We start from the raw sequence: 144179 nt of genomic DNA on the forward strand, positions 1-144179 counted from the left end.
TTGAGGCAGGGACAGGAACGTGATTGAGGCAGGGAGAGGAAAAAAATTGAGACAGGGAGAGGATCGTGATTGAGGCAGGGAGAGGAGAGTTATTGAGGTAGAGAGAGGACCGTGATTGAGGCAGGGAGAGGAACGTGATTGAGGCAGGGACAGGAACGTGATTGAGGCAGGTAGAGGAAAGTGATTGAGGCAGGGAGAGGAGAGTGATTGAGGAAGGGAGAGGAGAGTGATTGAAGCAGGGAGAGGAAAGTGATTGAGGCAGGGAGAGGAGAGTGATTGAGGCAGGGAGAGGAGAGTTATTGAGGCAGGGAGAGGAACGTCATTGAGGCAGGGAGAGGAGAGTGATTGAGGCATGGAGAGGACCGTGATTGAGGCAGGGAGAGGATCGTGATTGAGGCAGGGAGAGGAACGTGATTGAGGCAGGGACAGGAACGTTATTGAGGCAGGGAGAGGAAAGTGATTGAGGCAGGGAGAGGAGAGTGATTGAGGCAGGGAGAGGAAAGTGATTGAGGCAGGGAGAGGAAAGTAATTGAGGCAGGGAGAGGAAAGTGATTGAGGCAGGGAGAGGATCGTGATTGAAGCAGGGACAGGAATGTGATTGAGACAGGTAGAGGAAAGAGATTGAGCCAGGGAGAGGAACGTGATTGAGGCAGGGAGAGGAAAGTGATTGAGGCAGGGAGAGGAACGTGATTGAGGCAGGGAGAGGAGAGTGATTAAGGCAGGGAGAGGATCGTGATTGAGGCAGGGAGAGGAACATGATTGAGGCAGGGGGATGAACATGATTGAGGCAGGGACAGGAACATGATTGAGGCAGAGACAGGAACGTGATTGAGGCAGGGAGAGGAGAGTGATTGAGGCAGGAAGAAGATTGTGTTTGAGGCAGGGAGAGGAACGTGATTGAGGCAGGGAGAGAGGAGAGTGATTGAGGCAGGGAGAGGATCGTGTTTGAGGCAGGGAGAGGAACGTGATTGAGGAAGGGACAGGAACGTGATTGAGGCAGGGAGAGGAAAGTGATTGTGGCCGGGAGAGGAGAGTGATTGAGGCAGGGAGAGGAACGTGATTAAGGCAGGGAGAGGAAAGTGATTGAGGCAGGGAGAGGAAAGTGATTGAGGCAGGAAGAGGAGAGCGATTGAGGCAGGGAGAGGAACGTGATTGAGGCAGGGAGAGGAAAGTGATTGAGGCAGGGAGAGGAACGTGATTGAGGCAGGGAGAGGAGAGTGATTGAGGCAGGGAGAGGATCGTGATTGAGGCAGGGAGAGGATCGTGATTGAGGCAGGGAGAGGATCGTGATTGAGGCAGGGAGAGGAATGTGATTGAGGCAGGGAGAGGAACGTGTTTGAGGCATGGACAGGAACATGATTGAGGCAGGGACAGGAACGTGATTGAGGCAGGGAGAGGAGAGTGATTGAGGCAGGAACAAGATTGTGTTTGAGGCAGGGAGAGGAACGTGATTGAGGCAGGGAGAGGAACGTGATTGAGGCAGGGAGAGGAGAGTGATTGAGGCAGGAAGAAGATTATGTTTGAGGCAGGGAGAGGATTGTGTTTGAGGCAGGGAGATGAACGTGATTTAGGCAGGGAGAGGAATGTGATTGAGGCAGGTACAGGATCGTGATTGAGGCAGGGAGAGGAGAGTGATTGAGGCAGGGAGAGGAACGTGATTGAGGCAGGGAGAGGAAAGTGATTGAGGCAGGGAGAGGAAAGTGATTGAGGAAGGGAGAGGAAAGTGATTGTGGCCGGGAGAGGAGAGTGATTGAGGCAGGGAGAGGAGAGTGATTGAGGCAGGGAGAGGAATGTGATTGAGGCAGGGAGAGGAAAGTGATTGAGGCAGGAAGAGGAGAGTGATTGAGGCAGGGAGAGGAGAGTGATTGAGGCAGGGAGAGGAGAGTGATTGAGGCAGGGAGAGGAACGTGATTGAGGCAGGGAGAGGAAAGCGATTGAAGCAGGGAGAGGAGAGTGATTGAGGCAGGGACAGGAATGTGATTGAGGCAGGGAGAGGAGAGTGTTTGAGGCAGGGAAAGGAATGTTATTGAGGCAGGGAGAGGAACATGATTGAGACAGGGAGAAGATCGTGATTGAGGCAGGGAAAAGATTGTGACTGAGGCAGGGAAAGGAGAGTGATAGAGGCAGGGAGAGGAACGTGATTGAGGCAGGGAGAAGATCGTGATTGAGGCAGGGAGAGGAGAGTTATTGAGGCAGGGACAGGAACGTAATGGGGCAGGGAGAGGAGAGTGATTGAGGCAGGGAAAGGAACGTGATTGAGGCAGGGAGAGGAGAGTGATTGAGGCAGGGAGAGGAACGTGATTGAGGCAGGGAGAGTAACGTGATTGAGGCAGGGAGAAGATCGTGATTGAGGCAGGGAGAAGATCGTGATTGAGGCAGGGAGAGGAGAGTGATAGAGGCAGGGAGAGGAACGTGATTGAGGCAGGTACAGGAACATAATGGGGCAGGGCGAGGAGAGTGATTAAGGCAGGGAGTGGAAAGTGATTGAGGCAGGGACAGGAACATGATTGAGGCAGGGAGAGGAACATGATTGAGGCAGCAGAGAGAGGAGAGTGATTGAGGCAGGGAGAGGAGAGTGATTGAGGCAGGGAGAGGAAAGTGATTGAGGCAGGGAGAGGAACGTGATTGAGGCAGGGACAGGAACGTGATTGAGGCAGGGACAGGAACATGATTGAGGCAGGGACAGGAACGTGATTGAGGCAGTGAGAGGATCGCGATTGAGGCAGGGAGAGGAAAGTGATTGAGGCAGGTAGAGGATCGTGTTTGAGGAAAGGAGAGGAGGGTGATTGAGGCAGGGAGAAGATCATGTTTGAGGCAGGGAGAGGAGAGTGATTGAGGCAGGGAAAGGAACGTGGTTGAGGCAGGGAGAGGAAAGTGATTGAGGGATGGAAAGGAAAGTGATTGAGGAAGGGAGAGGAACGTGATTGAGGCAAGGAGAGGAACATGATTGAGGCAGGGAGAGGAACATGATTGAGGCAGCAGAGAGAGGAGAGTGATTGAGGCAGGGAGAGGAGAGTGATTGAGGCAGGGAGAGGAATGTGATTGAGGCAGGGAGAGGAACGTGATTGAGGCAGGGAGAGGAACGTTATTGAGGCAGGGAGAGGAGAGTGATTGAGGCAGGGAGAGGACAGTGATTGAGGCAGGGAGAGGAGAGTGATAGAGTCAGAGAGAGGAAAGTGATTGACGCAGGGAGAGGAAAGTGATTTAGGCAGGGAAGGAAACAGCGTTGAGGCAGGGAAAGGAACGTGATTGAGGCAGGGAAGGGAACATGGTTGAGGCAGGGAAAGGAACGTGATTGAGGCAGGGAGAGGATTGTGATTGAGGCAGGGAGAGGAGAGTGATTGAGGGAGGGAGAGGAACGTGATTGAGGCGGGGACAGGAACATGATTGAGGCGGGGACAGGAACGTGATTGAGGCAGGGACAGGAACGTGATTGAGGCAGGGACAGGAACGTGATTGAGGTAGGGACAGGAACATGATTGAGGCAGGAAGAGGATCGTGATTTAGGCAGGGAGAGGACAGTGATTGAGGCAGGGAGAGGAGAATGATTGAGGCAGGGATAGGAACGTGATTGAGACAGGGAGAGGAATGTGATTGAGGCAGGGAGAGGATCGTGATTGAGGCAGGGATAGGAGGGTGATTGAGGCAGGGAGAGGATCGTGTTTGAGGCAGGAAGAGGAACGTGATTGAGGCAGGGAGAGGAACGTGATTGAGGCAGGGAGAGGAACGTGATTGAGACAGGGAGAGGAGAGTGATTTAGGCATTGAGAGGAGAGTGATTTAGGCAGGGAGAGGAGAGTTGTTTGAGGCAGGGAGAGAGGAGAGTGATTGAGGCAGGGATAGGATTGTGTTTAAGGCAGGGAGAGGAGAGTTATTGAGGCAGGGAGAAGATCGTGATTGAGGCAGGGAGAGGAAAGTGATTGAGGCATGGAGAGGATCGTGATTGAGGCAGGGAGAGGAATGTGATTGAGCCAGGGAGAGGAACGTGATTGAGGCATGGAGAGGAATGTAATTGAGGAATGGAGAGGAGAGTGATTGAGGCAGGGAGAGGAAAGTGATTGAGGCAGGGAAAGGAAAGTGATAGAGGCAGGGAGAGGAAAGTGATTGAGGCAGGGAGAGGAGAGTGATTGAGGCAGGGAGAGGAGGGTGATTGAGGCAGGGAGAGGACCTTGATTGAGGCAGGGAGAGGATCGTGATTGAGGCAGGTAGAGGAAAGTGATTGAGGCAGGGAGAGGAGAGTGATTGAGGAAGGGAGAGGAGAGTGATTGAAGCAGGGAGAGGAAAGTGATTGAGGCAGGGAGAGGAGAGTGATTGAGGCAGGGAGAGGAGAGTTATTGAGGCAGGGAGAGGAACGTCATTGAGGCAGGGAGAGGAGAGTGGTTGAGGCAGGGAGAGGACCGTGATTGAGGCAGGGAGAGGATCGTGATTGAGGCAGGGAGAGGAACGTGATTGAGGCAGGGACAGGAACGTTATTGAGGCAGGGAGAGGAAAGTGATTGAGGCAGGGAGAGGAGAGTGATTGAGGCAGGGAGAGGAAAGTGATTGAGGCAGGGAGAGGAAAGTAATTGAGGCAGGGAGAGGAAAGTGATTGAGGCAGGGAGAGGATCGTGATTGAAGCAGGGACAGGAATGTGATTGAGGCAGGAAGAGGAAAGAGATTGAGCCAGGGAGAGGAAGGTGATTGAGGCAGGGAGAGGAAAGTGATTGAGGCAGGGAGAGGAACGTGATTGAGGCAGGGAGAGGAGAGTGATTAAGGCAGGGAGAGGATCGTGATTGAGGCAGGGAGAGGAACATGATTGAGGCAGGGGGATGAACATGATTGAGGCAGGGACAGGAACATGATTGAGGCAGAGACAGGAACGTGATTGAGGCAGGGAGAGGAGAGTGATTGAGGCAGGAAGAAGATTGTGTTTGAGGCAGGGAGAGGAACGTGATTGAGGCAGGGAGAGAGGAGAGTGATTGAGGCAGGGAGAGGATCGTGTTTGAGGCAGGGAGAGGAACGTGATTGAGGAAGGGACAGGAACGTGATTGAGGCAGGGAGAGGAAAGTGATTGTGGCCGGGAGAGGAGAGTGATTGAGGCAGGGAGAGGAACGTGATTGAGGCAGGGAGAGGAAAGTGATTGAGGCAGGGAGAGGAAAGTTATTGAGGCAGGAAGAGGAGAGCGATTGAGGCAGGGAGAGGAACGTGATTGAGGCAGGGAGAGGAAAGTGATTGAGGCAGGGAGAGGAACGTGATTGAGGCAGGGAGAGGAGAGTGATTGAGGCAGGGAGAGGATCGTGATTGAGGCAGGGAGAGGATCGTGATTGAGGCAGGGAGAGGATCGTGATTGAGGCAGGGAGAGGAATGTGATTGAGACAGGGAGAGGAACGTGTTTGAGGCATGGACAGGAACATGATTGAGGCAGGGACAGGAACGTGATTGAGGCAGGGAGAGGAGAGTGATTGAGGCAGGAACAAGATTGTGTTTGAGGCAGGGAGAGGAACGTGATTGAGGCAGGGAGAGGAACGTGATTGAGGCAGGGAGAGGAGAGTGATTGAGGCAGGAAGAAGATTATGTTTGAGGCAGGGAGAGGATTGTGTTTGAGGCAGGGAGATGAACGTGATTTAGGCAGGGAGAGGAATGTGATTGAGGCAGGTACAGGATCGTGATTGAGGCAGGGAGAGGAGAGTGATTGAGGCAGGGAGAGGAACGTGATTGAGGCAGGGAGAGGAAAGTGATTGAGGCAGGGAGAGGAAAGTGATTGAGGAAGGGAGAGGAAAGTGATTGTGGCCGGGATAGGAGAGTGATTGAGGCAGGGAGAGGAGAGTGATTGAGGCAGGGAGAGGAACGTGATTGAGGCAGGGAGAGGAAAGTGATTGAGGCAGGAAGAGGAGAGTGATTGAGGCAGGGAGAGGAGAGTGATTGAGGCAGGGAGAGGAGAGTGATTGAGGCAGGGAGAGGAACGTGATTGAGGCAGGGAGAGGAAAGCGATTGAAGCAGGGAGAGGAGAGTGATTGAGGCAGGGACAGGAATGTGATTGAGGCAGGGAGAGGAGAGTGTTTGAGGCAGGGAAAGGAATGTTATTGAGGCAGGGAGAGGAACATGATTGAGACAGGGAGAAGATCGTGATTGAGGCAGGGAAAAGATCGTGACTGAGGCAGAGAGAGGAGAGTGATAGAGGCAGGGAGAGGAACGTGATTGAGGCAGGGAGAAGATCGTGATTGAGGCAGGGAGAGGAGAGTTATTGAGGCAGGGACAGGAACGTAATGGGGCAGGGAGAGGAGAGTGATTGAGGCAGGGAAAGGAACGTGATTGAGGCAGGGAGAGGAGAGTGATTGAGGCAGGGAGAGGAACGTGATTGAGGCAGGGAGAGTAACGTGATTGAGGCAGGGAGAGTAACGTGATTGAGGCAGGGAGAAGATCGTGATTGAGGCAGGGAGAAGATCGTGATTGAGGCAGGGAGAGGAGAGTGATAGAGGCAGGGAGAGGAACGTGATTGAGGCAGGTACAGGAACATAATGGGGCAGGGCGAGGAGAGTGATTAAGGCAGGGAGTGGAAAGTGATTGAGGCAGGGACAGGAACATGATTGAGGCAGGGACAGGAACGTGATTGAACCCGGGAGAGGAGAGTGATTGAGGCAGGGAGAGGAAAGTGATTGAGGCAGGGAGAGGAACGTGATTGAGGCAGGGACAGGAACGTGATTGAGGCAGGGACAGGAACATGATTGAGGCAGGGACAGGAACGTGATTGAGGCAGTGAGAGGATCGCGATTGAGGCAGGGAGAGGAAAGTGATTGAGGCAGGTAGAGGATCGTGTTTGAGGAAGGGAGAGGAGGGTGATTAAGGCAGGGAGAAGATCATGTTTGAGGCAGGGAGAGGAGAGTGATTGAGGCAGGGAAAGGAACGTGGTTGAGGCAGGGAGAGGAAAGTGATTGAGGGATGGAAAGGAAAGTGATTGAGGAAGGGAGAGGAACGTGATTGAGGCAAGGAGAGGAACATGATTGAGGCAGGGAGAGGAACATGATTGAGGCAGCAGAGAGAGGAGAGTGATTGAGGCAGGGAGAGGAGAGTGATTGAGGCAGGGAGAGGAATGTGATTGAGGCAGGGAGAGGAACGTGATTGAGGCAGGGAGAGGAACGTTATTGAGGCAGGGAGAGGAGAGTGATTGAGGCAGGGAGAGGACAGTGATTGAGGCAGGGAGAGGAGAGTGATAGAGTCAGAGAGAGGAAAGTGATTGATGCAGGGAGAGGAAAGTGATTGAGGCAGGGAAGGAAACAGCGTTGAGGCAGGGAAAGGAACGTGATTGAGGCAGGGAAGGGAACATGGTTGAGGCAGGGAAAGGAACGTGATTGAGGCAGGGAGAGGATTGTGATTGAGGCAGGGAGAGGAGAGTGATTGAGGGAGGGAGAGGAACGTGATTGAGGCGGGGACAGGAACATGATTGAGGCGGGGACAGGAACGTGATTGAGGCAGGGACAGGAACGTGATTGAGGCAGGGACAGGAACGTGATTGAGGTAGGGACAGGAACATGATTGAGGCAGGAAGAGGATCGTGATTTAGGCAGGGAGAGCACAGTGATTGAGGCAGGGAGAGGAGAATGATTGAGGCAGGGATAGGAACGTGATTGAGACAGGGAGAGGAATGTGATTGAGGCAGGGAGAGGATCGTGATTGAGGCAGGGATAGGAGGGTGATTGAGGCAGGGAGAGGATCGTGTTTGAGGCAGGAAGAGGAACGTGATTGAGGCAGGGAGAGGAACGTGATTGAGGCAGGGAGAGGAACGTGATTGAGACAGGGAGAGGAGAGTGATTTAGGCAGGGAGAGGAGAATGATTTAGGCAGGGAGAGGAGAGTTGTTTGAGGCAGGGAGAGAGGAGAGTGATTGAGGCAGGGATAGGATTGTGTTTGATGCAGGGAGAGGAGAGTGATTGAGGCAGGGAGAAGATCGTGATTGAGGCAGGGAGAGGAAAGTGATTGAGGCATGGAGAGGATCGTGATTGAGCCAGGGAGAGGAACGTGATTGAGGCATGGAGAGGAATGTAATTGAAGAATGGAGAGGAGAGTGATTGAGGCAGGGAGAGGAAAGTGATTGAGGCAGGGAAAGGAAAGTGATAGAGGCAGGGAGAGGAAAGTGATTGAGGCAGGGAGAGGAGAGTGATTGAGGCAGGGAGAGGAGGGTGATTGAGGCAGGGAGAGGACCGTGATTGAGGCAGGGAGAGGATCGTGATTGAGGCAGGTAGAGGAAAGTGATTGAGGCAGGGAGAGGAGAGTGATTGAGGAAGGGAGAGGAGAGTGATTGAAGCAGGGAGAGGAAAGTGATTGAGGCAGGGAGAGGAGAGTGATTGAGGCAGGGAGAGGAGAGTTATTGAGGCAGGGAGAGGAACGTCATTGAGGCAGGGAGAGGAGAGTGGTTGAGGCAGGGAGAGGACCGTGATTGAGGCAGGGAGAGGATCGTGATTGAGGCTGGGAGAGGAACGTGATTGAGGCAGGGACAGGAACGTTATTGAGGCAGGGAGAGGAAAGTGATTGAGGCAGGGAGAGGAGAGTGATTGAGGCAGGGAGAGGAAAGTGATTGAGGCAGGGAGAGGAAAGTAATTGAGGCAGGGAGAGGAAAGTGATTGAGGCAGGGAGAGGATCGTGATTGAAGCAGGGACAGGAATGTGATTGAGGCAGGAAGAGGAAAGAGATTGAGCCAGGGAGAGGAACGTGATTGAGGCAGGGAGAGGAAAGTGATTGAGGCAGGGGGATGAACATGATTGAGGCAGGGACAGGAACATGATTGAGGCAGAGACAGGAACGTGATTGAGGCAGGGAGAGGAGAGTGATTGAGGCAGAAAGAAGATTGTGTTTGAGGCAGGGAGAGGAACGTGATTGAGGCAGGGAGAGAGGAGAGTGATTGAGGCAGGGAGAGGATCGTGTTTGAGGCAGGGAGAGGAACGTGATTGAGGAAGGGACAGGAACGTGATTGAGGCAGGGAGAGGAAAGTGATTGTGGCCGGGAGAGGAGAGTGATTGAGGCAGGGAGAGGAACGTGATTGAGGCAGGGAGAGGAAAGTGATTGAGGCAGGGAGAGGAAAGTGATTGAGGCAGGAAGAGGAGAGCGATTGAGGCAGGGAGAGGAACGTGATTGAGGCAGGGAGAGGAAAGTGATTGAGGCAGGGAGAGGAACGTGATTGAGGCAGGGAGAGGAGAGTGATTGAGGCAGGGAGAGGATCGTGATTGAGGCAGGGAGAGGATCGTGATTGAGGCAGGGAGAGGATCGTGATTGAGGCAGGGAGAGGAATGTGATTGAGGCAGGGAGAGGAACGTGTTTGAGGCATGGACAGGAACATGATTGAGGCAGGGACAGGAACGTGATTGAGGCAGGGAGAGGAGAGTGATTGAGGCAGGAACAAGATTGTGTTTGAGGCAGGGAGAGGAACGTGATTGAGGCAGGGAGAGGAACGTGATTGAGGCAGGGAGAGGAGAGTGATTGAGGCAGGAAGAAGATTATGTTTGAGGCAGGGAGAGGATTGTGTTTGAGGCAGGGAGATGAACGTGATTTAGGCAGGGAGAGGAATGTGATTGAGGCAGGTACAGGATCGTGATTGAGGCAGGGAGAGGAGAGTGATTGAGGCAGGGAGAGGAACGTGATTGAGGCAGGGAGAGGAAAGTGATTGAGGCAGGGAGAGGAAAGTGATTGAGGAAGGGAGAGGAAAGTGATTGTGGCCGGGAGAGGAGACTGATTGAGGCAGGGAGAGGAGAGTGATTGAGGCAGGGAGAGGAACGTGATTGAGGCAGGGAGAGGAAAGTGATTGAGGCAGGAAGAGGAGAGTGATTGAGGCAGGGAGAGGAGAGTGATTGAGGCAGGGAGAGGAGAGTGATTGAGGCAGGGAGAGGAACGTGATTGAGGCAGGGAGAGGAAAGCGATTGAAGCAGGGAGAGGAGAGTGATTGAGGCAGGGACAGGAATGTGATTGAGGCAGGGAGAGAAGAGTGTTTGAGGCAGGGAAAGGAATGTTATTGAGGCAGGGAGAGGAACATGATTGAGACAGGGAGAAGATCGTGATTGAGGCAGGGAAAAGATCGTGACTGAGGCAGGGAGAGGAGAGTGATAGAGGCAGGGAGAGGAACGTGATTGAGGCAGGGAGAAGATCGTGATTGAGGCAGGGAGAGGAGAGTTATTGAGGCAGGGACAGGAACGTAATGGGGCAGGGAGAGGAGAGTGATTGAGGCAGGGAAAGGAACGTGATTGAGGCAGGGAGAGGAGAGTGATTGAGGCAGGGAGAGGAACGTGATTGAGGCAGGGAGAGTAACGTGATTGAGGCAGGGAGAAGATCGTGATTGAGGCAGGGAGAAGATCGTGATTGAGGCAGGGAGAGGAGAGTGATAGAGGCAGGGAGAGGAACGTGATTGAGGCAGGTACAGGAACATAATGGGGCAGGGCGAGGAGAGTGATTAAGGCAGGGAGTGGAAAGTGATTGAGGCAGGGACTGGAACATGATTGAGGCAGGGACAGGAACGTGATTGAACCCGGGAGAGGAGAGTGATTGAGGCAGGGAGAGGAAAGTGATTGAGGCAGGGAGAGGAACGTGATTGAGGCAGGGACAGGAACGTGATTGAGGCAGGGACAGGAACATGATTGAGGCAGGGACAGGAACGTGATTGAGGCAGTGAGAGGATCGCGATTGAGGCAGGGAGAGGAAAGTGATTGAGGCAGGTAGAGGATCGTGTTTGAGGAAGGGAGAGGAGGGTGATTGAGGCAGGGAGAAGATCATGTTTGAGGCAGGGAGAGGAGAGTGATTGAGGCAGGGAAAGGAACGTGGTTGAGGCAGGGAGAGGAAAGTGATTGAGGGATGGAAAGGAAAGTGATTGAGGAAGGGAGAGGAACGTGATTGAGGCAAGGAGAGGAACATGATTGAGGCAGGGAGAGGAACATGATTGAGGCAGCAGAGAGAGGAGAGTGATTGAGGCAGGGAGAGGAGATTGATTGAGGCAGGGAGAGGAATGTGATTGAGGCAGGGAGAGGAACGTGATTGAGGCAGGGAGAGGAACGTTATTGAGGCAGGGAGAGGAGAGTGATTGAGGCAGGGAGAGGACAGTGATTGAGGCAGGGAGAGGAGAGTGATAGAGTCAGAGAGAGGAAAGTGATTGACGCAGGGAGAGGAAAGTGATTGAGGCAGGGAAGGAAACAGCGTTGAGGCAGGGAAAGGAACGTGATTGAGGCAGGGAAGGGAACATGGTTGAGGCAGGGAAAGGAACGTGATTGAGGCAGGGAGAGGATTGTGATTGAGTCAGGGAGAGGAGAGTGATTGAGGGAGGGAGAGGAACGTGATTGAGGCGGGGACAGGAACATGATTGAGGCGGGGACAGGAACGTGATTGAGGCAGGGACAGGAACGTGATTGAGGCAGGGACAGGAACGTGATTGAGGTAGGGACAGGAACATGATTGAGGCAGGAAGAGGATCGTGATTTAGGCAGGGAGAGGACAGTGATTGAGGCAGGGAGAGGAACGTGATTGAGGCAGGGAGAGGAACGTGATTGAGGCAGGGAGAGGAACGTGATTGAGACAGGGAGAGGAGAGTGATTTAGGCAGGGAGAGGAGAGTGATTTAGGCAGGGAGAGGAGAGTTGTTTGAGGCAGGGAGAGAGGAGAGTGATTGAGGCAGGGATAGGATTGTGTTTGAGGCAGGGAGAGGAGAGTGATTGAGGCAGGGAGAAGATCGTGATTGAGGCAGGGAGAGGAAAGTGATTGAGGCATGGAGAGGATCGTGATTGAGGCAGGGAGAGGAATGTGATTGAGCCAGGGAGAGGAACGTGATTGAGGCATGGAGAGGAATGTAATTGAGGAATGGAGAGGAGAGTGATTGAGGCAGGGAGAGGAAAGTGATTGAGGCAGGGAAAGGAAAGTGATAGAGGCAGGGAGAGGAAAGTGATTGAGGCAGGGAGAGGAGAGTGATTGAGGCAGGGAGAGGAGGGTGATTGAGGCAGGGAGAGGACCGTGATTGAGGCAGGGAGAGGATCGTGATTGAGGCAGGGAGAGGAACATGATTGAGGCAGGGAGAGGAACGTGATTGAGGCAGGGAGAGGATTGTGATTGAGGCAGGGAGAGGAATGTGATTAAGGCAGGGAGAGGAACGTGATTGAGGTATGGAGAGGAATGTGATTGAGGCATGGAGAGGATTGTAATTGAGGCTGGGAGAAGATCGTGATTGAGGCAGGGAGAAGAAAGTGATTGAGGCATGGAGAGGAGAGTGATTGAGGCAGGGAGAGGATCGTGTTTGAGGCAGGGAGAGAAGAGTGATTGAGGCAGGGAGAGGATCGTGTTTGAGGCAGGGAGAGGAGAGTGATTGAGACAGGGAGAGGAATGTGATTGAGGCAGGGAGAGGAACGTGATTGAGACAGGGAGAGGAGAGTGATTTAGGCAGGGAGAGGAGAGTGATTTAGGCAGGGAGAGGAGAGTTGTTTGAGGCAGGGAGAGAGGAGAGTGATTGAGGCAGGGATAGGATTGTGTTTGAGGCAGGGAGAGGAGTGTGATTGAGGCAGGAAGAAGATCGTGATTGAGGCAGGGAGAGAAAAGTGATTGAGGCATGGAGAGGATCGTGATTGAGGCAGGGAGAGGAATGTGATTGAGGCAGGGAGTGGAACGTGATTGAGGCATGGAGAGGAATGTAATTGAGGAATGGAGAGGAGGGTGATTGAGGCGGGGAGAGGAAAGTGATTGAGGCAGGGAAAGGAAAGTGATTAAGGCAGGGAGAGGAACGTGATTGAGGCATGGAGAGGAATGCGATTGAGGCATGGAGAGGATTGTGATTGAGGCAGGGAGAAGATCGTGATTGAGGCATGGAGAGGATTGTGTTTGAGGCAGTGAGAGGAGAGTGATTGAGGCAGGGAGAGGAGAGTGATTGAGGCATGGAGAGGATCGTGTTTGAGGCAGGGAGAGGAGAGTGATTGAGGCAGGAAGAGGAGAGTGATTGAGGCAGGGAGAGGAAAGTGATTGAGGCATGGAGAGGATCGTGATTGAGGCAGGGAGAGGAATGTGATTGAGGCAGGGAGAGGAACGTTATTGAGGCATGGAGAATAATGTACTTGAGGCAGGGAGAGGATCGTGTTTGAGGCAGGGTGAGAAGAGTGATTGAGGCAGGGAGAGGAACGTGTTTGAGGCAGGGAGAGGAGAGTGATTGAGGCAGGGAGCGGATCGTGTTTGAGGCAGGGAGAGGAGAGTGATTGAGGCAGGGAGAGGATCGTGTTTGAGGCAGGGAGAGAAGAGTGATTGAGGCAGGGAGAGGAACGTGATTGAGGCAGGGAGAGGAGAGTGATTGAGGCAGGGAGAGGATCGTGTTTGAGGCAGGGAGAGGAGAGTGATTGAGGCAGGGAGAGGATCATGTTTGAGGCAGGGAGAGGAGAGTGATTGAGGCATGGAGAGGATCAAGTTTTGATTCAGAGAGAGGAGAGTGATTGAGGCATGGAGAGGATCGTGTTTAAGGCAGAGAGAGAAGAGTGATTTGCAGTTTATCAGACAGTGCAGTGAGACTTTGCAAGCAGTTAGGCAGAGAGAGATGTTTGTGCTTTTTACAAGTTAAGAGACCAGATAGTAAAGTGTATTTAGTAGTGCATACCTTAGATCATATATTGATATATATATATATATATATATATAAATATATATATATATATATATATATATATATATATATATATATATATATAGGACAATTGATTAGATATCAGTCCATTCAGTATCTATCGGTCAGTTCAGTGTACCCTATATTGATCTCTTATCTATCGGTTAGTTCAGTGTAACCTATATTGATCTCTATCTATATATAGGACAATTGATTAGATACCAGGTCGTTCAGTATACCCTATATTGCCATGCAGTCTGTTGGCAACAGCACCTAAAAGAGCCACAAGATAAAAACAAGCATATATCACCTTGCTCCTCATCTGTGATCTCTAACCCTACTTTACCTCATATCTTCTCAAATACCTGCATTGAGAGGGATGATGGTATAGCAATGAGTGCCACGGAGAGTTGCACCCAATCTGCTAGAAGTACACCACCGCTTGATTTGAGCAGCAGGCAAATTTCACTACCCCAGTATTTGAACCGTAGAAAGAAATACTGTCCCAGCCATCCACATGTTCAGCGTCTTAATGCTAGCTTTGCCAAACTGCTAGCATTACAATTGCTGCCTTTTCATCTGTTAGATTCTGCCCCCTTTCGTGAATTTGTGAAATGTGCTGTACCACAGTGGCAGGTACCAAAAATGCATTTCTTTTTGCGTAAAGCCATCCCGGCTCTCTACCGTCATGTGGAAGGCAGTGTTTTGGACTCATTGGACAGAGCAGAAAGCAGGAAGGTGCACATTACTGCTGACTCTTGGTCCAGCAGGCATGAACAGGGATGTTACATTTCATTTCATTTACACTACATTACCACACCTCCAAAAAGCTGGTGCTGGTTCTGCCACTCCTGGCTACTCCACCACCTCCTCTTCCTCCATGTCTTCTTCTGCTGAATTGTCCTCAAGCAGCAGTGCTCCCTAAGCGTTCAAGGGGCTACGCAAGCAGTCAGGCTAAAAGAAGCCATGCTTTGCTTCAGTTGGTCTGTCTAGGGGATAGGAGTCACAAGGGTGCAGAGATTTTGTTAGCTCTGCAGGGGCAGGTTCAGAGATGGTTGATGCCACGACAGCTTGAGCCAGGAATGGTTGTATGCGACAATGGCACCAACCTTCTCTCCGCCCTCCAACAGGGACACGACACATGTTCCATGCTTGGCACATGTCCTGAATCTGGTGGTGCAGTGTTTCTTGACCTGATACCTGAGCTTCCAAGATCTCCTGAGGCAGGCCAGAATATATTTTGTGGCCATTTCCGGCATTCATGCAATGCCAGTGCTCGCTTATCTGACATTCAACCTGTCCACCAACCGCCTCATTTGTGACATGCCCACCAGGAGGAACTCAACATTGGCAATGCTGCAGAGGCTGCACACGCAGCAGAGGGCCATCAATGAGTACCTGTGTGAGTATGGCACAAGGAAAGGGGGGCTTGGCTTTTTTTGCACGCCAGTGGCTTTTGATAAAGGATGCATGCACCGTCCTGTCACCATTTGAGGAGGCCACAAGGATGGTGAACCGGGACAATGCATGCACCAGTGGCACTATCCCTCTAGTCTACCTGCTGGAGCACACGCAGTCTTCCAGGGATAGTTTTGATTCACCTGAAACCCCAGGAGTTGTACTTGGTTGGAGAGAGGTTGCTCCTGACAATGTCATCCTTAGTGACCCAGAGGACTCAGAAGCTCATGCCTCCTCCAACTTACATTGCATGGGCTCCCTGATTCTGCAAAGCCTGCAAAAGGACCCCGAGGATTTGTGCTATCAAGGAGAGGGATAATTACTGGTTGGCAACCCTTCTTGATCCACGTTACAAGGGTAAAGTTGCAGAGCTCATCCTGCCTTCACAGAGGGAGTAGAGCAGGGCTCAAAATTTCAAGTCCTGAGCTACTAGCCAGGCCTTACTCGCCACTTGTTGCCCCACCCAAACCCCACCCTGCTCCGCCCCTAAACACGCCCTTGTAAAATATCTCATAACATTACACAAAATGTTAAATGTTTTTATTCAGAATTAAGTTACAAAATTAAATATTAGCAACAACAACTTTAAGAGTAACAATGTTAGCACACCCCCAAACTCCCCTCTCCAGCACAACTAGGCCTCCAATCCCTCCCCCCTCCCAATCAAGTGCATTTATGCTTTCAATATTTCCCCAATTCCTCTTACATATGCCTCCAATTCCACCCCCCAATCCACCATACTTATGCCTGCAATATCCACCCCCCCCCCAATCTACCGTACCTATGCCTCCAATCCCACCCCTCCCCCCTAATCCATCATACCTATGCCTCCAATTCCACCCAAATCCTCCCCAATCTATCAAACCTATGTCTCCAATTCCACCCCTGTCCTGTAAATCTATCATACCTATGCCTCCATTTTCGTCCCTCCCGCCAAATCCATAATACCTATGCCTCCATTTCCACTCCAATCTATCATACCTATGCCTCCAATTCAACCCCTCATCCCTCCCAACTATCATACGGTATGATAGATTGGGGGGTGGAATTGAAGGCATATGTGTGATAGATTTGGGGGGGGGGGGGCGGAATTGGAGGCATAGGTATTATGGATTTGGCAGGAAGGGGTGTAATTGGAGGCATATATGTATGATAGTTTGGGGGAAGGGGTGGAATTAGAGGCATATGATCGATAGATTGGGGAGGGGGGGAAGAATTGGAGGCATAGGTAAAATGGATTGGGGGGTGGAATTGGAGGCAAAGGTATGATTCAGATCTTTGCCTCCAACTAACCCCCCCCCCCCCCACAATCCAGAACATATATGTTCTCAATCCCCCCCACTCCCCCTTCTTCCTCACAGCACACCTCTTCATATATTTTACCAATGCCTCCACTGTAAGTTAACCACTTCCTTACCGAGTCATGTAAAATGACGTCGGCAAGGTGGTTGTCTAGATCCGGGCCGCCGTCATATGACGTCGGCCCGTTCTAGCTGCTACTGCGCGCCCCCGGCGGCGCGCAGCGGCGCGATCAGGGATGAGGCTCGTCCCTCGGACATAGCCCATCACTGATCAAGGTAAACAGCCAATAGAAATTGGCTGTTTACCACGTGATCGGCTGTGTCAATCACAGCCGATCACATGAGCGGCTCCAGCACGAGCCGCTCGTTCTCTCTGCAATGCGCGCCCCCGGGGGCGCGCAGAGCAGCGATCGGGGACGAGGCTCGTCCCTCGGACAGAGTCGATCGCCGATCTAGGTAAAGAGCCAATGAAATTGGCTCTTTACCACGTGACCGGCTGTGTCCAATCACAGCCGGTCACAAATGTCAACAGAGAACACGGTAACTAGCTGTCACCGTGTTCTCCTCCTCACACACTGATCCTGTGTGAGGAAGAGAGTGTGGTAACAGCTAGTTACCAACTACAGTGCACCCTAAACACACTGATTGCCCCCCCCCCAATAAAGAGCACCTGTCACTAGCCCATCAAAGTACCCGAGTACCTGTCATCAGGTACTCAGATGACAGGTACTCGGGTACTCTGATGGGCTGGTGACAGGTATTCGGGTACTCTGATAACAGGTACTCGGGTACTCTGATGACGGATACTCTGATGACAGGTACTCGGGTACTCTGATGACGGGTACTCGGGTACTCTGATGACGGGTATTCGGGTACTCTGATGACAGGTACTCGGGTACTCTGATGACGGGTACTCGGGTACTCTGATGACAGGTACTCGAGTACTCTGATGACGGGTACTCGGGTACTCTGATGACGGGTACTCGGGTACTCTGACAGGTACTCGGGTACTCTGATGACAGGTACTCGGGTACTCTGATGACGGGTACTCCGGTACTCTGATGACAGGTACTCGGGTACTTTGATGACGGGTACTCCGTTGACAGGTACTCAAAGTACCCGAGTACCTGTCACCTACCCATCAGAGTACCCGAGTACCTTCCACCTGCTCATCAGAGTACCTGACGCCTGAAGTACCCAAGTACTTGCCGCCTGCTCATCAGTACCCATCACTACTCATCAGTACTCATCAGTACCTATCACGTATCAGTACTGATCATCAGTACCCATCAGTACAGTATCACCTATCACCTATCAGTCAGTGAGTACTACTCATCAGTACCTATCACCTGCCTGTCACCTGCCCATCAGAGTACCCGAGTACCTGTCACCTGCCCATCAGAGTACCCGAGTACCTGTCACCTGCCTATCGGAGTACCCGAGTACCTGCCACCTGCTCATCAGTACCAGAGTACCTGTCACCTGCCCAACAAAGTACCCGAGTACCTGTCACCCTTCATACAGCCACCATGTCCAAGTCCAAAAAGGTTTATATACGTCGTCCGTTTAAACCTAAATACCGGTGTTATGGTAGCAGATAGCTGCCATAACCCTGGTATTTTTTTAAACGGTGGACGGTTGGCTTTCCGATAAGGGTGGTCCCAGCGGCGGATTCGCTGTGGGATCACCCTTCCGGGATGGCGGAAGAGGCGCCCCCCCCCTCCCGACGCGTTCCGGTCCTTTTCCCCGCTTACCGGACCCGCCAGCAGCGGGGAAAACGATCCGGTCCCGAATCCTCACAGACAGGATGTCGAGTGAGGGCAAGCTTGCCCTCACTTGACTCTATGGTCTTGGAGGACCGGAGCAACGGAAAATGTTGTTGCCTAGCAACCAGTTTATAGGTCCTTTTTTTTTTTTTTTTTCATTTTATATTATAATTATTATTTTTTTTTTTTTTTTTCTATCTTTTAGTGTACTTGTGAGATCTGAGGACTTTTTGACCCCGGATCTCACAAAAAAGAGGTCCTGGCGTGCCTATTTCTATTACGAGGAATATTTACATTTCTTTTAATAGAAATAAAAATGATCAATTTTTTTTTTTTTTTTAAACGGTGTAAAAATAAAAAATAATAAATAAAATAAATAGTAAAAAAAAAAAAAAAAAAATTAAAGCGCCCTGTCCCCGTTAGCTCGCGCGCAGAAGCGAATGCATACAGAAACCCCGCCCACATATGTAAACGGTGTTCAAACCACACATGTGAGGTATCGTCGCGATCGTTAGAGCAAGGGGAATAATTTGAGCCCTAGACCTCCTCTGTAACTCAAAGATGGCAACCTGTAGAAATTTTTAAATTGTCGCCTATGGGGATTTTTAAGTACCAAAGTTTGTCACCATTCCGTGAGCGTGCGCAATTTTGAAACATGACATGTTGGGTATCTATTTACTCGGCGTAACATTATCTTTCACATTATGGAAAAAAATTGGGCTAACTTTACTGTTTTCTTATTTTTTAATTAAAAAAAGTGAATTTTTTCCAAAAAAACTGCGTTTGGAAGACCGCTACGCAAATACGGTGTGATAAAAAATAGTGCAATAATCTCCATTTTATTCTCTAGGGTCTCTGCTAAAAAAAAATATATAATGTTTGGGGGTTCTAAGCAGTTTTCTAGCAAAACAACTGATTTTAGCTTGTAAACACCAAATGTCAAAAATAGGCCTAGGCAAGTGGCTAGGATGCATGATGATGCTCCTTGGATGTTCGGCCCCTCTATATGGCTAGGCTGTGAAAAAGTCTCACACATGTGGTATTGCCATACTCAGGAGGAGTGGCAGAATGTATTTTGGGGTGTCATTTTTGCTGTGTACATGCTATGTGTTAGGAATATCCTATAAATTGACAACTTTGTGTAAAAAAAAAAAAGTTTTCATTTTTTTCCCACATTTTCCAAAAACCTGTGGAAAAAAATGATATGTTCAAACGACCCATAATGCCTCATAGAATATACGTTGGAGTGTTTGCTTTCCAAAATGGGGTCATTTTGTGGACTTTTCCATTGTATTGGTGCTCTAGGGCCTTGAAAAGTGTGATAGGTAGTAAGAAAGTTTTATGTGTATTTATGCTCCTAGAACGCCTGAATGTGCTTCTTGGACGTGGAGTCTCTTTTTGTGGCCAGGCTGTGTAAAAGTCTCACACATGTGGTATCGCCATACTCGGAAGGAGTAGCAGAATGTATTTTTGGGTGTAATTTTTGCTGTGTACATGCTATGTGTTAGAAATAGCTTATAAATTGACAACTTTGTGGGAAAAAAAAGAAAAAAAAAATTTTTCTTCATTTTCCCAAGAATTGTGGGAAAAAATTACAACTTCAAAAAACTCACCATGCCTCTTAATAAATACCTTGGACTGTCTACTTTACAAAAAGGGGTCATTTGGTCGGTATTTGTACTGTCCTGACATTTCAGGGCCTCAAGAAAGGAGATAGGCAGTCAGTACATCTGGTGTGATCAATTTTCAGTAATTGGTACCATAGCTTCTAGACTCAATAACTTTCACACAGACTAAATAATATACACTAATTTGGGTTAATTTTACCAGAGACATGTAGCAGTATACATTTTGGCCCAAATGTATGAAGAAAAATTTATTTTTTGCAAAATTTCATAATTGAAACTAAAAAAAAGTGTTTTTTTTTCAAAATTTTTGCTCTTTTTTTGCATATATCACGAAAAAAAAACCCCAGTTGTGATCAAATACCACCAAAAGAAAGCTCTATTTGTGTGAAAAAAATGATAAAAATTTTGTTTGGTTATAGTGTAGCATGACTGAGCAATTGTCATTCAAAGTGTGAGAGTGCTGAAAGCTGAAAATTGGTCTGGGCAGGAAGGGTGTCTAACTGCTCTGTATGGAAGCGGTTAACAGTAAAAATCTTTCTGGGACTCACATGCAATTTAAAAAGGAAAGAAAAAAAATAGTCCTTTAAAGCCTGATTGAACATCTTATACCTAATGTAGTAAGGCTGCATATATAGTAATGTTCTTCAATATACCCTGCCCCTGCACCACTTAAATACACTGCTTTAAGTTTATTTATGTATATACACCTTGACACCATTACAGTGCAAAAGGATTCCATTGGGCTTTAAGATGTTGAAAACTTGGTCCAGTTAGCCATTGTGGTATTTAACTATTGTAGAAATTACATACCCTAGAAGATCTATACTTACATCTTTCTCCATGTAGTAGCCAACATCAGCAATGTCCACAGCATTAGCTTGTTTCACTGAAGAATTCTGCTTTAGATCTGTGAAGATAAAGTTGTCCTCATGTCCACCGTTCTCCTGCAGCCAAGGGGGGGGAGGGGGGGTTGTTAGGCATCCGTGCACAGGGTGGACTGAGAAGGTTTGAGCCCGCCCACCAGAGGCATGCACCACCCACCTCCTTGATTATGCAAGAAGAGGGAGGTGGAGAGGGGTGGTCACAGGCATCCCTTGAAGCTGCGAGCCTGTGCTGGGTGTGGACATGCTTTGGGAGGTAATTGGAAAGCGGCAGTCTTTTGTGGGGGACGAGGATGTGTATCAGGTGGGGGGGGTGGAGTGGGGAGGTCCCAGGTGCCCAGTTAACTGAGTGTAATGCTCGCGCTGCGAGCCTGTGAGGGGCAGGGACATTCAGCAGGCGGAGAGGGGCAGTCCCAGGTGCAGGAGGTGGAGAGGAGCTGTATACAGAGAATGCAGGCTGCACTGTGAACGGCGGCGATGGCGGGCACCGGGCTCTCACTACATTCCCCATACAGCACAGCCCTATTTCTTACTCGCGCTCCTCATCTATCCAAAATGCGAGCAGGCGAGTGGAATTTTTGAGGGCTGGAGTAGAGGATAAAACATCTTGAGGAGGCCTTGAAAGAAAATTTGTGTACCACCTTTTCAGACACTGGGAGGTCAACATTCTCCAGACGTGTTTCTGAGGCATCGTTCAGCCAAAGGAGGAGTGGTGGAGAAGGCGGCCGGCTGACCAATGCCTTTAAACAGTTCTTTTGTCCAGAGCAGCACCTAGGGCTGTTAGGTTTAAGCAACCATCGCCAGCGTCTCCCTCATATGGTGCATGGTTATCTAGGGGCAAGAGCAGACTTGGAGACCTTTCCAAGTGAGCATCCACTGGGTTACTGGGTCTTGAGGATGGACCACTGGCCAGAACTTGCTCAATATGCAATGGAGCTACTGGCCTGTCCTGTTTCCAGCGTGCTTTCGGAAAAGACGTTCAGTGCTGCTGGAGGTTTTGTGACGGACAAAAGAGTGCGTCTGTCCACAGACTCTGTTGACCAGCTGACTTTTATCAAAATGAATCAGTCCTGAATCAACAGCAGCTATCAAGCCCCTGATGCTGATATGGTTGAATTTTCTAGGGGTCTGCCATCCCTTGAAGACTGCATATGCTGCCTATCCTATTCCTCTACCTTTATTCTGCTAGCTTCCAACAATGTTTTTGGTTTAAGTCACTACCAACCCCCAAGGCCTAATTTTTCTGCACTTGTATGACAGGTGCATACAATTTAAATGTTGTATGTCATTTTTAACAGCAGGCCCTGTCCCTGTGCCCTGCTAACTGTGAGGGGGTACAGTGTTCAGGCACCACCAACACCAAAGGCCAAATATTTTTGCACCTGTATGACAAGTACATGCAATTTCAAATTTGTATGGAATTCTTACCAGCAGGTCCCGTTCCTGCACCCAGCAAGAGTAACTGTGAGGGGTTACGGTGTTCAGGCACCACCAACAACCAAGGCCCAATTTTTCTGCACTCGTATGACAAGTACATGCGATTTGAAATTTGTATGTATATTTGTATATGACATTTTTTGCTTTAGAAATGTCAGTATAGCTGCAGCAGGCTACATACATCGTAGAGATGCACTACTTTACAGGCACATTCAGGGGACCCCCCCCCGGCACGATATCTGAAGGAATTTTTCATTTTTATAGTTTCACTTTAAACTTCATTAAAATTAGTAAATCAGTGCTCCTTTACAAATGATCGTTTTTAAGTTTTTAAAAACTCTTTTGTCATTGCTACATGTTCCCCAGGTCAGGACCCGGACCCCCATACACTTTTTTTTTTTTTAAGCCTTCAAAATGAGGCCATTTGATTTTCGAGGTTCGAGTCCCATAGACTTCAATGGGGTTAGTTTATTCAAACAAACTTTTCCTTTGTTTGCGGAGATGTACGTTACCACCATTTGTGGAAGCGAGTTCCACAATCTTATTGCCCTTACTATAAAAAAAACCCTTTGCATAGCCTGAGGTTAAATCGCTTCTCCTCTAATTGCATTGTATGGCCTCGTGTCTTCTTGCACTCCTTGCCTCTGAATATTTTTTTTCTATGCTGAGATCACCATTGAGGTATTTGTAAATTGCTATCATGTCCCCTCTCAGGCGTCTCTTCTCCATGGAGAATAAATGGAGCGCTTGTAATCGCTCCTCATAATTTAGGTCCTCTAATTAGTTTAGTTGCCCTTCTTTGGACTCTTTCCAGCTCCAGCACATCCCTTCTGAGGACCGGTGATCAGAACTGGACAGAATACTCCAGATGCGTTCGGACCAGAGATTTATAAAGTGGAAGGATTATAGTTTTATCTCTGGAATACATCCCTTTCTTTATGCATGCTAATATTCTGCCGGCTTTGGCAGCTGCAGCTTGACATTGCATGCTATTGCCAAGTCTATCTTCTACTAAGACTCCCATATCTTCATTCCCCCAAAGGTTCCTCCCCTAAAGTGTTAAAGTGTATTGTGCTTTTATGTTTTTAGTCCCCAAGTGCAAAACCTTACACTTCTCCACATTAAACCTCATTTGCCATGTAGTTGCCCACTCTGATATTTTGTTCAGGTCATTCTGTAAGATATCTGCCTCACGATGTGTAGTTATTGCCCTGCCCAATTTTGTGTCATCTGAAAAAAACTGAAATCAAGCTACTAATCCCATCCTAAATGTTATTGATAAATAAATTGAACAAGGTTGGTTCCAGGACTGAGCCTTGGGGGACCCCACTTACCACCTCAGATCAGTCTGAGTATGCGCTATATATCACCACCCTTTGGACATGCCCTTTTAACCTGTTTTCTATCCAAGAACAAACCTTGTGGTCGATGCCTGCAAACCTTATTTTGTAAATTAATTATTTGTGGGGGGACTGTATCGAATGCCTTAGCGAAATCCAGATACATCACATCCACTGGTCTCCCCCTTTCTAGCTCACAGCTCACCTCCTCGTAGAATGTTAACAGATTGGTCTGACAAGAATGTCCTTTTGAAAACCCATGCTGATTTGGTGAAATAAAGCCAGGAACTATAGTAGGATTTTTTTTTTTCTTGTCAAAAATAATGTAAATATACCTATATAGTCCCATCAAAGTGACATGGCTCCATGATTGATTAGGAGGGATGGTGCTGCCTCATGATGCCCAGAGTGAGCGCCGCCCTCCCCCCCCCCCCACAGGTATTTCAGATGCTGTATGAGATCCCCAACCATCACCCCACACAAGATCGCAAATGCTACAAATGAATGCAGAGATTTGTCTGGCACCTGGAAAGCACCCATAGCCACGTCCAGTGCCAGAAAATCACATAGTACAGGTGAACGGTGAAATCTGTCCATCTGACCTCAGGAAAGTGCAGCTAGTTGGACTCAGGGACAGAAAGTCACCATGTGACTTCCTATGCCCTAGTCCAGCTACAGGCACTTTCCTTATATTAGACAGCTCTCAGGATTCAAATGTACCATGTCACTTACTGTACCTGGGTCCAGCTATGGGTACTTTCTTGATGCCAGACAGATCTAAGCATTCATTTGTACCATGTGACTTCCTGTATGAGTCCAGCTAGGAGAACTTTCCTGGTGCCAGACAGGAAGTCACATGGTACAGGTGAATAGTGAGATCTGTCTGTCTGTCTGGCACCAGGAAAGTACCCATAGCTGGACCCAGGGACAGGAAGGCACATGGTAAAGGTGAAAAGTGAGATCTGTCTGTCTGGCACCAGGAAAGTACCCATAGCTGGACCCAGGGACAGGAAGGCACATGGTACAGGTGAATGGTGAGATCTGTGCCAATAGCAGGACTCAAGGCTAGAAAGCCCCATTACTTGGAATCATCGCAATGAACTGATCATGGTGTGTATGTAGAGGATGGAGTGTGTTTATGGAACATGGAGTGTGTATGTGGAACATGGAGGCAGCCATACTTCTTTGTCACGTAGGCAGGCTCTGTTTCCTGCACACTGCTTGCACTAAACTGCTCATGATCCCAACACGTTTCTGGCTCTGGTGTCCCACTGAAAACAATGTTCTCAGTTAACAGTTGTCCAGCAGGGATGCTGAGTGATTGCAGTGTAATACATAACTCCCTCTAATGGTTAAAGCTTAACTCCAGTATTTTTGTATTTTCTGTGTGCCTGTGGCAGTCCGTCCTGCTATACTCACCTAATCTCTGGGGTGGTCTACCGAAGACTCACCACTTTGAAATCCTCTTCTGGAGGAAAGGACACCCAGCATCCTTCTACCTGCTTCCTGTAAGCTCAGGGTGTGAAGGAGAAAGCTACAACATGCAGTGGAACATCATTATGACAATGCCCCCCCCCCCTCCAGATCACCCACCATTGGAGGAAGACCAGGAGTATATGGACCGATGATGTCATGTGATCAGACTAAGGGGTACAGTATAATCTTTGTGGCGATCTCTTTAGGTGCGGGAGTTGTGGTCTCTATGGCAGCATGGGTAGGTGCCAGGATATAGTCTTGTTGGCGAGGTGAAGAAGTTCCTTGGGAGAGCCGGGGTGGTTCTATAATTCCAATGTAGAATAGTTGAATACACAGAACAGGAAATTCTCTTGGAATATGTGAAGCTCATTCCAAATGTCACCGCCATGAAGATGCAGGTGAAGTCACCACCATGGAGAAGACATGCATGAAGTCACCACCATGGAGAAGACACAAATAAAGTCACCACCATGGAGAAGACACAGATGAAGTCATCACTATGAGGACACTGGTGAAGTCACCACCATGGAGAAGACACAAATAAAGTCACCACCATGAGGACACTGGTGAAGTCACCACCATGGAGAAGACACGCATGAAGTCACCACCATGGAGAGGACACGCATGAAGTCACCACCATGGAGAAGACACAAATGAAGTCACCACTATGGAGGACGCTGGTGAGCTTACCACCATGAAGAAGACACGGATAAAGAGGATAAATAAACTCTCTTTATTGGTTACATGCCACTGCTACATAATCCCTATTCTCATCACGTAACAGCCAATTAAAAGTGACCTACAAGCATTCCCCTCCCCTACAGAACATGGAACCGGCGCCAACCTCTAGGGCTCACGAGGCGCTGAAATGTCGGACTCTTTTACTGGGGTCCTTGTCGCTGGACTCGCTCCCATGCCGCTCCCGCTCTCTTGTGAAAAAATTCAGAAGGTCGATGGCGGTCACCACTCCAAAAACCATCTGCTTCTTGCTGGAGGAACCGTCATTGTGATCTGCTGGGAGACAGACGTACGAGAATCACAGAGGAGTCACAAGAGTTTCCACAGGAGAGTCACAGCACCAAAACATCTGCAGTGCCCTGGTGTATGATAGACCCTCAACAGAGCCGGGCCTCAGGCAAACTGGTATCTTTCTGCAACTACCCCCTCCCCTTATCCTATTGATTGTAAGCTCTTCTATCCTTTTTTGTGTCCTCCCTTTATACCCCAATAACTATGCGTTTCAGACACAGACAAGGTGCAGGCACAATGCAGAGACACACAATATAGACACTGCAGACAGGGACGTGGTGCAGAGATGTGGTAGAGACACAGATGTGGTGCAAACAGGGACACACAATGCTGAGATGGTACATGGACACCAACATGGTAGGCGGTGCAGATGCAGATCTATGTGTATTGGGGTGCGGAGTTCAAGGATCAGGCAGCAAGGATATGACCACCAGCGGGGCCCCTGTATAATTTGCAGATTTGTTCGCTCGGCGGGGATATGTTTGCTCTGTGAAGTCAATATAATTTTGATATCTATCTGCCTTTATGAAGGGATACACGCTCATGTCTTTCTACTGTGCCTGATCACCATAGTGGAAACAGCATGGCTCTTTCCCTGCAGATAGCCTCACATCTATGGGAAGAGTAGTGTAATGCTATTAGGCATTGTTCTCTGAGCCTTGCTGAGTGGAAGTCACACTAGTAGCAGCAGCAGGAATACATGCACGGGTTTGATCAGAGCAGCGTTCACGGTTCTACGCGCTGGTTTCATTGTGTAGTGTTAGGCGGGAAGCCGTGCACTCTATTCTGCTCATTCACAATCGTGTACTCCCCTTTCTGTTGTACTTTTGAATGTATACAAGTGTGTCATTGGCTGATTCTATGTGAGTTACTTGTGTCATGTGACTGTACATTTGGAACTGATTGGCTGATGTTGTATAGTCATCACTTCCTGTTGTTGTCTCTTTTGTTGTCCCATAAATAAAGCGGAGCTCCCTACCTTAAGCAGGACATTCTATGGATCATCCAATGAGATAGCAGCCTGTGTGTCTGTATTACTGGGTACTGCTGAGCTCTCCATTACCTTATACACAGAGCTGAGAACTGCGCTTATTACCACAACGGGATGGATTGCGCCTGGCGAATATTAATATCCAAAAGTGCATTTATTAGCGAAACTGAGTTATTTGTTCATCCAGCGTATATTAATTTCCAAGACATAGAAGAGTCTGTCCTATGGCTGACTGGGGAGAGGAGTCCAGTGTAGGAGAGCCTGTCTTATAGCTAACTGGGGAGAGGAGTCCTGTGTGGGAGTCCATCTCATTGTTGACTGGGAGAGGAGTCCAGTGTAGAAGAGTCCGTCTTATGTCTGCCTGGGGAGAGGAGTCCAGTGTAGGAGAGTCCGTCTTATGGCTGACTGGGGAGAGGAATCCAGAGTGAGCTAGTCTGTCTCATGGCTGACTAGGGAGAGGAGTCCAGTGTTGGAGAGTCTGTCTTATGGCTGACTGGGGAGAGGAGTCCAGTGTAAGAGAGTCTGTCTTATGGCTGACTGGGGAGAGGAGTCCAGTTTAGGAGAGTCCTTCTGGCTGACTGGGGAGTGGAGTCCAGTGTGGGCTAGTCTGTCTCATGGCTGACTGGGGAGAGGAGTTCACTGTAGGGGTGTCCATCTTATGGCTAACTGGGGAGAGGAGCCAAGTGTAGGATAGTCAATCTTTTGGCTGACTGGGGAGACGGGTCCAGTGTAGGAGTCGGTCTTATGGCTGACTGGGGAGTGAAGTCCATTGTGGGCTAGTCCGTCTCATGGCTGACTGAGGAGATGAGTCCAGTGTAGGAGAGTCTGTCTTACGGCCGACTGGGGAGAGAAGTCCAGTAAGGAAGTTGGTCTTAAAGCTGACTGGAGAGAGGAGACCAGTGTAGGAGAGTCTGTCTTATGGCTGACTGGGGAGAGGAGTCCAGTGAGGGAGTCTGTCTTATGGCTGACTGGGGAGAGGAGTCCAGTGTAGGAGAGTCCGTCTTATGGTTGACTGGGGAGAGGAGTCCAGTGAGGGAGTCCATCTCATTGTTGACTGGGGAGAGGAGTCCAGTGAGGGAGTCCATCTCATTGTTGACTGGGGAGAGGAGTCCAGTGTAGGAGAGCCTGTCTTATGGCTGACTGGGGAGAGGAGTCCTGTGTGGGAGTCCATCTCATTGTTGACTGGGGAGAGGAGTCCTGTGTGGGAGTCCATCTCATTGTTGACTGGGAGAGGAGTCCAGTGTAGAAGGGTCCGTCTTATCTCTGCCTGGGTAGAGGAGTCCAGTGTAGGAGAGTCCGTCTTATGGTTGACTGGGGAGAGGAATCCAGTGTGAGCTAGTCCGTCTCATGGCTGACTGGGGAGAGGAGTCCAGTGTAGGAGAGTCCGTCTTATGGCTGACTGGGGAGAGGAGTCCAGTGTAGGAGAGTCCGTCTTATGGCTGACTGGGGAGAGGAATCCTGCGTGAGCTAGTCCGTCTCATGGCTGACTGGGGAGAGGAGTCCAGTGTAGGAGAGTCTGTCTTATGGCTAACTGGGGAGAGGAGTCCAGTGTAGGAGAGTCCGTCTTATGGCTGACTGGGGAGAGGAGTCCAGTGTAAGAGAGTCTGTCTTATGGCTGACTGGGGAGAGGAGTCCAGTGTAGGAGAGTCCTTCTGGCTGACTGGGGAGTGGAGTCCAGTGTGGGCTAGTCCATCTCATGGCTGACTGGGGAGAGGAGTTCACTGTAGGGGAGTCCATCTTATGGCTGACTGGGGAGAGGAGCCAAGTGTAGAAGAGTCCTTCTTTTGGCTGACTGGGGAGAGGGGTCCTGTGTAGGAGAGTCTATCTTTTGGCAGACTGGGGAGACGGGTCCAATGTAGGAGTCCGTCTTATGGCTGACTGGGGAGTGAAGTCCAGTGTGGGCTAGTCAGTCTCATGGCTGACTGGGGAGAGGAGTCCATTGTAGGAGAGTCTGTCTTATGGCCGACTGGGGAGAGAAGTGCAGTAAGGAAGTTGGTCTTAAAGCTGACTGGAGAGAGGAGACCAGTATAGGAGAGTCTGTCTTATGGCTGACTGGGGAGAGGAGTCCAGTGAGGGAGTCTGTCTTATGGCTGACTGGGAAGAGGAGTCCAGTGTAGGAGAGTCTGTCTTATGGCTGACTGGGGAGAGGAGTCCAGTGAGGGAGTGTGTCTTATGGCTGACTGGGGAGAGGAGTCCAGTGTGGGATAGCCCATCTCATGGCTGACTAGGGACAGGGGTCCAGTGTAGGAGATTCCATCTTATGGCTGACTGGGGAGAGGAGTCCAGAATGGGCTAGACCGTCTCATGGCTGACTGGGGAGAGGAGTCCAGTGTAGGAGAGTAAATCTCATGGCTGACTGGGGAGAGGAGTCCAGTGTGAGCGAGCCGATCTCATGGCTGACTGGGGAGAGGAGTCCAGTGTAGGAGAGTCTGTCTTATGGCTGACTGGGGAGAGGAGTCCAGTGTAAGAGAGTCCGTCTTATGGCTGACTGGGGAGAGGAGTCCAGTGTAGGAGAGTCCTTCTGGCTGACTAGGGAGTGGAGTCCAGTGTGGGCTAGTCCGTCTCATGGCTGACTGGGGAGAGGAGTTCACTGTAGGGGAGTCCATCTTATGGCTGACTGGGGAGAGGAGCCCAGTGAGGGGGTGTCTTATGGCTGACTGGGGAGAGGAGTCCTGTGTGGGAGTCCATCTCATTGTTGACTGGGGAGAGGAGTCCTGTGTGGGTGTCCATCTCATTGTTGACTGGGAGAGGAGTCCAGTGTAGAAGAATCCGTCTTATCTCTGCCTGGGGAGAGGAGTCCAGTGTAGGAGAGACCGTCTTATGGCTGACTGGGGAGAGGAATCCAGTGTGAGCTAGTCCGTCTCATGGCTGACTGGGGAGAGGAGTCCAGTGTAGGAGAGTCTGTCTTATGGCTAACTGGGGAGAGGAGTCCAGTGTAGGAGAGTCTGTCTTATGGCTGACTGGGGAGAGGAGTTCAGTGTAGGAGAGTCCTTCTGGCTGACTGGGGAGTGGAGTCCAGTGTGGGCTAGTCCATCTCATGGCTGACTGGGGAGAGGAGTTCACTGTAGGGGAGTCCATCTTATGGCTGACTGGGGAGAGGAGCCAAGTGTAGAAGAGTCCTTCTTTTGGCTGACTGGGGAGAGGGGTCCTGTGTAGGAGAGTCTATCTTTTGGCTGACTGGGGAGACGGGTCCAGTGTAGGAGTCCGTCTTATGGCTGACTGGGGAGTGAAGTCCAGTGTGGGCTAGTCCGTCTCATGGCTGACTGAGGAGAGGAGTCCATTGTAGGAGAGTCTGTCTTATGGCCGACTGGGGAGAGAAGTCCAGTAAGGAAGTTGGTCTTATGGCTGACTGGGGAGAGGAGTCCAGTGAGGGAGTCTGTCTTATGGCTGACTGGGGAGAGGAGCCCAGTGTAGAAGAGTTCTTCTTTTGGCTGACTGGGGAGAGGAGTCCAGTGTAGGAGAGTCCATCTTATGGCTGACTGGGGAGAGGAGTCCAGTGAGGGAGTCAGTCTTATGGCTGACTGGGGAGAGGAGTCCAGTGTGGGATAGCCCATCTCATGGCTGACTAGGGACAGGGGTCCAGTATAGGAGATTCCATCTTATGGCTGACTGGGGAGAGGAGTCCAGAATGGGCTAGACCGTCTCATGGCTTACTGGGGAGAGGAGTCCAGTGTAGGAGAGTAAATCTCATGGCTGACTGGGGAGAGGAGTCCAGTGTAAGAGAGTCCATCTTATGGCTGACTGGGGAGAGGAGTCCAGTGTAGGAGAGTCCTTCTGGCTGACTAGGGAGTGGAGTCCAGTGTGGGCTAGTCCGTCTCATGGCTGACTGGGGAGAGGAGTTCACTATAGGGGAGTCCATCTTATGGCTGACTGGGGAGAGGAGCCCAGTGTAGAAGATTCCTTCTTTTGGCTGACTGGGGAGAGGGGTCCTGTGTAGGAGAGTCTATCTTTTGGCTGACTGGGGATAGGAGTCTATTGTAGGAGAGTCTGTCTTATGGCTAACTGGGGAGAGGAGTCCAATGTTAGAGAGTCATTCCTATGGCTGATTAGGGAGAGGAGTCCAATGTTAGAGAGTCAGTCCTATGGCTGACTGGGGAGAGGAGTCCAATGTTAGAGAGTCAGTCCTATGGCTGATTAGGGAGAGGAGTCCAATGTTAGAGAGTCAGTCCTATGGCTGACTGGGGAGAGGAGTCCAATGTTAGAGAGTCATTCCTATGGCTGATTAGGGAGAGGAGTCGAATGTTAGAGAGTTAGTCCTATGGCTGACTGGGGAGAGGAGTCCAATGTTAGAGAGTCAGTCCTGTGGCTGACTGGGAGAGGAGTCCAGTGTAGGACAGTTAATCCTATGGTTGACTGGGGGGAGGAGTCCAGCATAGGAGAGTCCATCTACTGGCTGACTTGGGAGAGGGGTCAAGTGTAGGAGAGTCGGTCTCATGGCTCTCAGATCCAGGATGTTCCTGGGTAGCATACCCACCACCAATACCTCCTGAAGAAGTGAATATTGTTCATGAAACGCATTGGAGGTAATTCCAAGTCCAAAATTGTGCAAACTCTATAAACTATAGGAAATTGTAGATTGCTTATTGTGCCAAGTAAGAGCCTGGAATAACAGTGGTCACGAGTGTAGACACCAGTTCCAGCCACACAGTGTGATTGTGACAATGATTGTCGTATTTGGTGAAATAAAGCCAGGAACTTTTGCAGGATTTTTTATTTCTTGAGTGTCAAAAATAATTTAAATATACCTAAATAGTCCCATCAAAGTGACACAGCTCCATGATTGATTAGGAGGGATGGTGTTACTTACATATGGCTGGCTACCGCATGATACCCAGAGTGAGCTCCCCCCACAGATATTTCAGAGGCTGTATGAGATCCTCAACCATCACCCCACAAATCTCACACAAGATCGCAAATGCTACAAATGAATGCAGAGATCTGTCTGGCACCTGGAAAGTACCCATAGCCAGGCCCACTGACAGAAAAATCACATGGTACAGGTGAATGGTGAAATCTGTCCATCTGACCTCAGGAAAGTGCTCATAGTTGCAGGGCCGGTGCTTCAACTAGGCAAACTAGGCAGACGCCTAGAGCGCATTGACACCTAGGGGCGCAGAAGATGAAGTCAGCATTCTCTCTCCATCATAAATGATCCTTGTGAGCTGAGGGGAGGTTTGGCAGTGGGGAGGAAGAAGGGACAGAGGAAGATGCCAGGTGTCTGGGGCGATGGTGGAACTACCAGGCCCTGGATTTCCACCATTGTTGGGGGGGCCCCAAGAGGCAGAAAGGGAGCCCACCAGAGTGCTGCCTTCATAATGATCCTCTTCATCTGGAGCTGAGGGGCCTAAACCTTGGGCAGGACGTGACTCTCTACACTGAGCTGGTGGGCAGCTGTTCATTTCCCTGGGTCAGTGTTAAGCAGGGAGCGGAGGAGAGCTGAACCTGAGTCGGAGCTCGGCACTCGAGGGCGGCACCTTTACTGGAGCGGAAGCGACGAGGTACCGGAATGGTCTGAGGAGGTTGGTGATGAAGGATGTGCGGCGCTCTCTGACTGCTGCTTCTCCCTACACCCGAAGCCAGTTGGAGCTGTGGTGAGCATTGTGGTCCAGGAGAGGAGCATCCTGGAAGAAGTAATTGAGCAGGATTACAGTGAAGGAGGGCAGTGTGTGGGTCACTTTATTCATACTGCCCAGTGAGTGTCCCCAGAACAGGGGATCAGGGTGCCTGGGTGTGACATGGGGAATCGGAGTCATAAAGGTATGACATGGGGGATAGGGGTCACGAGTGTAACAGGAATTTGGGGTCAGTAGGTGTGGAATTAGGAATTGTGACCCCTTGGTATGCCATGGAGGATTTAGGTCCCCAGGTGTGACATGGAGGAACATCATGGTCCCCAGGTGTGACATGGAAAAACATCAGCGTCTCCGGGTATGACATGGAGGAGAATCAGGGGCACCTGGTGTGACATAGAGGAACATTGGGGTCACTGGGTATGACAGCACGACATGGAGGAATATTGGGGTCTCAGGATGTGACATGGGAAAACATTAGGGTCCCTGGGTGTGACATAGGGGGACATCAGGGTCCCCAGGTGTGACATGGAGGAATATGGGGGTCACTGGGTATGAAAGCATTACATGGAGGAACCATCAGATCAGGGTCACTGAATATGACATAGAGGAGTTTTTAAACCCATCCCTTTTTATTTTATTGTTTTGGGGGGGGGGGTGTAGCTGGTCTTGCCTAGGGCGTAAAATAGTCTAACACCGGCCCTGCATAGTTGGACTCAGGGACATAAAGTCACCATCTGACTTCCTATTCCCTAGTCCAGCTACAGGCACTTTCCTTATGTTAGACAGCTCTCAGGATTCACTTGTACCATGTCACTTACTGTACCTGGGTCCAGCTTTGAGCACTTTCTGGTGCCAGACAGGAAGTATCATGGTACAGGTGAATAGTGAGATCTGTCTGTCTGGCACCAGGAAAGTACCCATAGCTGGATCCAGGGACAGGAAGGCACATGGTACAGGTGAAAGGTGAGATCTGTGTCAATAGCAGGACTCGAGGCAAGAAAGCCCCATTACTTGGAATCATCGCAATGATCTGATCACTATGTGTATGTAGAGGATGGAGTGTGTTTGTGGAACCTGGAGTGTGTATGTGGAACATGGAGGCAGCCATACTTCCTACTGAAAACAATGTTCTCCTTTAACAGTTGTCCAACAGGGATGCTGAGTGATTGCAGTGTAATACATAACTCCCTCTAATGGTTAAAGCTTAACTCCAGTATTTTTGTATTTTCTGTGTGCCTGTGGCAGTCCATCCTGCAATACTCACCCAATCTCTGGCGTGGTCTACCAAAGACTCACCACTTTGCAATCCTCTTCTGGAGGAAAGGACATCCAGCATCCTTCTACCTGCTTCCTGTAAGCTCAGGATATCAAGGATAAAGCTACAACATGCAGTGGAACATCATTATAATGACAATGCCCCCCCCCCCTCCCAATCACCCACCATTGGAGGAAGACCAGGAGTAAATGGACCGATGATGTTATGTGATCAGACTAAGGGGTGCAGTGTAATCTCTGTGAGGATCTGTTTAGGTGCGGGAGTTGTGGTCTCTACGGCAGCATGGGTAGGTGCCAGGATATAGTATTGGCGAGGTGAAGAAGTTGCTTGGGAGAGCCGGGGTGGTTCTATAATTCCAATGTAGAAGAGTCGATATACACAGAACAGGAAATTCTCTTGGAATATGTGAAGCTCATTCCAAATGTCACCACCATGAAGACGCAGGTTAAGTCACCACCATGGAGAAGACATGCATGAAGTCACCACCATGAAGACGCAGGTGAAGTCACCACCATGGAGAAGACATGCATGAAGTCACCACCATGGAGAAGAGACAGATGAAGTCATCACTATGATGATACGCATGAAGTCACCACCATGGAGAAGACACGCATGAAGTCACCACCATGGAGAAGACACGCATGAAGTCACCACCATGGAGAAGACACGAATGAAGTCACCACCATGGAGAAGCCACAGATTAAGTCACCACCATGGAGAAGACACATATTATATCACCACCATGGAAAAGTCACCACCATGGAGAAGATAGATGAAGTCAACACCATGGAGAAGACAGATGAAGTCAACACCATGGAGAAGACATGCATGAAGTCACCACCATGGAGAAGACACAAATCAAGTCATCACTATGAGGACGCTAGTGAGGTCACCACCATGAAGAAGACACGGATAAAGAGGATAAATAAACTCTCTTTATTGGTTACATGCCACTGCAACATAATCCCTATTCTCATCACGTAACAGCCAATTAAAAGTGACCTACAAGCATTCCCCTCCCCTACAGAACATGGAACCGGCGCCAACCTCTAGGGCTCACGAGGCGCTGAAATGTCGGACTCTTTTACTGGGGTCCTTGTCGCTGGACTCGCTCCCATGCCGCTCCCGCTCTCTTGTGAAAAAATTCAGAAGGTCGATGGCGGTCACCACTCCAAAAACCATCTGCTTCTTGCTGGAGGAACCGTCATTGTGATCTGCTGGGAGACAGACGTAGGAGAATCACAGAGGAGTCACAAGAGTTTCCACAGGAGAGTCACAGCACCAAAACATCTGCGGTGCCCTCGTGTATGATAGACCCTCAACAGAGCCGGGCCTCAGGCAGACTGGTATCTTTCTGCCACTACCCCCTCCCCTTATCCTATTGATTGTAAGCTCTTCTACCTTTTTTGTGTCCTCCCTTTATACCCCATTAACTATGCATAGTTACATAGATAGTGAGGTTGAAAAAAGACATCAGTCCATCCAGTTCAACCTGTGTATGTGTGTGCTTGCTGCGTTTCAGACACAGACAAGGTGCAGGCACAATGCAGAGGGACACAATACAGACACTGCAGACAGGGACGTGGTGCAGAGATGTAGAGACACAGATGTGGTGCAGACAGGGACACACAATGCTGACATGGTGCATGGATGCAGTGCAGGGTAACAGTGTGGACACCAACATGGTAGGTGGTGCAGACACAGATCTATGTGTATTGGGGTGCGGAGTTCAAGGATCAGGCAGCAAGGATATGACCACCAGCGGGGCCCCTGTATAATATGCAGATTTGTTCGCTCGGCAGGGATATGTTTGCTCTGTGAAGTCAATATAATTTTGATATCTATCTGCCTCTATGAAGGGATACACGCTCATGTCTTTCTACTGTGCCCGATTGCCATAGTGGAAACAGCATGGCTCTTTCCCTGCAGATAGCCTCACGTCTATGGCAACAGTAGTATAATCCTATTAGGCATTGTCCTCTGAGCTTTGCTGAATGGGAGTCACACCAGTAGTAGTGGTGGGAAAACATGCATGAGTTTTATCAGAGCAGCGTTCACGGTTCTACACGCTGGTTTCATTGTGTAGTGTTAGGCAGGAAGCCGTGCACTCTATTCTGCTCATTCACCATCGTGTACTCCCCTTTCTATTGTACTTTTGAATGTATACAAGTGTGTCATTGGCTGATTCTATGTGAGTAACTTGTGTCATGTGACTGTACATTTGGAACTGATTGGCTGATGTTGTATAGTCATCACTTCCTGTTGTTGTCTCTTTTGTTGTCCCATAAATAAAGCGGTAAAGCGGAGCTCCCTACCTTAAGCAGGACATTCTATGGAGCATCCAATGAGATAGCAGCCTGTGTGTCTGTATTACTGGGTCCTGCGGAGCGCTCCATTATCTTATACTTAACTGCGCTCATTACCACAACGGGATTGAAAGAGTGTGCCTTAATGAAATATTAAATTTCATGATACCAGAGAAAATTCATTTCAGCTAATGCCCATTTTCCAATGGAATGTGGTCCCTTGCAATTACATATTAAACACATCTCATCCTGGACACAACAGTTAGGCTCCGCATACAGATTACAGACACATTGATAAGTGTTACATATTAAACACATTTCATTCATCCTGGACACTTAACTTTTGCATATGGATTACAGACAACACCTGAACACTGACAATTACTTACATATTAACACATCAGACAGCTGAGCAGAGACGGAACGGCTTTTCCACAAACGCAATTTCAGACACACGACACCCCACATTTACAGCACTGTGTTAGGGAAAACAAAAGCCTTTTCATGTATTGTCTTAGTAGATATATTCTATTGTCAAACTGACCCATGGATTATACACTAGTGTGAACTGGTTTTTCCCTCTCAAATTTCCCATAAATATGTGAGCTGAAATGAAATAAATTAGATGTATCTGCATTAAGCTTAAGTGCTACATGTTTTGCATCTCCTGGCCAGAGAGAGAAAATTCACTACACAGGGGAGTTAGGACTGAAGGGTCTTAGGTCTGGGACCTAAATGCAAAATCATCTTGCAATTGCCTCCTGACATAAATGAGCTAACAGGGATGGATTGCGCTTGGCGAATATTATTATCCAAAAGTGCACTTATTAGCGCAACTGAGTTATTTGTGCACCCAGCGTATATTAATTTCCAAGACATAGAAGAGCCTGTCTTATGGCTGACTGGGGAAAGGAGTCCTGTGTGGGAGTCCATCTCATTGTTGACTGGGAGAGGAGTCCAGTGTAGAAGAGTACACAGTAGGAGAGTCCGTCTTATGGCTGACTGGGGAGAGGGGTCTAGTGTAGGAGAGTCCGTCTTATGGCTGACTGGGGAGTAGAGTCCAGTGTGGGCTAGTCTGTCTCATGGCTGACTGAGGAGAGGAGTCCAGTGTAGGAGAGTCTGTCTTATGGCCAACTGGGGAGAGAAGTCCAGTAAGGGAGTCGGTCTTAAAGCTGACTGGAGAGAGGAGACCAGTGTAGGAGAGTCTGTCTTATGGCTGACTGGGGAGAGGAGTCCAGTGAGGGAGTCAGTCTTATGGCTGACTGGGGAGAGGAGTCCAGTGAGGGAGTCCGTCTCATGGCTGACTGGGGAGGAGTCCAGTGTAGGAGAGTCCGTCTTATGGCTGACTGGGGAGAGGAATCCAGTGTAGGAGAATCCTTCTTCTGGCTGACTGGGGAGAGGAGTCCAGTGTGAGCTAGTCCGTCTCATGGCTGACTGGGAAAAGGAGTTCACTGTAGGGGAGTCCATCTTATGGCTGACTGGGGAGAGGAGCCCAGTGTAGAAGAGTCCTTCTTTTGGCTGACTGGGGAGAGGAGTCCTGTGTAGGGGAGAGTATCTTTTGGCTGACTGGGGAGATGGGTCCTATGTAGGAGAGTCCGTCTTATGGCTGACTGGGGAGTGGAGTCCAGTGTAGGAGACTCTGTCTTATGGCTGACTGGGGAGAGGAGCCCAGTGTAGAAGAGTTCTTCTTTTGGCTGACTGGGGAGAGGAGTCCAGTGTAGGAGAGTCTGTCTTATGGCTGACTGGGGAGAGGAGTTCAGTGTGGGATAGCCCGTCTCATGGCTGACTAGGGACAGGGGTCCAGTGTAGGAGAGCCCATCTTATGGCTGACTGGGGAGAGGAGTCCAGTGTAGGAGAGTAAATCTTATGGCTGACTGGGGAGAGGAGTCCAGTGTACAGTGGGGATCAAAAGTTTGGGCACCCCAGGTAAAAATTTGTATTAATGTGCATAAAGAAGCCAAGGATAGATGGAAAAATCTCCAAAAGGCATCAAATTACAGATTAGACATTCTTATAAAATGTCAACAAAAGTTAGATTTTATTTCCATCATTGACACTTTCAAAATAACAGAAAACAAAAAAAAATGGTGTCTGCAAAAGTTTGGGCACCCTGCAGAGTTAATATCTTGTACTGCCCCCTTTGGCAAGTATCACAGCTTGTAAACACTTTTTGTAGCCAGCCAAGAGTCTTTCAATTCTTGTTTGAGGTATCTTTGCCCATTCTTCCTTACAAAAGTCTTCCAGTTCTTTGAGATTTCTGGGCTGTCTGTCACACACTGCTCTTTTAAGGTCTATCCATAGATTTTCAATTATGTTGAGGTCAGGAGATTGTGAAGGCCATGGCAAAACCTTTAGTTTACGCCTCTTGATGTAATCCCCCGTGGATTTCGAGGTGTGTTTAGGATCATTATCCATTTGTAGAAGCCATCCTCTCTTTAACTTCAGCTTTTTCACAGATGGCATCAAGTTACCATCCAAAATTTGCTGAAATTTTATTGAATCCATTTTTCCTTCTACTCGTGAGATGTTCCCTGTGCCACTGGCTGCAATACAACCCCAAAGCATGATTGATCCACCCCCATGCTTAACAGTTGGACAGAGGTTCTTTTCATTAAATTCTGTGCCCCTTCTTCTCCAAACGTACCTTTGCTCATTCCGGCCAAAAAACGGAATTTTTGTAAAATCTTACCTGTAAAATTCCTTTCTCTGAGTCCTCCGACAGTCGCCGCCCCTTCATATTCATCACATATGGGGTATTAGACTTTGCTCCGAAGGAGTAGCTAGGCAACAGAATATGTTAACATTAAAGCTTTTAACATATCCCACCCTCAAGGGGTGGTCCCCTCAGATAATACCCTCCTACTTCCTGCAACCATATCTCAGTTTCAGTGGAATAGCAGTAGAGTATACAACCAAACCCCAAAAGAGGGGCGGGGGCGGCGACTGTCGGAGGACTCAGAGAAAGGAATTTTACAGGTAAGATTTTACAAAAATTCCGTTTTCTCTTACGTCCTCCGACAGTCGCCGCCCCTTCATATTCGTCACATATGGGGACGTCCCAAAGCAGTGCAAACATGAGGGGGTGGGAAACGCATCCACGCCGAAAGGCAACGCAGTCTCCACATCAAAGAAAGGAACCTTACCAAAGGAAGGAAACCAGCTGGGCAACAGGAAAAATAATTGCTCAACAGGAGCAACAACCCAGGAAAAGACAAAGAACCAGGGGATAAAAAACTTATCCCAACAGCCAGAGGTCCCCAACAAGGGACCCTAGGGAATTGCCGCACTAAGAAACTTGCGGCCAAAAGAAGCATCCGCCGATGCCTGAACATCTACTTTGTAGAATTTCGTGAAAGTGTGTACAGTCGACCAGGTCGCCGCCTTACACACCTGGGCTACAGAAGCCCCATGACGACAGGCCCAAGACGTACTCAGAGATCTAGTAGAGTGCGCCTTCACAGGCACAGGGGGAACCTTCCCCTGCAAGGCATACGCCTGTTCAATGGTCTGCCTGATCCATTTGGCGATGGTAGAGGCCGACGCCGCCATGCCCTTCCGAGGGCCCTCAGGAAGAACAAACAAAGAGTCCGTCTTTCGAAAAGACTCAGTCGATTTAAGGTAAACCCTTATCGCCCGAACAACATCCAAAGAATGTAGTCTCACCTCCTTTGGATGTTTTGGCTTCGCGCACAGCGAAGGCAAGACAATATCCTCATTAAGATGGAATTCCGAAACTCGCTTTGGAAGAAAAGAAGGATTAGGTCGCAAGACCACCTTATCCAAATGAATAACCAGATACGGAGACTTGCAGGACAAAGCCGCCAGCTCCGACACTCTGCGAGCCGAAGTGATCGCAACCAAAAAGGCGACCTTTTTGGACAACATAGACAACGAGATCTCCCTGATCTGTTCAAAAGGAGCACGTTGTAACACAGATAGAACGAGATTCAAGTCCCAAGGGGGCAGAGGGTCCCTCCTAGGGGGAACCAGATGCCGCACTCCCTGAACAAAAGTGCCAACCAAGGAGTTGGAAGCCACGGGACGTTGAAACAGAACGGCCAGCGCAGACACCTGACCCTTTATCGCAGCCAGCACCAAACGCTGCTCGACACCTGTTTGAAGGAAGGACAGCACTCGGGAAACCGAGTACGTGCGGGGTGAAAACCCCCTGGACTCACACCAGGCAAAATAGGCCTTCCAAGTACGGTAGTAAACCTTTCCCGAGGAAGACTTCCTCGCGTTGATCAAGGTATGAACGACCTCTGGGGAGAGACCCTTCTCCTTCAGGACCTCGGTCTCAACAGCCAGGCCGTCAAAGCCAGCGACTGTAAAGCAGGATGGTATATCGGCCCTTGAGACAGGAGATCGTCTCGAAGAGGCAGACGCCACGGGGCGTCAACCGCCAGATTCACGAGGTCTGCGTACCAGGACCGGCGAGGCCAGTCCGGTGCCACAAGAATCACCGTGCTGCGTTCCGAGTGTAACCTGCGAAGGAACCTGGACAGCAACTGAATCGGTGGAAACGCGTACATCAGCTTGTACTGATGCCACGGGGCCACTAACGCGTCCGACGCGTCTGCCCGAGGATCGCGCGTCCTTGCCACGAACCTTCTCACCTTGTTGTTGAGACGAGACGCGAACAGGTCCACATCTGGAAGACCCCACTTCGCGCACAACATCTGGAAGACAGCCGGGTGGAGAGACCATTCCCCCTGATCCAGGGTCTGGCGACTCAGATAGTCCGCCTGCCAGTTCTCCACCCCCGGAATGTGCACTGCCGTTATTGCCGGGACATGAGTCTCGGCCCAAGACAGAATGTCGGCCACTTCTCGAGCCGCTCGGGCACTCCTGGTGCCCCCTTGGTGGTTGATATAGGCCACCGCCGTGGCATTGTCCGTCTGCACCCGAACCGGGCAGCCCTGCAGCCTGTCCGTCCAGCGATGAAGACAGAGATTTATCGCACGCAATTCCAGAATGTTAATCGGAAGGGAGGACTCCCCCTCCGACCAAGTTCCCTGGGCGGACAGAACGCCCAGAACACCACCCCAGCCCGACAGGCTGGCATCCGTGGTGATTACCGTCCACGAGATAGGACGAAACGACTTGCCCCCGGACACCATCGGGGACTGGAGCCACCACAGAAGGTCTCTTCTGGTGCGATGACTCAACGAGATTTGAAGATCCAGAGATTGAGGTCGCCCGTCCCACATGGACAGGATCTCCGCTTGGAGACCCCGCGTGTGAAACTGGGCGAAGGGAATCGCCTCGAAGGCCGAGACCATCAATCCCAGACATCTCATGCACGTCCGTAGAGACGAGTGCGGAACGTCCCTGGGGGACCTGACTTCCTCCTGAAGAGTTCTGAGTTTGTCTTCCGGCAGGAAGACCTTCGCCTGCACCGAGTCTAGGATCATTCCCAGGTAGGGAAGACGAACCGACGGACTCAGTGTCGACTTCGGAAGATTGATCGTCCAACCAAACTCCTGCAGAGTTTGCATCGTGACAGACAGGTCCTTCTCCAGACCCTGGCTGGTCGCAGACCGAACCAGAATGTCGTCCAGATACCCCAGGACAGAAATGCCCTGGGCTCTCAATAATGCCAGAACCGGTGCAAGCACCTTGGTGAAGACCCGCGGAGCCGAGGCGAGACCAAAAGGCAACGCCACGAACTGGTAGTGATCCTCCGCAATGGCGAATCGAAGGTACCTCTGGTGACCCTCGAAAATGGGGATGTGAAGATACGCATCCTTTAAATCGATGGAGGCCATGAATTCCCCCGGAACCAGGGCAGCCACCACCGACCGCAGGGATTCCATGCGGAACTTGCGAACCCGCACAGAGCGGTTTAGAGCCTTCAAGTCCAGAATCGGACGAACCTTGCCCTCCTTCCTCGGCACGGTGAACAGATTGGAATAAAACCCCCGAAATCTGTCCCGATGAGGCACCGGAACCACCACTCCCTGAGCCCTCAGGTCCCGCACCGCCAGGTGCAGGTCCCGTAAACGCTCTGGAGACAGTTGAAGATTTGAGGGAAAAAATCTGCTCTCCGGCCGAGAAACTCGATCTTGTAACCAGATCGAACGATCTCCTGAACCCACTTGTCCCGCACGCGGGCCAACCAGGGTTGAAGAAAACCGAGCAAGCGTCCCCCCACCCCAAAACTGGGTGAGGGCGCCCCTTCAGGCCGCACTGTTATGGGCTGCGGATCCGGACTGACCGGACTTCTGTTTCCCAGACCAGGGCTTCTTTTGAGAGCCTTGACCTTTGAACGGTTTGCCCTTGTAGTGCGACCGAAAGGCACGAAAGGACCCCTGAGGGGGCTGAAAATTAGCATGCTTCTTCCCAGAAGCCCCCTTAGCCTTGGGGAAATGGGGCAAGAGAGTGCTCTTACCTCCGGTGATCCCCTTAATCAACACATCCAAGGACTCCCCAAAAAGGCGAGACCCATCATAAGGAAGATTGGCTAAGGTCTTACGTGAAGATTGGTCCACCGACCAACATTTCAACCAAACCAGGCGGCGAGACAACACCGCCACGCTGTGTACACGTGCAGCCAACGGGAGTAAGTCCAAGTCCGCATCACACAGATACATGACACCCTGGTGGATTTGATCCACCATATCCAGGGTCGCCGGCGAGGCGGAATCGGCCACTAGGACGCGCCTAAGCATCTGCGTCCAACTTGCGACAGCCTGGGCCGCCATGAGGGAGGCAAACAGAGCCTTAAGCATAGAACCCGTAACAGAGTAAGTATGACGGGCAAGAGACTCCAATCTCCTATCCGTGGCATCACGGAAAACAGGGGAATCCTCTGCAGGAATCGCAGTGGATTTGTTCAAAACCGCAATTGCGTGATCCACCGGGGGTGGTACACACCACCGTTCATCAGTGGAAGGCGAGAAAAGATAACGCAGCTTGAACCTACTTGGCACAGCAAAAGGTTTGCGTAGATTGCGCCATTGTTCCTTAACAGCGCGCTGAAAATCATCATTGCAGGGAAAAACCTGCGGCGTCCTGCGTTTTCTCTGCGTCCCATAAGCCGCCAAGGCAGCGGGGGGACACACTTCATCCTGCAAACGTAGCGTTTGTTTTATGGAAGCGATCAATTCATCCATGATTGCAAGCTCTTCAGGCGAGCCAGGGGGAGAATTATCAACCCCTTCAACTTCAGCCTCCACCTCGGACCCCACTAGATCCAGGGAGGAGCGGGACCCCGATAAGGAGACCCCCGCCATAACAGCCCCATCACCCTCACCCTCAGAATCAGAGGAAAGAGAAAACTCTGGGTCTCTTAGTAGATTGAGCAGCCACCAGCATCTGCACCTGAGCAGCAAGGCCAGCCACAATAGTGGCTAAATCCCCCCCTGGGGGGGAAACAGCGGTCCCCTGGCTTTCCACCAAGGTGACAGGAAATTTGCCCTCCTGAGAATCCATTGCCCCAATATCAAATGCCGGATAATAAAGGGTTAACTGCCCCTTTAACAAGCGCGGCGAGCGCAGCCCACCGCACCACACACAAGCACAATGAGACCCCCACAGGGACAATAAAACTGACACAGGCAATGGATAAGAAGGATATAACCTGAGGAGACACTCGCCGCTGCTGCTGCCTCGATCGGTGTACCCAGGAGAAGAGGAAGTGATGAAACCAGGGCGCTCTATTAAAGCCTATGGGAGGCTACAAGAAAATGGCCGCCATGCATGTAGAACATGCGGCCGGAGCGAGTGTAGGCAAAATGGCGCCGAAACCGCCGCTCCACAGTACAGTAATGCACACGTCGTCCATATATAAAAAACATGGTAGATCGCCGCAGCGATCGCTGTATAGTGCCCAAACATGCCACAAAACATGCCCCACAGCACACAGATTCTCACACTGACAAAGCTGACACACATAGTGTCACACAGCTCCCCCCCCCCCCCCCTTGCAGCCCACAGCATGCAGCCGAGTGATAGGGAGACAAACAGTGAGAACAGAGGCAGGTTACACAGTCCCAGACTGACACCCCCCCAGACAGACAGGTCCCCACATAGATACACTTACCTCACAATGGCGTGGGGGACCCACACCGGCGAACAAGCCGCTGCACATGAGGCAGGGAGAGTCGCATACAAGACGCACAAAATGGGGGTTAAGAAACCGCACAGCGTCCAGTGAGGTAGCCACCTCACCAATCATCCCTGCACCGAACAGTGTGCCAGGAGCGTTACCTGGCTGAACGCTCGATGGCAGACTGGAAAGCCACTGACCCACGACCTGCGACCAGGGGGATCAGCCCGAGACCCAGCCCGCATGATCCTCTTCATCTGAAGAACTAACTAATGCTGACAAAAAGAACAGCTAAGTAAAGGTAGAGAGAAAACTCAAACAAAAAATCAAAAAAGAAGAAAGAGTCTGGGGCACAAAGCCCCAGCACAGAGAGAGCCAGCCACTCCTGACAAGCTAGACATTGAAACTGAGATATGGTTGCAGGAAGTAGGAGGGTATTGACTGAGGGGACCACCCCTTGAGGGTGGGATATGTTAAAAGCTTTAATGTTAACATATTCTGTTGCCTAGCTTCTCCTTCGGAGCAAAGTCTAATACCCCATATGTGACGAATATGAAGAGGCGGCGACTGTCGGAGGACGTAAGAGAAAGTTAAATTTTAACCTCATCGGTCCACAGAACTTGTTTCCAAAATGCATCAGGCTTGTCTAGATGTTCATTTGCAAAGTTCAAACGCTGATTTTTGTGGTGAGGATGTAGAAGAGGTTTTCTTCTGATGACTCTTCCATGAAGACCAGATTTGTACAAGTATCTCTTTATAGTGGAATAGTGTACCATAACTCCAGTGTCTGCCAGATCTTTCTGGAGGGATCGTGCAGTCAAACGTGGGTTTTGAATTGTTTTTCTCACAATCCTGCGAGCTGTTCTGTCTGATATTTTTCTTGGTCTTCCAGATCTTGCTTTAACTTCCACTGTTCCTGATGACTGCCATTTCTTAATTATATTCCGAACAGAGGATATTGACATCTGAAAACGCTTTGCTATCTTCTTATAGCCTTCTCCAGCTTTGTGAGTGTCAACTAGTTTCAGTTTTTTAGACAACTGCTTAGAAGATCCCATGGTGCTGATTGTTGGGGCAAGGTCAGATGAGTCTGGGCATTTAAAACCTTTGAGATTGACATCACCTGGTCTTCCCAGACGATGATTGAGAACAATCCATGACACTTGCAGGTCTCAGCCTTGCAAAGGGGGCAGTGCATGCAATAAATTCTGCAGGGTGCCCAAACTTTTGCAGACGCCATTTTTTGTTTTCTGTAATTTTGAAAGTGTCAATGATGGAAATAAAATCTAACTTTTGTTGACATATAAGAATGTCTAATCTGTAATTTGATGCCTTTTGGGGATTTTCCATCTTTCCTTGGCTTCTTTATGCACATTAATACCAATTTTTACCTGGGGTGCCCAAACTTTCGATCCCCACTGTAAGAGAGCCAGTCTTATGGCTCACTGGGGAGTGGAGTCCAGTGTGGGCTAGTCTGTTTAATGGCTGACTGGGGTGAGGAGTTCACTGTAGGAGAGTCCATCTTATGGCTGACTGGGGAGAGGAGCCCAGTGTAGAAGAGTCCTTCTTTTGGCTGACTGGGGGGAGGGGTCCTGTGTAGGAGAGTCTATCTTTTGGCTGACTGGGGAGACGGGTCCGGTATAGGAGAGTCTATCTTTTGGCTGACTGGGGGGAGGGGTCCTGTGTAGGAGAGTATATCTTTTGGCTGACTGGGGATAGGAGTCTATTGTAGGAGAGTCTGTCCTATGGCTGACCGGGGAGAGGAATCCCGTGTAGGAGAGTCTGTCATATGGCTGACCAGGGAGAGCAGTCCAGTGTAGGACAATCCATCCTATGGTTGATTGGGGAGAGGATTCCAGTGTAGGAGAATCCGTCTTATGGCTGACTGGGGAGAGGAGTCCAGCGTAGGAGAGTCCATCTACTAGCTAACTTGGGAGAGGGGTCAAGTGTAGGAGAGTCAGTCTCATGGCTCTCAGATCCAGGATGTTCCTGGGTAGCATACCCACCACCAATATTCTCCCGAAGAAGTGAATATTGTTCATGAAACGCATTGGAGATAATCCCAAGTCCAAAATTGTGCAAACTCTCTAAACTATAGGAAATTGTAGATTGCTTATTGTGCCAAGTCAGAGCCTGAAATAACAGTGGTCACGAGTAGCAGAAGGTGTGTAGACACCAGTTCCAGCCACACAGTGTGATTGTGACAATGATTGTCGTATTTGATGAAATAAAGCCAGGAACTTTTGCAGGATTTTTTATTATTAAAAATTATTATAAATAATTTAAATATACCTAAATTGTCCCATCAAAGTGACACGGGTCCATGATTGATTAGGAGGGATGGTGCTACTTACATATGGCTGGCTACCGCATGATACCCAGAGTGAGCTCCCCCCACAGATATTTCAGAGGCTGTATGAGATCCTCAACCATCACCCCACAAATCTCACACAAGATCACAAATGCTACAAATGAATGCAGAGATCTGTCTGGCACCTGGAAAGTACCCATAGCCAGGCCCACTGACAGAAAAAAAAAAAAATCACATGGTACAGGTGAATGGTTAAATCAGGAAAGTGCTCATAGTTGGACTCAGGGACAGAAAGTCACCATGTGACTTACTATTTCCTAGTCCAGCTACAGGCACTTTCCTTATGCTAGACAGCTCTCAGGATTCACTTGTACCATGTCACTTACTGTACCTGGATCCAGCTATGGGTACTTTCCTGGTGCCAGACAGATCTAAGCAGTCATTTGTACCATGTGACTTCCTGTACGAGTCCAGCTATGAGCTCTTTCCGGTGCCAGACAGGAAGTCATATGGTACAGATGAATGGTGAGATCTGTCTGGCACCAGGAAAGTACCCATAGCTGGACCCAGGGACAGGAAGGCACATGGTACAGATGAATGGTGAGATCTGTCTGTCTGGCACCAGGAAAGTACCCATAGCTGGACCCAGGGACAGGAAGTCACATTGTACAGGTGAATGGTGAGATCTGTATGTCTGGCACCAGGAAAGTACCCATAGCTGGACCCAGGGACAGGAAGGCACATGGTATGGGTGAATAGTGAGATCTGTCTGACTGGCACCAGGAAAGTACCCATAGCTGGACCCAGGGACAGGAAGTCACATGGTAAAGAGTGAATAGTGAGATCTGTCTGTCTGGCGCCAGGAAAGTACCCATAGCTGGACCCAGGGACAGCAAGTCACATGGTACAGGTGAATAGTGAGATCTGTCTGGCACCAGGAAAGTACCCATAGCTGGACCCAGGGACAGGAAGGCACATGGTACAGGTGAATGGTGAGATCTGTCTGTCTGGCACCAGGAAAGTACCCATAGCTGGACCCAGGGACAGGAAGTCACATTGTACAGGTGAATGGTGAGATCTGTATGTCTGGCAACAGGAAAGTACCCATAGCTGGACCCAGGGACAGGAAGGCACATGGTATGGGTGAATAGTGAGATGTGTCTGACTGGCACCAGGAAAGTACCCATAGCTGGACCCAGGGACAGGAAGTCACATGGTAAAGAGTGAATAGTGAGATCTGTCTGTCTGGCGCCAGGAAAGTACCCATAGCTGGACCCAGGGACAGCAAGTCACATGGTACAGGTGAATAGTGAGATCTGTCTGGCACCAGGAAAGTACCCATAGCTGGACCCAGGGACAGGAAGGCACATGGTATGGGTGAATAGTGAGATCTGTCTGTCTGGCACCAGGAAAGTACCCATAGCTGGACCCAGGGACAGGAAGGCACATGGTACAGGTGAATAGTGAGATCTGTCTGTCTGGAACCAGGAAAGTACCCATAGCTGGACCCAGGGACAGGAAGGCACATGGTATGGGTGAATAGTGAGATCTGTCTGTCTGGCACCAGGAAAGTACCCATAGCTGGACCCAGGGACAGGAAGGCACATGGTACAGGTGAATGGTGAGATCTGTGTCAATAGCAGGACTTGAGGCTAGAAAGCCCCATTATTTGGAATCTTTGCAATGATCTGATCACATTGTGTATGTAGAGGATGGAGTGTGTATGTGGAACATGGAGGCAGCCATACTTCTTTGTCATGTAGGCAGGCTCTGTTTCCTGCACACTGCTTGCACTAAACTGCTCATCATCCCAACATGTTTCTGGCTCTGGTGTCCCACTGAAAACAATGTTCTCCGTTAACAGTTGTCCAGCAGGGATGCTGAGTGATTTCAGTGTAATACATAACTTAACTCCAGTATTTTTGTATTTTCTGTGTGCCTGTGGCAGTCCTTCCTGCAATACACACCTATATGGACCGATGATGTCATGTGATCAGACTAAGGGGTGCAGTATAATCTCTGTGGGGATCTGTTTAGGTGAGGGAGTTGTGGTCTCTATGGCAGCATGGGTAGGTGCCGGGATATAGTCTTGTTGGCGAGGTGAAGAAGTTCCTTGGGAGAGCCGGGGTGGTTCTATAATTCCAATGTAGAAGAGTCGAATACACAGAACAGGAAATTCTCTTGTAATATGTGAAGCTCATTCCAAATGTCACCACCATCACCTTGGAGACGGCACGCGTGGCGTCACCACCTTGGAGACGGCACGCGTGACGTCACCACCTTGGAGACGGCACGCGTGGCGTCACCACCTTGGAGACGCTGGTGAGGTCACCACCATGAAGAAGACACGGATAAAGAGGATAAATAAACTCTCTTTATTGGTTACATGCCACTGCTACATAATCCCTATTCTCATCACGTAACAGCCAATTAAAAGTGACCTACAAGCATTCCCCTCCCCTACAGAACATGGAACCGGCGCCAACCTCTAGGGCTCACGAGGCGCTGAAATGTCGGACTCTTTCACTGGGGTCCTTGTCGCTGGACTCGCTCGCACGCCGCTCCCGCTCTCTGGTCAAAAAATTCAGAAGGTCAATGGCGGTCACCACTCCAAAAACCATCTGCTTCTTGCTGGACGAACCGTCATTGTGATCTGCTGGGAGACAGACGTACGAGAATCATAGAGGAGTCACGAGAGTTTCCACAGGAGAGTCACAGCACCAAAACATCTGCGGTGCCCTCCTGTATGATAGACCCTCAACAGAGCCGGGCCTTAGGCAGACTGGTATCTTTCTGCAACTACCCCCTCCCCTTATCCTATGGATTGTAAGCTCTATCCTTTTTGTGTCCTCCCTTTATACCCCAATAACTATGCGTTTCAGACACAGACATGGTGCAGGCACAATGCAGAGACACACAATACAGACACTGCAGACGGGGACGTGGTGCAGAGATGTGGTGCAGACAGGGACACACAATGCTGACATGGTTCATGGATGCAGTGCAGACACCGACATGGTAGGCGGTGGAGACGCAGACGCAGTGGAGAGGTGGTGCAAACGCAGAGCATACACGGCGGAGACGCAGACGCGGTGAAGACACAGCGGAGACGCAGACGCAGAGCAGACACAGGGGAGAGGAGGCCAGAGAGGGCAGAAAGGAGAGACAAGAGAGAGGTCAAAGTCGGGGAGGGAAGGTCGAAGACTAAAGCGGGAACCAGAGTCAGAGGGGGGGGGGGGAGGAAGGGGCCCGAGTCAGAGGGGGAGGGAGGAAGGGGCCAGAGTCAGAGGGAGGAAGGGGCCAGAGTCAGAGGGGGGGGGGGAGAGAGGAAGAGGCCAGAGTTCGGGAGCTCCAGGAGAGAAAATCTGGGATGTTGGAGGAGGCTGTGTAGATCAGACAGAAGACGAATACTTACACTGGATTTGCTCGTGGACCACCAATCCAAAGTGATCGGTCTCCAGGATTCGGGAGAGTTTCCCCAGATTGTCATCAAGATGGACCTGAAAGAGAAATCATTGCGGTCATCCCAAACCTTCTCTAGAATTTTATGTTTTACAAGACTGACCCAACAGCATAATAATATATTACCATGCATGAGAGTGGCACCGCCCACAGAAAAGTCAGTATACTGCCCCTCCCCCTTTAGGGAAATCAGTATACTGCCCCTCCCCCACAGGAAAATCTGTATATTGCCCCTCCCTTTGTGTTTCGTGGACTAAATTAAAAAGGCCAACAAAAAACATTCTGTATTCTTCCCCATAAACATCAGGCAGGCGGCTTCAACTGTGCTGCCTCAGATTACCCATAGTGCTCTGGGAGCCCCACGTCAGGTGCTAAATGTTTATTTGTAAAACATAAAATTTACACGTACATTTCCATGCAAAAATCTAGACTGGTCCCATGATAGTGATAACAGGGGACTCGGCCATTTGATGGCAACATAAAGGCTCCACAGGGGCTGGGCCATATGATGGCAGAGATCAGGGCTCCACAGGGGCTGGGCCATATGATGGCAGAGATCAGGGCTCCACGGGGGCTGGCCCATATGATGGCAACATGAAGGCTTCACAGGGGCTGGGCCATATGATGGCAGAGGTCAGGGCTGGGCCATATGATGCCAGAGACCAGGGCTCCACAGGGGCTGGGCCATACGATGGCATGGAGCAGGGCACCATAGGGGCCGGGCCATATAATGCCAGAGACCAGGGCTCCCCAGGGGCTGGGCCATAATGATGCCAGAGACCAGGGCTCCCCAGGGGCTGGGCCATAATGATGCCAGAGATCAGGGCTCCCCAGGGGCTGGGACATATTACGGTAGAGATCAGGGCCCTGTGGGGGCAAGGTAAAATGATGACAAGGTGAAGACTCTGCAAGGGCCAGGTTATATGATAGAAATCAGATCTCTGCAGGGGCTAGACTATATGACGGCAGAGAACAGGGCTCCACAGAAGCCGGGCCATCTGAAGGTGAGACGAGGGCTCTGCAGGGGCCAGGCCAACTAATTGCAAGATGAGGGCTCTGTGTGGGCTGGATCATATGGCAAGATGAACGCTCTGCGAGGGCCAGGCCATTTGATTGCGAGGTTTGGGCTCCACGCAGGGGGACTGGGCCATCTGATTGCAAGTTTGGAGGCTCCCTGGGGGACAGGCCATATGATGGTGAGGTTGGGGCTCCCCAGAGGAGACTGGCCCATCTGATTACAAGTTCGGGGGCTCCGTGGGGGCCAGGCTGTTGCAGGATCCCCTGATCCTTTTTACGGATGTTTGCTTTGTGTTGCAGACTGAAGTTGGTAGAATCATTTCCTGCATTTCTCCGCAGCTGCTTTAATGCCGCCACAAAGTGACAGGTTAGATTTAATGTATTTTTTTGGGCAAAACTTTTTTTTTTAATTTTGGATGGTGTGCGGAAAAAAATTAGACCCCTTTATCTGGTGTTTATTGCTGTGGCTCCATTGGAGAGATTCTCCCCTCGATTTGTTGTGGTGACAAAAGAAAATGATGGGAAAAACATTTTAAATTTCTGCCCAGAACAAAAGATACATGGAAATCTTCCAAAGGGGACAACCCCTCACATTGAGTGAATTCACCAATCAAACCCAAACCCTCCACTCCTCCCAAGACCTCCTGCTCTCCAGCCTTGCCCTTAACTCCTCCTCTCACGGTCACCTCCAGAACTTCTCCAAAGCCCCTCCCATCCTCTGGAACTCCCTACCCTAATCGGTCCAGAGCTTCTCCCATCCTCCTAAACTCTCAGCCACAATCTGTCTATCTCCTCTTCTGGCCACCTTTAGGTGATCCCTGAAAACTCATACTGCTACCTACAGATGGATTGGATGGTGGCAGAAAATTTGTGGTGAGCCGTTGTAAAGCTCCTCTTCCATCCAGCATGCCTCAGTTTTGTGGTAAAGCGCGAAGAGAGTGATCAGAAACCCAGCGGCACCTGAGTCGTCATTCTATGGACTCCCATTTTCCTTTGCCCCTTGAGGGAGGAATTCAGATACAGTTTGGATGTTCAAAAGCAGTGCAACTGAGGGGTAAGGCAACACGCCAACCAACAATTAACAAGCCCCCACTAGGAGGGCTGGGGGCCGCCTGCAGCTTGGGGGCCACCTGAAGAACCAATGCCTGAATCTGAATGGATGGAGCCCCCAATTAAATAGGGGAACCTGCCAACACATTCAAGAGAAGAGCAAAGTGCATCAACCTGATGCTCCAGACCAGGATGGAGGTCATCCCAAAAGAAAAGATTGAGCCCACATGGAAGGGAATACCGAACCTGAGCCAGCAAGAAGCTGATCAACCAGAACCCCCTGAAAACAAGGGGAACAATAAACTCCCAAACAGGGAAGTAGGACCCATAAAGGGATGTGGTCAAAAATAAAAAGGGAGATGACCCCCAGAAGGAACAGGTCCCAAGGGTAACAGAGTGCAAAAAACAGGTCCAGGCAAGAAATACCAACCAGTCTACATAGAAAATGTAATTGAAAATGTCATTGACCCCGGGATGGAACTCCATTACTAAAGGAGGGTGCCTAGCCAGCAACCAATCTCACTAGACAAGGTACAGCAAAGGATGTATAGTGGAAGTAGTCCAAAAGAGAGTAAAGAGACTACCCTGAAACCACTGAAGAATTTAGGGGCTTGATCTCACAGAGTCAACATGACAGAGGAAGGAGGATGGAAGGAAGACATCACCACAACGGTAGGCAGAACAAAGTTTGGGCTAAGTCTCAGATCCAGACTGGCAGGATGAGGACCACACTAGGACCTTCAGCAGAATGCTGCAGAGCCTGCCTACCCCTGACCACAGTTTAGGAGTTGAGGAAGCTCCTGATGCCACCAGGTCAAGAGAAGCACCAACACAGCCATTGGGCAAGGAACGAGAAGATTAGCCGAAACGATGAAAACATGTACATGACTAAAGACAGGGCAAGGGAAGGTATCTGAAGGACATTCCCCAGGGGCTGCTGATCAGCCGAAGAAAGAGAACCAATTTTCAAGGGAAGAGGCCCCACAAGTCCTTCAGATGTACTCTGTCCACAGCAAAAAGTACTTGTACCTGCTGACAATCCGGGGGGGGGGGGGACAGGACCCTCCAGAGATGGACTCCACCTGCTGCCCAGGAACTGTGCAAGCCTTCCCTTGGATGCAGACACTGCTGGTTGAGGAGAGACAATGTCTTTTTGATTGAGAGTTCAAGTGCATCATCCAATGCAGGAGTCAAGCAACATTCTATGTCATGATTATGTCAGATCCACTTCTTCCTGGAAATGAAGGTACGGCAACACCGAGGTGGTGTCTGATGAAGCATAAAACTTGGCGTTTGATTCCCAGATGTAGAGGAAAATATCTGTTCAGAAAAACAGCCCTAGCTGGCTGAAGGATTACAGAAGGCCCACCTACTCTGCAGAGACAGGTCCACACGCCTGCTGAGAACCCAAACCTGAAACCACAGGAAAGGGACCCGAAAAAAGCGGAGACCACACTGAGAGGGACCCCCAACAGCCTACACTCCCTCAATGGAGAAGGGACAAACTCCCTTCCCAATGGTAAACAAGGTGTGGGCATTTCTGAGAAGAGCGCAGAACTGGCCTTCCCATCCCCCTGGTAAGTATTGTATGACTTTTGTAAATGGAATGTTTGGAGGTGTAACATGCAATGGCTGCTCCAAAGACACAAATCCAGAAGACATACAATGAACGAGGAACACAAGGACTGGTGTGAGCTGCCCAATATACAGAGTAGATAGTCAGGTCCATAAATATTGGGACATGGACACAATTCTAATCTTTTTGGCTCTATACACCATCACAATGGATTTGAAATGAAACAAACAAGATGTGCTTTAACTGCAGACTTTCAGCTTTAATTTAAAGGGGATTTACATCCAAATCAGGTGACCGGTGTAGGAATTACAACAGTTTGTATATGTGCCTCCCACTTTTTAAGGGACCAAAAGTAATGGGACAGATTAACAATCATAAATCAAACTTTCACTTTTTAATACTTGGTTGCAAATCCTTTGCAGTCAATTACAGGCTGAAGTCTGGAACGCATAGACATCACCAGACGCTGGGTTTCATCCCTGGTGATGCTCTGCCAGGCCTCTACTGCAACTGTCTTCAGTTCCTGCTTGTTCTTGGGGCATTTTCCCTTCAGTTTTGTCTTCAGTAAGTGAAATGCATGCTCAATCGGATTCAGGTCAGGTGATTGACATTGCATAACATTCCACTTCTTTCTCTTAGAAAACTCTTTGGTTGCTTTCGCAGTATGCTTCGGGTCATTGTCCATCTGCACTGTGAAGCGCCGTCCAATGAATTCTGAAGCATTTGGCTGAATATGAGCCGATAATATTCCCCGAAACACTTCAGAATTCATCCTGCTGCTTCTGTCAGCAGTCACATCATCAATAAATACAAGAGAACCAGTTCCATTGGCAGCCATACATGCCCACGCCATGACACTACCACCACCATGCTTCACTGATGAGGTGGTATGCTTTGGATCATGAGCAGTTCCTTTCCTTCTCCATACTCTTCTCTTCCCATCACTCTGGTACAAGTTGATCTTGGTCTCATCTGTCCATAGGATGTTCCAGAACTGTGAAGGCTTTTTTAGATGTTGTTTGGAAAACTCTAATCTGGCCTTCCTGTTTTTGAGGCTCACCAATGGTTTACATCTTGTGGTGAACCCTCTGTATTCACTCTGGTGAATTCTTCTCTTGATTTTTGACTTTGGCACACATACACCTACCTCCTGGAGAGTGTTCCTGATCTGACACACATACACCTACCTCCTGGAGAGTGTTCCTGATCTGACACACATACACCTACCTCCTGGAGAGTGTTCTTCATCTGACACACATACACCTACCTCCTGGAGAGTGTTCCTGATCTGACACACATACACCTACCTCCTGGAGAGCGTTCCTGATCTGTCACACATACACCTACCTCCTGGAGAGTGATCTTGATCTGACACACATACACCTACCTCCTGGAGAGTGTTCCTGATCTGACACACATACACCTACCTCCTGGAGAGCGTTCCTGATCTGACACACATACACCTACCTCCTGGAGAGTGATCTTGATCTGACACACATACACCTACCTCCTGGAGAGTGTTCCTGATCTGACACACATACACCTACCTCCTGGAGAGTGTTCCTGATCTGACACACATACACCTACCTCCTGGAGAGCGTTCCTGATCTGTCACACATACACCTACCTCCTGGAGAGTGATCTTGATCTGACACACATACACCTACCTCCTGGAGAGTGTTCCTGATCTGACACACATACACCTACCTCCTGGAGAGCGTTCCTGATCTGACACACATACACCTACCTCCTGGAGAGTGATCTTGATCTGACACACATACACCTACCTCCTGGAGAGTGTTCCTGATCTGACACACATACACCTACCTCCTGGAGAGTGTTCTTGATCTGACACACATACACCTACCTCCTGGAGAGTGTTCCTGATCTGACACACATACACCTACCTCCTGGAGAGTGATCTTGATCTGACACACATACACCTACCTCCTGGAGAGCGTTCCTGATCTGACACACATACACCTACCTCCTGGAGAGCGTTCCTGATCTGACACACATACACCTACCTCCTGGAGAGTGATCTTGATCTGACACACATACACCTACCTCCTGGAGAGTGTTCCTGATCTGACACACATACACCTACCTCCTGGAGAGTGTTCTTGATCTGACACACATACACCTACCTCCTGGAGAGTGTTCCTGATCTGACACACATACACCTACCTCCTGGAGAGTGATCTTGATCTGACACACATACACCTACCTCCTGGAGAGTGTTCCTGATCTGACACACATACACCTACCTCCTGGAGAGTGTTCCTGATCTGACACACATACACCTACCTCCTGGAGAGCGTTCCTGATCTGACACACATACACCTACCTCCTGGAGAGTGCTCTTCATCCGACACACATACACCTACCTCCTGGACTGCGTTCTTGATCTGACACACATACACCTACCTCCTGGAGAGTGATCTTGATCTGACACACATACACCTACCTCCTGGAGAGTGTTCCTGATCTGACACACATACACCTACCTCCTGGACTGCGTTCTTGATCTGACACACATACACCTACCTCCTGGAGAGTGATCTTGATCTGACACACATACACCTACCTCCTGGAGAGTGTTCCTGATCTGACACACATACACCTACCTCCTGGAGAGTGATCTTCATCTGACACACATACACCTACCTCCTGGAGAGTGTTCTTGATCTGACACACATACACCTACCTCCTGGAGAGTGTTCTTGATCTGACACACATACACCTACCTCCTGGACTGCGTTCTTGATCTGACACACATACACCTACCTCCTGGAGAGTGTTCCTGATCTGACACACATACACCTACCTCCTGGACTGCGTTCTTGATCTGACACACATACACCTACCTCCTGGAGAGCGTTCCTGATCTGGCCAACTGTTGTGAAGGGTGTTTTCTTCACCAGGGAAAGAATTCTTCGGTCATCCACCACAGTTGTTTTCCGTGGTCTTCCGGGTATTTTGGTGTTGCTGAGCTCACCGGTGCACTCTTTTTTTTTAAGGATGTTCCAAACAGTTGATTTGGCCACACCTAATGTTTTTGCTATCTCTCTGATTGGTTTGATTTGTTTTCTTCAGCCTAATGATGGCTTGCTTCACTGATAGTGACAGCTCTTTGGATCTCATATTGAGAGTTGACAGCAACAGATTCCAAATGCAAATAGCACACTTGAAATGAACTCTGGACCTTTTATCTGCTCCTTGTAAATGGGATAATGAGGGAATAACACACACCTGGCCATGGAACAGCTGAGCAGCCAATTGTCCCATTACTTTTGTTCCCTTAAAAAGTGGGAGGCACAAATACAAACTGTTGTAATTCCTACACCGGTCACCTGATTTGGATGTAAATTCCCTCAAATTAAAGCTGAAAGTCTGCAGGTAAAGCACATCTTGTTTGTTTCATTTCACATCCATTGTGGTGGTGTATAGAGCCAAAAAGATTAGAATTGTGTCCATGTCCCAATATTTATGGACCTGACTGTACATCAGGTTAAACTCCTCCACCTTCGTACTTCTTTCTCCCATGACCATTGCTCTGTGTTTGTATATTTAGGGATAAAGGCAGGTCTTTGTGTATGCGTCGGATCATAAATCTCTCTCCGCCTTACCTGTGTGAACTGTTTGTAGATGACTTTGGTGACCGGATCGGATGGTTTCACCTTTCCAGCCAGCACAGAGGACAACATGTTTCCCAGCGTCACCATCCCGAGGACCAGCCTGAGGAAATACAGCTACCAGTCAGGAAGGGGGAGGGACACAAAAACAGAGACAAACATTGCTATGGTATATGGTGCAGATCAGGAGTGCGATTACAAAACCATGAATAGTATAATGGAGACCAGCAGTGAGCAGAATATGCAGACCAAGTTAGAGGCTCAATGTCAGGTATTGGTTCACCTCCTGGTGACACTGTGGCTCCAATACCTATAGTCTGTAGTTCTGGTGTCCACCAGCGGGTGTCTCAGCAGCCAGAAGCTCATAGTAAATCAGTCATCACCTGATCCTTATTGCTGAAAGAGTATTTAGTCTTTCCTGTGCTACTTACCCTGGCCTTGGTGTTTTGCCCATGTGCCTCTGACCTGCGTTCTGTGCACCTGCATCCTGCTCCCTCACCCACCTACCTTCTGCTCCTTCACCCACCTGCCTCCTGCTCCTGATCCCTCAACCACCTGCTTCTTGCTCCTGCTCCCTCACCCACCTGCCTCCTGCTCCCTCACCCACCTGCCTCCTGCTCCCTCACCCACCTGCCTCCTGCTCCCTCACCCACCTGCCTCTTGATCCCGAACCCTCACCCACCTGCCTCCTGATCCCGATCCCTCACCCACCTGCCTCCTGATCCCGATCCCTCACCCACCTGCCTCCTGATCCCGATCCCTCACCCACCTGCCTCCTGATCCCTCACCCACCTGCCTCCTGATCCCTCACCCACCTGCCTCCTGATACCTCACCCACCTGCCTCCTGATCCCTCACCCACCTGCCTCCTGATCCCTCACCCACCTGCCTCCTGCTCCTGATCCCTCACCCACCTGCCTCCTGATCCCTCACCCACCTGCCTCCTGATCCCTCACCCACCTGCCTCCTGATCCCTCACCCACCTGCCTCCTGATCCCTCACCCACCTGCCTCCTGCTCCTGATCCCTCACCCACCTGCCTCCTGCTCCTGATCCCTCACCCACCTGCCTCCTGCTCCTGATCCCTCACTCACCTGCCTGATCTTCCATGTACTGTATGACCCTGGCTCAGATACTGACTACTTAGTCTTACCCTGCCATCGGTAGTTAACTTGGTTAGTTGGTTTAGTGCAGCCGTCATTAAATGGCGGCCCGCTGTCCAGGAGCTGCCTGCACGATGCTTCCGCCCGGACCCGTCAGGCCGCCACTGTAAAAAGTCATTGGTTTGCTGGGACCGCGGGTGTCCCAGCAACATCCCGTGTGCGCCCCGCCCCTGCTTCTTCTTCGGCTTCCTCCCAGCCGGTGTTCTGTCAGAGGTGTCATCGGCCGCGAGTTGGGGCGTGACGTCACGTGCACGCCCCGCCCCCCTGCTGCTAACTGCGGCTCCTGACTCTCACACTCAGCCTAGCCGCGAGCTGGGGCGTGAGATCACATGCACGCCCCGCCCCCCTGATGTTCGCGGCTCCTGGCTCTGGCATTTTCCGCTCCCAATGTTATGTGGGGAACATTTGTTTTAGGGGGTTGCTTATTTTTCTAAAATGCAGACTTATGGGCATATTTTGTTAAGCGGCACACAGATGGGCACATTTGTGCCCATTAGAGTGCCCCATAAAATAAAAAATGCCCATTAGAGTGCCCCCTAACATAAAATGTGCCCATCAGCGTCCGCCTTATTTTAAGTTAAGGGTCACGCTGATGGGTATATTTTATGTTAAGAGCAACGCTGATGGACACGTTTTGGTTTGCCCATCAGAGTGCCCCCTAACATAAAATGTGCCCATCAGAGTGCCCCCTAACATAAAATGTGCCCATCAGAGTGCCCCCTAACAAACTCTGCCCATCAGTGTGCCCCCTAACAAACTCTGCCCATCAGAGTGCCCCCTAACAAACTCTGCCCATCAGAGTGCCCCCTAACAAACTCTGCCCATCAGAGTGCCCCCTAACATAAACTGTGCCCATCAGCGTTCCCCTTATTTTATGTTAAGGGTCACCCTGATGGGCATATTTTATTTTAAGAGCAACGCTGATGGACACGTTTTGTTTTGCCCATCTTTCTGAGTCATAGCACAGACTTCAGATTCGGACCTCAGCCCAAATAAAATTTTAGCGACCGGACCTCCTAGAATTTTAATTAATTACCCCTGGTTTAGTGTATTCTGTGCGATTCCTCTCAGCTATTAAGCTTTGCTGGTTTAGGTTCTTGGTTTATGTTTGTTATATTGTTGATTTTTGCTGGCTTTGTTCTATAATAAACCTCATTATTTTAGAGATCACATTTCCGGTCACGCCCGTTTCCTAGGATACCAGCACTCGGTATCCTTGCCACTCCACCAATACACTTCCGACCTAACATTATAGTTGTTGGATTAACTGGATGGAAATCTCAAACACAGAGAGCGTGATGATTGGAGGAGAGCTCCCGGAGGTCCTCCCCCAGATGAAGACTCACCCGGATTCGGACACGATGGGAACTTGGTCAAAGCCTTTCTCTCGGAGGAGCTGGATGGTCTGATTGCAGTTGACTGTTGGAAGGACGGTCAGTGGGGCAGAAAGAGACAAAGCCGAGACCTTGACATTCCACCACCTGCCGCAGATAAAGAAGAAGATACATGAGGAGGAGGAGGAGGAGGAGGAGGAGGAGGAGGAGGAGGAGGAGGAGGAGGAGGAGGAGGAGGAGGAGGAGGAGGAGGAGGAGGAGGAGGAGGAGGAGGAGGAGAAAAAAAAAAAAAAAACTCAGACAGGATCAGCTGACCACTTACCAGGGCTTACTCCCCTCCAGATCCTCCACCTTCAGGAACTGCTTCTGGGTCATCCATTTATCACTCAGGAACTTCGTCCTGTCCCGGGAGAGGACATGTCATGGGGCACAGCAGACAAAGTCATGGTACAGTATAAAACCTGTAGCCAACAGGCCAAATCCCATACATCATAATCCCAATAGGCCGTATCCCATACGTCTCACACATCATAATCCCCAATAGGCCGTATCCCATACGTCTCACACATCATAATCCCCAATAGGCCGTATCCCATACGTCTCACACATCATAATCCCCAATAGGCCGTATCCCATACGTCTCACACATCATAATCCCCAATAGGCCGTATCCCATATGTCTCATACATCATAATCCCCAATAGGCCGTATCCCATACGTCTCACACATCATAATCCCCAATAGGCCGTGTCCCACACCACACACATAATCCCCAATAGGCCGTATCCCATATGCCACATACATCATAATCCCTAATAGGCCATATCCCATACATCATACACCTCATAATCCCCAATAGGCCGTGTCCCACACCACACATCATAATCCCCAATAGGCCGTACGCCACACACATCATAATCCCCAATAGACCGTATCCCATACGCCACACATCATAATCCCTAATAGGCCGTATCCCACACCTCATAATCCCCAATAGGCCGTATCCCGTATGCCACACACATCATAATCCCTAATAGGCCGTATCCCATACACCACACACATCATAATCCCTAATAGGCCGTATCCCGAACGCCACACACATCATAATCCCTAACAGGACGTATCCCATACATCATAATCCCCAATAGACTGTATCCCATACGCCACACACATCATAATCCCTAATAGGCCGTATTCCACACCACATAATCCCCAATAGGCCGTATCCCATATGCTACACACATAATTCCCAATAGACTGGATCCCACATGCCACACACATCATAATCCCAATAGTCCGTATCCCACGCGCATCATAATCCCTAAAAGGCCATATCCCATACGCCTCACGCATCATAATCCCCAATAGGCCATATCCCATACGCCTCACACATCATAATCCCCAATAGGCCGTATCCCATACACCTCACACATCATAATCCCCAATAGGCCATATCCCATACGCCTCACACATCATAATCCCCAATAGGCCATATCCCATACGCCTCACACATCATAATCCCCAATAGGCCGTATCCCATACGCCTCACACATCATAATCCCCAATAGGCCGTATCCCATACGCCTTACACATCATAATCCCCAATAGACCGGATCCCACATGCTACACACATCACAATCCCTAATAGGCCGTATCCCATGCATGTACCCCGATATGGGATACACAACATAACAGTTCAAGGGAGAAGGGGAAGAGGGGGTGAAGATGTAGGAATGGTGACTAGTAGTAACACGTCAGATATAATCCACTCCCAGGAAATACATTTCAGTCTTACATGTAATTGCGCACAGAATCCGGCAGGATAACGACACACCTCTGCCCCTCCTCCAATTGCTGGGCTGCTTGCAGTGCTGCACTCATAGCGCTGCCAGAACTGCCCCCTGCAGAGGTAATTCATACACACAACATTGGAATTATTACATAAAGCAAAGTACAGTGACCCAGAGAAAACCGAAATTTTTTAGCATACAATGACTCCTGATTGGCTGCTTTGGGTCACCGCACAGTCCTTCCTCCCATTCAAATCACCCCTCCCCCCCCCCCCCACACACACAGCAATGTGTACTCACCGCACAGTAACCCCTCCTCCCGAATTAGAGCCCGAGCCATTAAGAAGGATTCTTCATCATTGGACTTATACCATTCATCCACCACCTGACAGAAACAGCCAATCAGAAATCAGGAAGGGACGGGGAGGTAATACAGGCCAACATTCTCTACATGCCCCCCCCCCCCCCAACCCACCCCACCACCCAGGATCTCACCGATCGGTCCAGCACGGTGGGGATAAAGTCGTATCCAATCCCCTCAACCTCATATCCAGTCTTATCCGTCTGATTGAGCTGTTCCGGCTCGGCCAAGATAGAACCTTCTGGATCCACTCCGATCACCTGTGGAAGGATGACATGTATGGCGAGGTGCTCTGTACATCACCCAGGACAGCTAATGGTCCCCGATACGTCCCCAATACATCCCCGATATGTCCCCAATACATCCCCATAATGATTATGGAGTCATGTGATCTTTAGCTCCAACTACTTCATTACATTGCACTCCTCGGAATGAACATTCTTAATGCGAGGTCAAAACAAAATATTAAGAGGAGGTTGTTTTGTGGCCCTCCAAGACGAGTGTGAGCAGAGATCCTAGAGACACTCCAAGACAAGTGTGAGCAGAGATCCTAGAGACACTCCAAGACAAGTGTGAGCAGAGATCCTAGAGACACCCCTCCAAGACAAGTGTGAGCAGAGATCCTAGAGACACTCCTAGACAAGTCTGAGCAAAGTGTCTGGGGACACCCCTTCAAGACGAGTGTAAGCAGAGATCCTAAAGACACTCCAAGACAAGTGTGAGCAGAGATCCTAGAGACACTCCAAGACAAGTGTGAGCAAAGAGCCCAGGGAAACCCCTCCAAGACTAGTGTGAGCAGAGAGCTCAGAGACACCCCTCCAAGACTAGTGTGAGCAAAGTGTCCGGGGACACCCCTCCAAGACAAGTGTAAGCAGAGATCCTAAAGACACTCCAAGACAAGTGTGAGCAGAGAGCCCAGAGTCACCTCTCATGATGAGTGTGAGCAAAGAGTCCGGGGACACTCCTCCCAAGAACAATTGTGAGCAGAGAGCCCAGAGACACCCTCCAAGACGAGTGTGAGCAAAGAGCCCATGGAAACCCCTCCAAAACTAGTGTGAGCAGAGAGCTCAGAGACACCCCTCCAAGACGAGCGTAAGGTGGAGAGTCCAGAGACACCCCTCCAAGAGGAGTGAAAGCAGAGAGCCCAGAAACACCCCTTTAAGACGAGTGTCAACAGTGAGTCCAGAGACACTCCTACAAGACGAGTGTGAGCAGAGAGCACGGTGCACCCCTCCAAGACAAGTGTGAGCAGTGAGTCCAGAGACACCCTTCCAAGGTGAGTGTGAGCAGAGAGCCCGGGAACACCCCTCCAAGATGAGTGTGAGCAGAGAATCCAGGGATACTGACATAAACAGCCAATTAGGAAGGGCAGAGGGATGGGAAGGCAATACACACTAACATTCCTAGCATGCCCCCAGCTCAGGATCTCACCGATTGGTCCGGTATGGTGAGGATAGGGTCATATCCAATCCCCTCCACCTTGTGTTCAGTGTTGTCTGTTGGATTGAGCTCTTCCGGCTCGTTTAAAATGGAACCTTCTGGATCCACTCCGATCACCTGTGGAAGGAGGACATGTATGGCGGTCGAAGGAAGGTGCGCTGTACATCATCCAGAGGCAGCTTCTCCAGATACATCCCTGCTGTGTCCCCAACACATCCCCCATACGTCTCCAATACATCAATGATGCATCCCCGATACGTCATCGATGCATCCCTGCTAGGTCCCAGATACGTCAATGATGCGCCCCCGTTACATTTCAGTGTCCCTAATAAATCTCCACCACATCCCTCTCTTATTTCCTAGATATGCCTCCACTACATCCCTGATATGTCCCCAATATGTCCCCCAATACATTTGCGCTATGTCCCCCAATACATTTCTCTATCATGAATATTGAGTCATGTGATGTTCAGCTTTTAAACGGACCGCCTGGCACCCCACCTGGGTGCTTCCGCCAAGATACAGCTTCCTCCCCTCTGGAACCAGAATAGAGTCATCTTACCCCAAGCATCTGACAGAACCAATGAGGAGTAAAATAGGAATAACGTTTTAGAACAGAAATACAGATTCAAAAATAGGGGCAGTCCTCGCATGAATAACAAACACAAATTACACATAAACACCCCGCAATGGTTCGGTAACGAGATAAAGTGGACACAAATATTAATCACATCTCCAAGAGAGGATCAGACAGACAGAAACAATAGGTGACTCAACAATGGGATTGCACACCTAGGACACACTGGGAGAAGGACACCTCACAGTAAACTCATACCACCTTAACAGATTACAGCAGGAGACCCCAGTGTCAGATTATAATCTTCTGTTCGGAGTCTAGGAGGGGGTGAAGCAGTCCATGCTGGTTTGGGCTGTCTATACCCCACCACAAACACAGAGGCCCCAAATCTGTATCTGGGTCCTCAAGTTCTCAGAGTCTGTGGGATTCAGGGAGACGTGAACTTGAATCCGAAGCAAAACTTCTTCAAAGATCCTTAGACACACACCTACCAAAGAATAGAGCCTCCTCAAACCCCAGGGCCCATAGACAGTAGGCAAGAGGCTAGCCAGCAGTCCCCTCCAGAAGCCCCTGTCCTGGTGGTTCCTGTGACACAGCTCCTCCATTACTTTGCAGTCCTCGGAATGAACGTTTTAAGGGGATGCGATAAAATATGGAGAGAAGTTTGTCTGTTTTTCAGCCCTCCAAGACGAGTGTGAGCAGAGAATCCGGGGACACCCCTCCTAGATGAGTGTGAGCAGAGAATTCGGGGACACCCCTCCAAGACGAGTGTGAGCAGAGAATCCGGGGACACCCCTCCTAGATGAGTGTGAGCAGAGAGCCCAGGAACACCCCTCCTAGATGAGTGTGAGCAGAGAGCCCGGGAACACCCCTCCTAGATGAGTGCGAGCAGAGAGCCCGGGAACACCCCTCCTAGATGAGTGCGAGCAGAGAGCCCGGGGACACCCCTCCTAGATGAGTGCGAGCAGAGAATCCGGGGACACCCCTCCAAGACGTGTGAGCAGAGAATCCAGGGACACCCCTACTAGAGGAGTGTGAGCAGAGAGCCTAGAGACACCCCTCCAAGACAAGTGTGAACAGAGAATCCGGGGACACCCTCCAAGAAAAGTGTGAACAGAGAGCCCGGGAACACCCTCCAAGAAAAGTGTGAACAGAGAATCTGGGGACACCCTCCAAGAAAAGTGTGAACAGAGAATCCGGGGACACCCCTCCAAGACGAGTGTGAGCAGAGAATCCGGGGACACCCCTCCTAGATGAGGGTGAGCAGAGAGCCCAGGAACAGCCGCAGAGAGCCCGGGAACAGCCCTCCAAGATGAGGGTGAGCAGAGAATCCGGGGACACCCCTCCTAGATGAGTGCGAGCAGAGAGCCCAGGGACACCCCTCCTAGATGAGTGTGAGCAGAGAGCCCGGGAACACCCCTCCTAGATGAGTGTGAGCAGAGAGCCCGGGAACACCCCTCCTAGATGAGTGTGAGCAGAGAGCCCGGGGACACCCCTCCTAGATGAGTGTGAGCAGAGAGCCCGGGAACACCCCTCCTAGATGAGTGTGAGCAGAGAGCCCGGGAACAGCCGCAGAAAGCCCGGGAACAGCCCTCCAAGATGAGTGCGAGCAGAGAATCCGGGGACACCCCTCCTAGATGAGTGCGAGCAGAGAGCCCGGGGACACCCCTCCTAGATGAGTGCGAGCAGAGAATCCGGGGACACCCCTCCTAGATGAGTGTGAGCAGAGAATTCGGGGACACCCCTCCAAGACGTGTGAGCAGAGAATCCAGGGACACCCCTACTAGAGGAGTGTGAGCAGAGAGCCTAGAGACACCCCTCCAAGAAAAGTGTGAACAGAGAATCTGGGGACACACTCCAAGAAAAGTGTGAACAGAGAATCCGGGGACACCCCTCCTAGATGTGTGAGCAGAGAGCCCGGGAACACCCCTCCTAGATGAGTGCGAGCAGAGAATCCAGGGACACCCCTCCAAGACGTGTGAGCAGAGAATCCAGGGACACCCCTACTAGAGGAGTGTGAGCAGAGAGCCTAGAGACACCCCTCCAAGAAAAGTGTGAACAGAGAATCCGGGGACACCCCTCCTAGATGTGTGAGCAGAGAGCCCGGGAACACCCCTCCTAGATCAGTGCGAGCAGAGAGCCCGGGGACACCCCTCCTAGATGAGTGGGAGAAGAGAATCCAGGGACACCCCTCCTAGATGAGTGGGAGCAGAGAATCCAGGGACACCCCTCCTAGATGTGTGAGCAGAGAGCCCGGGAACACCCCTCCTAGATCAGTGCGAGCAGAGAGCCCGGGGACACCCCTCCTAGATGAGTGGGAGAAGAGAATCCAGGGACACCCCTCCTAGATGAGTGGGAGCAGAGAATCCAGGGACACCCCTCCTAGATGTGTGAGCAGAGAGCCCGGGAACACCCCTCCTAGATCAGTGCGAGCAGAGAGCCCGGGGACACCCCTCCTAGATGAGTGGGAGAAGAGAATCCAGGGACACCCCTCCTAGATGAGTGGGAGCAGAGAATCCAGGGACACCCCTCCTAGATGTGTGAGCAGAGAGCCCGGGAACACCCCTCCTAGATCAGTGCGAGCAGAGAGCCCGGGGACACCCCTCCTAGATGAGTGGGAGCAGAGAATCCAGGGACACCCCTCCTAGATGAGTGGGAGCAGAGAATCCAGGGACACCCTCCTCCTCATCACTGAACTACAAAACATTTTCCTGCAAGGTCAGCTAGCCTCCATTCCTCTATCAGCTCTGACAGACAGAAGTAATCATACCCTGAGCTGATGCCCAGAGCTCAGACAGACCGAAGTAATCATACCCTGATCTTACCCCTGTAGCTTAGACAGATAGAAGTAATCACACCCTGGTTTGACCCACGTAGCTTAGACAGACAGAAGTACTAATCACACCCTGCTCTGACCCCGTAGCTTAGACAGACAGAAGTAATCACACCATGATGTGGCCCCCGGAGCTTAGACAGAAGTAATCACACCGAGCTGATGCCCAGAGCTCAGACAGACAGAAGTAATCACACCCTGATCTGACCCCCAGAGCTCAGAAAGAAGTAATCACACCCTGAGCTGATTCCCGGAGCTCAGACAGACATAGGTAATCACACCCTGATCTGACCCCCGGAGCTCAGACAGACAGAAGTCATCACACCCTGAGCTGATCCCCGGAGTTTAGAAAGAAGTAATCACACCCTGAGCTGATCCCCAGGGCTCAGACAGACAGACAGACAGAAGTCATCACACCCTGATCTGAAACCCCCGGAGCTCAGACAGACAGAAGTCATCACACCCTGAGCTGACCCCCAGAGCTCAGACAGAAGTCATCACACCCTGAGCTGATCCCCGGAGTTTAGAAAGAAGTAATCACACCCTGATCTGAAACCCCCGGAGCTCAGACAGACAGAAGTCATCACACCCTGAGCTGATCCCCGGAGCTCAGAAAGAAGTAATCACACCCTGATCTGACCCCCGGAGCTCAGACAGACCGACAGAAGTAATCACACCCTGATCTGAAACCCCCGGAGCTCAGACAGACAGAAGTAATCACACCCTGATCTGAAACCCCCGGAGCTCAGACAGACAGAAGTAATCACACCCTGATCTGACCCCCGGAGCTCAGACAAGACAGACAGAAGTAATCACACCCTGATCTGACCCCCGGAGCTCAGACAGACAGAAGTAATCACACCCTGATCTGACCCCCGGAGCTCAGACAGACAGAAGTAATCACACCCTGATCTGACCCCCGGAGCTCAGACAGACAGACAGAAGTAATCACACCCTGATCTGACCCCCGGAGCTCAGACAAGACAGACAGAAGTAATCACACCCTGATCTGACCCCCGGAGCTCAGACAGACAGACAGACAGACAGACAGACAGAAGTAATCACACCCTGAGCTGATCCCCGGGGCTCAGACAGACATAGGTAATCACACCCTGATCTGAAACCCCTGGAGCTCAGACAGACAGAAGTAATCATACCCTGAGCTGATCCTCGGGGCTCAGACAGAAGTAATCACACCACTTACCTTGCACTTTGGACATTTCTCTTTCAGCTTCCGTGCCAGACCTGTAATTGTTCCTCCAGTCCCAGCCCCCACCACCACCATGTCCAGCTGTCCTGGGGAGGAAAGACAGACTGTCAGTGCCGGAAATGTACTACCGAACATCATTATGACAAACCCAACCTGGATAGAGGCTTTTGGAGGGGACTAGAGTGGCATTTTGCCTACTATGGGCCCTGGCTTTTGAGGAAACACTATTTTTTGGGAGGTGTGTGCTGGGGGGGGGCCCAGGGGGGGGGCCCATGAAGTGGTCTTGGGTCTCGTTTATGGGTTACGCATGTCTCTCCCATTGTGTGCATTCCCATAGTTAATTGAGTCACCTATTATTTCTGTCTGTTGGCTAACTTGGAGGATCCTCTATGATGGGATTAGCCTTGTGTCTTGTCAGCTGTACCTCGTTATCTAACCATTGATTGATGTTTTGGGTAATAATTTGGTTTTGTTGTTCATGTGGTGACTGGCCTACTTTTGAAGTGTTAAAAAAAAAAAAAAAATGGGATTTTTGACTTCCTGTAAAATCCATTTCTCTGATGTTCATTGTCGGGACACAGCTCCTGATCTTCATAACCATTGGGTTATACTGCCCCTTACAGGAGTAGGACACTAGGCAGGAAAAAGTCAGGCTACGCCTATGGGCGGTCCCAGGGGGTATACTCCCACTCCCTGCTATAGGCACTCAGTTTTGTTACAAGCAGTGTCAGAAGAATTATAACTCCACAGGAGGGGCGGGTGCTGTGTCCGTCAATGATCAGAGAAATGGGTTTTACGGTAAGTCAAGAATCCCATTTTCTCTTTCGTTCATTGACGGACACAGCTCCTCATCTTCATAACTATTGGGACGTCCAAAGCAGTGTTAACCATGAGGGGAGGGAACGGCAAAAAAAAATCCCAAGGCTAAACAGTAGCCAACCAGGCAAAAGGAGCTCAGCCAAAACAATTGGAGCCCACCTGAAAAACAATACACCCTCAAAGAGGATCAGGTCCTTTAAGCAGCAGCCTGCAAAACCTTGCGGCAAAAAGAAGAACCTGCAGATGCCAACACATCCACTTTATAAAAACCTTGTGAATGTGTGCACCAACGACCAGGTGGCCACCTAGCAAACCTGCGTCACTGACACCTGATGACCAAGAAAGCACTTAGTGCCCTAGTAGAGTGCGCCTCAACAGGGAAAGGAGGAACCTGACCCTTGATGGAATAGACCTGAATCACTGTCTGTTTGATCCATCTGGAAATAGCCGCAAAGGAAGCGGACAACTCTTTACGAGGCCCATTGATAAGCACAAAAAAGGGAGTCTGACTTCCCGAAAGACTCCATAGCTGCCAGGTACATCCTAACTGCCTAGACCACATCCAGGGAATGCAAAGCAATTTCCTTCAGATGATTCACAATGTCTTCATTCAAATGAAAATCAGAGAAAACCTTTGAAAGGGACGACGGACAGAGGCGAAGAACCACCTTATCTCTGAATCACCAGGTAAGATGGACAGGATAATGCCACCAGTTCCGACACCCTGCACGTAGAGGTGATAGCCACCAAAAAGGCCACCTTCTGGGACAGTGTAAGCAGGGAAATCTCCCAAAGATTCTCAAAAGGGAGGCTTCTGGAGGGTCGAAAGCATCAAATTGAGGTCCCAAGGCGTCAACGGAGACAGCACTGGAGGAACCATATGTCAGACACCCTAAAGAAAGAGTATGTGGCCAAAGATAGTTGGAAGAAGACCGCCAAAGCCGACACCTGCCCTTGATTCAAGGCCAATTTCTGTTCAACCCCCCGTTGAAGTAAGGTTGAGATCCGAGCCAACGAGAAGGAGCGAGGATGAACTCCAAAAGACACCACGCAATGTACGCCTTCCACGTACGATGGTAGATCTTCATAGAAGTAGATTTCCTAGCTTTGAACAGTGTAGGAATCACCAATTTAGATAAACCTCTATCCTTCAGCACCTGGCATTCAACAGCCAAGCCGTCAAAACCAGCAACTGAGAGGAAGCTTCCAAGAAACGTCGGTGACCAGCCACACCAGAGCGGCGTACCAAGCCCGACAGGGCCAGTCCGGAGCGCCTAATGACCGAAATCCCTTCTGCCTCGATCCTGCGTAGAAGTCTTGGCAGAAGCTTGAGGGGAGGGGAAGGCATAAATCAGACGATCCTCACAGTGCCACCAGCACGCCTGTGGTGCCCCCAGAGGATCCCTTGACTGAGCCACAAATCTCTGCACCTTTCTGTTGAGCCGAGATGCCAACAGATCCGCCTCGGGGATGCCCCACCGGAGACACAACTGATGAAACCCCTCCGGATGAAGACACACTCCCCTTGTTCCAACGCCTGCCGACTGAGGTAATTCGCCTGCCAGTTTTCCACCCCAGGAATGTGTACGGAGAAGAGGGCTGGAACAAAGCGTTCTGCCCTACCTCCAGAGCCCCCAGGACACTTTGTGCCCCCTTGGTGAGTGACATAAGCCACGGCCCTGGCATTGTCAGATTAAATGTGCACTGGACAACCCTGAATCTGATCAGAGCTCCAAGACATTGATCGGTAGTCTGGACTCTTCCAGCGTCCAGATCCCCTGAGCAGAATGCATGCCGAGGACGCCTTCCCGCCCGGACAGGCTGGCATGCGTGGTTATCTCTGCCCAATACAAGGGGAGGAAGGATTTGCCCAGCCAAAGAACAAAGCCACCATATCAGGGACTCCTTCGTTCCCAGACTCAGCCGGATCTGATTGTCCAGAGACTGCGGAGTCTTGTGCCATTTGGCCAGAATCTCCCTTTGCAGGGACCTCGTATGGAACTGTGCAAACTGAACCACCTCGAAAGTAGACACCATCAGGCCCAGCACCTGCATGAATGTCCGGAGGGATGACCATCTGCTGGACAGTAAGAGACGAAATGCAGCCTGCAATTTCGGGAGTTTGTCCAGAGGAAGGAGCACTCTGACAAAGGCTGAGTCCAGACTCAGGCCCAAATAATCCAGCTTTGTGGACGGAACTAGAGCAGACTTCAGAAAATTCAGAATCCAGCCGAACTCCCTCAGAGTTGGTATTGTGATCTCCAGGTTTTCCACCAGAGCAGTAGGAGACTCTGCTTGCAGAAGGAGATCATCCAAGTAGCCCAGTACTGCAATCCCCCCTTGGTGTAGCAAGGCTAGCACCGGGGCTATTACTTTTGTGAAGACACGAGGAGCGGAGGTGAGACCAAAGGGTAATGCCACTAACTGATAATGCTCCTCTCCCACGGCAAAGCAGAGAAGCGCTGCTGACTGGCAGATATTGGAATGTATAGATGGGGGGATTTTCTTGCCTCTATCGACATCAAAGGATGCCTGACACAAAGATGCCAGCACTGTGCCAATGGACTCCATTCTGAATTTCTTCACCCGCACAAAGCAGTTAAGTGCCTTGAGGTCCAGAATTAGACACACCTTGCCTTCCTTCCTGGGAACTGTAAACAGGTTCGAGTAAAAACCCTGAAAACGTTCTGAAGTCAGAACCGGGACAATCACCCCTTGAAGCAACAGGTTTTGTAGCACCCCAAACAGACCCTGTAAGCGGCCCGGGGACAGGCGCAAGTTGGAAGGAAAGAATCTTGCCGGGGGACAAGAGGGAAACTATGTTGTAGCGGGACCGAATGACTTTGTGGACCCACTTGTCTTGTACCGGGGAGGTCCATGGGTCTGCAAACCAGCAAAGATGTCTCCCCACCCCCCCCCACCCGAAATGGGTGAGGGCGCACCTTCAAGTTGAAGGAGCCTTATCCATGGGTCTGGAGAAACTCGCTCTCGGCTTGCCAGACCAGGTTCACTTTGATCCTCGAGAAAAGGCCCCAAAAGGCTTCAAGCCCTTGTCAGTCGACCCTGAGGTTCCTTGCCCTTAGAAGCCTGTGGAAGAAAGGTACTCTTACCTCCTGTGAGACCTTTTATGATGTCATCCAGGGTAGCTCCAAACAGGTGATTTCTTTGAAAGGAAAGATTAGTCAATGCCTTTTTCAAAGTCATGTCCGCAGACCAGCATTTGAGCCAAAAAAGACACCGAAGGACCACTGCCGAAACAGAAAGCTGCGCCACTAGGGGAGCCGCATCCAAAGAGGCATCACAGATAAACAGCAGCCTCTGGACCAGCTGGTCCGCAAGCTCAGCAAAGGCAGGGGCAGCCGTTCTCCCTCCAGGTCATGGTGTAAAAGCTTAGCCCACTCGGTCAGAGTTTGTGACACCAGGGCAATGGTGAATACCGGCCTCAGTGCTGAACCAGCCAGAGTGTACATATTGCGGGCCACAGCCTCCGCCTTCCTGTCAGCCAGAACCTTAAAGTCCGGGGACTCTTCAACTGGAATCATGGTTGCCTTGCCACCCAGCAGAAACCAGGCACCGCAGCCACTAGGATAATCTGAACTCCACGTGCGGTGACCAGGAAGTGAAAGGATCCAGGAGTCAGCACCAGGGGATGAGGAGGGGCTCCAACCTCTGAAATCGCCGCTCACAGGGCTCCACTGTCATGGCCGCCATTATGGGCAATGGCAAACCACCGCAAAATAGCCGCCGGACTACACAAACATGATGGCCGTGAAAAGAAACACACAGGCTACAGCAAAATGGCGGCACCACGAGGCGTTGCAGGGAGCCAGGAGGGAACCCAGGCCTCAAAGACAAACTAAGGCAGGACAGGGGGGCCCTGGCAGGAGCCCCCACCAGGTACAACCCCCCCCCTGCACAGTCAATTGCCCGGTTGCCAGCGGCGCACCCCCCTGGTCCCCCATCGCCAGCATAGAGGCCTGCCCCCGCCCCAGGAGATGGACCAGACCACCCAGACAGCTGCAACATATGTGGAGGGGGGGGGGTAGGAAAAGAGACAGATGGGAAAGGGGAGGGGAGCCCGGGGGTCCGACTGTCCCAAAGAGGGACCCACGTCCACCCCAAAACACTCCAAGGGGGGGGGGGGGTAGGGGGGACTGTCGGTCAGGAGGAACGCTGCGACTCGGGCCAAGATCTGGTCATATGCAACCTCGTGAGGCGTTTAACTCGCAGGCCAGCCCCCGTCCGGTGGGGCTATGTCGCGGCTGACCTAGAACGGAGCTGAGGTCTGCGCGCAGGCGCTGGCCAGACTGAGGTGACTACCGGATCTAGATTATCCAACCCATTGCTCAGTCCGGCAGTTGATTGTAAATCTCACAGAAAAAATCCAGGAGGAAAAAATTCTATCTAAAAAGAAAAAAAAAAAATGTGCCAGGACCAGAGATCCCAGCAAGGCACTAGGTCCTTACTCCTGACTAGGCAGTAGGACTATAGCAGAGAGAGGAAGTATACCCCCTGGGACTGCCCATAGGCGTAGCCAGACTTTTTTTCTGCCTACTCCTGTAGGGGGCAGTATAACCCAATGGTTATGAAGATCTGAAGCTGTGTCCGTCAATGAAGGAAAGAGAAACCTGTATTTCTGTTCAATAAACAGTCATTTCCTTGGTTCTCTCCCCACATCTCGTCTGTGTATGATGATTGGGGTAACAGGGCTGATAGTGGCTCTCGGTTTGGAGAGGAGGAGGTACTGTTTGGTGGAAGGAAGCACCTAAGCGGGGTGCCAAAGCACCCTCACCCGTCACAATCATACTGGGAAGGAAGCAGTGCTGGTTCAGTAATCTGTGTGACAGACCTAACCAGGACAGGACTAGGGACAAGCCTCTTACCCACTGACTATGGACCCTGGCTTTTGGTGGAAAACTGCTCTTTGGGGGGGGGGGGGGTGTATGCCGGGGGGGGGTTCCGTGGTGTGGTCTTGTTTCCGATTTAAGTTCATGTCTCCCCAAAACACACAGACTCTGCCGGCCAGTCTGACCTGGAATGAGACCCGAGTGTCCAGGTGACTAATTGTTTGATCAACTTAAAGCTGAGTTCCACCCAAAAGTGGAACTTCCGCTTTAAATAGTCCTAACCCCCTGACATGCCACATTTGGCATGTCATTTTTTGGGGGGGGGGGGGGGGGGGGGGGGGAGCGGGTACCTAGTTTTGACATGTACCCGCTCCCACTTCCGCTCGGAGCGCCGCAGCGCCCTGAGCGGAAGTTCTCCTCTCTCCCTCCCTGCAATCTTCTGGGACAAAATGCGCAGTGCGTACCCAGCTGTGAAGCCGCAAACTGTCACAGCCGGGTGCCCATATCAGTGATGCCGGCGCCGCGGAGCAGAGAGGGAGAAGACGGCGTATCGCTGGACCGTGGGACAGGTGAGTGTGCGGTTAGGCTGGAACTCCGCTTTATTGTTTCTAGTATATGTTGGCTAATTTGACTAAACTCTTAAGGATCCTCTATGATTAGATCAGCCATGAGTCAGCTGTACCTCGTTATCTAACCATTGTGTGATGTTTTGGGTGAATATTCGGGTCATTGTTCATGTAGTGACTGACATACTTGTCAAGTGTATAAAAGTCTGTTTCTTGTTCAATAAAGAGTTCCAGTTTTGCTGCTGAGCGAGTCCCGCCTAGTTCTTGGTTGCAATATGTGGCTATAATATCTGATATCTATGTTCAGACTGGAGGAAGCCGTATACTGACAGACACACTATCAATGGAGTGTGGGATGGTTCGATCACAATCTGTGATGGTGCATGTCTGGTCAGATGCTGGGTCACAGGCTGAGGTTGGGGGTGTCACCTGAGACCCCCCCCCAATGTATCACATGATCTATATACACTATATTACCAAAAGTATTGGGACGCATCTCTATATACACTATATTACCAAAAGTATTGGGACGCCTCTCTATATATACACTATATTACCAAAAGTATTGGGACGCCTCTCTATATACACTATTTTACCATAAGTATTGGGACACCTGCCTTTACACACACATGAACTTTGATGGCATCACAGTCTTAGTCCGTAGGGTTCAACATTGAGTTGGCCCACCCTTTGCAGCTATACCAGCTTCAACTCTTCTGGGAAGGCGGTCCACAAGGTTTAGGAGGGTCTATGGGAATGTTTCATCATTCTTCCAGAATCGCATTTGTGAGGTCATGCACTGATGTTGGATGAGAAGGCCTGGCTTGCAGTCTGTGCTCCAATTCATCCAAAAGGTGTTCTATCAGGTTGAGGTCAGGACTCTGTGCAGTCAAGTTCCTCCACCCCAAACTCACTCATCCATGTCTTTATGGACCTTGCTTTGTGCATTGGTGCGCAGTCATGTTGGAACAGGGAGGGGCCATCCACAAACTCCTCCCAAAAGTTGGGAGCATGAAATTGTCCAAAATGTCTTGGTATGCTGACACCTTAAAAGAGTTCCCTTCACTGGAACTAAGGGGCCAACCCCAACCCCTGAAAAGCACCCCCACACCATAATCCCCCCTTCACCAAATGATTTGAACCAGTGCACAAAGCAAGGTCCATAAAAACATGGATGAGCAAGTTTGGTGTGGAGGAACTTGACTGCACAGAGTCCTGACCTCAACCTGATAGAACACCTTTAGGATGAATTAGAGCGCAGACTGCAAGCCAGGCATCACCATCCAACTCCTAAACCTTGTGGACGGCCTTCCCAGAAGAGTTGAAGCTGTTATAGCTGCAAAGGGTGGGCCATCTCAATATTGAACCCTACAGACTAAGACTGGGATGTCATTAAAGTTCATGTGTGTGTAAAGGCAGGCGTCCCAATACTTTTGGTAATATAGTGTATGTCACAGGCTGCGTGTGCTACGTGTCCCCTCTGCCGGTCCTCGCGGTGTATATATAGCTCGTTGTGTGTACTGAGTGGTTAATCATTGAAGGTTTTCTATGAGATCAGCATCCCTGACCAGGTGAATGGACTCCCAGCAGATGTTCCGGCTACTCTATGGAGCCACCGTGACCATTCACAAAGTATGGGAGAACCACCACACATGGTGCCATCACATGAGACAGGACAGGGACCCCTCTGCTGTCCCCCTATTTTCTATCACTTCTGTCATTTTATATTCAGGAGTACGGACACAACTCTCTGGACAGAACGAAAAAGGATCCCCAGAGTCTCCTCACCCATTACCCCCAGAGTCTCCTCACCCATTACACAATAAGAACTGGTATAATCTGCGGACTACCAACCATCACACTGGGTCAGGATTTCCTCTGCGGTGGTGTCGTAGTGAGCGAGAGGATTGCTGGCATTCCGGTACTGAGAGAGAAAGAGAATAAAAGTCAATTGTAGATGCATGGTGGAGATACACCCCCTCTGGAAAACCCAACTCCCCCTCACCAAACTGCGACCCATAGTGCCCCTAATATTGGACTCCCAAGCCCAATACAACCCCTTGACAGGTGCCAAACACAACTGTGCCCTTCTGTTATCCCCAACGTTGGATCTTAAAGCCTCAACTCCACTTCTTGTTCGTACTATCCAAACTTAGGTTCCTCTGCCAGGGACCCAACACCACCACCTTCCTGTGCCCCACACCATCCCCAATATCAGAGCTATACCCTCCTCAGATGTCCAACACCACCGCCTCCCTTCCTGTGCCCCATACCATCCCCAAAATCAGACCTATACCCTCCTCAGATGGCCAACAACACCGCCTCCCTGCCTGTGCCCCATACCATCCCCAATATCAGACCTATACCCTCCTCAGATGGCTAACACCACCCCAAATATCAGAGCTATACCCTCCACAGATGGCAAACACCACCACCTTCCTGTGCCCCACACCATCCCAATCTCAGGGTTATACCCTCCACAGATGGCCAACACCACCACCTTCCTGTGCCCCACACCATCCCCAATATCAGAGCTATACCCTCCTCAGATGGCCAACACCATCCCCAATATCAGAGCTATACCCTCCTCAGATAGCCAACGTCACCGCCTCCCTTCCTGTGCCCCATACCATCCCCAATATCAGACCTATACCCTCCATAGATGGCTAACACCACCCCAAATATCAGAGCTATACCCTCCTCAGATGGCCAACACCACCACCTTCCTGTGCCCCATACCATCCCCATCTCAGGGTTATACCCTCCACAGATGGCCAACACCGCCACCTTCCTGTGCCCCACACCATCCCCAATATCAGAGCTCAGCTGGCCAACGCCACCCCAAATATCAGAGCTATACCCTCCTCAGATGGCCAACACCACCACCTTCCTACTCCCCATAATACAGGGCCCAATAATATTACTATTCCCTTACTAGGTGCCCACCATGGCCACCTTCCCATGTCCTGTACCATCCCCTATACCAGAGTTATACCCGCCATGCCAATTTCTGCCACCTTCCTACTCCCCATAATACAGGGCCCAATAATCTTACTATTCCCTTACTAGGTGCCCACCTTCCCATGTCCTGTACCATCTCTTATACCAGAGTTACACCCGCCATGCCCATTACTACACATGCGGCCAGTGATGAGGGTGGGCATTCTGACCTATGTCCCCCACCTTGTGTCTCGTCCCCCCCCCCCCACATACCTGATCCAAGATGTGAGAGTTGGGGATCTCATTCTTCAGCCTCCAGGCCACTCCCACGTGGGATTCGGGGGAATCAAAGCGGGCGTTGGTAGGAGTGCGGACAATCTCCGCTCCGAGAGCGCGAAGAACATCAACCTGCCAGAGAGAGATTTCCATTTATACGGTACAGACCTGATGGGGGTCATGAGGTCAGGAAAGGGGGGCCTCCAAATATATGACCCCCCCCCTTATTTGTGGAGGGAGAAGAATTAGACGAGTCCATGATAAGTGCCAATAATGTGCAGATTACGGCTCATCTCTGTCTCCAAATCAGAGGACCATCTGTGGCCTCCAACCTCACTGCTTCCCTGCATCCCCTTCCCTTCCCTGCATCCCCTTCCCTGCACCCCCTTCCCCCCAAGCTACAGCGTGTTCCTCCAACCTCACCGTCCTCCGCAGTCTTCTGACCTCATATAAGTCCTCTTCCATGTGAGCTGCACCCGGCTTCCCCCCCTCTTCCCTTCACCCTCATCCCCCCTCACGTCCCTGCCCTCCCTTCCCCCTCACTTCCCTGCCCTCCCTTCCCCCTCAATTCCCTGGCCTGCACCCTGCTTCCCCCCTCACTTCCCTGCACCATTACTTCCCTTCACCCCCCCACACTTCTCTGCCCTGCACCTCCTTCCACCCCCCCCCCCCATTTCTCTGCCCTGCACCCCCGAGCTACAGCGTGTTCCTGCAACCTCACCGTCCTCCACAGAGTCTTCTGACCTCATACAAGTCCTCTTCCATGTGAGCTGCACCCGGCTTCCCCCTCTCTTCCCTTCAACCCCTTCCCTTCACCCTCTTCCCCCCTCACGTCCCTGCCCTCCCTTCCCCCTCATTTCCCTGCCCTGCACCTTGCTTCCCCCCTCAATTCCCTGCCCTGCACCCTGCTTCCCCCCTCACTTCCCTGCCCTGCACCCTGCTTCCCCCCTCACTTCCCTGCCCTGCACCCTGCTTCCCCCCTCACTTCCCTGCACCATTACTTCCCTTCCCTGCACCCCCCCCCCACTTATCTGCCCTGCAACCCCTTCTACCCCCAACTTCTTTGCCCTGCACCCCGAGCTACAGCGTGTTCCTGCAACCTCACCGTCCTCCACAGAGTCTTCTGGCCTCATACAGGTCCCTCTTCTATGTCAGCTGCACCCGGCTTCCCCCTCTCTTCCCTTCCCTTCACCCTCTTCCCCCCTCACTTCCCTGCACCCTGCTTCCCCCTCTCTTCCCTTCCCTGCAACCCCATAACTTCTCATTTACTTCCCTTCCCTGCACCCCCGCCCACACTGCCCTGCAACCCCCTTCCACCCCCAACTTCTCTGCCCTACACCTCCTTCCACCCGCCCCCCCCACCCACTTCTCTGCCCTGCACCCCCAACTTCTCTGCCTTGCACCCCCTTCAAACCACCCACTTCTCTGCCCTGCAATTCTCCCCCCCCCGCTTCTCTGTCCTGCACCCCTGAGCTACAGCGTGTTCCTCCAACCTCACCGTCCTCCACAGAGTCTTCTGGCCTCATACAGGTCCTCTTCCACGTCAGCTGCACCCGGCTTCCCCCTCTCTTCCCTTTACCCTCTTCCCCCCCACACGTCCCTTCTCTGCCCTTCACTTCCCTTTCCTGCACCCCCCACTTCTCTGCCCTGCACCCCTTTCCAGCCCCCCACGTCTCTGCCCTGCGATTCTTCCCCCCCCCGCTTCTCTGCCCTTCACCCCTGAGCTACAGCGTGTTCCTCCAACCTCACCGTCCTCCACAGTCTTCTGGCCTCATACAGGTCCTCTTCCATGTCAGCTGCACCCCCTTCCCCCTCACTTCCGTTTACCCCCTTCCCCCCCACACTTCCCTTCTCTGCACCCCCTTCCCCCCACCCTACTTCCCCCCTCACTGCCCTTTCATGCACCCCCTCCCTTCCCTACACCCCCCTCCCTTCCCTGTACCCCCTTCCTCCCTCCACTTCCATGCCCCCATCTCCCCCTGCCCAGCACCCCCTTCCCCCCACACTTCCTTACACCCCCTCCCTTCTCTCCCCTGCACCCCCAAAACTTTCAGTCAATTGGTCATCATCATCCATCGCAATATTGAATCACGGGGGAGGGGATTAGATTTGTGAAATGCGGGAACTCTGTGTGGTGATCCGTCACTAATCCCGGCAGGAATGAGAGTGAGGGGCCCCGCTACGGATGTGGCCCCGGGGCTCCGTGTGCGATTCCCATCCCCCATTATACAAACATCCCAGCAGGACGCAGAGCACTGGGAATCAGCAGAGAATACACCCTCCCCCAAAACAAACTGCCAAGTCATCAGTCACCTCTCCTCACCCAACACAGCCCCCCGAATCATTAGTCACCTCTCCTCCCCCAACACAGCCCCCGAGTCATTAGTCACCTCTCCTCACCCAACACGGCCCCCCGAGTCATCAGTCACCTCTCCTCCCCAACACAGCCCCCCCCCCCCCGGAGTCATCAGTCACCTCTCCTCACCCAACACGGCCCCCTGAGTCATCAGTCACCTCTCCTCCCCATAATCCCCCCCCCCAGTCATCAGTCACCTCTCCTCCCCAACACAGCCCCCCCGAGTCATCAGTCACCTCTCCTCCCCATAATTCCCCCCCCCCCCCCCCGAGTCATCAGTCACCTCTCCTCCCCAACACAGCCCCCCCCCCCGAGTGATCAGTCACCTCTCCTCCCCAACACAGCCCCCCCCCCCCCCCCGAGTCATCCCTCACCTCTCCTCCCCCAACACGGCCCCCCCGAGTCATCCCTCACCTCTCCTCCCCAACAGAGCCCCCCGAGTCATCAGTCACCTCTCCTCCCCATAATCCCCCCCCCCCCCCCGAGTCATCAGTCACCTCTCCTCCCCAACACAGCCCCCCCCGAGTGATCAGTCACCTCTCCTCCCCAACACAGCCCCCCCCCGGAGTCATCAGTCACCTCTCCTCACCCAACACGGCCCCCCCCAAGTCATCCCTCACCTCTCCTCCCCAACATGGCCCCCCCGAGTCATCCCTCACCTCTCCTCCGCAACACGGCCCCCCGAGTCATCAGTCACCTCTCCTCCCCAACACAGCCCCCCGAGTCATGAGTCACCTCTCCTCCCCAACACAGCCCCCCGAGTCATCAGTCACCTCTCCTCCCCATAATCCCCCCCCCCCCCCCCGAGTCATCAGTCACCTCTCCTCACCCAACACGGCCCCCCATTGAATCAGTCACCTCTCCTCCCCCAAACACGCCCCCCTGAGTCATCTGTCACCTCTCCTCCCCAACACGCCCCCCCCCCCCCCGAGTCATCAGTCACCTCTCCTTCTCCAACACGGCCCCCTGAGTCATCTGTCACCTCTCCTCCCCCCTCCCCCAACACAGCCCCCCCCCCCCCGAGTCATCCATCACCTCTCCTCCCAACACGCCCCCCCCCCCCCCGAGTCATCCATCACCTCTCCTCCCCCAACACAGCCCCCCCGAGTCACCCGTCACCTCTCCCGCCCCAACACAGCCCCCCCCCCCCCCCCGAGTCATCCGTCACCTCTCCTCCCCCAACACAGCCCCCCCGAGTCACCCGTCACCTCTCCCGCCCCAACACAGCCCCCCCCCCCCCCGAGTCATCTGTCACCTCTCCTGCCCCAACACTGCAACCCCCCCCCCTCCCCCCCGAGTCATCCGTCACCTCTCCAACACCACCCCCCCCCCCCCCCCGAGTCATCAGTCAGATCCCTACCAAGGGTGGGGGAGGGGGGAAATATCAGCACTCACCTTCTCCATACTCATCTTTTCTGGCATAACGATGATGCAGCGATATCCCTTCACAGCCGCCGCGAGGGCGAGACCGATCCCTGCAAAACACCCCGATACACCTTACTGCACAGGGACTGTCTGTGTTCCCTCCTCTCCCCCATCACCTCACTGCACAGGGACTGTCTGTGTTCCCTCCCCTCCCCATCACCTCCCTGCGGATCGGGTAGACAGATTATTGGGCGGGGCTGGGGATGACCCAGCGGTCATGGTGCATGAGGGCACTAATGACCAAGTAAGAGGAAGGTGGAGGATCCTAAAGAACGATTTCAGGGACTTAGGTAATAGATTGAGGAAAAGGACCTCCAAGGTGGTTTTCTCTGAAATACTGCCTGTACCTCGAGCCACACAGGAGAGGCAGAAGGAGATTAGGGAACTTAACAAGTGGCTGAGGAATTGGTGTAGGAAGGAGGGGTTTGGGTTCCTGGAGAACTGGGCTGACTTCTCAGTCGGCTACCGGCTCTTTAGTAAGGATGGGCTGCACCTTAATGGGGACGGTACAGCTCTTTTGGGGAAAAAGATGGCCACCAAGTTGGAGGGGCTTTTAAACTAGGAGACGGGGGGGGGGGGGGCAGTGGTAGAGTCAGTCAGGAGGGAACTAAGGCCAGAGAGTATCATTGGGGGCAGAAGCGACAGCAGGTCTGTAGAGTCTAATATTGGGGGGTCTAAACAGAAATAAAACTAAGCATTATGCAATATCAACTTCCGTGAAACTAAGAGGGGTATATGCTAATGCCAGGAGCCTAGCTAATAAAATGGATGAGTTGGAAATGTTAGTACATGAGGAGGACATAGACCTTGTGGGAATAACGGAGACTTGGTTCGACCCCTCACGTGACTGGCTAGCCAATATCCAAGGGTATTCGGTGTACCGGAAGGACAGGGTAGGAAAAAGAGGGGGAGGGGTATGTCTCTATGTCAAGAACAATGTAAAGGTGATAGAGAGGAGTGACATTACGGAAGGGATGAGCATGGATTTAGAATCTGTGTGGGTAGAACTCCATAGGGAAGGAGAAAAGGGAAAAGTAGTTGTGGGGGTTTGCTATAGGCCACCTAACCAAGGGGAGGAGGTAGAGCTGGAATTTTTAGCACTTTTGGGTAAAGTGGCAAGATTGGGATCAGTCATCATAGTTACATAGTAGGTGAGGTTGAATAAAGACAATAGTCCATCTAGTTCAACCTGTGTAGGTGTGTGTGGCCGTAATCATCTCTCATACCCCTGAATGTTCTGATCCTTGAGATGTAAGTCATATTGGGGGACTTCAATTATCCCGACATTGACTGGGATGAGGGGACTGCACACTTACAGAAGGCCCGTCTATTCACGGAAACCTTACAGGATAATTAGAGGTCACAGTTGGTGGATTCTCCTATTAGAGAAAACGCAGTCCTGAATCTATTGATCACTAATGACCCAGACATAATCTCGGAGGTAGGAGTCCAGGACAACCTGGGATCTAGCGATCACAGGATGATCACATTTAGTGTAAATAACAATATAACAAGGCAAGTGGGGAACATAAGAACCCTAAACTTCAGAAGGGCAAACTTTCCAAAATTGTACTCATTGATGGAAAGGGTAAACTGGGACCAAACCCTGGGATCCCTGACCACAGAGGAAAATGGGAATGCTTTAGGAACATATAAAACAAATGCATCTCACAGTGCATTCCTATGGGAAAAATTTAGAAGAGACAAAGCCAAACCTGGCTGGCTAAACCGTAGCGTTAAAAAACTTATTAGGGGAAAAAAATTGGCCTTCAAGAAATATAAATCAGAGGGCACAGTATCGGCTTTCCAGCAATACAAGGAGGCAAATAAGAAGTGTAAACACGAAATCAAGATGGCTAAAATCAACTTTGAGAGACAAATAGCGGAGGATAGTAAAAAAAAAAAAAAAATTCTTTAAATATATCAACAGCAAAAAAACTAGGGCAGAGCATATTGCACACATAATTAACAATGATGGGGGGATGGTTACAGAGGACACTGAAAAAGCAACCGTGCTGAAAGCTTTTTCCTCGTCAGTCTTAACTCAGGAAAAAGGAGGGGTACACTGACCACGACTGTATGGGATACACTGACCATGACTGTATGGGGGTACACTGACCATGACTGTATGGTTAGTAGTAATACACAGGACTTGCCACTATGGCTAACAGAGGGTGAAATCAGGGAAAGGCTGGATAAAATTACACAAACAAATCACCAGGCCCGGATGGCGTAAATCCGAGAGTACTCAAAGAACTCAGTAAGGTTATATCTAGACCACTGTTCCTGATCTTTGCTGACAGTATTAGGACAGGAGATGTACCAGGGGATTGGAGGAAAGCTAACGTGGAACCAATATGCAAAAAAAGGGGCAGAAATTATAGGCCGGTCAGTCTGACATCGATAGTATGTAAACTTCTGGAGGGGATGATAAGGGACTATATCGTAGAGTTTGCTAAGGACAACAACATCATCAGCAGTAATCAGCACGGGTTTACAAATGGGCGTTCTTGTCAAACCAATCTCTTAACATTCTACGAGTAGGTGAGCTGTGAGCTAGATAGGGGCAGACCAGTGGATGTGGGGTACCTGGATAGGGGAGATCAGTGGATGTGGTGTACTTGGATTTTGCTAAGACGTTTGATACAGTTCCCCACAAAAATTTGATTTATAAATTAAGGGCGACAGGCATCGACCACAAGGTTTGCTCTTGGATACGGAACTGGTTAAAGGGGCGTGTCCAAAGGGGGGTAATAACGCATACTAAAGACTGGTCTGGGGTGGTAAACGGGGTCCCCCAAGGCTCAGTCCTGGGACCAACCTTGTTCAATTTATTCATAAACAGCATTGAGGACGGGATCAGGAGTTCGATATCAGTTTTTGCAGATGACACAAAATTGGGCAGGGCAATAACTGCACAGCATGAAGCAGATATCCTACAGAATGACCTGGACAAAATAACGGAGTGGGCAACAACATGGCAAATGAGGTTTAATGTGGAGAAGTGTAAGGTTTTGCACTTAGGGACCAATAACATAAAAGCACAATACACGTTAGGAGGGGAACCTTTGGGGGAATCAAAAATAAAGATCTGGGAGTCCTGGTAGAGGATAGACTAGGCAACAGCATGCAATGTCAAGCGGCAGCTGCCAAAGCCAGCAGAATATTAGCATGCATAAAGAAAGGGATGTATTCCAGAGTTAAGACTATAATCCTTCCACTTTATAAAACTCTGGTCCGACCGCATCTGGAGTATTCTGTCCAGTTCTGGTCGCCAGTCCTCAGGAGGGATGTGTTGGAGCTGGAGCGAGTCCAGAGAAGGGCAACTAAACTTTTTAGGGGATTAGAGGACCTTAATTATGAAGAGCGTTTAGAAGCACTTGATTTATTCTCCCTGGAGAAGAGACGCGTGAGAGGGGACATGATATCGATTTACAAATCCCTCAACGGTGACCAGAGCATAGAAAAAAAACTATTAATTCGCAAGGAATGCATGAGGACACGAGGGCATACACTGCGATTAGAGAAGAGATTTAACCTCAGGCTACACAGGGGGTTCTTTACAGTAGGGGCTAAAAGAGTGTGGAATTCTCTACCACAAATGGTGGTAACTGCGGAAAGTATGGCTACTTTTATAAGACTCTTAGACTTACATCTCAAGGATCAGAACATTCAGGGGTATTAGAGATGATTACAGCCACACACACCTACACAGGGGGAACTGGATGGACTATTGTCTTTATTCAACCTCACCTACTATGTACCTACTATGTAACCACACTGCACAGGAACTGTCTGTGTTCCCACCCCCCCCCCCCCATCACATCACTGTATACACACGCCAGGGGAACCTACTCACGGGAGGGGCGCACAGACACCAGCCAGGGACATGCATAAGTTGCCTCCCCCCCGGGGTGTGTAGCTAATGAGGTGCAGGGGGCCAAGCACAACCCAGAGGCCCATGGTGCCATGATGCAGCCCCCCCCCCCTTCTCTGAACCCCATTCCAGGTTGCAGCTTCCCTCTCCAGGTACTCTCCGCTCGTTGGGCTGGACGGCGCCTGCTACACTCCGGGTCCTGAACTGGCCTGCAGAGGGGGGGGGGGGGGGGGGAGCACACAGTGGGTGGGGCTAAATTATGCCACATTAGGTGCCGCTTTTTAGTCTTTTTTTCTTCTTACACAATTTGAATTAAAAAAAAATTACAATTAATGTTTTACATAGTTTTTTTCCCCCCCACAATGCTGTTGGGGAGGGGGGGGGGGGGGTTGGTGTGAGATATTAGTGGTCCAAACAGACCCCTGAAGTCTCATTTTTGAGAAAGTGAGGACAGATTCCCCACCTCCTCTCTGCAGCCTCAGCTGCACTGCAGATGGAGACGGCCATATGAGGCCCACAATGATGGTTACCTTCAGATTACCAAAAATCCGACTCATTGGGGGCGTGTCCGTCTTCCGGGATGTGAGGAGCGTTTTTAGGCAGCTCCGCCGCCACTGAATAATCCACCACAAAATCCACCATCCGCACTCATACAGACCTCGCTCCATCCCCTAACGATGTCTGGAAGCCTCCTGACCCCACGGACATGGTGAAGTACGGTAGGGATGTCCCACCGTCCCCGGTGAGCCGCAGCTCCGGTTCCCCTGGACAGGCCCAAGATGGCGCCCGTACTCCATCTCCGGGGAGCTGCACGGATGGCAGAACCTACCCTGTTGCAGATCATGGACGCCATTAAGGGATGCCAGGCCTCACTGACCTCTCACATAGACGCCCTGTGGGTGGATTTCGCCCTCCTCAAAGATAATGTGCACAATAATCTACGTTTTTTGGGGTTCCCTGAAGGGGCAGGAGGAGGACAGGCAGGGGACTTTCTCCTGGACTAAATGCGCAGGTCCCTGGGACCGGACACCTTTACCCTACTCTTTGCTATTGAGAGGGTCCACCGAGTCCCCTCTCGTGCTCCCATCCCAGGGGCTGAGCCCAGACCATTGCTGGTGCGCGTTCTACATTTCAGAGACAAGGATGCTGCCTTGAGGAAAGCCAGGGAATTGCCGGATCTCAGGTTTAATAATAACATTACCATCTTCCCCGATTTCTCTGCCACAACACCGAAACAAAGAGCTGCGTTTTTGAGTGTGAAAAAGCGACTTAGAGACCGGCATCTTCCTTATAGCATGCTCCATCCTGCAAAACTCAGGGACCGACACCTTCCTTATAGCATGCTCCATCCTGCAAAACTCAGGGACCGACACCTTCCTTATAGCATGCTCCATCCTGCACAACTCAGGGACCGACATCTTCCTTATAGCATGCTCCATCCTGCACAACTCAGGGACCGACATCTTCCTTATAGCATGCTCCATCCTGCAAAACTCAGGGACCGACATCTTCCTTATAGCATGCTCCATCCTGCACAACTCAGGGACCGACATCTTCCTTATAGCATGCTCCATCCTGCACAACTCAGGGACCGACATCTTCCTTATAGCATGCTCCATCCTGCAAAACTCAGGGACCGACATCTTAGAGGATATTAAGGCGGCCTTTGTCTCCTTTTTTCAATCCTTGTACACATCTCAGGTTTCCTATATCCCCTGAATGAGCTGGATGCATATTTACAACAACAAGTCCCTCTAGATACGCTCAATGACGCTGATAGGTTAGCCTTGGAATCACCCATCTCCACTGAGGAGATTGCAGCAGTGATGACCTTCGCTGCCAATAAGACTCCGGGTTTGGATGGCTTTCCCATTGAGTGGTATCGAGCTTACTCGGAACTCCTCACCCCGCGCCTGTTGGCCATATACTGATAAACTGAAGCTTTTGATAGTGGGGTGCTTCCGACCTCTCTTCGAGAGGCCCTCATAGTTCTAATTCCTAAGCCGAACAAGGACCCCAGATATTGTGAATCTTATCGTCCTATTTCCTTAATTAATGTGGATGTTAAGATTTTGTCTAATGTCTTATCCCGCAGAGAGAATTCCATCATTTCTAAAATCATCCACCCAGATTAAACGGATTTATCCCGGGACGCTCTACGGCAATAAACCTGCGCCGGCGATTCACGAATCTTCAAATCCCTACGGAGGCTCCAGACACCAGGGTGGTGGTGTCTTTGGATACTGATATCTGTGGAATAGTCCTACCTGTTTGCGATCCTTGCACGGCTTGGTTTTGGGTCAGAGTTTATTCGATGGGTTAGACTACCGTATGACTCTCCAATGGCTAGACTTCGTGTTAATAGCAGTATCACTGAGCCTTTTTCTGTGTGTCGTGGTACCAGACAGGGGTGCCCTTTGTCGCCCCTGTGGTTTGCCATGGCCATAGAACCATTGGCGGCCCTACTAAGGAGGGAAGAGAGAATACGAGGTTGTAGGGTGGGAGACTGGGTAGAGAAAACGTCCCTATATGCTGACATGCTTCTTTATTTGGCAGATCACGAGGAGTCGTTGACGGTGGCCCTGGAGGTGATTGAAACATTTGGGAGATATTCTGGGTTTAAAGTCAACTGGAATAAGTCGGTGGTCTTTCCTTTTGATCCTACCGTCATCTAACATAGTTATTCCACATGCGCTTCAAGTGGTTCCCAAATTTAAGTACCTGGGGGGTGACGGTTCAGAAACCTATACAAGCTTATGTAGATAATAATATTACTCCGTTGATACAGAGACTAAAGCCTCGTACACACGCAACGAATTTCCGCCGACCGGTCGTCCGTATTTTGTCCAGAATGTGCTCTAGACTGCACAGAAATTTTCCCGCACGACAGAATTCTACTTCAGAAGTGATGTCATGTGTTGGATTGCTTTCTTTGTGTTCTTTCATCTCTGAGCATGCCCAGTCTTGCTCATAAGATTTTTCCCCATCGAAATCTGAACTAATGAGACGAAAATCGGATGTGTTTTGACAGTCGACAACAATTATATAGCCTGCACACCAGGATTTTTTCGTCTGAAAAGTCGGAGTGGGTTGTCGGAAAGCACCATACTAACAAGCCGAAAATTGTCAGATCGGTCGTCAGACGAAATATCCCGGCCAAATTTCTACTCGTGTGTAGGGGGCTTTAAGTTGACTCTGTTAACCTGGGTCAAGTTGCCTCTCAATCTGATGGGGAGAATTAATATTTTTAAAATGATATATTTACCCAGTTTCCTATATCTTTTTTGGCAAGCCACGGTGTATCTCCCTAAATCACTTTTTAGAGCTATCAAGACCATACTCATGTACTTTATTTGGGGAAGGAAGCCGGCCAGGATTTCCCTGCATACGTTGAAGCTCCCTACCACGGCGGGGGGTCTGGCGGTCCCTGACCTCCAGGCCTACTATCTAGCATCCCAATTGAGTCATGTTCATGCCTGGTTCTTCCCTGTCCTCCCCAATGCGGTGCTTACTACTTCGGCGGCAGTGATGGGATCCTAGGAGGCCCTCCTGAATTCCCTGTATAGGAAAGGTCCATACCCCTCCGGTGGGGTGGGGGATCTTGAGGCTCTCACATGAAATTACTCATATTTGTAATAAACGCCTGGGGGGATCCTCCTTTAATCAATCTCCTAACACTCCGTTGTGGTATAACCCAGGGCTGCCAGAGTTGTATAAATTATCGGATCCTCGGAGATGGGCGAGCTTTGAACTGAAATATGCATACCAGTTGTTTGAGGACCATGCGTTCAAGTCCTTCCCGGCCCTTCGACTGGAACTAGGTGTACCCTCTACCTGCTGGTTTCTTTATCAGCAACTTCGGCATGCGGTGGCAGCGCAATTTGGCCTTAACGGGGGTGCACTTGTCGACAGCACGACTGGAGAGGGAATTTATGGATGCTGACGATGGGAAACTTATTTCTAAATATTACTCTTTGCTCCTGATGGATCAGGAGAATAAACTGTTGTGGAAAATGTGATTGTGGACATTTCTTTAGTTAAATAGTCATAATGTCTCCCAGTGTCAGTTTTAGCGGTAATCGCTATTCACAGTGATTATTGCTTTAACTGTCATTGCAGGAAAGACCTGTTAGTGAAAACCTTCCATTGGATGAGATGGCACAATACTTGTAGCAAAGAGTCCATCGCACAAATATATACCCGCAGTTCGGGGCCCCGTACTGCGGAGATATGTTTGTGATATGGCATTCTTCTCATTTTAGCAAGATTAATGGATGGCATCTTTTAGTCATATTCGATCCGTATGAGAAACTGCTGCTATTATCTTATGCAGATAAAGCCTCATCAACTGGAACAATTAGAATGGTCACTATCAAATATGATTTATATGAATCATGTTTGATAAGACCCCCTAACAGGTATGAGTCCATGTTTATGGATTGACATGAATGAACGATGAGAAGCCATGTGCTATGTTACAGTTGGGATTCCCTTTGTTCAGTCGTGTCCATTCATGGGCATCTACTCTACAGTTCCTATTGTACTTTTTGAATGTATACATGTTCTGTGATTGGTGGTTTTGGAGCCACTCCCTGTAACCCCCTTTTGTTAAATAAACTTGCTGTGTTTTGGAGGGCTCAGTTACTCAGGAAACCTCCAGATAGCATTGAATTGACTACAGCAAGCATGTCTGTTCATTTCTTTGCTGCCGAGCAATTGGATAACCTTATACAAAAGAGCGGTACATTGTACTTTTCAGTACAAGGGTTTAATGGCGTTTGGCACGTATTAATATCCACAAGTGAGCTTTCCAGCGCATCGAGTGAATTTCTATGTTCCAAGCCCTATTAATTTCCACGACAAAACTGACTAAACTTAAAGGCCGTTGGTGTTCAGAGCTGCCACAGTTGGAGGAGGAAGCCTGGGACGAGCTGCTTGAGTCCCAGTTTGCTGGGATTATAGCGGCCGGTGACAGACTGATACAACTCAATTACTTGCACAGGATTTATTATACTCCGCATAGATTACACCACATGGGTAGGCTTCCCTCTGCGGAATGTCACCGGTGTCAGGCACCCAAAGGTGATTTTTTTCATATGGTTTGGGCATGCCCTAGGGTCCAGGACTTCTGGAAGGGAGGGGGGGGGGGGTGTTGACTCATAGAAGAAAAGCTGGCTCTTCCGAATGTCTGCTCTCCTGACAGGTGCCTACTCGGGAACCTGGCCAAGGAAGACCTTCGGCAGTCTAAGAAGGTGTTATCCCGTATCCTATTCTTTTACTCTAAAAAGAGGATTGCACTGCAGTGGAAGAGTCCTGATCCCCCCTCTGTGGGGGCTTGGGTTTCCCATTAATAATGCCTTGCCTCTCTACAAGCTTACATATTTGGCTAGGGGTTGCCTGAAAAAATTTGATAAAATATGGTTGGTCTGGGTAGACTCGGTCTCGGGAACCCTGGAGGTGTAGGAGGGTTTTAGATTGAGGGGGAAAATCCTGAGCATTAACCACTTGCCGACCGCCCACAGTATATTTTCTGCGGCAGTCAGCCCCTCCTGGGCAAAGTGACGTACTACTACATCACTTTGCCCAGGAGCCTGTAGGGGGCGAGCATGCACCGCTGGAGGCGCGCTCCCGCCCCCTCTCGTTCCCCTGCATCCCCGGGCGAGTGACCGGCGGCTCCGATGTCCGCCGGTCACTCGCGATCTCCCGCTGGAGAGGGAGAAAGGCAGGCGGATGATGTAAACACAACCGTCTGTCATTCTCCCTGTGTAACTGCAGAGATCATACAGTCCGGTTATGTAGGATTGTATGTCTCTGTGGTTACATCACAAGCCACGCCCCCCCACAGTTAGAATCACGCCCCTAGGGACACACTTAACCCCTGCATCTCCAATAAAGTTAACCCCTTCCCTGCCAGTGTCATTATTACAGTAACACTGCATAAGACAAAAATCTTTCCCTTAGTTAGCAAATGCAATAACTTTTGTGCAAACCAATCAAAATACACTTATTGCGATTTTTTTTACCAAAAATATGTAACAGTAAAGTTAGCCCCATTTTTTTTGTAGAATGTGAATGATGATGTCACACCGAGTAAATAGACTCCCAACATGTCGCACTTTAAAATTGTGTCCGCTCTTGGACACGGAGAGGAGGCTGGGGTGACGTCAGCTCCTCCCACTGTATAGAGCAGCCATCACCGCCAGAAGCACCACGCTGGGACCGGAGAGCCCGGGAGGAGAGGAGGAAGGGGGGGGGGGCGGAGGGGGATGTCAGTTCCTTCCTCTGTACAGGGCAGCCATCACCGCTGGAGAGCCCAGGAGGAGAGGAGGCAGGGGAACGGAGAGCCCAGGAGGAGGGGGGGGGGGGGGGACAGACGTCAGTTCCTTCCTCTGTACAGGGCAGCCATCACTGCTGGAGAGCCCAGGAGGAAGGGGGGGGGGGAACGGAGAGCCCGGGAGGAAGGGGGGGGGGCAGACGTCAGTTCTTTCCTCTGTACAGGGCAGCCATCACCGCTGGAGAGCCCAGGAGGAGAGGAGGCGGGGGAACGGAGAGCCCAGGAGGAAGGGGGGGGGGGGGACAGATGTCAGTTCCTTCCTCTGTACAGGGCAGCCATCACTGCTGGAGAGCCCAGGAGGAAGGGGGGGGGGGGGAACGGAGAGCCCGGGAGGAAGGGGGGGGGGCAGACGTCAGTTCTTTCCTCTGTACAGGGCAGCCATCACTGCTGGACGCACCGCGCTGGGACCTTACAGCCTCCAGATTGCGCCCCCCCTACAATATTGATAAGGAGATATTAGACTGTAAGCTCTGATGATCCGGGCCCCCTGTATTGTACTGTCTGCCCTCATGGTGTAAAGTGCTGGGTAAACTGTCGGTGATATACAAATCCTATATAATAATACATTGGAGGATATAAGGGGGGGGGGGGGAGGGGATGTAAGGTGTGCTGGTTGGAATGCTGGGTAGCAGGTGTGGGACCGGTCTCCTATTATCAGAGAGACGCCCTGAGGACTGGAACATCCTCACCTCCATCAAACACTGGGGGAGGGGGAGGCTCTGGGTAAAATGTGACAGGGAGGAGGTGGGAGAGCTGAGTGCACAGTAATTACCCCCCCAGGCTCTGTCTGCTGTGCTCAGGTATAGGCGGCTGATAATTTACCCCCCCGGGGCTCAGCACATAACTGAACCCGTGTCACCGCTCTGCATACAGGATCCACCGCTCATCACATGATACAAATGTTATAAATGGAGTTGCAGTTCAGGGAGTAAAATAAGTATTTGATCCCCTTAGTAGTTGGTGGAGAAACCCTTGTTGGAAGCACAGAGGTCAGACGTTTCCTGTAGTTGGAAGCACAGAGGTCAGACGTTTCTTGTAGTTGGAAGCACAGAGGTCAGACGTTTCTTGTAGATGGAAGCACAGAGGTCAGACGTTTCTTGTAGATGGAAGCACAGAGGTCAGACGTTTCTTGTAGTTGGGAAGCACAGAGGTCAGACGTTTCTTGTAGATGGAAGCACAGAGGTCAGACGTTTCTTGTAGATGGAAGCACAGAGGTCAGACGTTTCTTGTAGATGGAAGCACAGAGGTCAGACGTTTCTTGTAGTTGGGAAGCACAGAGGTCAGACGTTTCTTGTAGTTGGGAGCACAGAGGTCAGACGTTTCTTGTAGATGGAAGCACAGAGGTCAGACGTTTCTTGTAGTTGGGAAGCACAGAGGTCAGACGTTTCTTGTAGTTGGAAGCACAGAGGTCAGACGTTTCTTGTAGATGGAAGCACAGAGGTCAGACGTTTCTTGTAGTTGGGAAGCACAGAGGTCAGACGTTTCTTGTAGTTGGGAAGCACAGAGGTCAGACGTTTCTTGTAGATGGGAAGCACAGAGGTCAGACGTTTCTTGTAGTTGGGAAGCACAGAGGTCAGACGTTTCTTGTAGATGGAAGCACAGAGGTCAGACGTTTCTTGTAGATGGAAGCACAGAGGTCAGACGTTTCTTGTAGTTGGCGCCCAGGTTTCCACACATCTCAGGAGGGATTTTGCTCCACTCTTCTTTACAGATCTTCTCTAAATCCTTAAAGTTTCTTGGCTGTTGCTTGGCAACTCGAAGTTTCAGCTCCTCCATACATTTCTATAGGATGAAGGTCTGGAGATTGGCTAGGCCACTCCATGACCTTAATGTGCTTCTTCTTGAGCCACTCCCTACAGTCCCCGTCCCCCCCCTACACTCCCCCACCCCTCCTACACTCACCGTCCCCCCCCCCTACACTCACCGTCCCCCCCCCTACACTCACCGTCCACCCCCCCTACACTCACTGTCCCTTCACCTACAGTCACCGCCACCCCTACACTCAGGCACAGAGGTGAAAACATGATGCTTTGGGGATCTTTCTCTGATAAAGGTACAGACTGACTTTGCTGCATTGAGGGGCCAATGGGCGGAGCCAAGTATTGTAAAATCTTGGATGAGAATCTTCTTCCCTCAGCCAGAACACTGAAGATGGGTCAAGAAACGTCTGACCTCTGTGCTTCCATCTACAAGAAACGTCTGACCTCTGTGCTTCCATCTACAAGAAACGTCTGACCTCTGTGCTTCCATCTACAAGAAACGTCTGACCTCTGTGCTTCCCAACTACAAGAAACGTCTGACCTCTGTGCTTCCCAACTACAAGAAACGTCTGACCTCTGTGCTTCCATCTACAAGAAACGTCTGACCTCTGTGCTTCCCAACTACAAGAAACGTCTGACCTCTGTGCTTCCCAACTACAAGAAACGTCTGACCTCTGTGCTTCCACCTACAAGAAACGTCTGACCTCTGTGCTTCCCATCTACAAGAAACGTCTGACCTCTGTGCTTCCCATCTACAAGAAACGTCTGACCTCTGTGCTTCCATCTACAAGAAACGTCTGACCTCTGTGCTTCCATCTACAAGAAACGTCTGACCTCTGTGCTTCCAACTACAAGAAACGTCTGACCTCTGTGCTTCCATCTACAAGAAACGTCTGACCTCTGTGCTTCCCAACTACAAGAAACGTCTGACCTCTGTGCTTCCATCTACAAGAAACGTCTGACCTCTGTGCTTCCATCTACAAGAAACGTCTGACCTCTGTGCTTCCATCTACAAGAAACGTCTGACCTCTGTGCTTCCATCTACAAGAAACATCTGACCTCTGTGCTTCCATCTACAAGAAACGTCTGACCTCTGTGCTTCCCATCTACAAGAAACGTCTGACCTCTGTGCTTCCATCTACAAGAAACGTCTGACCTCTGTGCTTCCATCTACAAGAAACATCTGACCTCTGTGCTTCCATCTACAAGAAACGTCTGACCTCTGTGCTTCCCATCTACAAGAAACGTCTGACCTCTGTGCTTCCATCTACAAGAAACGTCTGACCTCTGTGCTTCCATCTACAAGAAACATCTGACCTCTGTGCTTCCATCTACAAGAAACGTCTGACCTCTGTGCTTCCCATCTACAAGAAACGTCTGACCTCTGTGCTTCCATCTACAAGAAACGTCTGACCTCTGTGCTTCCATCTACAAGAAACGTCTGACCTCTGTGCTTCCCATCTACAAGAAACGTCTGACCTCTGTGCTTCCAACTACAAGAAACGTCTGACCTCTGTGCTTCCATCTACAAGAAACGTCTGACCTCTGTGCTCCCATCTACAAGAAACGTCTGACCTCTGTGCTCCCATCTACAAGAAACGTCTGACCTCTGTGCTTCCATCTACAAGAAACGTCTGACCTCTGTGCTTCCATCTACAAGAAACGTCTGACCTCTGTGCTTCCCATCTACAAGAAACGTCTGACCTCTGTGCTTCCATCTACAAGAAACGTCTGACCTCTGTGCTTCCCAACTACAAGAAACGTCTGACCTCTGTGCTTCCATCTACAAGAAACGTCTGACCTCTGTGCTTCCCAACTACAAGAAACGTCTGACCTCTGTGCTTCCAACTACAAGAAACGTCTGACCTCTGTGCTTCCAACAAGGGTTTCTCCACCAACTACTAAGGGGATCAAATACTTATTTTACTCACTGAACTGCAACTCCATTTATAACATTTGTATCATGTGTTTTTCTGGATTTTTGGTTGATATTCTGTCTCCATCATATAAAATACACCTATGATAAAAATTATACTCCCGCCATTTCTATGTAATCTGCAGGGATCAAATCATCTTTTCCCCCTCGGTACCTGTCCCTAAGGTCACCTGTGTGCTCTATAATGATGCCACACCCCCTCTCACCTGTTTCCTGAGGTGTGCCCTATAATGATGCCACGCCCCCTCACCTGTGTTTCCTGAGGTGTGCCCTATAATGATGCCACGCCCCCTCACCTGTGTTTCCTGAGGTGGGCTCTATAATGGTGTCTCCCGGTTTTAGGATCCCGTCTCTCTCGGCGTCCTCCACCATGCGCAGACTGATGCGATCTTTCACGCTGCCTCCTGCGTTGAAGAACTCACATTTGGCCACTAAGGGAAGCAGATATGAGGATTGGTGCACAGTGCATTCAGTGTGTGTAAAAGGCTATTCAGTGTCTAATAGTACAATCCCAATAGAGGAGACAGCGGGGTGCATACAGGAGGGGTAGGAAGGAGGAGAGGAGACAGCGGGGTGCATACAGGAGAGGTAGAAAGGAGGAGAGGAGACAGCGGGGTGCATGCAGGAGGGGTAGAAAGGAGGAGAGGAGAGAGCGGGGTGCATGCAGGAGGGGTAGGAAGGAGGAGAGGAGACAGCGGGGTGCATGCAGGAGGGGTAGGAAGGAGGAGAGGAGACAGCGGGGTGCAGGCGGGGGGGGGGGGGGAGCAGAAAGCGGGGTGCAGGCAGGTGGGCGGGGAGCAGGAAGGCTGTAGGATACTCACACAGCTCACACTTCAGCCCGTGACGCTTTCCGATTTTATTAATGCGGACGAGTGGAGTGTGTCCGATCTTCTGCAGGATGGTGGGCAGGATGGGCGGAGGGGAAACACTGAAACAAGGAGGAGAGTCCAATCAGAGGAGAGCGCGGCCCGGCCAGGACACGCCTCTATACAGGAGGTCATAGCGGACACGCAGTGCCGGGGCCCCGGAGGTGGAACATAGAACACTGGACGTGAAATTCCTTTCAGATTGAATTCAGACTAATTTTTGAGTATTCGGATTTATCAGAATGAAACCGGAATGAATCTTGTTGTGTATGTTCCTTTAATGAATTCCAAATGTTCCAATCACTGATTGGTGTGTGAATAGCGGGTTGCTGAGGGGCGGGAATAGCCGGTTGCTGAGGGGCGGGAATAGCCAGTTGCTGAGGGGCGGGAATAGCCAGTTGCTGAGGGGCGGGAATAGCCAGTTGCTGAGGGGCGGGAATAGCCAGTTGCTGAGGGGCGGGAATAGCCAGTTGCTGAGGGGCGGGAATAGCCAGTTGCTGAGGGGCGGGAATAGCCAGTTGCTGAGGGGCGGGATCAGGAAGCCGGCCGCCACGTCCATAACAACCAATGAGTCATCAGCTGTCAGCGGATTCCCCACTGACAGCTGAAATGTAAACAAAAGAATTCCGGCAACAGAAAAGTCAGAAAACAAATAACCGTATGACCCCTCCCCCTCCTCCCCTCCCCCTAAATCCATACCAGGCCCTTCACCCCACCATGTTGAGGGTTTGTGGCCTGGTATGGTTTAGGAGGATGTGGTGATGGGAGGAACGGGGTCTCCTCCATACTTACGGGAGGATGTGGTAATTGGGGGTGGGGGGATGGGGTCTCCTCCATACTTATGGGAGGATGTGGCGATGGGGGGGTGGAAGGGGGTCTGCCCCATACTTACGGGAGGATGTGGTAATTGGGGGTGGGGGGGATGGGGTCTCCTCCATACTTATGGGAGCATGTGGTGATTGGGGGGTGGGGGGGATGGGGTCTGCCCCATACTTATGGGAGGATGTGGCGATGGGGGGGGGGGGGGTGGAAGGGGGTCTGCCCCATACTTACGGGAGGATGTGGTAATTGGGGGTGGGGGGATGGGGATGGGGTCTCCTCCATACTTACGGGAGGATGTGGTGGTGGGGGGGGTGGGGTCTCCATACTTACGGGAGGATGTGGTGGTGTGGGGGGGTGGGGGAATGGGGTCTCCATACTTACGGGAGGATGTGGTGGTGGGAGGGTGGGGGGATGGGGTCTCCATACTTACGGGAGGATGTGGTGGTGTGGGGGGGTGGGGGAATGGGGTCTCCATACTTACGGGAGGATGTGGTGGTGTGGGGGGTGGGGGGATGGGGTCTCCATACTTACGGGAGGATGTGGTGGTGGGGTGACGCGCTCTGTGGCATTCCCAGCTCCCAGGTACATTTGCTGGGTAGGTCCGGTCGGATCCATTTCCTTTCAGTAACCAACTCCGCTCCACCATTGGTGACGTGATTGTCATTCAGATGAGGACAGGAGGCCATTTCTGCGTTGGGGGGGACCGAGGGCATAATGTCCTGGGGGAGAGGACAACCAATGTCAGGAAATCACCTACAGAATACTGCCCCCCCCTCCCCCCAACATCAGGGACAAGCCAGGAAATCTTGCGTGAAATACAGGGGAGGAAATACCATGCAGCTTGTTCATTCTGTGTCTGCTTCTCTTAGATGTATGTACATTTTCTCATATATTATACATATACACACACACAGTCAGGTCCATAAATATTGGGACATGGACACAATTCTAATCTTTGTGGCTCTATACACCACCACAATGGATTTGAAATGAAACAAACAAGATGTGCTTTACCTGCAGACTTTCAGCTTTAATTTGAGGGAATTTACATCCAAATCAGGTGACCGGTGTAGGAATTACAACAGTTTGTATTTGTGCCTCCCACTTTTTAAGGGACCAAAAGTAATGGGACAGATTAACAATCATAAATCAAACTTTCACTTTTTAATACTTGGTTGTAAATCCTTTGCAGTCAATTACAGCCTGAAGTCTGGAACGCGTAGACATCACCAGACACTGGGTTTCATCCCTGGTGATGCTCTGCCAGGCCTCTACTGCAACTGTCTTCAGTTCCTGCTTGTTCTTGGGGCATTTTCCCTTCAGTTTTGTCTTCAGTAAGTGAAATGCATGCTCAATCCGATTCAGGTCAGGTGATTGACATTGCATATCATTCCACTTTTTTCCCTTAGAAAACTCTTTGGTTGCTTTCGCAGTATGCTTCAGATCATTGTCCATCTGCACTGTGAAGCGCCGTCCAATGAGTTCTGAAGCATTTGGCTGAATATGAGCCGATAATATTTCCCGAAACACTTCAGAATTCATCCTGCTGCTTCTGTCAGCAGTCACATCATCAATAAATACATGAGAACCAGTTCCATTGGCAGCCATACATGCCCACGCCATGACACTACCACCACCATGCTTCACTGATGAGGTGGTATGCTTTGGATCATGAGCAGTTCCTTTCCTTCTCCATACTCTTCTCTTCCCATCACTCTGGTACAAGTTGATCTTTGTCTCATCTGTCCATAGGATGTTCCAGAACTGTGAAGGCTTTTTTAGATGATGTTTGACAAACTCTTATCTGGTCTTCCTGTTTTTGAGGCTCACCAATGGTTTACATCTTGTGGTGAACCCTCTGTATTCACTCTGGTGAAGTCTTCTCTTCATTGTTGACTTTGACACACATACACCTACCTCCTGGAGAGTGTTCTTGATCTGACACACATACACCTACCTCCTGGAGAGTGTTCTTGATCTGACACACATACACCTACCTCCTGGAGAGTGTTCTTGATCTGACACACACACACCTACCTCCTGGAGAGTGATCTTGATCTGACACACATACACCTACCTCCTGGAGAGTGATCTTGATCTGACACACACACACCTACCTCCTGGAGAGTGTTCCTGATCTGACACACATACACCTACCTCCTGGAGAGTGTTCCTGATCTGACACACACACACCTACCTCCTGGAGAGTGATCTTGATCTGACACACATACACCTACCTCCTGGAGAGTGTTCCTGATCTGACACACACACACCTACCTCCTGGAGAGTGATCTTGATCTGACACACATACACCTACCTCCTGGAGAGTGATCTTGATCTGACACACACACACCTACCTCCTGGAGAGTGTTCCTGATCTGACACACATACACCTACCTCCTGGAGAGTGATCTTGATCTGACACACACACACCTACCTCCTGGAGAGTGTTCCTGATCTGACACACATACACCTACCTCCTGGAGAGTGTTCATCTGACACACATACACCTACCTCCTGGAGAGTGTTCATCTGACACACATACACCTACCTCCTGGAGAGTGATCTTGATCTGACACACATACACCTACCTCCTGGAGAGTGATCTTGATCTGACACACATACACCTACCTCCTGGAGAGTGTTCCTGATCTGACACACATACACCTACCTCCTGGAGAGTGTTCTTGATCTGACACACATACACCTACCTCCTGGAGAGTGTTCTTCATCTGACACACATACACCTACCTCCTGGAGAGTGTTCCTGATCTGACACACACACACACCTACCTCCTGGAGAGTGTTCATCTGACACACATACACCTACCTCCTGGAGAGTGATCTTGATCTGACACACACACACCTACCTCCTGGAGAGTGTTCCTGATCTGACACACATACACCTACCTCCTGGAGAGTGTTCTTGATCTGACACACATACACCTACCTCCTGGAGAGTGTTCCTGATCTGACACACACACACACACCTACCTCCTGGAGAGTGTTCATCTGACACACATACACCTACCTCCTGGAGAGTGTTCCTGATCTGACACACACACACCTACCTCCTGGAGAGTGTTCTTGTTCTGACACACATACACCTACCTCCTGGAGAGTGATCTTGATCTGGCACACATACACCTACCTCCTGGAGAGTGTTCCTGATCTGACACACATACACCTACCTCCTGGAGAGTGTTCCTGATCTGACACACACACACCTACCTCCTGGAGAGTGTTCTTGATCTGACACACATACACCTACCTCCTGGAGAGTGATCTTGATCTGACACACACACACCTACCTCCTGGAGAGTGTTCCTGATCTGACACACATACACCTACCTCCTGGAGAGTGTTCCTGATCTGACACACATACACCTACCTCCTGGAGAGTGTTCCTGATCTGACACACATACACCTACCTCCTGGAGAGTGTTCTTCATCTGACACACATACACCTACCTCCTGGAGAGTGTTCTTCATCTGACACACATACACCTACCTCCTGGAGAGTGATCTTGATCTGACACACACACACACCTACCTCCTGGAGAGTGTTCTTCATCTGACACACATACACCTACCTCCTGGAGAGTGATCTTGATCTGACACACATACACCTACCTCCTGGAGAGTGTTCTTGATCTGACACACATACACCTACCTCCTGGAGAGTGTTCCTGATCTGACACACATACACCTACCTCCTGGAGAGTGATCTTGATCTGGCCAACTGTTGTGAAGGGTGTTTTCTTCACCAGGGAAAGAATTTCTCAGTCATCCACCACAGTTGTTTTCCGTGGTCTTCTGGGTCTTTTGGTGTTGCTGAGCTCACCGGTGCGTTCTTTCTTTGTAAGGATGTTCCAAACAGTTGATTTGGCCACACCTAATGTTTTTGCCATCTCTCTGATGGGTTTGATTTGTTTTTTCAGCCTAATGATGGCTTGTTTCACTGATAGTGACAGCTCTTAGGACAGTGGTTCTTAACCTTGTTGGAGGTACTGAACCCCACCAGTTTCATATGTGCATTCACCGAACCCTTCTTAATTGGAAAAATAAAATATGATTTTTTTCAAATTCAAAACATAGCTATATATTTAGGATGATATATATATATATATATATATATATATATATATATATATATATATATATATATATATATATATATATATATATATATATATATATATAGATAGAGGTGTACAAAATAAACAAAACCATTACATAAATACTGAGTACTGACCATTTGTATTACCAAACAAAAAAAAAAAAAAAAACATACCAATACTGCACACTCACTCACGGTATATAACTGTTATACACAGTGGGGGGGCGCCTTTTTAGTAAAACATTTCTCTGCAGAGAACATCACCACATCTACCGACCTTAGTCTTCCTTACTCTGGGCTGGCCTAGTAGTGTGCGGCCTGCTCTGGCCTGGGTCTGGTGTCAGACTGGTGTCAGACTGGTGTCAGACTCACTCAGGGAACCCCCACTCACTAAGCCTCCTCCTAGGAGTTGGACCTCTCCCCCCCTCTAGTCTCCGAGTCCCCGCTCTCACTCTGCTCAGTCTGTCCTTGTCCTCGTCATCAGTGTCCTATGACATGTGAATCACTCTGCCAGGTCCGGGCTCTGTACTGTGGGGATGTTGTGTGTTTCCATGACGAGGACATGCCTCGAAATTGGAGAAATAGTCACTGACAGTGAAGTGGTACCAGCGGAGGGTGTGTGCGTCATCACAAATCATACGAGTCCTCCGCCGAACCCACGATACTGACTCACCGAACCCCTGGGGTTCCATCCACTGTCTTAGGATCTCATATTGAGAGTTGACAGCAACAGATTCCAAATGCAAATAGCACACTTGAAATGAACTCTGGACCTTTTATCTGCTCCTTGTAAATGGGATAATGAGGGAATAACACACACCTGGCCATGGAACAGCTGAGCAGCCAATTGTCCCATTACTTTTGGTCCCTTAAAAAGTGGGAGGCACAAATACAAACTGTTGTAATTCCTACACCGTTCACCTGACTTGGATGTAAATTCCCTCAAATTAAAGCTGAAAGTCTGCAGTTTAGGCCTCGTGCACACTGGACGTTTTTGGAGCTGCTGTTAGCAGCGTCAGACGTTTTTTTTGCAGCTGCAGAATGCCCTCCATGTTATTCTATGGCCTCATGCACACATAGAGCTTTTAGGAGCTCCAAGTGGCATAGGCGTTTTACAGCTCCAAAAAAAACCCAGGAACTGTGCGTTCTGGAGCTGCAGCGTCAAGCTGTAAAAACGTCTGACGCTGCTAAAGGCTGAATAACGTGGCTTAACGTGCGTTAAGCCACGTTATACGTTTTTTTTTCTTCCATTCAAAATCAATGGTTCCCTATGGGAGCCTATTGATTTGAATGGAAGTCGCACCGCAGGTCGGATCAGGATGATCCGACTTGCGGTGCGACTTGCGCTGTGAGAATCTTGAGGGGGAACTCCACGCCAAAATGGGGGAAAAAAACGGCGTGGGGTTCCCCCCCAGGTTCCAAACCAGGCCCTTCGGGTCTGGTATGGAATTTGAGGGTAGCCCCATGCCGAAAAAACGGCATGGGGTCCCCCCCAAAATCCATACCAGACCCTTATCCGAGCATGCAGCCCGGCATACCAGGAAAGGGGAGGGGACGAGCGAGCGGCCCCACCCCCCCTGGATCATACCAGGCCACACGCCCTCAACATGGGGGGGTGTGGGTGCTTTGGGGCAGGGGGGGCTCTGCACCCCCACCTCAAAGCACCTTGCCCCCATTTTGATGAGGACAAGGGCCTCATCCCCACAACCCTGGTGGTTGTGGGGGTCTGCGGGCAGGGGGCTCATCGGAATCTGGAAGCCACCTTTAACAAGGGGGCCCCCCAGATCCCGGACCCCCTCCCTATGTGAATGGGTATGGGGTACACTGTACCCCTACTCATTCACCACATAAAAGGCAGTGTATGGAAATAACGACAGGAGACGTTTTGGAAAGTTTATTAAAAATCTTCATCCGGCTCTTCTTGTCTTCTCCTCTCCGGTCTTCTGCTCTTTTGCTGTCGGCTCTTCTTCTTCCTCCGGTCCTCCTCCGACGACGTCTGCAGCGATTATGCCGGCCTCTGGTCTCTGCAGCTTATTATATAGCCATTAGGGGCGTGGCCGCCAGATGACGTCATCGGGAGATCACGCCCCTAATGGCTATATAATAAGCTGCAGAGACCAGAGGCCGGCATAATCGCTGGAGACGTCGTCGGAGGAGGACCGGAGGAAGAAGAAGAGCGGACAGCAAAAGAGCAGAAGACCGGAGAGGAGAAGACAAGAAGAGCCGGATGAAGATTTTTAATAAACTTTCCAAAACGTCTCCTGTCGTTATTTCCATACACTGCCTTTTATGTGGTGAATGAGTAGGGGTACAGTGTACCCCATACCCATTCACATAGGGAGGGGGTCCGGGATCTGGGGGGCCCCCTTGTTAAAGGTGGCTTCCAGATTCCGATGAGCCCCCTGCCCGCAGACCCCCACAACCACCAGGGTTGTGGGGATGAGGCCCTTGTCATCATCAAAATGGGGGCAAGGTGCTTTGAGGTGGGGGTGCAGAGCCCCCCCTGCCCCAAAGCACCCACACCCCCCCATGTTGAGGGCGTGTGGCCTGGTATGATCCAGGGGGGGTGGGGCCGCTCGCTTGTCCCCTCCCCTTTCCTGGCCTGCCAGGCTGCATGCTCGGATAAGGGTCTGGTATGGATTTTGGGGGGGAACCCCACACCGTTTTTTCCCCATTTTGGCGTGGAGTTCCCCCTCAAGATTCTCACAGCGCAAGTCGGATCACCCGGATCTGTCCTGCGGTGCGACTTCCATTCAAATCAATAGACTCCCATAGGGAACCATTGATTTTGAATGGAGGCGGAAAAAACGCTGCTAAAAGCATCTGTGGCCAAACGTGAGATAATGGAAAAATCTACTGAAAGAACGTTTAGCAGCTGCGTTTTCCTGGCGTCAACAAACAGCTTTGGAGTTTTTATGACGTCCTGTGTGCACGGAGCATAAACACATCTTGTTTGTTTCATTTCAAATCCATTGTATATATGGTGTGTATATATATATATATAATGGGGTATATAGAGTATATATGGGGTACATAGAGTGTATATATGTATATAATGGGGTATATAGAGTATACATGGGGTACATAAAATATATATATATGGTGTATAGAGTGTATATATGGGGTATATAGAGTGTATATGGGGTATATATATATATAGGTATATAGAGTATATAATGGTGTATAGAGTATATAATGGTGTATATATATATATATGGGGTATAGAGTATATATGGGGTACATAAAATATATATATATGGTGTATAGAGTGTATATATGGGGTATATATATATATATATATATATATATATAGGTATATAGAGTATATAATGGTGTACAGAGTATATATGGGGTATATAGAGTATATATAATGGTGTGTATATATATATATATGGGGTATAGAGTATATATTTGAGGTATATAGAGTGTATATGGGGTATATATATGGAGTATATAGAGTTTATATATATAAATGATCTCACCTGAACTCTGTATATCCTCCCCGGAGATCTCACACACGGTGATGCGGGTCGGTCGGTGGTCGGTTTTCCGGTGATCGGTCGGTAAGTGGTCGGTTGTCCGGTGATCGGTGTGAGTTTCTCCCGCTGGAGATCGCGCTGACTCTACCTGAGTGCGCAGTGTGAGGGTGACTGGCTTTAACCCGCAGACGTCTATGATTGGTCAGATGGGAAGGGCCGATCCAATGCAGATCCTCTATTGGTCACACAGAAGGCGGTGGTCCACAGGGCTACACATGATTGGCCAGAAAGTGATAGAGGCGTGTCAGCCAGCAGACATTTATCCAATCCAGGCATCGCTCTGACACCTGTCTATTGGGGGTGACGTCACCAGGAGGCGGAGATAAAAAAAAATCCTTAGAGCCATCAATAAGAGCGACAGACATGGGAGGGATGATGCAACCGCCAGTGTTATATGACTCCGCCCACAGCACCGCCCACTCCCTCCTCTCCCCGCCTATTAACAGCGCCCACTCCCTCCTCCCTCTTCACAGCTCCGCCCACACCATGCGTTGTCGGTGGCTGATAGATTGATGGGGTGGGTCAGTGTTTTTGGGGGGGGGGGGGGTTACTGATTTTTTTTTGGGGGGGGGATCAGTGTTTTTATTTGGGGGGGGGGTCAGTGTTTTGAGGGGGGTCAGTGTTTTGGGGGGTCAGTGTTTTGGGCTGCTCAGTATTTTGGGGGTCAGTGTTTTGGGGATGGGGGGGGGGTCAGTGTTTTGGGGGGGTCAGTGTTTTGGGGGGGGGGTCAGTGTTTTGGGGATGGGGTCAGTGTTTTTTTTGGGGGGGGTCAGTGTTTTGGGAGGGGGTCAGTGTTTTGGGGGGGGTCAGTGTTTTGGGGGGGGGGTCAGTGTTTTTTTTGGGGGGGGGTCAGTGTTTTGGGAGGGGGTCAGTGTTTTTGGGGGGGGTCAGTGTTTTGGGGGGGGGGTCAGTGTTTTGGGGGGTCAGTGTTTTGGGGATGGGGGGTCAGTGTTTTGGGGGATGGGGGGTCAGTGTTTTGGGGATGGGGGGGTCAGTGTTTTGGGGATGGGGGTCAGTGTTTTTTTTGGGGGGGGGGTCAGTGTTTTGAGGGGGGTCAGTGTTTTGGGGGGTCAGTGTTTTGGGCTGCTCAGTATTTTGGGGGTCAGTGTTTTGGGGGGGGGGTCAGTGTTTTGGGCTGCTCAGTATTTTGGGGGTCAGTGTTTTGGGGTATGGGGGGTCAGTGTTTTGGGGATGGGGGGTCAGTGTTTTGGGGATGGGGGGTCAGTGTTTTGGGGGGGGGGGGGTCAGTGTTTTGGGGGGTCAGTGTTTTGGGGGGTCAGTGTTTTGGGCTGCTCAGCATTTTGGGGGTCAGTGTTTTGGGGGATGGGGGGTCAGTGTTTTGGGGATGGGGGGGTCAGTGTTTTGGGGATGGGGGTCAGTGTTTTGGGGATGGGGGTCAGTGTTTTTTTGGGGGGGGGGGGTCAGTGTTTTGGGAGGGGGTCAGTGTTTTGGGGGGGGTCAGTGTTTTGGGGATGAGGGTCAGTGTTTTTTTTTGGGGGGGTCAGTGTTTTGGGGGGGGGGTCAGTGTTTTGGGGGGTCAGTGTTTTGGGCTGCTCAGTATTTTGGGGGTCAGTGTTTTGGGGGGGGGTCAGTGTTTTGGGGGGGGGATCAGTGTTTTTTTGGGGGGGGTCAGTGTTTTGGGGATGGGGGTCAGTGTTTTGGGGATGGGGGTCAGTGTTTTTTTTTGGGGGGGGGGTCAGTGTTTTGGGAGGGGGTCAGTGTTTTGGGGGGGGGGTCAGTGTTTTGGGGGGGGTCAGTGTTTTGGGGGGTCAGTGTTTTGGGCTGCTCAGTATTTTGGGGGTCAGTGTTTTGGGGGGGTCAGTGTTTTGGGGGGGGTCAGTGTTTTGGGGGGGGGTCAGTGTTTTGGGGATGGGGGTCAGTGTTTTTTTTTGGGGGGGGTCAGTGTTTTGGGAGGGGGTCAGTGTTTTGGGGGGGGGGCAGTGTTTTGGGGGGGGTCAGTGTTTTGGGGGGGGGGGGGGTTACTGATTTTTTTTTGGGGGGGGGATCAGTGTTTTTATTTGGGGGGGGGGTCAGTGTTTTGAGGGGGGTCAGTGTTTTGGGGGGTCAGTGTTTTGGGCTGCTCAGTATTTTGGGGGTCAGTGTTTTGGGGATGGGGGGGGGGGGGTCAGTGTTTTGGGGGGGTCAGTGTTTTGGGGGGGGGGTCAGTGTTTTGGGGATGGGGTCAGTGTTTTTTTTGGGGGGGGTCAGTGTTTTGGGAGGGGGTCAGTGTTTTGGGGGGGGGTCAGTGTTTTGGGGGGGGGGTCAGTGTTTTTTTTGGGGGGGGGTCAGTGTTTTGGGAGGGGGTCAGTGTTTTTGGGGGGGGTCAGTGTTTTGGGGGGGGGGTCAGTGTTTTGGGGGGTCAGTGTTTTGGGGATGGGGGGTCAGTGTTTTGGGGGATGGGGGGTCAGTGTTTTGGGGATGGGGGGGTCAGTGTTTTGGGGATGGGGGTCAGTGTTTTTTTTGGGGGGGGGGTCAGTGTTTTGAGGGGGGTCAGTGTTTTGGGGGGTCAGTGTTTTGGGCTGCTCAGTATTTTGGGGGTCAGTGTTTTGGGGGGGGGGTCAGTGTTTTGGGCTGCTCAGTATTTTGGGGGTCAGTGTTTTGGGGTATGGGGGGTCAGTGTTTTGGGGATGGGGGGTCAGTGTTTTGGGGATGGGGGGTCAGTGTTTTGGGGGGGGGGGGGGGTCAGTGTTTTGGGGGGTCAGTGTTTTGGGGGGTCAGTGTTTTGGGCTGCTCAGCATTTTGGGGGTCAGTGTTTTGGGGGATGGGGGGTCAGTGTTTTGGGGATGGGGGGGTCAGTGTTTTGGGGATGGGGGTCAGTGTTTTGGGGATGGGGGTCAGTGTTTTTTTGGGGGGGGGGGTCAGTGTTTTGGGAGGGGGTCAGTGTTTTGGGGGGGGTCAGTGTTTTGGGGATGAGGGTCAGTGTTTTTTTTTGGGGGGGTCAGTGTTTTGGGGGGGGGGTCAGTGTTTTGGGGGGTCAGTGTTTTGGGCTGCTCAGTATTTTGGGGGTCAGTGTTTTGGGGGGGGGTCAGTGTTTTGGGGGGGGGATCAGTGTTTTTTTGGGGGGGGTCAGTGTTTTGGGGATGGGGGTCAGTGTTTTGGGGATGGGGGTCAGTGTTTTTTTTTGGGGGGGGGGTCAGTGTTTTGGGAGGGGGTCAGTGTTTTGGGGGGGGGGTCAGTGTTTTGGGGGGGGTCAGTGTTTTGGGGGGTCAGTGTTTTGGGCTGCTCAGTATTTTGGGGGTCAGTGTTTTGGGGGGGTCAGTGTTTTGGGGGGGGTCAGTGTTTTGGGGGGGGGTCAGTGTTTTGGGGATGGGGGTCAGTGTTTTTTTTTGGGGGGGGTCAGTGTTTTGGGAGGGGGTCAGTGTTTTGGGGGGGGGGCAGTGTTTTGGGGGGGGTCAGTGTTTTGGGGGGGGTCAGTGTTTTGGGGGGTCAGTGTTTTGGGCTGCTCAGTATTTTGGGGGTCAGTGTTTTGGGGGATGGGGGGTCAGTGTTTTGGGGATGGGGGGGTCAGTGTTTTGGGGATGGGGGGTCAGTGTTTTGGGGATGGGGGGGTCAGTGTTTTGGGGATGGGGGGGTCAGTGTTTTGGGGATGGGGGGGTCAGTGTTTTGGGGATGGGGGTCAGTGTTTTTTTTGGGGGGGGTCAGTGTTTTGGGAGGGGGTCAGTGTTTTGGGGGGGGGTCAGTGTTTTGGGGGGGGTCAGTGTTTTGGGGATGGGGGTCAGTGTTTTTTTTTGGGGGGGTCAGTGTTTTGGGAGGGGGTCAGTGTTTTGGGGGGTCAGTGTTTTGGGGGGGTCAGTGTTTTGGGGGGTCAGTGTTTTGGGCTGCTCAGTATTTTGGGGGTCAGTGTTTTGGGGGGGGGTCAGTGTTTTGGGGGGGATCAGTGTTTTTTTTTGGGGGGGGGGTCAGTGTTTTGGGGATGGGGGTCAGTGTTTTGGGGATGGGGGGTCAGTGTTTTGGGAGGGGGTCAGTGTTTTTGGGGGGGGGTCAGTGTTTTGGGGGGGGGGTCAGTGTTTTGGGGGGTCAGTGTTTTGGGCTGCTCAGTATTTTGGGGGTCAGTGTTTTGGGGGGGGTCAGTGTTTTGGGGGGGGTCAGTGTTTTGAGGGGTCAGTGTTTTGGGCTGCTCAGTATTTTGGGGGTCAGTGTTTTGGGGTATGGGGGGTCAGTGTTTTGGGGATGGGGGGTCAGTGTTTTGGGGATGGGGGGTCAGTGTTTTGGGGGGGGGGGTCAGTGTTTTGGGGGGTCAGTGTTTTGGGGGGTCAGTGTTTTGGGCTGCTCAGCATTTTGGGGGTCAGTGTTTTGGGGGATGGGGGGTCAGTGTTTTGGGGATGGGGGGGCAGTGTTTTGGGGATGGGGGGTCAGTGTTTTGGGGATGGGGGTCAGTGTTTTTTTTGGGGGGGGGGGGGGTCAGTGTTTTGGGAGGGGGTCAGTGTTTTGGGGGGGGTCAGTGTTTTGGGGATGGGGGTCAGTGTTTTTTTTTGGGGGGGTCAGTGTTTTGGGGGGGGGTCAGTGTTTTGGGGGGTCAGTGTTTTGGGCTGCTCAGTATTTTGGGGGTCAGTGTTTTGGGGGGGGGGCAGTGTTTTGGGGGGGGGTCAGTGTTTTTTTTTGGGGGGGGTCAGTGTTTTGGGGATGGGGGTCAGTGTTTTGGGGATGGGGGTCAGTGTTTTTTTTTGGGGGGGGGTCAGTGTTTTGGGAGGGGGTCAGTGTTTTGGGGGGGGGTCAGTGTTTTGGGGGGGGTCAGTGTTTTGGGGGGTCAGTGTTTTGGGCTGCTCAGTATTTTGGGGGTCAGTGTTTTGGGGGGGGTCAGTGTTTTGGGGGGGGGTCAGTGTTTTGGGGGTGGGGGTCAGTGTTTTTTTTTGGGGGGGGTCAGTGTTTTGGGGGGGGGTCAGTGTTTTGGGGGGGTCAGTGTTTTGGGGGGGGTCAGTGTTTTGGGGGGTCAGTGTTTTGGGCTGCTCAGTATTTTGGGGGTCAGTGTTTTGGGGGATGGGGGGTCAGTGTTTTGGGGATGGGGGGTCAGTGTTTTGGGGATGGGGGGTCAGTGTTTTGGGGATGGGGGGTCAGTGTTTTGGGGATGGGGGGGTCAGTGTTTTGGGGATGGGGGGGTCAGTGTTTTGGGGATGGGGGTCAGTGTTTTTTTTGGGGGGGGTCAGTGTTTTGGGGGGGGGGTCAGTGTTTTGGGGGGGGTCAGTGTTTTGGGGATGGGGGTCAGTGTTTTTTTTGGGGGGGTCAGTGTTTTGGGGGGGTCAGTGTTTTGGGGGGGTCAGTGTTTTGGGGGGTCAGTGTTTTGGGCTGCTCAGTATTTTGGGGGTCAGTGTTTTGGGGGGGTCAGTGTTTTGGGGGGGATCAGTGTTTTTTTTTGGGGGGGGGTCAGTGTTTTGGGGATGGGGGTCAGTGTTTTGGGGATGGGGGTCAGTGTTTTTTTTGGGGGGGGGTCAGTGTTTTGGGAGGGGGTCAGTGTTTTGGGGGGGGTCAGTGTTTTGGGGGGGGTCAGTGTTTTGGGGGGTCAGTGTTTTGGGCTGCTCAGTATTTTGGGGGTCAGTGTTTTGGGGGGGGGGTCAGTGTTTTGGGGGGGGGTCAGTGTTTTGGGGGGGGGGTCAGTGTTTTGGGGATGGGGGTCAGTGTTTTTTTTTGGGGGGGTCAGTGTTTTGGGAGGGGGTCAGTGTTTTGGGGGGGGGGTCAGTGTTTTGGGGGGTCAGTGTTTTGGGCTGCTCAGTATTTTGGGGGTCAGTGTTTTGGGGGGGGGTCAGTGTTTTGGGGGGTCAGTGTTTTGGGCTGCTCAGTATTTTGGGGGTCAGTGTTTTGGGGGATGGGGGGTCAGTGTTTTGGGGATGGGGGGTCAGTGTTTTGGGGATGGGGGGGTCAGTGTTTTGGGGATGGGGTTTAGTGTTTTGGGGATGGGGGGGTCAGTGTTTTGGGGATGGGGGGGTCAGTGTTTTGGGGATGGGGGGGTCAGTGTTTTGGGAGGGGGTCAGTGTTTTGGGGGGGGTCAGTGTTTTGGGGGGGGGTCAGTGTTTTGGGGATGGGGTCAGTGTTTTTTTTTGGGGGGGTCAGTGTTTTGGGAGGGGGTCAGTGTTTTGGGGGGGGGTCAGTGTTTTAGGGGGGGTAAGTGTTTTGGGGGGTCAGTGTTTTGGGCTGCTCAGTATTTTGGGGGTCAGTGTTTTGGGGGTCAGTGTTTTGGGGGGGGTCAGTGTTTTGGGGGGGTCAGTGTTTTGGGGGGTCAGTGTTTTGGGCTGCTCAGTATTTTGGGGGTCAGTGTTTTGGGGGATGGGGGGTCAGTGTTTTGGGGATGGGGGTCAGTGTTTTGGGGATGGGGGGGGTCAGTGTTTTGGGGATGGGGGTCAGTGTTTTGGGGATGGGGGGGGTCAGTGTTTTGGGGATGGGGGGGTCTGTGTTTTGGGGATGGGGGGTCAGTGTTTTGGGGATGGGGGGGTCAGTGTTTTGGGGATGGGGGTCAGTGTTTTTTTTGGGGGGGGTCAGTGTTTTGGGAGGGGGTCAGTGTTTTGGGGGGTCAGTGTTTTGGGGGGGGGGGTCAGTGTTTTGGGGATGGGGGTCAGTGTTTTTTTTGGGGGGGGTCAGTGTTTTGGGAGGGGGTCAGTGTTTTGGGGGGGGGTCAGTGTTTTGGGGGGGTCAGTGTTTTGGGGGGGGTCAGTGTTTTGGGCTGCTCAGTATTTTGGGGGTCAGTGTTTTGGGGGGGTCAGTGTTTTGGGGGGGGTCAGTGTTTTGGGGGGGATCAGTGTTTTTTTTTTTTTGGGGGGGGGGTCAGTGTTTTGGGGGGGGGGGGGGGGTCAGTGTTTTGGGGATGGGGGTCAGTGTTTTGGGGATGGGGGTTAGTGTTTTTTTTGGCTGCTCAGTGTTTTGAGGGGTGGTGGTCAGTGTTTTGAGGGGATGGGGGGGTCAGTGTTTTGAGGGGTGGTGGTCAGTGTTTTGAGGGGATGGGGGGGTCAGTGTTTTGAGGGGTGGTGGTCAGTGTTTTGAGGGGATGGGGGGGTCAGTGTTTTGAGGGGATGGGGGGGGGTCAGTGTTTTGAGAGGATGGGGGGTCAGTGTTTTGAGGGGATGGGGGGTCAGTGTTTTGAGGGGATGGGGGGTCAGTGTTTTGAGGGGTGGTGGTCAGTGTTTTGAGGGGATGGGGGTCAGTGTTTTGAGGGGATGGGGGGTCAGTGTTTTGGGGGGATGATGTATTCTTTTGGGGGGGGGTCAGTGTTTTGGGATTAATGTTCGCTGTCAGTTTTGGGGGGGTTGGCTTTGATGGGGTTCTATCAGTGTTTGGGATGGGAGACGGGGTGTGTTAGGGTGTCAGTGTTTTGGGGGGAGGTGGAGGGGTGTCTGTTTTGGTGGGGACAGTTGGGGGGGGGTTGTCAGTGTTTTGGTGAGGTCAGTATCGGGGAACAGTATTTTCGAGGGGTGGGGAATGTTTTTGGGGGGTTCAGTGTTGGGGTTCAGTGTTTTGGGAGGGAAATGTTTTGATGGGGGTCGATATTGGGTGTTAGTGTTTGGGAGTTTTAGTGTTTTGGTGAGGTCATTGTTGGTTGTCAGTGTTTTTGGGGTGTGGGGAGGATGTCTGTTTTGGGGGGTTAATGTGGGGTGTCAGTGTTGTGGGGGACAATGTTGGGTGTTTTCAGTGTTTGGGGTGTCATTGTTTTGGTGGGGTCCACGTTGGGTGTCAGGATTTTTGGGGGGGGGTCAAAGTTGGTTGTCAGTGTTGAGTGTGTGCTAGGCGGGAAGTCAGTGTTTCGGGGGGGGAGGGGGCATTGGGGTGTCAGTGTTTTGGTGAGGTCATTGTTGGTTGTCAGTGTTTTTGGGGTGTGGGGAGGATGTCTGTTTTGGGGAGGTCAATGTTTCAGACTGGGGAGGGGGCATTGGGGTGTCAGTGTTTGGGATGGGAGTGTTGCAGTGTCGGGGGGGGGGAACTGAACAGCCTGATTTTATTGCCCCAACTGCATGTGTAATCGAACCCCAACAGCCACACAAAAACAGCAGGACTGGGGAGTGCCTGAAGAACGGGGGGGGGGAGGGGATTGTTAGGTCACATTAGTACATTTTTGAGAACAGGTGAGCTAAAAAATTTGAACAGAAGAGCGGGGGGTGGGGGCACCTCATAGATCGGAGACACAGAACTGCAGGCCGGCATTGGATAACCTGGAGCCGGGCGGAAGGATGAAATAACGGGGTTCTGGATGAGGTGAGAGGCCGAAACTACCCGAAAAATGAAGGAAGTCCGGGACCTCAGCCTCACCTTCTCCTAAGCCCGGGACCTCAGCCTCACCTTCTCCTAAGCCCGGGACCTCAGCCTCACCTTCTCCTAAGTCCGGGACCTCAGCCTCACCTTCTCCTAAGCCCGGGACCTCAACCTCACCTTCTCCTATGCCCGGGACCTCAGCCTCACCTTCTCCTAAGCCCGGGACCTCAGCCTTACCTTCTCCTAAGCCCGGGACCTCAGCCTCACCTTCTCCTAAGCCCAGGACCTCAGCCTCACCTTCTCCTAAGCCTGGGACCTCAGCCTCACCTTCTCCTAAGCCTGGGACCTCAGCCTCACCTTCTACTAAGTCTGGGACCTCAGCCTCACCTTCTCCTAAGCCCGGGACCTCAGCCTCACCTTCTCCTAAGCCCGGGACCTCAGCCTCACCTTCTCCTAAGCCCGGGACCTCAGCCTCACCTTCTCCTAAGCCCGGGACCTCAGCCTCACCTTCTCCTAAGCCCGGGACCTCAGCCTCACCTTCTCCTAAGCCCGGGACCTCAGCCTCACCTTCTCCTAAGCACGGGACCTCAGCCTCACCTTCTCCTAAGCCCGGGACCTCAGCCTCACCTTCTCCTAAGCCCGGGACCTCAGCCTCACCTTCTCCTAAGCCTGGGACCTCAGCCTCACCTTCTACTAAGCCTGGGACCTCAGCCTCACCTTCTACTAAGCCTGGGACCTCAGCCTCACCTTCTACTAAGCCCGGGACCTCAGCCTCACCTTCTCCTAAGTCTGGGACCTCAGCCTCACCTTCTCCTAAGCCCGGGACCTCAGCCTCACCTTCTCCTAAGCCCGGGACCTCAGCCTCACCTTCTCCTAAGCCCGGGACCTCAGCCTCACCTTCTCCTAAGCCCGGGACCTCAGCCTCACCTTCTCCTAAGCCCGGGACCTCAGCCTCACCTTCTCCTAAGCCCGGGACCTCAGCCTCACCTTCTCCTAAGCACGGGACCTCAGCCTCACCTTCTCCTAAGCCCGGGACCTCAGCCTCACCTTCTCCTAAGCCCGGGACCTCAGCCTCACCTTCTCCTAAGCCTGGGACCTCAGCCTCACCTTCTACTAAGCCTGGGACCTCAGCCTCACCTTCTCCTAAGCCTGGGACCTCAGCCTCGCCTTCTCCTAAGCCTGGGACCTCGGCCTCACCTTCTCCTAAGCCCGGGACCTCAGCCTCACCTTCTCCTAAGCCCGGGACCTCAGCCTCACCTTCTACTAAGCCTGGGACCTCAGCCTCACCTTCTACTAAGCCTGGGACCTCAGCCTCACCTTCTCCTAAGCCTGGGACCTCGGCCTCGCCTTCTCCTTGTGTACCACCAGAAAGAGTTCTTTACAGGACCGGCCACCAGCTCAGACACTCGGCCTGCTGAGGTGATGGGAACATTGTCACTGAGGGTTAGGGTTCAAAATGCAGCTTTTGAAGCACCAAGAGAACCGAATTCCTGATTAAAACATGGGAAGCCGCGATTCTCCGCAACAAGATCACAAAGGCCGGACCATTGATGATGCAGAGGGCCAAATGCTGGTCCAGAATTCATCCCAAAGAGAATTTCCCGGGGTGAAAGTTAAATGACTGGCACCAGGGGAACTTTGCCTTCTAGGTGCAGTGATGGACTTTGCAGGAAGTGGACTTCTTAGCTTTTAGCATCCTGGGGGTCACTGACTCTGACGCCGATGTCCCGAGGCCTTGCCAATAACCATGAAACAGTAAATTGTTCCTCAAAACAGAAGATCTGATTGGCCTGGAAGAGCCCACAGAGGATTCTCCCCGGATATTTATAATTAGGTTCCGATCTCTGAAGGTTCACAATCCAGTTGGACCACCCAGTCCCAGTAACAAAGTGGCTCCCGATGCTTAATTTGTGTGTCCTTCAGATTCAGAGACGGAGTCACACCTGGGGCTGTGCCACAGCTCTGGACGTGGAAAGGGGTCTGGGGGCTAAGATAACCAGAACACAAAGGTCTGGAAAGCGTCACACTGCAGGGCTCAGTGCCTGGAGGTCTCGTTCCAGTTCAACGAGGTTCAGTTACAAGCCTCCAGTGCCGGTACTAAGGCTATGCCAATCCAGATAGCTACTTGCCATAAAATCCCTTTCTCTGAGTTCATTGGACGGACACAGCCAGAGGCGGCTCTCTAATTAGGTAAATTAGGCGGTCGCCTAAGGCTTCGCACTCGTGGGGGCCTTGGAGCCACCTAATTTGCCTAACGCACTGCAGGGGGGGAGGGGTCGGTCCACCCCGGGTGCCACGCATGGGGCGTGTCAGAGAGCAGAACGCAGGGGACAGGGACGGACTAAGCGAACGCCTTAGCGCTGGCTCTGGCTCCGCCCCCACATAACTAGTACTGACTGGTTGCTAGAGCCGCCTAGCATCTAGCAACCAGTGCTCCCTCACTGCCCAGTGTTGAAAGCGGAGGATTTAACTTCCTCCTCCGCACGCCGAGGGCGCTTCCTGGGGCCAGAAGCAGCTGCCCCTTAAGTTGAGCCTGTGGCACCTTGGAACAGCCCGGGACTGGGGAGGGGGTGGGAGAAAACTTCACCGCCGCCGTCCTGACCCGAGAAGCAGCGGCGCAGCATCCCTAGCAGGCCGCCACCTCCCAGTCAGAGCCTTCACTCCTTCCCCAACCTCCGCTGCCAGCTGTCGCTGTCCTCAACAAGAAGGAAGACAGGCTGACCGAGGGCCCAGAGGACGAAGACGGTGGGAGGTAGGTGCATCACACACACCTACCCACAGACAGGGGGACCCAGGAGGGACAGCAGGCAGGGCTAGGGGTCTCACCCACCCTCCTCTCTCTTACCCACCCCCCCTCTTTCTCTTTCACCCCCCACTCACTTACCCACCCCCTCTCTCTCTCTTCCCCCCCTCTCTCTCACCCACCCCCCACTCACTTACCCACCCCCTCTCCTCTCTTCCTCCCCCTCTCTCGCTCTTCCAGCCCCCCTCTCTCTCCCACCCCCCCTCTCACCCATCCCCCCATTCAATCTCACCCACCCCCCTCTCTCACTCTCTCTACCACCCCCTCTCTCTCTTCCTCCCTCCCCCTCTCTCTCTCTGTTACCCCCTCTCTCTCTCCCCCTCCCTCCCTCTCCCTCCCTCTCACCTTCCCCTCCCTCCCTCTCTCTCTCTTACCCACCCCCCTCTTTCTCTTTCACCCCCCACTCACCTACCCACCCCCTCTCTCTCTCTTCCCCCCCTCTCTCTCACCCACCCCCCACTCACTTACCCACCCCCTCTCCTCTCTTTCTCCCCCCTCTCTCGCTCTTCCAGCCCCCCTCTCTCTCCCACCCCCCCACTCAATCTCACCCACCCCCCTCTCTCACTCTCTCTACCACCCCCTCTCTCTCTTCCTCCCTCCCTCTCTCTCTCTCTGTTATCCCCTCTCTCTCTCCCTCCCTCTCACCTTCCCCTCCCTCCCTCCCTCTCTCTCTCCCACCTCCTCTCTCTCACCCACCCCCTCTCTCTCTCTCTCTCTCTCTCACCCACCCCCTCTCTCTCTCTCACCCACCCCCCTCTCTTCCACCCCCCCTCTCTCTCTTCCACCCCCTCTCTCTCACCTACCCCCCCTCTCTCTCTTCCACCCCCTCTCTCTCTTCCACCCCTCTCTCTCTTCCACCCCCTCTCTCTCTTCCACCCCCTCTCTCTCTCACCCACCCCCCCTCTCTCTCTTCCACCCCCTCTCTCTCTTCCACCCCCTCTCTCTCTCACCCAACCCACACTCTCTCTTCCACCTGCCACTCTCTCTCTTACTCACCCCCTCTCTCTCTCTCCCCTCCCCCTTCTCCCCTTCCCTCTCTCCCTTCCTCTCACCCTCCCACCCTCTCTCTCCCCCTTATTTTTCTCTCACTCCCCCCCCACCCACTTTTTCTCTCTCTCACCCTCCTCTCTCATCCCCCTTTCCCTCTCTTACCCCCCCCCCCTCCCCCGTCTCTCTTTCCTGTGAACTGGACTAGTTAACTCCTGGAGGGGGTAAAGGAGCAATTTATTAGCAATTCCATTAGTCAGAAAAGTGCAGCAAGGAGGGGTAAATGTTCTGCCTGTGGTGCATTAGTGACCAGTTACAGTTATTTAACCCCTTTGTGCTGCATTAGTGGTGTCGGTGTTAATTGACACTGCCAGTGACCACCAATGCAGCACAAATAGATTAAATAACTCCGCCAATGGGAAGGGATGAATGTCGAATTTCTAGTTTAAACCTAACTAGCCTTAGAAAATTCTCCCATCCCCCTCCTAATGACTATGCTGGTTAACCCTTGTAGAGAATATGTATAACCCTGTTTTCAGACTTCTCCAGTCTGGTCACGTTATTCTTTGTGTGCTCCGGTGGTATATGCAGGGAGAAGAGGGATGGGACATGGGAACCTATGGGTGATTTCACCGCTCCAGGTTTTACTGGTCATTGTCAAGTGCTCTCTCTTCCCCCCTGCAGCCACGGCTGACATAATCCATGAGTTAGGGGGTACAAATTGCTTGTCTGAAAACCCATGCTATGCCCCTACACATAACCCACGTTTTGAGGGACAAGGGACCTTAATGCTGCTGTGCTCAGGCCATGTTAACCACTTAAGCCCCGGAAGATTTTACCCCCTTCCTGACCAGGGGGGTTTTTTGCAATTTTTTACTGTACCCAAATTAAATTGACGTCCTTTTTTTGCCACAAACAGAGATTTCTTTTGGTGGTATTTCATCACCTGTGCGATTTTTTGATCATGTGCTATAAACAAAAAAAGAGCATAAATTTTGCAAAAATAATATTTTTTATATGAAATTCCCCCAAAAAAATGTAAAAATCTAAATTTCTTAACATTTTCGTCCAATTTGTTTTCTGCTGCATATGTTTGGTATAAAAAATTGCAAAAAGCGTATTTTGATTGGTTTGCGCAAAAGTTATCGCGTCTACTAACAAAGGGAAAGATTTTTGTCATTTTTGGTGTTTTTTTTTTTTTTTAACCGGTTGCCGACCGCCGCGCGACTATATACTGCGGCGGTCAGCCCGGGCCAGGCAGAGTGACGTATGGGTACGTCACTCGCCTGTCACTGACTTGAGAGCCTATTGCGGGCGGGCGCGCGCCCGCCGCAGCTCGTTCGCTGACAAGTCCGTGCGTGTGACCCGCGGACTCGATGTCCGCCGGTCACACTACGATCGCTCCGGTGAAGGGAGAAAGGCGGAGCGGCTTATGTAAACAAGCCGCCCATCATTCTCCCTGGTGTAAAAATGAAGATCAGACGGTTCTACTATGTAGGACCGTTGATCTTTGTTTTTACACCAATAGCCATGTCCCACTACAGTTAGAATCACACCCCTAGGGACACACTTAACCCCTCCCTCTCCAATACAGTTAACCCCTTCCCTGCCAGTGTAATTTTTACAGTAACAGTGCATATATATAGCACTGATTACTGCAGTAATGTCACTGGTACCCCCAAAAGTGTCAAAAATGTCAGTCAGGGTCCGATCTGTCCGCCGCAATGTCGCAGTACCGAAAAAAAAATCGCAGATCGCCGCCATTACGCGTTAAAAAAAAAAAACACCAAAAATGACAGAAATCTTTCCCTTTGTTAGTGATAACTTTTGATAACTTTTGCGCAAACCAAAATACGCTTTTTGCGATTTTTTTTTTTACCAAACATATGTAACAGAAAACAAATTGGCCGAAAATGTTAAAAAATTTAGATTTTTACATTTTTTTGGGGGGAATTTATATAAAAAAATGTGAAAAATATTGTTATTTTTGCAAAATTGACGCTCTTTTTTTGTTTATAGCGCATGATCAAAAAGTCGCACAGGTGATCAAATACCACCAAAAGAAAGCTCTGTTTGTGGGGAAAAAAGGACGTCAAATTCGTTTAGGTACAGCGTCGCACGACCGCGCAATTGTCCGTTAAAGTCACGCAGTAAAAAAATCGCAAAAAAAACCCTGGTCTTTTAGCAGCCAAATCCTCCGGGGCTTAAGTGGTTAACGAGTAATGGCGGCGATCTGCGATTTTTTTGCGGGACTGCGACATTGCAGCGGACAGATCGGACCCTTGACTGACATTTTTGACACTTTTGGGGGTACCAGTGACATTACTGCAGTAATCAGTGCTATACATATGCACTGTTACTGCAAAAATGACACTGGCAGGGAAGGGGTTAACTGTATTGGAGAGGGAGGGGTTAAGTGTGTCCTAGGGGCGTGTTTCTAACTGTGATGGGACAGGTCTACTAGTGTAAAAACAGAGATCAACGGTCCTACATAGTAGAACCGTCTGATCTCTGTTTTTACACAGGGAGAATGACAGGCGGCTTGTTTACATTAGCCGCCCGCCTTTCTCCCGCTGTACTGATCGTAGTGTGACCGGCGGACATCGGGTCCGCCGGTCACATGCGCGGACTCTCCAGTGAACGAGCCGGGGCGGGCGCGTGCCTCAGCGGGCGTGCGCTCGCCCACTATTGGCTCACAAACCGGTCACAGGCTAGTGACGTGTATATATACGTCACTTTGCCTGGCCGGGGTTGGCAAGCGGTTAAGAGCGTGTCTCACTTAAGCGGGCCTCGCACAATTATTTTTCCCATTATGGGCGTGAGTGGGGCCTCATGTCTAAGATTTGCCTAAGGCCTCACAAAGCCCAGAGCCGCCTCTGGTCACAGCACTCCATATCCAGAATCATGGGGTTATAGCGCCTCCTACAGGAGTTGGACATTAGGCAGAAAAAAAGACTTGGCTACTCCTATGGGCAGTCTTAGCTGGTAAACAACCCCCTCTCTGCTATAGGCCTCCAGTTTAGTAACAAGCAGTGTCAGAAGTACAAACTCCATAGAGGGGTGGGAGCTGTGTCCATCAATGAACTCAGAGAATGGATTTTACAGTAACAAAAATCCCATTTTCTCTTTTGTTCATTGACGAACACAGCTCTCCATATTTAGAACCATAGGGATGTCCCCAAGCAGTGCTAAAAAGATAAATGAGTTGTGGGACAAAAAAACCCCAAGGCTAAACCAAGAAGCCAAACCGAGAAACAGGACCTTAACAAGAACAACAGGAGCCCCACCCGAAAGAAACGCACCCCCAAAAGAGGGAACAGACCCTCTAAACAGCAGCCTGTAAAACCTTGCGGCCAAAGGAAGCATCCGCAGATGCCAAAACGTCCACTTTATAAAACTTCATGAAAGTGTGCACCGATGACCAAGTGACCGCATGGCAAACCTGGGCTACCGACGTCTGATGACGGAAGGCCCAAGAAGCACTAAGCGCCCGAGTACAGAGAAAGGAGGAACCTGACCCCTGGGCTACCGACGTCTGATGACGGAAGGCCCAAGAAGCACTAAGCGCCCGAGTACAGAGAAAGGAGGAACCTGACCCTTGATAGAATAGGCCTGAGTCACACCCTGTCAGATCCCTCTGGAAATGGTAGCAGAAGAAGTGGACAGCCCCTCCTTTGGTTCGTCTGTATTCACAAACAATAAGTACTGAGTGGCAGCCAGATACACCCGAATAGCCCGAACCACATCCAGGGTATACAAAGCAAATTCCTTAGGATGAGAAGGCCTGGGAAACGAAGAAGGCAACACAATGTCCTCATTCAAATGGAAGTAAGGGACAACTTTAGGTGGAAAGAACGGACATGGAGGAAGAACCACCTTATCTTTGAGGACCTCCAATTAGGGAATATGACAGAGTAAGATAAAGCAACCAGTTCCGACACAGAGGTGATAGCCACCAGAAAGGTCACCTTCTGGGACAACGTAAGCAAATATTTTCAAATGGAGGCTTCTGGAGAACAGAGAGCATGTCCCGTGGTGGCAAGGAGATCAAAAAACACTCGAGTGGTGTGCAGAAAGGTAAATGATCTAGGTGTTTTTTTAGGCACAAATGGAGCAATCTTGCTGCCCTCCTCAGGACCAAGGGTATCTAAAAAGCACTACAAGAAAACGACAAGAGAAGGGCGCCGCACCGACCTTGTGCATTACCACTAAACAAGTTTATTAAAATCAAAGAAGGTAGCGCACAATATACTCACAATCATAGGATATGTACAAGCATGTAGGAAATAGGGACTGCTTGCTTCCAGGACACTTCTCTACTGCTGGATAGCGTGATGGCATCCTCACAGCCTTCTATGGCTTACGCGTTTCGAGGGAGGACCCTCTTCCTCAGAGCTAAAGTTGCCACAACTTTGGCTCCGAGGAAGAGGGTCCTCCCTCAAAACGCGTAAGCCATACAAGGTTGTTGTAACGCGTTCATTCCAGATCCACTCACCTGTGCCTACTCCAGCTCCTTCCTCCACTCCCCGCTCACGTGGTTCCCGGCGTGTGCGCCCCTGCACCATAGGGCGCGCGCGCGCCGGTTGTTTGAAATTTAAGGGGCCTGTGCACCAGTAATTGGTGCCTGGTCCAAACCTCCCTTCCTGTTTCCTGTGACCTGTTTCCTGTGACCTGTTTCCTGTTCTTATATAAAACCCACTCCCCCTTCCTGTCCTTGCCGGATCTTGTTGCCTTAGTGCCTTGAGAAAGCGATTTGTGTTTGCGTTGCCTGTGTATCTGAGCTTCTGCCGTTGACCTCTGACCTTCTGCTACGTCTGACCTTGCCTTTGCCTTGTCCTATTGTACCACGCCTGTATCAGCTGCCAGTGAGGTTGAACCGTTACCGGGGGACACGACCTGGTTGCTACCGCCGCAGCAAGTGCATCCCGCCTTGCGGCGGGCTCTGGTGAAAACCGGTAGTAACTTAGAACCGGTCCTCTAGTACGGTCCACGCCAATCCCTCACTGACATAGAGGATCCACCTCTAGTGCAGTCATCTGCCGCCAGCCCGGACCCTGACAGTTGTGAGGACACCATCACGCTATCCAGCAGTAGAGAAGTGTCCTGGAAGCGAGCAGTCCCTATTTCCTACATGATTGTACATATCCTATGTTTGTGAGTATATTGCAGACAAAGGAGATCACACTGGAGGAGACATATGTCGATCCCCTTGAATGAAGGTACAAACCAAAGAATGCATGGCCAGGGGCCGCTGAAATAAGATCTCAAAGGCAGACACCTGGCCCTTGATTGTACTCAAGGCCAACTTCTGCTCAACACCCCATTGAAGAAAGGCAAAAATCCGAGCCACCGAAAAGGATCGAGGATGAGCGCCAAACGACTCACATCCCGAGATGTACACCTTCCAAGTACAATGGTATATCTTCCTAGAGGTAGACTTCCTTGCCTTCAGCATAGTCAGAATCACCGACCCTGGCAAAACTCTATCCCTTAACACCTGGCTCTCAGTAGCCAAGCTGTCAAAGCCAGGGATAGTAAAGCAGGATGGAAGATTGGACCTTGGGACAACAGGTCCCTCCTGAGAGGCAATCTCCACAGAACATCCGCAACCAGCTGCACTAAGTCGGTGTACCACCAAGTGGGGCCACGAGAATGATCTGAATTCCTTCTGCCTCGATCCTATGCAGGAGCTGCAGAAGAAGCTGGAGAGGAGGGAAGGTGTAAATCAGATGATACTGGCTCTACTACGCCACCAGGGCACCTGTGGTGCCTTCCAGAGGATCCCATGACCTTGCCACACACCTCAGAACCTTCCTGATGAGCTGAGACGCCAAGAGATCCATGTCGGGGATGCCCCATTCCTGACCCAGAAGATGAAACACGCCCGGGTGCAGGAACCACTCCCCTTGGCTGGACCTGCCGACAGAAGTAATCCGCTAGCCAATTGTCCAAGCCTGGAATGTACACAGCGGAAAGTGCCAGAACATGGCTTTCTGCCCACCGGAGGATGCTGGAGACTTCCACCCTGGTGATTGACATAAGCTACTGCCACAGCATTGTCTGATTGGATCCGTACCAGTCGCCCCTGGAGCCGATCTGTCCAGTGATTCAGGCACTGCCTGATTGCCCGGAGCTCCAAGACATTAATCGGTATTCTGGACTCCTCCAGCGTCCAACATCCCTGAGCTGATCTCAGCCCCAGGACCCCTCCCCACCCGGACAGACTGGCATCCGTTGTGACCACTGTCCAATACAAAGGCAAGAAGGACTTTCCCTGAGGAAGGGCCAGAGATCAAAGCCACCAGATCAGAGAAACCCTGGCCAGGGCTGGTGCAAGGATTTTTGCCGGCCTAGGCAAAATAAAAATTGACGCCCCCCCCCCCCAATATGCTCGCCTATCCCCATCCCAAGTTGCTGAAGGGGTTAAAACCAGTGGTGGCTGGTGCTCCATTGGTCGGGGGGCGTCAGACGGACCTGGCCACGAACCCCCCTCCGCCCCCCCGGCACTCCAGAGTCCAGTCCACGCCATATCCCCCCTGGGCACCAGTTCACTAACCTTGAGCAGTTAGCAATATACAGGGGGAGGAGCAGTTGGCAGTATACAGGGGAGAAGTTAGCAGTATATGGGGGGGGGCGGCGAGCAGTATACGGGTGAGAGAAGTGGGCAGTATACAAGGGGGGGACAGTGGGCAGTATACAGGAGAGAGCATTGGGCAGTATACAGGGAGAGAGCAGTGGGCAGTATACAGAGGGGAGCAGTGGGCAGTATATGGGGGCAGTATACAGTGGGGGGAGCAGTTAGCAGTATACAGGGGGGGCAGCGATCAGTATACAGGGGGAGAGTGGGCAGTATATGGGAGGGAGCAGCTAGCAGTATACGAGGGGGGTACAGTAAGCAGTATACAGGGGTAAAGCAGTGGGAAGTATACAGGGGCAGTATACAGTGGGGGGGGAGAAGTTATCAGTATATGGGGGGCAGCGAGCAGTTAAAAGGGGGAGAGTAGTGGGCAGTATACAGAAGGGAGCAGTTGGCAGTATACAGGGGAGCAGTTATCAGTATATGGGGGGGGGGGCAGCGAGCAGTATACAGGAGAGAGCATTGGGCAGTATACAAGGGGGGGGGAGTGGGCAGTATACAGGGGGGCAGTGGGCATGATATGGGGGCAGTATACAGTGGGGGGAGCAGTTAGCAGTATACAGGGGCAGCTAGCAGTATACAGGGGAGAGTAGTGGGCAGTATATGGGAGGGAGCAATTAGCAGTATACAGGGGATACAGTAAGCAGTATACATGGGTAGAGCAGTGGGCAGTATACAGGGGCAGTATATAGTGGGGGGGGGCAGTTATCAGTATATGGGGGGCAGTGAGCAGTATACAGGGGGAGAGTAGTGGGCAGTATACAGGAGGGAGCAGTTAGCATTATACAGGGGGAGAATAGTGGGCAGTATACAGGAGGGAGCAGTTAGCATTATACAGGGGGAGAGTAGTGGGCAGTATACAGGAGGGAGCAGTTAGCAGTATACGGGGGCAGAGTGTAGTATATGGGAGGGAGCAGTTAGCACAATACGGTGGGGGGGTCAGTAAGTAGTTTACAGGGGGAGAGTGGTGGGACAGTATACAGTGGGGGAGCAGTTAGCAGTATACAGGGGGGAGAGTAGTGGGACAGTATACAGTGGGGGAGCAGTTAGCAGTATACGGGTGGTGGCAAGCAGTATACAGGAGGGAGCAGTTATCAGTAAAAGGGGGGAGGGGTACAGTAAGCAGTTTACAGGGGGGAGAGCAGTGGGCAGAATATAGGGGCAGTATACAGTGGGGAAGCAGTTAGCAGTATACGGGTGGTAGAAAGCAGTATACAGGAGGGAGCAGTTAGCAGTAAAAGGGGGAGGGGCGCAGTAAGTAGTTTACAGGGGGAGAGCAATGGGCAGTATACAGTGTGTGTGTGTGGGGGGGGGGCAGTGAGCAATATACAGCGGAGCAGTTTACAGGGGGGAGGGGGGGCTGAAGAATTGATGATGGAGGAGATTGCTGCAGAAGTCACTTACCTTATGGCTGTAGGTGAAGACTCCTAGGGTCACCATGCATGCTCCTCCTCCGAGAATCCTCTACCATTTTCAGCATGGGCAACTGCCTGTGCAACTAAGTGAAAGCACCCCCGCCCCGCCCACCAGCTCAGTCGGCCAGTGGAGAAGCTGCCAGGCTCAGGGAGAGAGACCATCAGGAGACAAATCTGCCAGCCACAGGAGGCTACACGGGCAAAAGCTGCACTGCACTCAGGGGAGAAAGAAAATGGTCAGGTCCTCCAGGGGATAGGAGGGGCGGCATAAGTAGGAACCGTTCCGTCCATTTCTCTCCTGCCGCCTCTGGATGCCTGGGGGAGGGGGAGGAGGAGAAAAAGCAGACTCTCAGCGGCCGCAGGAGAGATATGGACGGATTGATTCCTACATATGCCGCCCCCCTGGTAAGTTGTGCCCTAGGCGGGTGCCTAGGTCGCCTTACTGGTAGCACCGGGCCTGACCCTGGCCTCCCAGCTCAGACAAATCTGATTATCCAGAGAATTTGGACACTTGTCCCACTTTAACAGGATCTCCATCTAGAGCAGCCTCGTATGGAACTGAGCAAACAGGACCACCTCAAAGGTAGACACCATCAGGTCCAGCACCTGCATGCAAGTCCAAAAGGATTACCATCTGTGGGACAGCAACAGATGAATCATGGAATGCAACTTCTGTAGTTTCTCCAGAGGGAGGAACACTCTGGTCAGTGCTGAATCCAGAGTCAGACCCAGATAATCAAATTTTCTGGATGGGGTCAGAGCGAACGTTTGGTAGTTCAGGAGCCAACCAAACTCCTGTAAAGTCTGGATTGTGATTGCCACATTGTCCGTCAATTAGGACGAGGACTCTGCCCTCAAGAGAAGGTCATCCAGATAACCCAGCACAGCAATTCCTCGTTGACACAGCAACGATAAGATTGGGGGCAACACCTTTGTGAAGACTCGAGGAGCGGGGGCGAGACCAAAGGGAAACCCCATGAACTGATACTGCTCCTCCCAAACAGCAAAATAGAGGTAACGCTGGAGTCTAATGTGACAGGAACAACCCACAATGTGCTTGTGTGCTTCCGTCCAGATACCGCTTCCTCCAGTCATAAACATAGATATCAGATATTATTGCCGCAATAAACAAGTCTAGCCGATAATAGCTTGTATAAGGTCTGGAACGTACAAACTCACACTGAATATATACCACACCAGGTCAGGTGCCAGATTACATTATCATATGCAGATGAAATTGTATACAGAAACATAATTAACTACTTAAGCCCCAGAGGATTTGGCTGCTCAAAGACCAGGGCCTATTTTGCGTGACTTTAACGGACAATTTCGCGGTCGTGCGACGCTGTACCCAAATTAAATTGACGTCCTTTTTTTCCCACTAACAAAGCTTTCTTTTGGTGGTATTTGATCACCTGTGCAATTTTTACTTTTTGCGCTATAAACAAAAAAAAGGGCGACAATTTTGAAAAAATAACAATATTTTTCAAATTTTTTATATTAAATTCCCAATAAAAAAATGTAAAAATCTAAATTTTTTAACATTTTTGGCCAATTTGTTTTCTGCTACATATTTTTGGTAATAAAAATCACAATAAGCGTATTTTGATTGGTTTGTGCAAAAGTTATTGCATTTACTAACTAAGGGAAAGATTTTTGTCATTTTTATTGTTTTTTTTTAAACGAGTAATGGCGGCGATCTGCAATTTTTTTGCGGGACTGCGACATTGCGGCGGACAGATCAGATCCTTGATGACATTTTTGACACTTTTGGGGGTACCAGTGATATTACTACAGTAATCAGTGCTATACATATGCACTGTTACTGTAATAATGACATTGGCAGGGAAGGGGTTAACTTTATTGGTGATCAGTGGGTTAAATGTATCCCTAGGGGCGTGATTCTAACTGTGGGGGGGGGCGTGGCTTGTGATGTAACCACAGAGACATACGATCCTACATAGCAGGATTATATGATCTCTGCAGTTACACCAGGGAGAATGACAGACGGCTTTGTTTACATCAGCCGCCTGCCTTTCTCCCTCTCCACCGGGAGATCGCGAGTGAACGAGCGGGAGGCAGGAGCGCGCCTCCGGCGGCACGCGCTCGCCCGCCACAGGCAACTGAGGGAGTGACGTACCCATACGTCACTTTGCCCAGCAGCGGCTGCCTGCCGCAGTATATCTGCGGTGGGCAGTGTTAAAGTGGTTAACATATCTAAGGAACAACCAACACAAACAGTATACTACTTTCCCACTAGCAACTAATAGCTGAATCGGATTTATTTATTTGAGCTAATTAACTAGCAGACATGCCGGCATTGATCTCATGAAGTACAATACACATTATTATAAGTGTAAACACGTCCCCACAGTAGACAATAGGTGAGTTAATTAGCACAAATTACAATGTGTGGAAGACAGGTAGTTGAGCTGATGATATTAGCCTGAGTCTGACTGTGTGGAGCAGTTTTTTATTCGTAATAGGCAGCTAGGCTTTTAACATGGATCCTGGGCCTAGAGTCTGTGTGTCTTGGGGTGTGATGCACCTGTAATAGACTGAGTTCAAAGTGAATCTTAAGCTGAGGATTAGACCAAGACGTGGTCAGGCTGGCTGGCTGAGATCTAGATGCGGGGTACAAAGTCGGGATCTAGGAGAGTAGTCATGAGGCAGGCAGAGGTCAAGACACGAATGGGCAGCAAGGTAGAAAAATCGGCAAGCAGAAGAATGGTCAGGAAACAGGCAAGAGTCACGGTGTAAATCCAGCTCATAACACAGAGGCAGCTCAGACAGGAACTAACTCAAATCAATGGGCCCAGAACACAGGAAGTGTTCCGTATTTATAGCCTGAAATAATTGCAGATCTTCTACAGCTGGTTGGCAGGTGGAGCTAAAGTGTCCAAAGTACAAAAACAGCAGAAACCAAGACTTTCCACTGGCTAGGTCTGTGCACTTCCGCTCCAGAGACCCAGGTTCAGGGCTGGTGCAAGGATTTTTGACACCCTAGGCGAAACCTCATTTTGCCAGCCCCTTGCTCCGCCCTTGACTCCACCCCCTTTGCCATGCCCATGTAACACTAATGACCTACCTGACCATTATACTGACCTACCTAAACTAACCTTCGTGTCCATTACACTGACCTACCTGACCACTACACTTACCTGTCTGACTCCTACACTAACCTACCCCACCCTTACACTGACCTACCTGACCACTACACTCACCAACCTGACACATACACTGACCTACCTGACACATACACTAACCTACCCGACCCCTACACTGACCTACCCGACCACTACACCGACCTACCTGTCTCCTATACTGACCTACCCGACCCCTACACTGACCTATCCGACCACTACACTGACCTACCTGACTCCTTTACTGACCTACCTGACCCCTACACTGACCAACCTGACCTCTACACTGACCTTCCTGACTACTATACTGACCTACCTGACTCCTACACTTACCGGCCTGACTCCTACACTAACCTAACCCACCCTTACACTGACCTACCTGACCACTACACTCACCAACCTGACACATACTCTGACCTACCTGACACATACACTAACCTACCCAACCCCTACACTGACCTACCCGACCACTACACTGACCTACCTGACTCCTACACTGACCTACCTAACCCCCTATGCTGACCTACCTGACTCCTACACTGACCTACCCGACCACTATACTGACCTACCCAACCCCTACACTGACCTACCCGACCCCTACACTGACCTACCTGACCCCTACACTGACCTACCTGACTCCTACACTGACCTACCCAACCCCTACCCTGACCTACCTAACCCCCTACGCTGACCTACCTGACTCTTACACTGACCTACCCAACCCCTACAGGCAGCTGCGGATGTGGTCATCCCCTTTGGCACTCACAAGCCGTCTCATTCGACCAAAGCTTTTCCTTATCCCTCCTACTTTGACAAATTTGTCTACAAGGATTGGGAATGCCCATAACATCCCTTTGTGGTCCCTTTTTGGAGTGCGGTATCCCTTTGAGAAATCACTTCTGAAGAAGTGGACTGTTCCACCAGTGGTGGACCATCCTATTTCCAGGTTGAATAAGGCAACCATGATTCTAGTGGAGGAATCCCAGGCTTTTAAAGAGCCAGCTGATAGAAAAGCAGAGTCTGTGGCCCACAACTTGTTTCCTATTGCCAGTTTGGCATTGCAGCCCATCCTGGCCACCGCCCTGGTGTCCCAAACTCTGACTGAGTGGGCAAAACTTTTGCGCCATGGTCTGGGTAGTGAGCAGGTTCCCCCAGCTTACGTTGATCTGGCGGACCAGTTGGCCCAGGGACTGCAATTTGTGTGTGATGTAATTTGTGTGCAGACCAAACCTCCAAAAAGGCCCTCACAGATTTGCCTTTTTAAGGCGACCGCCTGTTTGGGGCTACCTTGGATGACATTATCAAAAGTCTCACGGGGGAAGAGTACTTTCTTTCCACAGTCTGGGAAGAGGAAAGGAGCCTCGTCGTAGATGAGGTCCTTCTTTCTTGGCGCATAAAACGTTTTTCGTTCCCCTGGGACGACTGACAAGGGAAATAAATATTTCAAGCCCTCCCTAGGAGACTCCAAGGCCCCCCTGGTCTGGCAAGCCGAGAGCAGGTCTCACCAGGCCTGCAGACAAGGCCTCTTCGGGATGGAGGATTGCCCTCACCCATGTCTGGTGTGGGGGGACATGTTCGCTGGTTTCCGGACTGGTGGACCTTCCTAGTAAATGATAAATGGGTTCACAAAGTAATTTTATCTGCTTACAAGATAGAGTTTCCCTCCTGTTCTCTGGAAAGGTTCATTCTCCAATGTGCGTCTACCTCCGGATCGTCTGCAAGCTCTTTTCAGGGCAGTGCAGGACCTGTTATGTCAAAGGGTAATCGTCCCGGCTCAGGTTGCTGGAAGGGTTTTATTCAAACCTGTTTACAGTCCCGAAAAAGGAGGGCAAGGTTCATCTGATTCTGGACCTCAATGGTTTGTGCGGGTGCAGAAGTTCAGGATGGAATCTATTCGATGAGTGGTGGTTTCTCTGCATTAAGGGGATTTCCTGGCCTCTATCGACAACAAAGATGCCTACCTGCACATTCCGATTTGTGTTAGATGTGACAATCTCACTCAGAACAGGGGCTTTTGGAGGGGACTGCAGCCTCTTGCCTACTATGGGCGCTTGCATTTAAGGGAACACTACTCTTCGTGAGGTGTGTAGCACCCTCCTAGACAGGTGCGCGGTAAAAGCTTTCATTTTTGCTCCTGCTGCTTATCAGGGGAGCTGATCTGTTAGTTTTGCCTGTCACATGTTTCCAGGTGTGATTCACTGGGTCTGAGGGAGTGTCCCCACTGTGTCCAATGAGGGAGCTTGTTGGACAGTGGAGGAAACCTAGCCAGTGACACATCGTGTTTTATGGCAGTCCCAGTGGGAGGGCATTGCTGCAATGCATCCTGGGATTGCCCATAAATACAGAGGGAGCATGTGGCAGGGTGTCTTTTGGCGGGAGCAAAGTCCCAGGAGGAGGTGGACGGCTGTCTTTCAAAGGGGGTGCCAGGAAGGGCCCTGAAGGTGTTCAGCAGTACAGTTCAGATTGCTTCGGAGTACAGATTACCTCCGAGAATTCCTTCAGTTCTGCGTCATAGCCAGTGACAGACTGAAACCAGCGGCCTAGCTGTGACTAGCTCAATTTCAGCGTTACTCAGCGTTAACCAACATTTATTCAAGTCGTCCCGGCATATTGTGCATAATTTGTTTAGTATTCCACTCATCCCTTCTCCTATCCAAGTTCCTAATAAAACATAAAAACCAAAGAAACTGGACTGATTCTTGTCTAAGGTAAAAACACCTGGAAAATGCCAGAATGTTCTACTGTTGCTAATGGTAACCCAGGGGGACCCGTAACTGGCAGCTCTCTTGGGAGTATTGCTACAGGTGTATGCTGGGGGGACCCTTGGAGTAATGTTACTTTGGATTCAAGCCCATATCTGCCCATGTCACGTACCTGCCGGATCAGCTCTGGTTCGGGGTTTGAACCTGGGCAGGGCCGGGGCCACCTACAGGCCAAATAGGCAGCCGCCTAGGGCGCACTACCACCTGGGGCACGGCATGGGTGAGCTTGGCTCTCCTCTCCTGGTCACTGTGAGCCCCGTTCAGTACCGGCTGACCTGGGAACACATCTGCTGCAGGTGCCGCCAATCCAATGTGTCCCGCTGAGCTCCCCAGTGTCAAATCTCCTCAATGTACTCCCTGACAGCGCCGGCCCCGGGACTCCTTTGCTCCAGCCTTTCCCTCTGGTGCGGCCCCACATATAGTATCTGTCTTTCATTCCCAGTGACGGTGAGTACCGTCACATATCTTCTCCCCCAAAGGTAGACTAACCAGGTACCAGACCTCCAATCGGTCTGTGCCTGAGTTAGTCGGGTAACAAGTCTCAAAGAGTCAATCCATCATGGCAGCTTCCTTCACAAAGTTCCACATAATTTGTAAGTTTGTCCTAGCAAGGAACATGGAGCTCTCATAGCCGATCAATCTGTCAAAGTCTGGTTTGGGCAGGCCAGACTGGGCTTCTTGGTCACCCTGTGTCCCTAATAGACACAGGGTGGCTTACACATAAGAGGGGCCAAGGGGGCAGAGAGAGGGATTTCCCAATCTCTCTAAGGTAAGCTGGGTTCCACAGCCCCCCCAACCAAAGTGACTCCCGTCACACCCCCAGCATACACCCCACAAAGAGCAGTGTTCCCTCATAAGCCAGAGCCCATAGTCTGTAGGCAGGGGCTACCCTGCAGTCCCCTCCAAATACCCCTGTCCTGAGTCAGTTTGTCACAATCCCTGTGGTGCATGCCAATGGTGCCAGAACCTACGAGCCCCACATAACGACCACCCACCGCAGATATACTGCGGCAGGCAGCCGCTGCTGGGCAAAGTGACGTAGGGGTACGTCACTCGGTCAGCCGCATGTGGCGGGGGCGAGCCCCCGCTCATTCCCTGGGGAGCCAGCGCGAGTGACTGGTGGCTCCGATGGCTGTAGGTCACTCACAATCTCCCGCTGCAGAGGGAGAAACACAGCCGTCTGTCATTCTCCCTGATGTAAGCACAGAGGCTATGTGATCCTGCTATGTAGGATCGTATGTCTCTGTGATTGCATCACAAGCCACGCCCCCTGACAGAATCATGCCCCTAGGGATACATTTAACCCCTTAATCACCAGTAAAGTTAACCCCTTCCCTGCCAGTGTCATTATTACAGTAACATTGCAAATTTATAGCACTGATTACTGTAGTAATGTCACTGGTACCCCCAAAAGTGTCAAAAATGTCAGTTAGGGGTCCGATCTGTCCGCCACAATGTCGCAGTCCCACAAAAAAAAATCGCAGATCGCCGCCATTACTAGTTTAAAAAAAAACACAATAAAAATGACAAAAATCTTTCCCGTAGTTAGTAAACGCGATAACTTTTGCTCAAACCAATCAAAATACACTTATTGCGATTTTTTTTTACCAAACATATGTAGCAGAAAACAAATTGGCCTGAAATGTTAAAAAATTTTGATTTTTACATTTTTTTTGAAAAATTTCATATAAAAAATGTGAAAAATATTGTTATGTTTTCAAAATTGTCGCTCTTTTTTTGTTTATAGCGCAAAAAGTAAAAATCGCACAGGTGATCAAATACCACCAAAAGAAATCTCTGTTTGTGGGAAAAAAAGGACGTCAAATTCATTTGGGTATGATTGGGATTTTCTGTAGATCTGTGGATCTCTGTAGTTTGGGACTTTATATGAGATGTGTGGCCCTATGTGACTGATAATTGTGCAACCATGACATAAAAATAAACAAAACAGATCAAGATGGATCACGTTTTATTAGGCTCATAAAAGAGGTAGAAAAATAATGGCAATGTACATGGAGAACAACATCAAAGGGTGGGGATCATACATGAATGTTTAGTATAAATATCAACATTGGTAAATAGATGGCACCATAAGTACACGCATGTTGTGTGCCAACATGAATGTCAACAATATATACAAGTAATTGTAACAATACAGTAAGGTACATGATGAAACAAAAATGGTACAATGAATTTGCTTCATGGAAAGCTCAACGCGTTTCGTGAATAAGCACTTCATCAGGAGCGGGTATAGTTTGTATATCTAGAAAAAATTATATATATATACATGTATATGTAAAATGGTCAAGTATGTGGCTATCATACAGCTCTATAAACCCAACCCTTGTAGCATTGAAAGTCACGGGTAGAGTCGCAGGGTGTGTGGGGAGGTCGCCATTGGAGGGTGTGCCTGACACGGGAGCTGAGGGAGCAAAGCCTGCACACATGAGTAGATATAGTAATAGGTCTATAGATGTTGTATATTCTCGTGTGGGGACCACCAAAATCTCCATTGACCAAAAAAGGTTTCTGGAAAAATAATAACGTAATGAAGTAGTAAGGTAAAAGCTAAATAAAGCTGATAGCTCATATACTAGTAGGGAGATATGGTGGAATGTCCATACCCGGGAACCAAACACCCAAGGCATTAAACCATAGAGTGAATATGAACGTTAAAAAGAAAAAGTATCAAAGTGTTGGAGAGTGCATAAGCCACAGAGAAGAAAAAAGAAGAGTGACAAAAGTGCAAAAATTTGCAATTTCATTTGGGTACAGCATCGCATGACTGCGCAATTGTCCGTTAAAGTCACGCAGTGCCGAATCGCAAAATAGGGCCTGGTCTTTGAGCAGCCAAATCCTCTGGGGCTGAAGTGGTTAACTCTTTTGTCTCAGATATCTCTGTAGTTATTTTTGACTGAATAGCCGCTGACCTACTGACCTTAAGCAATAAACTCTGGACAGGAGAAGGACTGGACACAAATGACATTCACGCTCCTATTTCGGGATTTGACCTATGCCAGGTTCTCAGTTACGAGAATCTGTGAGAATAGAATAAGCTCAAAGTCTATAATGAAGCTGAATTAATAGAATAATTCTACAGACTGGAACAAATTGCTTCTACAAAAAGAGATTCGCTGGATATAAAGGATCAAAACCACCCCACCACCCGGCCTCCGTGAGATGATCAGTTCTAAGCCTTTCCTTGAGGGCCTCACCTCAGGGCGTTCCGAACATCTCATGTAGCTTTATTGGTCAAAGGCTATTGGGTGTATTGTGGAGGGTTTTTCATATTCTTTTCCAAGTTTTCTCTTTGTTATAATGATTATGTAAATGTTGGATTGCCCCGGGTCCAGCGGTTTACTTTTTCCTTTCTCCAGGTCCAATAGCACCCGGCACGCATGGCCCCTCTAGCTTGTCTAGGGCGCAAATGAGGGAGATAGATGTCCCATTGACAGCCAATGTGACGTCCCTTTCTCTCTCCTCCACGAGTCAGCATTATGGTTTCCATTTCTACCTCTCTGGAGTCTCCTGCGTGTCGGCGCCGTTCCTCTTAGTGACTTCTGCCCTTTTCCATCATAGAGGCCGCAGGCAGAAGTGACGTCATGGCGCATGCCCATCACACTCTGGAAGTGACATCTGACGCAGCTTTCACATCCCGAGGCATTGGCGGGGGACAGACTGAAGGCACAGTCTCCTTAGTTCCTCAGGGGCTGTGTCTGCCCATATTCACAATTGCCCCCCTTTTTGGCGACAATCCTGGCTCACACCATTGGGCTACCTCACCCATGTGACTAGGTCAGTGTCTTTCTTATAATGATTGGACCCCTGGCTCCTCCTCTTTCCCATGGTGCTGCTGGGGAAGGAGGAGGCATACTGGTTGGTTGTCACCACATTTAATTTTTTTGCTTTGAGTACATGAGGGGTCACCCTTACTCAATCCAATCTTTGGATAAGATTTCTCCAGTATCCATTGTATTGTCCTTTATCTCTAGCCATTCTGGCTTTATTGATCCATTACCAATCGCTCCCTTTTTTGTTTTTACCAGATATGCCGACCACCGAACTGCAGTCACCAGCCGGTTACCCTCCGGACCTTACCAAGCATACATGCCCAAGGTAGTAGATGCATGTACTAACCTTTCAGATGGAATATATTTATACTAGGACCATTGCAGTCCCCTGGAGACCAATCTTTTTTCCTCTGTGCTCTCTTTGGACCATTGGAGATATTCATGCCGTCCTTTCCTGGGGACATCCTAACATATTGTGAATATAGAGTTCTATGTGTTTGCTGTGGTGGGAATGGAAGTTTTTTGCAATGTTACCCAGTGGTGTCGGCAGGGGGGGGCTGACCAGGGCTATAGCCCCGAGTGTTCCCCCGAAAAGCCCCGAGTCTCCTTTTCATTTTAAATAACTATTAGCCCCGAGCCTCCTCCCCTCTGTGCTGGCTGGGCGGCCCTCACCTGGCTGTACTTCCTGGCCTGCTGCACGCTGCGGACACACTGGTTGCTAGTTGGCCTGCCGCTTGGCGTCTAGCAACCAGTGATGTCACGCAGGATTAGACTTTCTCCAACCTCCAGCCTGCAGGTGGCAATAGAGAGCGCCGCTGTGCAGTGAGAGAAGGCTGCCGCCGCCCCCTCTATACCCTTGTCACATGGCTGGAGGGAGGAAAACGATGCTTCCTGGTGTAACGTTAAAAAACCCTACCTCGTGAAAATTCCCTACCCTCGTCACTTCCTGTCATATACGTAATGGAACAGCTGAGCAGCTTAGCAGTGCGCATGCTCAGAGCTCCGGATACGTCATTGAACAGCTGAGGAGCTTAGCAGTGCGCATGCTCGGAGGGTAGGGAATTTTCACGGTAGAGTTTTGTAACGTTACACCGCATCAGCTGTTGCCGCGGTAACATTAACACATCTCGGCTGCAACATGAAATCATCTCCGCTCCTACCCCTGTCACTTCCCTGATCTCGGCTCCGTGATTTATATTTTCATACACCCAGCGCCGCGTTTACATTTAGTAGCCGAGATCAGGGAAGTGACAGGGGTAGGAGCGGAGATGATTTCATGTTGCAGCCTCAGCACAGAAGCCCCAGTGATCCTTCCCACGTGCTCCCTCCCCTCCTCCTCGTCTCTCTGATCCTTCCCACACGCTCCCTCCCCTCCTCCTCTTCTCTCTGATCCTTTCCACGCGCTCCCTCCCCTCCTCCTCGTCTCTCTGATCCTTCCCACGCGCTCCCTCCCCTCCTCCTCTTCTCTCTGATCCTTCCCACGCGCTCCCTCCTCTCCTCCTCTTCTCTCTGATCCTTCCCACGCGCTCCCTCCCCTCCTCCTCTTCTCTCTGATCCTTCCCACGCACCCCCCCTCCTCCTCTTCTATCTGATCCTTCCCACATGCCCCCTCCCCTCCTCCTCTTCTCTCTGATCCTTCCCACGCGCCCCCCCCCTCCTCTTCTCTCTGATCCTTCCCATGCGCTCCCTCCCCTCCTCCTCTTCTCTCTGATCCTTCCCACGCGCTCCCTCCCCTCCTCCTCTTCTCTGTGATCTTTCCCACGCACTCCCTCCCCTCCTCCTCTTCTCTGTGATCCTTCCCACACACTCCCCCCCTCCTCCTCTTCTCTGTGATCCTTCCCACGCACTCCCTCCCCTCCTCCTCTTCTCTGTGATCCTTCCCCCACGCTCCCTCCCCTCCTCCTCTTCTCTGTGATCTTTCCCACACACTCCCTCCCCTCCTCCTCTTCTCTGTGATCCTTCCCCCACGCTCCCTCCCCTCCTCCTCTTCTCTGTGATCCTTCCCACACACTCCCCCCCTCCTCCTCTTCTCTGTGATCCTTCCCACGCGCTCCCTCCCCTCCTCCTCTTCTCTGTGATCTTTCCCACGCACTCCCTCCCCTCCTCCTCTTCTCTGTGATCCTTCCCCCACGCTCCCTCCCCTCCTCCTCTTCTCTGTGATCCTTCCCACACACTCCCCCCCTCCTCCTCTTCTCTGTGATCCTTCCCACGCACTCCCTCCCCTCCTCCTCTTCTCTCTGATCCTTCCCACGCGCTCCCTCCCCTCCTCCTCTTCTCTGTGATCCTTCCCACACACCCCCCCTCCTCCTCTTCTCTGTGATCCTTCCCACGCACTCCCTCCCCTCCTCCTCTTCTCTGTGATCCTTCCCACGCGCTCCCTCCCCTCGTCCTCTTCTCTGTGATCCTTCCCACGCGCTCCCTCCCCTCTTCCTTTTCTCTCTGATCCTTCCCACGCACTCCCTCCCCTCCTCTTCTTCTCTCTGAACCTTCCCACGCGCTCCCTCCCCTCCTCCTCTTCTCTGTGATCCTTCCCACACACTCCCCCCCCTCCTCTTCTTCTCTCTGATCCTTCCCACGCGCTCCCCCCCTCCTCCTCTTCTCTGTGATCCTTCCCACGCACTCCCTCCCCTCCTCCTCTTCTCTCTGATCCTTCCCACGCGCTCCCTCCCCTCCTCCTCTTCTCTCTGATCCTTCCCATGCGCTCCCTCCCCTCCTCCTCTTCTCTCTGATCCTTCCCACGCGCTCCCTCCCCTCCTCCTCTTCTCTCTGATCCTTCCCACGCACTCCCTCCCCTCCTCCTCTTCTCTGTGATCCTTCCCCCACGCTCCCTCCCCTCCTCCTCTTCTCTGTGATCCTTCCCACACACTCCCCCCTCCTCCTCTTCTCTGTGATCCTTCCCACGCACTCCCTCCCCTCCTCCTCTTCTCTGTGATCCTTCCCACGCGCTCCCTCCCCTCTTCCTCTTCTCTCTGATCCTTCCCACGCACCCCCCCCCCCTCTTCTTCTCTCTGATCCTTCCCACGCGCTCCCCCCCTCCTCCTCTTCTCTCTGATCCTTCCCACGTGCTCCCTCCCCTCCTCCTCTTCTCTGTGATCCTTCCCACACACTCCTCCCCCTCCTCCTCTTCTCTGTGATCCTTCCCACGCGCTCCCTCCCCTCCTCCTCTTCTCTGTGATCCTTCCCCCACGCTCCCTCCCCTTCTCCTCTTCTCTGTGATCCTTCCCACACACTCCCCCCCTCCTCCTCTTCTCTGTGATCCTTGCCCCACGCTCCCTCCCCTCCTCCTCTTCTTTGTGATCCTTCCCACGCACTCTCTCCCCTCCTCCTCTTCTCTGTGATCCTTCCCACGCGCTCCCTCCCCTCCTCCTCTTCTCTCTGATCCTTCCCACGCACTCCCTCCCCTCCTCCTCTTCTCTCTGATCCTTCCCACGCGCTCCTTCCCCTCCTCCTCTTCTCTCTGATCCTTCCCACGTGCTCCCTCCCCTCCTCCTCTTCTCTGTGATCCTTCCCCCACGCTCCCTCCCCTCCTCCTCTTCTCTGTGATCCTTCCCACACACTCCCTCCCCTCCTCCTCTTCTCTCTGATCCTTCCCACGTGCTCCCTCCCCTCCTCCTCTTCTCTGTGATCCTTCCCACGCACTCCCTCCCCTCCTCCTCTTCTCTCTGATCCTTCCCACGTGCTCCCTCCCCTCCTCCTCTTCTCTCTGATCCTTCCCACGCACTCCCTCCCCTCCTCCTCTTCTCTGTGATCCTTCCCACGTGCTCCCTCCCCTCCTCCTCTTCTCTGTGATCCTTCCCACGCACTCCCTCCCCTCCTCCTCTTCTCTCTGATCCTTCCCACGTGCTCCCTCCCCTCCTCCTCTTCTCTGTGATCCTTCCCCCACGCTCCCTCCCCTCCTCCTCTTCTCTCTGATCCTTCCCACACACTCCCTCCCCTCCTCCTCTTCTCTCTGATCCTTCCCACGTGCTCCCTCCCCTCCTCCTCTTCTCTGTGATCCTTCCCACGCACTCCCTCCCCTCCTCCTCTTCTCTCTGATCCTTCCCACGTGCTCCCTCCCCTCCTCCTCTTCTCTCTGATCCTTCCCACGTGCTCCCTCCCCTCCTCCTCTTCTCTGTGATCCTTCCCCCACGCTCCCTCCCCTCCTCCTCTTCTCTGTGATCCTTCCCACACACTCCCCCCCTCCTCCTCTTCACTCTGATCCTTCCCACGCGTTCCCTCCCCTCCTCCTCTTCTCTGTGATCCTTCCCACGCACTCCCCCCCTCCTCCTCTTCTCTGTGATCCTTCCCACACGCTCCCTCCCCTCCTCCTCTTCTCTGTGATCCTTCCCACACGCTCCCTCCCCTCCTCCTCTTCTCTCTGTGGCTGATGATGGAGGTAAAGTCAGCTCCAGCCAGCTAATGTTTCTTCTGTTCTCCCGGTGTTCTAAAATTTAGCCAGACCCATGAAAATTCCAGACCTCGTCACTTCTGGTAACGCTACGTCATAACCCAGCTGGTGCGAGGCCCGGTCCGCATGCGCACAAGGCATTTTCAAGGTCCAATGAAATTCTAAGACTTAGCGAACAGCTGACAAAAAAAAAAGAGTGTCCGCCTTTCCATTTCATTGAAGTAAAGGGAGACCACAGGAAAACGCAGGATAGAACGGTGTTGTGGGGACACATTGAGGGAGACAATTAGACCTCTAACGCGCAAGTGAATAATACGATGAATATTAAACATTTTATTATTTCTCTCGATGTGTGGAATGATAGAAAAGAAAACAACAAAAAAAAAAGATCTATGTCTGGAACGCATAGACCCGGAAGTGGAGTTGGTGGACCGCACATACCCGGTGCCTCAGCCCCGCCTCCCATACCCGGTGCCTCAGCCCCGCCTCCTCTCAGTCAGCTGTTCGCTAAGTCTTAAAATTTCATCGGACCTGGTAAATGTCTTGTGTGCATGCGCATCGGGCCTCGCACCAGCTGGTGGTGAAGTAGCGTCACCGGAAGTGACGAGAATCCAGAATTTTCACGGGTCCGATGAAATTTTAGAACACCGCCACTGTACGATGCCTCTGTGATTCTTCCCGTGCTCCCCCTCCCCCCCCCCCTTCCCATGCTTGATAACAGAGATCCCTGCACAGAGGTCCTTATCAGCCCTACAGCCTGCACACCCCCTATCCCTGCATTCTCTGCTAGGCCTTGTGCTGTGAATCTCCCTGAGCTCCCTCAATCACCACAATAGGAGAGGGGGCACATGAAGAGCACCTGTCTTACTCAGCAGTATCCTGGCCTGTCATTACAAATACTGTCCCTGCTACCGGCACTCTGCTGCACCTGCCATTTCTGCGGGCAAAACAAAAGGGAAGCAAACACGAATATATCTGAGATCCTTTGCTGGCTTGGCCACCCGGCGCCCACAACTCTGGCAGTGAAACACTTTAGAAAAACAAAATCCTTCTCGGTTAACTTGAACTGTGCATGCGCAGTCTGGAGCCAGCCAATGAGAGAACTGCTGGGCTCAGCCTCAGATCAGGCAGTGGGATGTGGCTTAACCACTTAAGCCCCGGAAGATTTTACCCCCTTCCTGACCAGGGCCTATTTTGCGATTCAGCACTGTGTGATTTTAACGGACAATTGCGCGGTCGTGCGATGCTGTACCCAAACGAATTTGACGTCCTTTTTTTCCCCACAAACAGAGCTTTCTTTTGGTGGTATTTGATCACCTGTGCGATTTTTATTTTTTGCGCTATAAACAAAAAAAAGAGCGACAATTTTGCAAAAATAACAATATTTTTCATATTTTTTTATATGAAATTCCCCCCAAAAAAATGTAAAAATCAAAATTTTTTAACATTTTAGGCCAATTTGTTTTCTGCTACCTATGTTTGGTAAAAAAAATCGCAAAAAGCGTATTTTGATTGGTTTGCGCAAAAGTTATTGCGTTTACTAACTACGGGAAAGATTTTTGTCATTTTTATTGTTGTTTTTTTTTTTACTAGTAATGGCGGCGATCTGCGATTTTTTTTGCGAGACTCCGACATTGCGGCGGACAGATCGGACCCTTGACTGACATTTTTGACACTTTTGGGGGTACCAGTGACATTACTACAGTAATCAGTGCTATAAATATGCACTGTTACTGTAAAAATGACACTGGCAGGGAAGGGGTTAATTTTATTGGAGAGGGAGGGGGTTAAGTGTGTCCCTAGGGGTGTGATTCTTACTGTGATTGGATGTGGCTGTGTGTGTAACAGCAGAGATCTACGGTCCTACATAGCAGGATTGTATGATCTCTGCTGTTACACAGGGAAGAGTGACAGGCGGCTTTGTTTACATTAGCCGCCTGCCTTTCTCCCGCTGTAATGGACGATCGCGAGTGACCGGCGGACATCGGGTTTGCCGGTCACTCGCACGGGGGGGGGTCCTTGAGCGAGCGGGGGTGGGAGCGTGACTCTGGCGGTGCGCGCTCGCTCCCTAGAGCCTCACAGGCTAGCTACGTAGTACTATGTCACTTTGCCTGTGAGGGGCTGACTGCCGAAGTAAATTGTCGTTAGGCAGTCGGCAAGTGGTTAAGCCCCGGAAGATTTTACCCCCTCAATGACCAGGCCATATTTTGCGATACGGCACTGCATTACTTAAACTGACAATTGCGCGGTCGTGCGACGCTGTACACAAATAAAATTGATGTCCTTTTTCCCCCACAAACAGAGATTTATTTTGGTGGGATTTGATCACCTCTGCCATTTTTATTTTTTTTGCGCTATAAACAAAAAAAAAAAAAAAAACTGACTTTCTGCTATAAAACAAAATTAAAAAATCGATTTTTTCATCATTTTAGTTCAATTTGTATTCTGCAACATATGTTTGGTAAAAAAAATAAGCGTATTTCGATTGGTTTGCCCAAAAGTTGTCGCGTCTACAAACTAGGGGAAAGATTTATGTCATTTTTTTTTTTTACTAGTAATGGCGGCGATCTGCGATTTTTTGCAGGACTGCGACATTGCGGCGGACAGATCGGACCCCTAACTGACATTTTTGACACTTTTTGGGGGGACCAGTGACATTACTACAGTAATCAGTGCTATAAATATGCACTGTCACTGTACTAATGACACTGGCAGGCATAGGTGTGCGCAGCCTGTTGCATTAGGGTGTGCACCCCAAAGTTTAAATACACATGAATGTGTCTGCCTACATGTATATGGCCCTGGTACATTACTCTCCCTGCTGGCAAAGTGAAATAGAAGTGTGTGGCACTTCTCTTATGGCAGAGCAGGTCCGAGGGAGATCTTTCCCATCTCCTCACTGGCAAACAGAGCGATAATGCTAATGTGCCCTAGGTGATTAGGGTGTGCCCAGGCACACCCGGCACACCCTGTGCGCACGCCTATGCTGGCAGGGAAGAGGTTAACACCAGGGGTGGTCAAAGGGTTAAATGTGTCCCTAGGGGATGCTTTCTAACTGTGGGGGGGGGGGGGTGAACTTGCTGGATGAACACTGTGTTCCCTAAATAGGAGGATCCCTGTGTTCATCACTGACAGAACGGCGGTGTGTCATTTTTACTTAGGAAGACCGCCGTTCTGTCTCCATGGAGAGCGATCGCAGACATTGCGTCCGCCGGACCCGCTAATTGGCTCCCTCTCTAGCCACGCCTCCACTAACTGCTACACAAAACGACATACAGGTACATCGTTAGGCATAACACAGCCAATCTGCCGCCATATAAGTACAGCGATGGTTGGCCAGCGGGTAAACTCGCATACACATTCCCACCATATAAGTAGAGACCGAGCTCCGCCGTTCACCAATCGCCTGGCTCCAGACTGCGCATTGTAATGGAAATATTGAATTCTAATATTTTATATGAAATGAACATCATATATTCAACTTTTTTTGACTCCCATCTGTGTACCTGATAATTGCTTACAGCTGACATCATAAAACAAGCTGTGTTGTATCTAGACCGGGAAAGCTAGGTTTTTTACTATTGTTTGTATTGTAGCTAGAGGCAATATCTGAGAAGGTCTTTTTCAGATAGAATTGGTTATCTGGAAAAACTTGTCTATGGTATGGTATAAACAATGCTGGGAGGGAATCACCTGTGGGGGGGGGACTCAAAAAAATCTGATTTAAAAACCTGATCAACATGTTAACATTGAAAGGAGTTGGTTGGGGAGGTATATAAATATACAGCCAGAGCCCTAAAAAACGCTCTCTCTTAGGCTCCATGTACACGGGACGTTAGAAAAAACATCCTGCTAAGCGATTTCTGACGCCGGGAAAAAGCAGCTGCTAAACGTGCTTTCAGTAGCTTTTTCCATTTGCGTTATTGCACGTTTGGCCACGTTGCTTTTAGCAGCGTTTTTCTGCCTCCATTCAAAATCAATGGTTCCCTATGGGAGCCTATTGATTTGAATGGAAGTCGCACCGCAAGTCAGATCCGACTTGCGGCGCGACCTGCACTGTGAGAATCTTGAGGGGGAACTCCACGCCAAAAATGGGAAAAGAACTGCGTGGGGGTCCCCCCCCAGGTTCCAAACCAGGCCCTTCAGGTCCGGTATGGAATTTGAGGGTAGCCCCACGCCGAAAAAACAGCGTGGGGTTCCCCCCAAAATCCATACCAGACCCTTATCCGAGCATGCAGCCTGGCAGGCCAAGAAAGGGGAGGGGACGAGCGAGTGGCCCCACCCCCCCCTGGACCACACCAGGCCACATGCCCTCAACATGGGGGGGTGTTGGTGCTTTGAGGCAGGGGGGGCTCTGCACCCCCCACCTCAAAGCACCTTGCCCCCATGTTGATGAGGACAAGGGCCTCATCCCCACAACCCTGGCCGGTGGTTGTGGGGGTCTGTGGGCAGGGGGCTCATCGGAATCTGGAAGCCCCCTTTAACAAGGGGGCCCCCCAGATCCTGGACCCCCTCCCTATGTGAATGTGTATGGGGTACACTGTCCCCCTACTCATTCACCACATAAAAGGCAGTGTATGGAAATAATGACAGGAGACGTTTTGGAAAGTTTATTAAAAATCTTCATCCGGTTCTTCTTGTCTTCTCCTCTCCGGTCTTCTGCTCTTTTGCTGTCCGCTCTTCTTGTCTTCTCCTCTCCGGGGTCTTCTGCTCTTTTGCTGTCCGCTCTTCTGCTGTCCGCTCTTCTTTTCTTTTCTTCTCCTCTTCGGTCTTCTGCTCTTTTGCTGTCGGCTCTTCTTCTTCCTCCGGTCCTCCTCCTCCGATGTCTCCGGTGATTATGCCGGTCTCTGCAGCTTATTAAATAGCCATTAGGGGCGTGGCCCAGATGACGTCATTGGGAGGCCCCACCCCCTCGTGTCACGCCCCTAATGGCTATATAATAAGCTGCAGAGACCGGAGACCGGCATAATCACCGGAGATGTCGTCGTCGGAGGACCGGAGGAAGAAGAAGAGCCGACAGCAAAAGACCAGAAGACCAGAAGACCGGAGAGGAGAAGAAAAGAAAAGAAGAGCGGACAGCAGAAGAGCGGACAGCAAAAGAGCAGAAGACCCCGGAGAGGAGAACACAAGAAGAGCGGACAGCAAAAGAGCAGAAGACCCCGGAGAGGAGAAGACAAGAAGAGCGGACAGCAAAAGAGCAGAAGACCGGAGAGGAGAAGACAAGAAGAGCCAGATGAAGATTTTTAATAAACTTTCCAAAACGTCTCCTGTCGTTATTTCCATACACTGCCTTTTATGTGGTGAATGAGTAGGGGTACAGTGTACCCCATACCCATTCACATAGGGAGGGGGTCCGGGATCTGGGGGGCCCCCTTGTTAAAGGGGGCTTCCAGATTCCGATGAGCCCCCTGCCCGCAGACCCCCACAACCACCGGCCAGGGTTGTGGGGATAAGGCCCTTGTCCTCATCAACATGGGGGCAAGGTGCTTTGAGGTGGGGGGTGCAGAGCTCCCCCTGCCCCAAAGCACCAATACCCCCCCATGTTGAGGGCATGTGGCCTGGTGTGGTCCAGGGGGGGGTGGGGCCGCTTGCTCGTCCCCTCCCCTTTCCTGGCCTGCAGGGCTGCATGCTCGGATAAGGGTCTGGTATGGATTTTGGGGGGGACCCCACGCAGTTTTTTCGGCGTGGGGCTACCCTCAAATTCCATACCGGACCCGAAGGGCCTGGTTTGGAACCTGGGGGAGACCCCCAC

The 144179-nt window shown here is 50.9% G+C and overlaps 1 protein-coding gene across 6 annotated transcripts; it reads right to left on the reverse strand.

The window, feature by feature from the left end:
• Positions 1–34771: 34771 nt before the first annotated feature.
• CBS (cystathionine beta-synthase) lies at positions 34772–104497 on the reverse strand. 6 transcript variants are annotated; one of them, XM_082247281.1, is made up of 17 exons: positions 104274–104331; positions 97203–97390; positions 95805–95911; positions 95280–95414; positions 81047–81126; positions 77293–77427; positions 75934–76003; positions 67842–67933; positions 63219–63344; positions 61922–62047; positions 61727–61811; positions 61432–61537; positions 59959–60036; positions 59649–59783; positions 57136–57244; positions 49817–49901; positions 34772–34948 (listed from the first exon to the last, which is right to left on the reverse strand). In XM_082247281.1, the coding sequence occupies exons 2-17, from the start codon at positions 97382–97384 to the stop codon at positions 34791–34793; spliced, it is 1809 nt and encodes a 602-aa protein (XP_082103407.1). In that variant the 5' UTR covers positions 97385–97390; positions 104274–104331; the 3' UTR covers positions 34772–34790. The 6 variants fall into 6 exon arrangements, with proteins under 6 accessions (XP_082103407.1, XP_082103405.1, XP_082103406.1 ...); XM_082247279.1 differs by lacking the exons at positions 34772–34948; positions 104274–104331 and adding exons at positions 48763–49057; positions 104419–104497; XM_082247280.1 differs by lacking the exon at positions 34772–34948 and adding an exon at positions 48763–49054.
• Between the last annotated feature and the right edge of the window lie 39682 nt (positions 104498–144179).

The sequence above is a fragment of the Pelophylax lessonae genome (genome assembly GCF_965119305.1).
Source record: "Pelophylax lessonae genome assembly, chromosome: 2".
NCBI classification, from domain to species: Eukaryota; Metazoa; Chordata; class Amphibia; order Anura; family Ranidae; genus Pelophylax; species Pelophylax lessonae.

Excerpts from the sequence above, each read along its gene's own strand:
- CBS (XM_082247279.1), bottom strand. The coding sequence starts at position 97,384 with ATGCCCTCGGTCCCCCCCAACGCAGAAATGGCCTCCTGTCCTCATCTG. Across the intron at positions 77,428-81,046 it reads AAAAGATGAGTATGGAGAAG|GTTGATGTTCTTCGCGCTCT; the intron begins GTGAGTGCTGAT and ends TCTCTCTGGCAG. Across the intron at positions 67,934-75,933 it reads AATCCTGACCCAGTGTGATG|GACAGCTGGACATGGTGGTG; the intron begins GTTGGTAGTCCG and ends TTTCCTCCCCAG.